This window comes from Siniperca chuatsi, linkage group LG6 (genome assembly GCF_020085105.1).
Source record: "Siniperca chuatsi isolate FFG_IHB_CAS linkage group LG6, ASM2008510v1, whole genome shotgun sequence".
Lineage (NCBI taxonomy): Eukaryota > Metazoa > Chordata > Actinopteri > Centrarchiformes > Sinipercidae > Siniperca > Siniperca chuatsi.
In genome coordinates this window covers 32,792,198-32,915,838 of record NC_058047.1, presented here as the reverse complement: position 1 = coordinate 32,915,838, position 123,641 = coordinate 32,792,198, and the positions used below count along the sequence as shown (strand labels likewise).

Here is a 123,641-nt window from a genome sequence, read left to right as displayed (position 1 = left end):
AACATAACAAATTCACCTTCAGAATCCATATTAAAGTTTGTTTAGTTTGTTAAGAAAAGTGCTACACAAATAACGTTTATTAAATTAATAATTGATTAATTAAGGTATGTAAGAAGAGATAGCTTGAAATAGATGTTATATTTCCTCAGTTCTCACCTGGAGATTCTTAAACAAACTCTACAGACTGGCTTCAGCTTCATGCTCCAAGAGTAAACACTAAGCTTAGAAAGTCTGATTTCAGATCAGCTGCTCTATATTCATGGAAACATGTACAACAGACACTCTGGTGTCTCTGAGTGGATTCAGAGACCACATTGATGATTCATCTTAATTATACATATTTTAGTGAGGATTAATGCCTTTATGCTTTTCTTTCATACTTAAAACTGATGTGTTTATTATTTCAATTTTATCTTCTTATAATCTTATTTAATGGTTATTTACAGTATTATTGCTTTTTGTTGACATTATTTTATAATATAAATTCAGCACACTTGTAAAAGAATGTCCAATTGTTAATAAAGGACTGACTGAATGAATGTCATGTTGTTAATGTTAAATATCTGAAATAATATTAAAGGTGTCTGAAGAGAATAATCTAAGGCACTAAACAAAGCTAAAAAAATTCACTGACGGTGTGACAGTGAAAACATACTGATTTTAGCATTATTGTTTTAAAGGTTTTTAACAGTGATGCACATACAGAGTGTAGGTTTTCAAACAGAAAACTTTATTTCATTATGAAAATATATAAAAAAATAAAATGCTCTGCATTCTAAATGTAAAACTGGAAAAAAGCGAAATGCTAATACTAATGATTTTTCAGCATGAATAAATAGTTACTTTTTGTCTTAAAATCCCAGGTTGATGATTACATTTTCAAGGCAAGGAAACAAACTTTGTTTTGATGTTGTCTTGCCTTTATTTTTTATAGTGCACGTACAGATTAAATGCCATTTTAAGCACACATGTGCATCAAGCTACTCCTCTGTGATTTATTTGCTCTGGCACATTCTCATTAGTCATACAAATTGATATGACTGGCAACTTTATTAGAAACTGCTTGGCACAATCCACTGGTTATACCTGTCATTTGTGGACCAGTGAAACATCAAGATCAAGAGCTGAGTTCACGTGGCACTAAAGAGAGTGAGTCAAGACCAAAGCTCAGATCCTCAAAGGGATTGGCAAGTCATCTTATAAACCTTGTATTACTCATATGTCCAGTATTTACCATTTACCAAAGATTCAATGTTTTTCAAATTCACTAACTGTAAACAACAGGAGAGGAGGCTTTGTAGATAATTGGCAGACTTTTTGGGGAAGACCTGGTCTGATTAGGAGAGACGGCATTCATCCCACTTTGGATGGAGCAGCTCTCATATCCAGAAATCTGGCCAAGTTTATTAGTGGACCAAAACCATGACAACTCAGAGTTGAGACCAGGAGGCAGAGTTGCAGTCCTACACGCTTCTCTGCGCTTCCAGAGCAGTTACTCACCCCAAACTCCTTAGTGACGGTGTCTGCCCCCTGACCACTAAAATTAGTCTGGCAAGATAGTCTTAAAACATATAGGAAGGCCCTCCGTAATGCCAGACCAGCTTACTACTCATCATTAATAGAGGAAAATAAAAACAACCCCAGGTTTCTTTTCAGCACTGTAGCCAGGCTGACAGAGAATCACAGCTCTATTGAACCATGTATTCCTATAGCTCTCAGTAGCAACGACTTCATGAGCTTCATTAATGATAAAATTTTAACTATTAGAGACAAACTTCAAGTCTTGCCTTTAACCGGTGCCGACTTGTATTCAAACACAGGAACTTTGGAAATGGCTGTAGAGACCTGATGTGTGTTTTGGCTGCTTTGCTCCTATCAACCTTCTTCAGCTGACTTCGACGATTAATTCATCTAAGCCATCAACCTGTCTCTTAGACCCCATTCCAACTAGGCTGCTGAAAGACGTTTTACCCTTAATTAGCACTTCTTTACTGGATATGATCAATCTGTCTTTAGCCCACTCTTGATCCAGGGGTTTTAGCCAACTATAGACCTATATATAGACCTTCCCTTTCTTTCTAAGATCCTTGAGAAAGCAGTCGCCAATCAGTTATGTGACTTTCTAAATAACTAAATAATAATAATAATAATAATAATAAAAATAATAGTTTATTTGAGGATTTTCAGTCAGGAGTTAGGGTGCATCATAGCACAGAGACAGCACTAGTGAAAATTACAAATGACTTTTAATTGCATCAAACTATGGACTTGTCTCCGTACTTGTCTTGTTAGATCTTAGTGCTGCGTTCGACACCATTGACCATCACATCCTATTACAGAGACTGGAACATGTAATTGGCCTTAAAGTTACCACACTAAGCTGGTTTAAATCCTATCAGATTGATCTCAGTTTGTACATGTCATCTTATATGGCTGACAGCCATACAGAAATCTCTGTATAGAAGTCGTTCATGATAAAGATGACATCTACTTCTAACAAGTTATTTATTTATTGTTGATTTCATTACACATTTAAAGTATTTAAGCTATAGATAAACTAGACTGTAATGGTTACTTTAGGTAACATTATAGCCTAGCTAGCTAACATGAAGCAGGCTTAATGACATAACTTGCTTCTCGTTTCGACTGTAAACTAATGTGCTAGAAATAAATAATTTAAAACAAAACTGATTCCATACAAAATGTAATTTTCTTTATTTCTCGCCATAAAACTCGGCCATGTTGCGGTTAAGCTAGAGTCAGAGGTACCTTAGGCTTTTTTCCTTACTTTGGTTGCTAAAGTCTTTTGTGCAACGGTTTAACTGACTTTAAGGGATTCCTTAAGTATACGTCCAAGATAAGAAGAAAGCCTTAAATACTTAGTGAACATTTTAAGGAAACCTTAAGGAGAAGTCTTAAGGGTGTTTTGTGCAACCAATTTTATTTTAAGGAAACCTTAACTAGGCCTTAAAGCAAAATCTTAATGTGAGGTGTTTTGTGCAAGCAGCCCCAGGATCTTAAGGTGCATGAGTTGGTTAATACTTGTGTTTTTGGGAGTTTTACTGTCAGAGGTCAGTTTTCAAGGGAAAATGTTTTCTTGGGTTGAATTAGATTTGTTCTGACTAATTCTGATTAGTCTTTGCAACCACACATATTTTCTTCACAGAGTGACTTTGTTAAGAAGCCATGACAGTTGTAAACCATCTGTATACTAAAAATAAAAAGTTCTAACAAATTAGTGGTAGGACATTTTGGTATCTCACTATAGTGTTGGCTTCTTTTGCTGAAGAACGCATGATGGACGTGCAAAAGCTCAAGTGATACTGCAGCAGTTATTTTATGGTCATCTCTTTGTGAACAGGTCTTTAGCAACTGTTCAGATTTCAGCCGCCTAATAATATGAAACAATATAAATAATATTGTGATGGCCACACCAAACTGTGGTAGTAGTTTTTACTTCTTTTTAGCACAGTTAACACATAAACACTTCATAACACAGTGACAACATCTTGTTTTCATACAGCACCCAATTTATAGCCTTTTTTCACAGTTTGTTTTCTAATTTGAGTGCATATGTTTTAGTTAATCTTAATGTTCTGCCGTTAACTCTGTTGTATTTGCTTTGATATCCTCTTGACAAAAGAGGGAAGTGGAAGAGACCAACTGGGCATGTCAGAGGGGACTAAATCTAATTATTTTGGGACTTATGTTTTGTTGGTTTTCTTTGTTAGTTAATGAAGTTTTTGAATGCCTTGTGCTATCCCACCTCAAATCCATTACTGACCCACTCCTGGACCCACTGAAGTTCAACTACTGAGCCAACAGGTCTGTAGGTGATACAGTAATAATAATAATAACAATAAACTTTATTTGTATAGCACCTTTCATACAAGAAATGCAGTTCAAAGTGCTATACAACAATGAAAATACCTTTCCTTTCCTTTGGCTGATGTACTGTGGTAAGCGAGAGAGAGATAAACAACACCTTCTGCCACTTTTTAATTGACAGATGATGGATGGTGACCTTTGACCTTTGATTAAATATTAACGATCCTCCCTCCCTCCGGAAGTGCGTGGCGTTATGCGTGGATGAATGAGTGTAAAGCAGGCGTGGTGAGCAGGAGCGAATGGGACTAAAGTAGGCGTGGGAATGAAAAAAACCCTGTAAATGAAATAATATGATTAAATAATTCAATCATTTAAGTGAAATCAATAGTATCAAAATTATAAAAATAATTGACAAATTTACTATCTGTAAAATCTAATCTTTCAGGAGCAAAAGACACGTCCTTCTCTGTTGTCTGTCTGGTGCAGAGTGAGGTGTGAATTAATTGGAAAGATGTGGGAGGGTAGGCAGAGTTTGCGTGAACCAATGGGAGGGTTAGCCAATGGGAAAATAGGTTAGGAGGAAATTGCGTGAAATGAAAAAAATAAATAATAGCAGAATATTTCATCAAACAAGATGAATCAGTTGAAGATGATCGGCCAAACGCCTGTGACGCATTATCAAAACGCAACACCCGGGGGCGCACCCAAGAAACAGGTGTTGTATTTGGCTCGCATCCAGACACCTCCCCCCAGCGCGCTTCAGGAGGAATGGCTTTTAGAAAATGGCGGTATGTGGGGATATGCATTCAATTATGAAGTCAACAAACTTTGTTTTTACCAGCTGGAGAAAGGAGAAACGTTTGGACCCCTCACTCCAAAAGCGACGCTTACATCAGTGGACTGGTCTGTGCTGAATCTGCTGGTGTCAAACAACCTCAGAGCAACCCCTGAAGCAAATGAAGGAAAGGAACCTGCGACAAAAGACAAACAGATGCAAACGCTTTTGCTGGTTAAACAGGGAAAAAAGTCAACGTAGAACGGGTCAAAGATTTTTTATCGGAACAGGACTCGTATACTCTGCATAAACTGGCCAGGATACTTTTTGTCAGAAACAGAGTGTTTGTACCACGACCTCTAAATCAGTTCCAGGCAGACCTTTGTGATATGCAGGCCTTGACCGAACACAATGATGGGTACAACTATTTACTCACGATCATCACGTGTTGTCAGGGGTAAAAAACAAATGCTGGTGCGTTGGAAAAACTGGCCTGAGAAATTCAACAGCTGGGTCAAGGCAAGCGACCTGAAAAATGTATAAAAACAAATAGGTACGTCGAATCTGAATCATTATAACATGGACCAAATTACAGGAGAAGGGTTCTACGTTGTCCTACCCTACAACGCCAGTCGCAATGTAATTAAAAATAACACAAGCTCCAGCTACCATGTCGATTTAGCGCAGGATATTGATTTAGAAGGCCCGTGGGGGGTAGCTCTGACAGAGATTTCATACCCCCACACCTGGTTTAACATTTCTAGTGAGGATGCTTATTTTGAATGGAGGAATAAACCCCAAGATGATACTTCAAAGAGCGAGGTGTTCACCCGTCAGGGGTTTAGGGGAGGTTATTATCACAACCTGGACCACCTCAAGATAGAGCTGAACGCCTTTTTTAGAAAAATTAACTCCGATATTTATTTAATTTAATTTAATTTAGTCCCCTCTGGCTTACATCTTGGGGGTTAAGCCGAGAGAATGGGTTATTTTCAATCAAAGGTTTTCAAAACTGGTTGGTGACGCTTATGCTCCACTCTTGAGAACGATCACTATAGAAGGGACGTACGCAGTATTTTAATCCACCCTGCTACCTACTGGTGGTCAAGCAACACATCGAAAACATCCACATTGAGATAAAGACGGATCAAAATAAACCTGTAAATTTTACCTTTGGGAAGACTATCGTGAAACTCCATTTTAGACCTTCCAAAAGACCTTGACAAAAACAAAATGATGCATCAGAGACTCAATCGTCACCGTTTTGTGAGTTATTATGAGAATCAAGTAGGGGGTGCTCTCCCTGGTTTTTACGGGGCGCCTGTTATGTACGGGAGAGGAATCGGTTCGATTTTTTCTAAAATATTTCATTTTGTATCGCCTTTGGTGAAAAAAGGATTTGCCATTGCTAAGCCTCATCTTAAATCAGCCACAAAAAACATTGCCTCGGAGGTAATAAGCCACGCGGTTAGTAGAATAGGGGGTCGATCGGACGACGGGGCTCAAGAGGGATCCAGCAGTATGATGGTTTTAGCCAGACGACTGAGGTAGAGACCTCCCGGGCAGCAAGTAAAAGAGCGTAGGTCAAAAAAGAGAAAATCAGTAGGGAGAAGTAAGTCCAAAGGAAAGCACGGTGTTGTGAGCTCCGGAGATATATTTTAGAAAACAAATATGGCGCTTTTGCATCACAAATCGGCCAAATGCACTGGGTGAGCTGGATTTATTTTCAGCACCCATGACACAACTGTCTATCGATGAAAAGTTCTACACAGAAGTCCTGCCTTTGTCAGCCATTACTGACAGAGGTCCTATTGAATTTTTTATCCCCGGAGATGGGGAAAAATACATGGATCTGAATGATACTTTGATTCATCTTCGTGTGAAAATTACCAACGCCGATGGATCAAACCTAGCTGCCGACGCAGCAGTGGGTCTCATCAATTATCCTCTGAATACAATTTTTAACCAATGCGATGTTATTCTGGGGGATAGGTTAATTTCACAATCCAGTGCAACTCACCCTTACAGAGCGATGATAGAGACCCTTCTCAACTATTCAGCCAATACGCTAAAAAGTCAGTTCACTGCTGGGTTATTTTACAAAGACACAACCGGTGCTATGGACTCTAAAGTACCAAATAACGGTCAAAACAGGGGAATCTAAAGAGCTTCACCTGCTAGGTCCTCTTCACGCAGAAATATTTTTCTGCGAAAGGCTTCTCTTGAACTCTGTGGATTTGAGAATTAAGCTGACCAGAGCTAACGACGCCTTCTGTCTCATGGGCAACGCCGCTAGCATTTTCCATTTAAAATTACTGGGGGCCTCGTTGTTTGTCAAGAAAGTCACAGTTTCCCCGGCCGTGCGTTTAGGTCACGCGTCAGCTTTAATGAGGGGAAACGCTCTCTACCCTTTATCACGCGTGAACGTAAAAACCTACTCCATCCCGGAGAATTCCAGAATATGTAACCAGGAAAATCTCTTCCTGGGGACGATGCCTAAATATCTAGTGATAGCCATGGTGAACCACAAAGCCTTCACAGGAAAAAGAGATCTGTCACCCTTCAATTTTATTCACAACAACGTTGAATACATGGCTCTGTGTCAGGACGGATGACAGGTGCCCGCCAAAGCTTTCCAACCTCAATTGAATCAAGGGTTATACATCAGAGAGTTTTACAATATGTTTACCGCTACAGGGAGACACTTGAAAGATTTACCTCTAAGCATCGACCGGGAGGAATTTCAGTGGGGCTACTCTTTGTTCATTTTTAATCTCAATGCCTGCGAAGATGCTGATGCATTGTCGTGCGTTTCCAACGGAAGTTTAAGACTGGAAATGAGATTCAGAGAACCGTTGCCCCATACTACCATTCTCATCGTTTATGCTTGTACAAGTCTTTTTTGGACATTAATTCAATTACCAATTGGATGGATTACTACGTCATTTACTAGGAGATGCTTTTTGCGGAGTGTGGGCCATGGATCAGTTACCTTTACTGCGTCAGTCCTTTAGACTTCCAGCCTTTTTTATAGTCAACACACACCCTGCACACGAACCAGGAGAGCACTGGTTGGCCCTCACTCTTGAGGAAGGCAAAAAAGGCGGCTTTTTTGATTAATTCGGATTCTCCCCGGATTTTTCACATTATCCTAAAAGCATCTTGCAATTTAAAAAAAAACGTTGCTGTCTACGGTGTGTGGTCAGCATTGTGTTTATTATTTATGCCACAGAGCCTGCGGCCTATCTTTTGAAAATGTGCTGTCTTTGTATCAAGATGATGTGATGAAAAATTATGCTATGGTATAAAAATTTGTTAAAAAATATCAAAGTTGTATGAGGTTGCAAAGAGCCGGATCTTTTCACCACACCGTCTGTTCTTTACAAATGTTTAAAGATTGTTACAACTTATAAGATAAAGATGGATCTGGAGACAGTTAAATTCGTTTGATTCATTTTTTATTCAAATAAAGCCAACTAGGGGATAAAGGTATATGTTTATTTTGTTTTCCTGATCTTAACGGCGGAGGTGATGTTTCCATCTCATCGTCCCAACGCGGTGCTAAGGGCGTCTGTTTTTTCCCCTTCTTCAACACTAGGAGTGACCCCTCATTGTTGTCATCCCAACGCGGTCCTCCCTTTTGGAGTTTATGATATTGCGAGCGAGCACGGGGGTTACTCATCAAGGATGAAGGGATGTTGAGCTCCCGTCAAGTATTTAGAAACCCCATCCATCCCTTGGGTTCTCTGGATTTTTTATGCTTGACGGAGAGATTTTTAAACAGGTCTAGCAGGTGTGAGCCTTTCACAATCTCTCCTTTATGGACAAACTCTCCAGAGGGAGCCCACCCGCTCTTGGTTAATTTCTTCATAATGTAATCTGCATTGTTACGGTAGCGAACAGATTTTGCAGCACCTCGCTAGCAGTTTCATCCAACGTTACTTGTTTGTCTTCTCGCTGATTTTCTTGTTCCCCTGATTCTTGGGTTAGAGTCAAAGTGATACGACGGTCATCTTTCTCATCTTGTTTGAGTAATGCTAGGTACCTTTGCAGCAGGGCGTTGTATTTTTTTTATTTTATCATGAGCGTTCAAACCCTTTTCATTAAACACATCCCTCATTTTTACATCCAAATCATTTTCTGCCGTACGTCTCATCGTTTCCCCTGCGTTGGGAGCAGAAGCTACCGACTAACTCAGACGGTTTAACTGTTGCGGCGAAATCAAAAACATCTTTTGACTCATGATTTATCTTCTAATAAGCCCTCCCAGCAGCTCTCCAAATATCGGCACCACCGCTGACAGCAAAGGTAAAAGAAAACCTCCAGACTGTTTTCTCAGAGCCTGGTGTTTGGTTTTTAGATTGTTTTTTTTTTATTGGCCAGCAACCTGATAATCTTCTTTTCTGAGTTTTTTATATTGAGCCGAGGTCAGGGGAATGTTTCCTTTTAAAAGGTTTAAGGAGAGCTCGCACAGAGACTGAAGGAAATCAGATGAACAATGGTTGAGAATGTCTTTACTTTTCTGAGGTGTCTTCTTCTTTTCCTTTCGGCTGTTCCCTTTCAGGGGTCGCCACAGCGAATCATGTGCCTCCATCTAACCCTGTCCTCTGCATCCTCTTCACTCACACCAATTAACTTCATGTCCTCTCTCACTACATCCATAAATCTCCTCTTTGGTCTTCCTCTAGACCTCCTGCCTGGCAGCTCCAACCTCAGCATCCTTCTACCAATATATTCACAGTCTCTCCTCTGAACATGTCCAAACCACCTCAATCTGGCCTCTCTGACTTTATCTCTGAAACATCTAACATGAGCTGTCCCTCTGATGTACTCATTCCTGATCCTGTCCATGCTCGTCAGTCCCAAAGAGAACCTCAACATTTTAAGCTCTGCTACCTCCAGCTCTGCCTCTTGTCTTTTCTTCAGTGCCACTGTCTCTAAGCTGTACAACATCGCTGGTCTCACCACCGTCTTGAACACCTTTCCTTTCATTCTTGCTGATACTCTTTTATCAGACAACACACCTGACACTTTACTCCACCTGTTCCAACCTGCTTGCACTCACCTCTTCACCTCTTTTCCACAGTGTCCATTGCTCTGAACCGTTGACCCTAAGTACTTAAAGTCCTGCACTTTCTTCACCTCTGCTCCCTGTAACCTCACTGTTCCACCTGGGTCCCTCTCATTGACACACATGTATTCTGTCTTACTGCGGCTAAGCTTAATTCCTCTGTTTTCCAGATCAGACCTCCATCTTTCTAGATTTTCCTCCACCTGCTCCCTGCTCTCACTACAAATCACAATGTCATCCGCAAACATCATAGTCCATGGAGATTCCTGTCAAACCTCATCTGTCAGCCTGTCCATCACCAGAGCAAACAAAAAGGGGCTCAGAGCCGATCCTTGATGCAAACCCACCTCCACCTTGAACTCCTCTGTAACACCTACAGCACACCTCACCACGGTCTTACAGCTCTCATACATGTCCTGCACCACTCTAACATACTTCTCTGCCACTCCAGACTTCCTCATACAATACCACAGCTCCTTTCTCGGCACCCTGTCATACGCTTTCTCTAAATCTACGAAGACACAATGCAACTCCCTATGACCTTCTCTGTACTTCTCCATCAGCATCCTCAAAGCAAATACTGCATCTGTTGTACTCTTTCTAGGCATGAAACATATTGCTGCTCACAAATGCTCACCTCTGCCCTTAGCCTAGCTTCCACTACTCTTTCCCACAACTTCATTGTATGGCTCATCAGAATTATTCCTCTGTAGTTGCCACAGCTCTGCACATCTCCCTTGTTCTTAAAAATTGGCACCAGTACACTTCTCCTCCATTCCTCGGGCATCCTCTCACTCTCCAAGATTGTGTTAAACAAACTAGTCAGAAACTCTACTGCCACCTCACCTAGACACTTCCATACCTCCACAGGTATGTCATCAGGACCAACTGCCTTTCCACTCTTCATCCTCTTCAATGTCCTCCTCACTTCACTCTTGTTAATCTTTGCTACTTCCTGCTCCACACCAGTCACTTCTTCTACTCTTCGTTCCCTTTCATTTTCCTCATTCATCAACTCTTCAAAGTACTCCTTCCATCTTCCCATCACACTCCTGGCACCTGTCAATACATTCCCATCCTTATCTTTAATCACCCTAACCTGCTGCACATCCTTCCCATCTCTATCTCTTTGTCTGGCCAACCTGTACAAATCCACCTCTCCCTCTTTAGTCCAACCTAGCATACAATTCCTCATATGCTCTTTGTTTGGCCTTTGCCACCTCTACCTTCACCTTACGCTGCATCTCCCTATACTCCTGTCTACTCTCTTCAATCCTCTCAGTGTCCCACTTCTTCTTAGCAAACCTCTTTCTCTGTATACACTCCTGAACTTCCTCGTTCCACCACCAAGTCTCCTTGTCCACTTTCCTCTTTCCAGATGACACACCAAGTACCCTCCTACCTGTCTCCCAGATCACATTAGCTGTAGTGGTCCAGTCACCTGGGAGCACTTCCTGACCACCCAGAGTCTGTCTCAGCTCCTCCCTGAAAACTACACGACATTCTTCCTTTTTCAACTTCCACCACTTCATCCTCTGCTCTGCCTTTGTCCTCTTCATCTTCCTCACCACCAGAGTCATTTTACACACTACCATCCTGTATTGTCTGGCTACACTCTCCCCTACCACTACTTTACAGTCACTGGTCTCTTTCAGATTACACACACAAGATGTAGTCCACCTGAGTGCTTCTACCTCTGCTCTTATATGTCACCCTATGTTCCCGCCTCTTCTGGAAGAAAGTGTTCGCTACAGCCATTTCCATCCTCTTTGCAAAGTCTACCACCATCTGTCCTTCTGCGTTCCTGTCCTGAAGACCAAACCTGCCCATCACATTCTCATCACCTCTGTTCACTTCACCTACATGCCCATTGAAATCTGCACCAATCACCACTCTCTCACCTCTGGGGATGCTCTGCATCACTTCATCTAACTCACTCCAGAATTTCTCCTTCTCTTCTAACTCACATCCAACCTGTGGGGCATAACCACTCACAACATTGAACATCACCCCTTCAATTTCCAGCTTCAAACTCATCAACCTGTCTGATACTCTTTTCACCTCTAGAACATTCCTCACAAACTCCTCTTTCACGATAAACTCCGTTTCTCTTCCAATCTGACCCATGGTAGAACAACTTGAACCCTGCTCCTAAGCTTCTAACCTTGCTACCTTTCCACCTGGTCTCCTGGACACACAGTATGTCCACATTCCTTCTCTGCATCATGTCAATCAACTCTCTAGCCTTCCCTGTCATAGTCCCAACATTCAAAGTCCCTATTGTCAGTCCTACATTCTTAGCTTTCCTCTTCTCTCTCTGCCTACTAACACACCTTCCTCCTCTCCTTCTTCGTCTTTGACCAACAGTAGTCCAATTTCCACCGGTACCCTTTAGGTCAACGGCACCGGTGGCGGTCGTTGTTAACCTGGGCCCTGACAGATCCGGTATGGAAGACATTTTCACGATTCGCATTTTTAATTTGGCATGTGTTTTACGTCGGATGCCCTTCCTGACACAACCCTCTGCATTTATCCAGACTTGGGACTGGCACAAGAAGACACTGGCTTGTGCCCCCTTGTGGCAGCATTTGCCCCCTTGCGGTTGCATTACGTTTCCGAGGTGTGGCGTGACATAAAGCGTGTAGTAAAGGCGCATATCTTTTTAAACGCGCCGACGTGCTGGATCAGGACTTGGATTTAGGTAGATAGACGACGGGTCACTGATGGGGGAGTATACCCATCCTTAGTCTGTATTGTTCTGGACAGCCGGGTGTGAGATCGATGATTAAATGCCCGTGAGGATCTTTGGTAGCATCTTCAAAACTTTATAATAAAAAGGCTTTTCGTCCGGGAAACATTTGTTGAGCCAATATATTCATCTGTAATCTGTCTCGAGGGTTTTTAAACAGTACCAGATAATTACTGTTTAAACTGATGGTGCGGCTGTGTTTACCTTAAAAGATTTTGAGTCAGCATCATGACGGACATGTTCTTGTGATGTCTGTATTGTGTAAAAATTTTGACTACATCAGGATGGTCAGAGGCCTGAAAAATGACATCGTCCAAAATAATCAAATGATTTTGGTCAGAGGGAAACGGTTCATCAAAAGAAGGAGGCAGGCCCTCAACAAATTTAATCTTTTTATTCTTCTTTTGCAGTTCAGCAACGGTTGAAACGATGTAAAAATCCACACAATGTTATCAGGCAGTATATCCATCACATGATTACACTTTTCCAAAACAGACTTTACAAAATAAGTCTTGCCACAGCTTCTTGGTCCTGTGACAAGACAAGAAAAAGGCATTTTCAGTCTGGGGTCAAAGTCAATTTCTTCGGATGAAAACATTTTTTCTCCTCAATAACCAAAAGGCAAGGCATGTCCTAGACTCAGCAGCCATCTCTTATCATATACAACTCTGAACTTTTTTTGGAATGATGTGTTTCTTAGAAGGAAGCCTTTCGGGTAGACCCTTGCCCTTATTAGCCCAAAGTAGCTTTGAGGTTCTTGGAAATCTTTATAGATTATTTCAGGGTGTCCGAGAGGAAGTTGGTGTTACAGTAAGGATAGAGAGATGTCATATCTACATAAGCGATTGTCTCGTTCGACGCAGCGACGTGTCTCAACTTTATAGCAGAGGTACACCCTCCATACAAAGTTTCGTGGGGTGACAACGGCTGTGGAGCATTATATTGTTTGAGTGATCAAACTCCTTCAATCCCTGATGAGATTTCTTCAACATTCTCCACGTATGCTCACGCATGATGATGAGTTTTACCTTGTGCGCGGCTTCTAACTCACATAATTTCTCCTCACACGGCGCCTGCAACTCTATGACAGGTGTCGTGCGCTTATTAGCAAATTGAACAACCGTGATAGAAACATCCTAGAAACTCAGACATATTTCACCCCAGCGATTTCAGCATACCCGTCTACAAAGAACCGCCCCAGCTGTTTTTCCCCCTTATTTAAAGCATGTTGGATAGGGATGTCATGAGTGTCTGACAACCACTCTAACCACTGGATATCGGCGTTAGGAGATTGCTAATGTTTTTGGTGGTAGAAAGTTTGTCAGAAACACCTTCATGCATGCCGACGCGATGGTCGCATGGCTGAAGGGATCAATGGCGGTTTCAGCGATATACTTTTTCTGAACAGCATGCAACCCTCAGCAAGAATGTCTACATCATTTTGACAATAGAGGCGTGCCTCTTTCATGAAGTTGAATGTGCCATGCCGCACCATCACGTACCAACTGTAAAAGTCTGTTAGTTGCTCCGTTGTCATGGTCTCAATACCGTAAGACTGAGGGGGAGAGTACTCACCTGTATAACTCAAATGGGCCTCTGAGCTGAAACCATGAGGAAAGTACCCCTTTATTTTATCACTGAAACCAAGCGCTTTCGGAAAAATTAGCTAAACGCATTGTTCACAAATTACTTTTGACCCTTGCATAATCAAAGAGGGCTTTAAACCCTGTTCGACCATGGCTTTGATAAGGAGATAGCTGTCAAAACCTCGGGCATTGTGTGCTATAAACACTGCATTTTTGTACAAAGGTGGTCTGAAATGCAGTAGAAACTCTGGCACAATCTGTACCCTGAGAGCTCCATATTTTACCATCTAAGGTTCGTGTATACACTAAAAATGGAACGTGAACACCGTTCTCGTTGATGTATGTTTCAAAATCATAAAACACCTCTTTTTCATTGTGTTTTGTTTCAGGGGGTAATGTTTGGATTTAGCACTGATGAACCTCTGTCTCAGAGTCAGAGATCAATTTCTCGCCGCAAATTTTACATTTTGCAGTCTGACACTTGTGTTGTTTACCATTACCGTTCATAGCACAGTAGTACAGCATTGCACATTTGGGACATTTTTTGTACAAGTCACAAGCGCTGGCATATGTTTGACCTCTCGATCTCTGTGTAGGTTCTTTGTGTTTGGTCAAACAGAAAAGCGAGCGACACGTTCTGTTGCATTGGTCACACACAACAGGTTGACACGGTCTCTGTGCACAACCAGGGTCAAAGCATACGGTGCAACGAGCGTCGCAAGTATGGCCATACACGGTGTTAAAAACTGTAAAGCAGTGTTCACAAACATAAGGCGAACCTAGAAAGGCTTTGAGATTTTTAACCGCATAGTAGTGATTTTGGAAGAGAAACAAAATCAGGGTTTTACTCCGTCTTGGGCTATCTGTCAAGAATTTGTGGAGAGCCCTGTCATCCTCAGTTCTGTAAAACACTACAATTTTACAGTCCAACGCGTTTTCAAATTTTGCGATGTCGCTAAAGGATACTGTGATCTGATCGACTAACCCTACTTCATTTTGAAGCTGTCTACCGCGTTCGAGGGCTTCTCTATCGCTGATATTGGGATGTAGCAGATGAGCCAGACAGATGGCAAAACATAGTTGATTCCCTCTGTTCTGGACAATGTACAGAAAACGTCTTTTTTTTAATGATTTCACAATCTAGCATTTTCCCCAGAATTCGTTGCCCCCCACCCCTAGGGTTCTGGATCACTTCTACGACAAGTTCTAGCTGATCATCGGCCATAACGGCCCAGTTAGACTGCACAACAAGGAGTAAGAGCCTTTCAAAGTTGGCTAGGCTGGGGAGCTCGTTATTAGATAAAACGGCCGAGACGTTACCATGGAGATTTTGCAGCCTTAACTGTACCTCATCTCGAGGAGTCGCGTTTGCCAATGCTTGCTGTAGCAACGCATCCACTTGTTGCAAAGTTGTGTTGTAATAAACGCCATAGTCCACTATTCCATCAGCGTTAAGAGGGGGTGGAAAGTTTAACAACTGTCTGATTTGATAATTTGCAAATCGGCTTCGCCACACAACGCTTGGTTGTGGTGAAATACAAGCACCTCCTTGCTGCACAGGAGGACTGGGTATGCTGAGATTGATATGGTTTGTGGGTGTCTGAGGGTCTGATAAAGCGGGACTTGGACATTATTTATTCTGATAGTCTCGTCTGGTGATGATTCATTCTCTAACTGTTCAAGGTTAGTGAGAGCTTGATTTAAAGCAAGGAGAGGATCTACCGGCTGTTCAGAGCTGTTAGATGTAGTGGCTGTGTCGTTTTCATTCAAATCATTTCAGTTCAATCGTTTTGGAAACCTGACTCATTCTGAAGACTGTGTGCTACTGAGTCTGCTAAACTCTCTAACAATTCAATAGTTCCTCGTGTGTGTTGATCCATGACCTAATAAAAATCAAACACTTTTAAAAACCTTAAATCAACATCATTGCAATTTATCCAGATGATAAAAATCACAGACTGAAACAGTTTACAAATTGTCACTGTGTACACCTAATTTCTGACAGATTAGCCAAAAGGCTCTAGACATCAGATCCAATTGCTGGCGTGTAGTTCTGCAACACTGAGGGCACCTGGATGGTCTGGACCTGGGTCTGTTTGCTGGAGACAAAAAAGAAAGAGAGAAACAAAAAGAAAATTCATAAATTCATCATTAACTTCATAAAGGGACAGACCTCATAAACACAACTGTCCTCATGAACACAACTGTCCCCATAAGGTTGGTATGTAAACAGACAGCCAGACCACATGTGTGTGTGTGTGTGTGTGTGTGTGTGTGTGTGTGTGTGTGTGTGTCACAACTTGTTGTCAAGACAAGGGTAAGGACCAAAAACAGCTGTTTTTACTTTAAGAATTAGAAATGCAAAAAACCTAGAATTTAATATTTATGGCAGCTTATTCCTATATTACAAAACACCAAGATAATAATAGCTTATAACAACAGACAGTCAAATATACCTTATAAGACTCATCTTTGTAGAAAATTACATTTTAAAGCACAACCTATTTAATTTCACACATACAAAACCTTCTCTATATCTCTCTCTATATATATATATAAACACTGAAGAGATATAACTCAAACCAATGCCAATAACAGCTTATAACAGCACACGGTCAAATATACCTTATGAGACTCAGCTTTGTAAAAAATTACATTTGAAAGCACAACCTATTTAATTTCACATATACAAAACCTTCCGTGTTTGCTTATGATGTAAAATGAGAGAAAAGGAAGGTACATTGTGTTCCCTGCTGGGTAATTATTGCATTTATACGGCGTGTTTGAATCATCTCACAATGCACTGTAAAACAATTTAAAAAGCAAATAGACTTACAGCGTGCCGATGGAAATCCTTCGCTGGAAGCCCTGCGGGATCTCAGGTGTGGATTCTCAGAACTGGAACTGGTTCTCCTGTGGTTGTGACCCGATGAGAATCCTGGATCTCTGTCCATTGGTTGAGGCCTAGACCTCTCCACAACCATCAGCGGTTGGTTAGTGGTTGAGACAGGCTCCCGGTGAAATGGCGGTTGTTCTTCAAAATTTTGATGCGGTATCACATCCCCCGGATCTCCTCCGGTTAACCAGACAGTCTCTAGAGAATGTTTAATGTTTTGACCGTCTGAGGCATGCCTGGTTGTGTCATCCTGTGGCTGTGATGATGGCGATAGCCCTTCTTGGAAATATTGGTCCAAACCGCCCCACAGATCTAGCATTAGAAAAAAAAGTTTTTGATAAATATTGTGTGTAAGTTTTAGGTATCGTAGAAAAGGTTTCAGTCGTAGTCATCTGGACACTGTTTTCAGAATCAAGACGTTTCGGCTCCCATCCGGAAGTCATTCTCAATTGTGAAAAAATTGGACGGGAACTGGAAATTTAAACTACTCTGAGTTACATAAGCCCTGCCCTCAGGAAGGAATCTGCCTGAGTATCTGTAAATAGCTAGTTTCACCTGAAACTGACCTAATAGTTTCAAGATGGCCCAGTAATCAGTAATCAGGCCTATTGTTCTCTGGCTGCATCTACTTCATCACTGCTAAGTGCCTGATTAGCATGTGATAGGCGTGACCAAGGTGATAATACACTCTGATAGACTTTGGGCAGATTAAATCTCAGACCACCATTTCTGTTCAAAGAGGGTTCTCTTTCTTCACAAAAATGGCTTCCTTGACGCCCGTTCAAACCAACTCTTCTCTCTACTAAGAATCTTCACCTCGCTGTCTTCAAATGTGTGGTTTGTAGCTTTTAAATGCAAATGCACGGCGCTCTGTAATCCTGAGTTAGCGTGTCGTCTGTGCTGATAAAGTCTTTTGTGAAGTGGCTGTTTGGTTTCGCCTATGTACCGTTCTTTGCAGTTTTCCTCACTGCACTGAATGGAGTAGACAACATTGCTCTGTTTCTGTGTGGGTAACCTGTCCTTAGGGTGAACGAGTTTCTGTCTTAAAGTGTTGCCTGGTTTAAAGAAGACAGGAACATCGTGCTGTCTAAAGATCCTTTGTAGTTTTTCAGACAGTCCAGACACATAAGGAATGGAGACACCGTTCCTTCTTGGTTCAGTTACACTTTTGTCCTGTTTTTGGCTCTTTTAACTTTGTTGATAGCCCAAGTAGGATAACCACAGGCTGAGAGTGCATTCTGGACATGCCTTTCCTCTTTCTTCTTACCCTCTGAGCCTGTGGGCACTTCTTTGGCTCTGTGCTGTAATGTCCGGATTACACCCAGCTTGTGCTGTAGTGGATGGTGTGAGTCAAAGAGCAGGTATTGATCCGTATGTGTTGGTTTCCTGTACACTTCTATCTGGAGCTTTCCGTCCTCTCCTCTGAGAGTAGAACAATCAAGAAAGGCCAAGCGGTTCTCTTTTGCATCCTCACACGTGAACTTGATGTTGGGGTCCACCGTATTAATATGCTCTGAGAACGCTTCCAAGTCTTGTTTCTTGATTTTCACAAAGGTGTCATCCACGTAACGGTACCAATGACTTGGTGGTGTGCCCGGGAACGAGGATAATGCCTTCTTCTCAAACTGTTCCATGTACAGGTTGGCCACAATGGGAGAGACCGGAGAGCCCATAGCACAACCGTGAATCTGTCTGTAGAAGTGTCCCCGAATTGGAAGTAGGTTGTGTTGAGACAGATGTCTAATAGTTTACATATGTGTTCAGGTGTAAGCTTGGTCCTTTGCTGCAAGGTGGAGTCCTCCTGCAGTCTTCTCATCACCGCTGACACTGCTTCTGAGGTTGGGATGCAAGTGAACAAGGACACTACATCATAAGAAACCATAACGTCATCTGGGTCCAACTGGAGATGTTTCACTTTGTCCACAAATTTCTGTGTGTTTTCCACATGATGTACTGTGTTCCCCACCAACGGAGCCAAGATTGTAGTCAAATGTTTGGCTATGTTGTATGTGATGGAATCTGTGCTGCACACGATGGGTCTGAGTGGAACATTCTCTTTGTGAATTTTGGGAAGGCCATAGATGCATGGAATGGCTTCCCAGGGTATAGTCTGTAGTACAGAGGCCTGTCTATCACCTCCTCCTTCTCAAGCTTCTGTAGACAGTCTATAACCTTCTTCTTGTAGCCATTGGTTGGATCTCTTTTAAGTTTTTGATATGTGGTTGTGTCTTCAAGAAGGTTGTTGACCTTGGTTTCATAATCGGCTGTGTTCAGAATCACAGTGCAGCGACCCTTGTCTGCTGGTAGAATGTTTATGCTGTGATCCTTCTGCAGTGCTGAGAGTGCCCTCCTCTCTTCGGATGTAATGTTGGAAGGAGGTGGTTTGGCACTCTTTAATGTTGCAGTGACACGTAGCCTCAGGTCTGCAGCCTCTGCTTCAGTCATCTTGTTCTTCCTAATGGCTGTTTCGGTGGCTGTGATGTAGTCCACTGTAGGGATGTGGTTGGATGTAACTGAAAAGTTGAGCCCTTTGGAGAGCACATCTTTTCTGCCTGTGTCAGGATGCGGTCTGATAAGTTTTTGATCCAATTGTTTCTGTTAATACATGTCTCACTTTGTTCAGTCCCTGATCTCCTGTTGTGCTGGTCCTTTCCTAGATTCTTCTTATTCAAAAGGATGTTAAATTTCTTAATTTGCCGCTCCTTGCTCTTCCTATGTTGTGCACCCTGTGCTACCTGTGTAAAGTCCATCACTCTCTACTGACTGAAGCAGAGGCTGCAGACCTGAGGCTACGTGTCACTGCAACATTAAAGAGTGCCAAACCACCTCCTTCCAACATTACATCCGAAGAGAGGAGGGCACTCTCAGCACTGCAGAAGGATCACAGCATAAACATTCTACCAGCAGACAAGGGTCGCTGCACTGTGATTCTGAACACAGCCGATTATGAAACCAAGGTCAACAACCTTCTTGAAGACACAACCACATATCAAAAACTTAAAAGAGATCCAACCAATGGCTACAAGAAGAAGGTTATAGACTGTCTACAGAAGCTTGAGAAGGAGGAGGTGATAGACAGGCCTCTGTACTACAGACTATACCCTGGGGAAGCCATTCCATGCATCTATGGCCTTCCCAAAATTCACAAAGAGAATGTTCCACTCAGACCCATCGTGTGCAGCACAGATTCCATCACATACAACATAGCCAAACATTTGACTACAATCTTGGCTCCGTTGGTGGGGAACACAGTACATCATGTGGAAAACACACAGAAATTTGTGGACAAAGTGAAACATCTCCAGTTGGACCCAGATGACGTTATGGTTTCTTATGATGTAGTGTCCTTGTTCACTTGCATCCCAACCTCAGAAGCAGTGTCAGCGGTGATGAGAAGACTGCAGGAGGACTCCACCTTGCAGCAAAGGACCAAGCTTACACCTGAACACATATGTAAACTATTAGACATCTGTCTCAACACAACCTACTTCCAATTCGGGGACACTTCTACAGACAGATTCACGGTTGTGCTATGGGCTCTCCGGTCTCTCCCATTGTGGCCAACCTGTACATGGAACAGTTTGAGAAGAAGGCATTATCCTCGTTCCCGGGCACACCACCAAGTCATTGGTACCGTTACGTGGATGACACCTTTGTGAAAATCAAGAAACAAGACTTGGAAGCGTTCTCAGAGCATATTAATACGGTGGACCCCAACATCAAGTTCACGTGTGAGGATGCAAAAGAGAACCGCTTGGCCTTTCTTGATTGTTCTACTCTCAGAGGAGAGGACGGAAAGCTCCAGATAGAAGTGTACAGGAAACCAACACATACGGATCAATACCTGCTCTTTGACTCACACCATCCACTACAGCACAAGCTGGGTGTAATCCGGACATTACAGCACAGAGCCAAAGAAGTGCCCACAGGCTCAGAGGGTAAGAAGAAAGAGGAAAGGCATGTCCAGAATGCACTCTCAGCCTGTGGTTATCCTACTTGGGCTATCAACAAAGTTAAAAGAGCCAAAAACAGGACAAAAGTGTAACTGAACCAAGAAGGAACGGTGTCTCCATTCCTTATGTGTCTGGACTGTCTGAAAAACTACAAAGGATCTTTAGACAGCACGATGTTCCTGTCTTCTTTAAACCAGGCAACACTTTAAGACAGAAACTCGTTCACCCTAAGGACAGGTTACCCACACAGAAACAGAGCAATGTTGTCTACTCCATTCAGTGCAGTGAGGAAAACTGCAAAGAACGGTACATAGGCGAAACCAAACAGCCACTTCACAAAAGACTTTATCAGCACAGACGACACGCTAACTCAGGATTACAGAGCGCCGTGCATTTGCATTTAAAAGCTACAAACCACACATTTGAAGACAGCGAGGTGAAGATTCTTAGTAGAGAGAAGAGTTGGTTTGAACGGGCGCGTCAAGGAAGCCATTTTTGTGAAGAAAGAGAACCCTCTTTGAACAGAAATGGTGGTCTGAGATTTAATCTGCCCAAAGTCTATCAGAGTGTATTATCACCTTGGTCACGCCTATCACATGCTAATCAGGCACTTAGCAGTGATGAAGTAGATGCAGCCAGAGAACAATAGGCCTGATTACTGATTACTGGGCCATCTTGAAACTATTAGGTCAGTTTCAGGTGAAACTAGCTATTTACAGATACTCAGGCAGATTCCTTCCTGAGGGCAGGGCTTATGTAACTCAGAGTAGTTTAAATTTCCAGTTCCCGTCCAATTTTTTCACAATTGAGAATGACTTCCGGATGGGAGCCGAAACGTCTTGATTCTGAAAACAGTGTCCAGATGACTACGACTGAAACCTTTTCTACGATAGAACACTCCTGGACGAATGAGGGACTACACCGTCTAAGTTTTAGGTAAAAAAAAAATGTAGCAACTCACCGGGTAATACCACATCCTCTGAAAACACAGATGAGGAGTCAGTATCAGATGAGGTCTCGGATGTTGAGGTGTCAGTTGATGACATATATGATATTTCTGTATTAAAAATACACAACAGACCTGTACTTACCAGACTCCTCTGCTCTAAGGTTCAGCCCTCCGTTTGGAGTCACTGCAAAGAATGAAAAAACTCCCTATGTTTCTGCCTAAAGGTTTAAACACATGAAATATAATTTTAAAGATATTGGTAATTTACCGGTTGCTTGAGGTTGCTTGCTGAAGTTTTCCTGCTCTCTGCGTCTCACTTTGATATTTGTCAACAAACAAGGGTTTACCTCTTGACCTTCTCTGGCTCCTCTATGTGTGTGTGTGTGTGTTTGGAGTGTATTTGGTACAGAGATTAGCCTCTGAGATTTAACTTATGATTTAACTTATTTCTTTTACTTATTTTTCTCATCATTTATTATACAGATCTCACACACGGAGCTTCACACAGAAACTTCAAGTACATTTGACATCAGGCTCTGTGTTAAAGACTCTAATTGTAATTTTCGCTTATGATATTGTGAAACTTTAAAGTATAATCTTTTTCAATATAAGACTGAGTAAAGGCCTCCAGATTCCAGAATTTACCCTTATTTTGTACCAAGTGTGTATAAAAGTGTTGTCCGGATGACATGCATTCAGCATATCATAAAGCCACACTCTGTCTTTACACTGTCTGGCTTCACACAGTCTGCTTCAAGAAGAGCAACAAACGCCATGGACATCTTTATGGTTATATTTACATTGTATGAGGAGTTTCACACGCCAATTTCAAACTGCCTTCACAGATGATTGAGCAGCAGACTTTTAGAGGAATACAGGATGTTTTGACGATTGAGAAACACCATAGACCATCTTTATGGTTATATTTACATTGAATGAGGAGTTTCACACGCCAATTTCAATTGCCTTCACAGATGATTGAGCAGCAAGGAATCTTTAGAAAGAGCAGCAAACTTTTAGTGGGATACAGGATGTTTTGACGATTGAGAAACACCATTGGACATCTTTATGGCTATATTTACATTGTATGAGGAGTTTCACAAGCCAATTTCAAACTGCCTTCACAGATGGCTGACCTTTAGGGGTGATGGTATTACAGAGGAAATCTGATACCCTCATTCCTCAATCTGCACAGGAGCTGCAAGAGATGCTACTCATGCAGATCACAGTGTGCACAGGGGTTGTAAGGAATGCTGCATGTTGACATTCATCAACGGATATGAATTATTTAATCATATTATTTCATTTACAGGGTTTTTTTCATTCCCACGCCTACTTTACTCCCATTCGCTCCTGCTCACCACGCGTGCTTCATGCTCATTGGCTCCTGCTAACCACGCCTGCTTCACGCTCATTGGTCCACGCATAACGCCACGCACTTCCGGAGGGAGGGAGGATCGTGGGGGGGGTTAATATTTAATCAACACGCTAAGACGGTGTAGTCCCTCATTCGTCCAGGAGTGTTCTATCGTAGAGAAGGTTTCAGTCGTAGTCATCTGGACACTGTTTTTCAGAATCAAGACGTTTGGCTCCCATCCGGAAGTCATTCTCAATTGTGAGTGTGATTGTGTGATTCCACAATTGAGAATGACTTCCGGATGGGAGCCGAAACGTCTTGATTCTGAAAACAGTGTCCAGATGACTACGACTGAAACCTTCTCTACGAATCAACACGCTATTGATTTTTGCTAGCTACCGTTCTTTAGCTTAGTAGCTAGCAATGGCTTCTCTCTCTCCCTCTCACTCTCCTGCTCGGTGTGTCAAATGTTTAGCTATTTCTTTGCCTCCTTTAGTGATAATGGTACATGTAATAAATGTAGTTTATTTGTAGCATTAGAGGCGAGGCTTAGTGAATGTGGAAATCAATCATTAGCTGCTGTAGTTAGTCAGCCCCCAGTAGCCAGTGCGGACCGACCAGAGGTAGCTCCTGTTAGCCGGGAAACACCAGCGACCATAGTCAAATGTATTCCTGACCCCCAACCACTTAAAAAAAAAAAACATGTTGAAATACCACAACAAAATAGAATTAAATGTGGACAGTTAAACATCAGATCATTGTCATCTAAAGCTGTACTGGTGAATGATTTAAGCAGAAGTTACAGGTGGGGGAGGGGGGGAGTCGTCAGTGTGAAGAGAGCTGTTAGTCTGATGGGTAGGGGGGAGCAGAGTACTCAGAGGAGCTTGAGGGCCGACAGCAGCTGAGTTAGAGAGGGGATGAGCAGGAGCCGGTGTGTTGAATCTGTTAAAGAACAGATTAAGTTCGTTGGCCCTGTCCAAGCTGCCTTCAACTCCTCTGCTGCAAGTCGGTCTGAAGCCAGTGATGCTCTTCATGCCGCTCCAGACCTCTTTCATGTTGTTCTGCTGGAGTTTCCGCTCCAGCTTCCTCCAGTACTTCTCCTTGGCCTCCCAGATTTTCACCTTCAGGTCGGCCTGGATAGCCCTCACCTCCTCCCTATTACCATCAGTAAAGGCCCTCCTCATGGCATTCAGGATGTCCTTGATGTCCTTTGTTACCCACGGTTTGTTATTTGGATAACAATGGACCATCTTGGTTGGGACATTGCAGTCCACACAGAAGTTAATGTAGCCAGTAATGCACTCAGTGAGCCCATCAATGTCCTCTCCATGAGGCTCACAGAGTACATCCCAGTTTGTCACCTCAAAACATTCCTGCAGTGTCTCGTAGGCTTCCCCTGACCATCTCCTCACTTTTCTTGTGGTTGCAGGCTGCCTTTTAACCAGAGGCACATAGCAGGGTTTAAGGTAAACCAGGTTGTGGTCTGACCTACCCAGAGGGGGGAGGGGGGAAGAGCTGTATGCATCCTTAACGTTAGCATACAGCAGGTCCAGTGTCCTCTCCTCTCTAGTAGGACAACTCACATACTGGGCGAAATTAGTCAGTGTTGTTGAAACACTGACATGGTTGAAGTCACCCGAGATTAATATGATACAATATATGCACTCGGGTGTTGAGTCTGTATATGTGCTGTGGTGGTGTGACTGGCGTTGCATGCCGATGCCGGGTTAGCAGAGGGGGGGATGTAAACAGCCACAACAATGGCATGTGAAAATTCACGTGGCAGATAATATGGCCAGAGTCCCACAGCTAACGGTTGAATGTCCGAGCTACAGATACTCTGCTTGATGGTAACGTGACCAGGGTTACACCATCTGTTGTTAACCAGAACAGCAAGCCCACCGCCTTTCCGCTTACCGCTCCCGGTGTGATCCCTGTCGGCTCAAACAGTCTGAAAGCCGTCGATGGAAACGTTATGGTCTGGGATATCCTGGTGTAGCCATGTCTCAGAGAAGCACATCAAACTACACTCACGGAACTCCGTCTGACTCCGGGCTAACGCCGTTAGCTCGTCCATTATATTCGCCAGCGATCTCACGTTACCCATGACGAGAGAAGGCAGACACGGCTTAAATCTCTTTTGTCTGCACCCCTCTCTCTTCCCTCGCCGCTTCGTTCCACCTCTGCATCCTCGGTGTGTCCTCCTCCAGATCTCAGTAGGGACATCGGTTGTCCTGGGCACCATGCCGCTCGGCTTCAGTGCGATCAGCTGTTCCCTGGTGTAAACAATGAGGCCAAGCAGCTGATCATCAACGGTGCCCTGACCGAGCAGCAGGAGAAGTTTCACAGCGAAAAAAAGTACCAAAACATTTTCTGTTCTCATTTTCGTAAAGAGCGTAGTTTAAATTATACTTCCACACAAGTTACTCAAGTTTTGAAGAAAAAGGAAAGCTAAAAGTTGGAAAAAGTAAGACGACGGCAATAGGCAGCATGCACGTTGGCACATGCGCACTATCCAAAATAATTTAATTTCACTTAATTTCAAATGTTATAGATCCATGTTATCAAACATACAAACCAAACACTTTGCACTTATAGTGAGCCATTATTCACCATCTCAGCGTCAGCAGTTTTTAATAATATCTTCTAACACTGCATATATCACCAAGTATGATTTTAGTTGTTATGTAGTTTTTGTGTGTAAAATTGCTGCAGTGAACACGACTGTGCTGTCAGGTGCACAGAGCGCACTGGAGACACCGCAGTGGCGCACACACACTCTTCTCACCTTGATTCAGCCGACACATCTTCAACACCTGCACATCTGGATTGTGTAAATTAGTCTGTAAGTCTGGTAATAAAGCCAGTTCTCGCACAATCGCTACACTCCATATCCTAATTATCACTCCATATCCTTATAATAAGTCCTAATCATAATGCAAGCATAACAAACCTGTGTTCACCTGTCAGACTTCCATCTTCAAGTGATATCCCAGGGTGGGGGATACCACTGATTGACGCAATCATTTTGGCAAGGTTTGAAGTAATCAGTCTGACTGCTGTAAACATGTAAATACTGTGCTGGCACTGCAGAGGACAATGCAAATGAAAGGATCAGGAGGGAACAAGTGTTCAGGGACCACAAAGATTTCCTGGCCCATGATGATAACTGGCTAATACGCCGATTTAGATTCCCTAGAGCCATGCTCTTGGATCTATGTGCTGAACTGGGTCCAGCATTAGACAGACCAACCCGATGGTTTTTATACAAGTAATGTACAGTTTAGAAGGACAGAAAGGATGAATTGGCAGTCCCGAATGGAATAACTAGCTAGGCTATGCATGAGGTAAAGGTAAAGGACCCTCATTTACCTAGCTAATATTGCCACATTGTGAGAATTCAATATAAATAATATTCATACTGACTTAAATAATTTGTTAGTATTCTTTGCTGAGTAAGAGTTTTTAAAGGCCTGTCCCATGCAAACACCTGTCCCAAATATAGGCAGGCTGAGTTCAGTGATTGAAGCAAATAAAAGCCTTGGCTATTAATTGAGGTTTTATGGTATTTCACTGCCGCCCAGCTAAGATCTCCCATATGCAAGGATACTGAAATGGGTGGCATACGAGCCAGAGTTCAAACCTTCTGCTGCTCTAGATATGCGATTTAGGCAGTGCACACATAATGGTGTAACAGCTTACTGTACTATAGCTAGTGATAGTATCTTGGAGTCTTTTAGCCACCTTTCAAAAGCTTACAATCTTTGGAAAAAAGATTTCTTCAAATACCTCCAGGTCAGATATTTTTTTAATACAGAAATCAAACAAACGGAGGACGGTGAACCTAACTTGATTAATATATTCACTGATGCATGTAAGACTAATGACAACAAACATCTTGAATTGCGAATATATAATAGATTACAAAACTCCAAAAACTATTCTACTGTCCAGGTCAAACAGAATTGGAGAGGGAATCTGACAACCTCCCAAGTTCCATTTGAAGGCAGCATGAGTTATTACTGTGACTGAAAAAATATGTAGCTTTTAGCAGTGCAGCCTCTCACTGGTGACTGAGAAAATCACACTTGTTACTGTGTTACTTCCTTGTTAAAAGAAAATTAAAAGACCACAAAAGCAACATTAACAATCCTAATCTGATAAATTGGTTGTAAATTTGTGAACTATTAACCTTAAAAAGAGTGCTTGTATCTGAATCTGAATCAGCGCTGATTGGGCCATGTGAACAATGATGAGTTCAATTACTTTTGTACGTACTCAAGTCCCTTTGAACAATGACTGATCGAATCATGATGTGACAATACTCTGGTTAAGGTCTGGTTAGGTTTAGGCACAAAAGGGGTTTGTGAAAGATCATGGTTTAGGTAAAAAAAAGTACTTATTTAAGGAGAGAGGAGCATTGTGGTTACAATAATAAACACTTGGTTAAGGTTATCCACCCCAACCTCCTCTGAATGCAGACTTTATTGCTCTATAACAACGTCACCTAAATGGAGTCATAATTCCCTTTTCTATAACTTAACATAGATTTCTGAGAGTTGACAGACATGATGTACCAACAGCAGAACGGTAGTGCATGTAACAAAGCAGACGAATGTTATGATGTGTCAGAGAAGATGTGTAAAAAGATAATGACACATTGTGCAAAACATTCAGGGAGTGGTGAACAATCACAGCTGCAGACAATACTCTTTACAACCTCAAACAATGAACCTAAACACTGTCTAAGACCCTACGCACCCATGGTCCACCGACATTTGACCTGATTAGACTTCTGCTCAGGACAGTGTACGTGTGCACAGACCATCCTTAAATGACATTTCCCTGACTCATCCTGTTAGTTGCACTTTTATTGTCTTTACCATTAAGGACTTCATCACCTCCTAGACTTTTGTGTCCTGATGTAATTCTCAGTATACCCTGACCCAACTTCAACCCGAGCAGAGTAATCAGCCAGAGTAACTGAAAACACCTGAGTGGATCTGCAGGGCTGTTAAGACAGAGATGCAGTTTGGGGATGCTATAGGCCAGTGGTTCACAATCTTTGTAGCTAATCAGCCCTTGAAAGGAAGTCATATCAACTTGCAGCCCATCTGGTGTTTTTGAATAATTATTGGAGGCCTGAAGAGGGAAAAAAATATCTAGTAATTCACAAGAAAAAATTAAATGATTAGGTAATGTAATCCCAACGTCCCTGGTTTGATTCCGGCTCTGGACCTTTGTTGAATGTCCTTCTCTCACTTCCTGTCTGTCTTTGATGTATCCTATTGAATAAAAGGCAAAATATTGTCTAAAAGTATATTTTTTTAAAAGAAAAAGAAAAGATCAGAGAAAGTCAGAACAAACAAATATAATTTTGCGTGGCAGAAATACAGATTCTTCAGTCTCCTATCATGTTTATCATCTTGTAACCCTCAGATGTATGACCTAGGCATTGTGGGAACCACTGCTCTAGGCAATGCAGACAACCAGAGGAATGTCCACTGACTTGATTCCATTGGCTTCTTCAGCTCAAAAATGGATTGCTATCTGCATTACCTTAAGAAATTGCTCATTACTGCATGTTGTGACTGAGTGAGCAACATAAAGCCTGTATAGATATGAATCATTCATTAGTATTTGCAATTTGTGAAGACTGCATAACTCACAAAAATAAACACAGTTCCGAAGCAGTCATTTTCATTCTGTTTTCAAACTAGTTCAAATTAGTTTTAGGTTTGCACTTAAAAAGATGCCCATACGCCAAAGGCTTTTCAATCAGTTTAATAAGGAGCTGAAGTTTTATCATAAGCATTTTCAATTTCTGCAAGAAATTAGTGGAAATGCTGGAAGAAAAAGTCTAAATGTGTTTCCTGTGTGAGGCGTAAAAGTTGGTATGTGAATAAAACCAAATGGAAACAGACCTAGTAAATAAATGATGACGTACATGAAGCATGTGACTTAAACATCACTGAAGAGCTGAAAACATCGGATCTGTGTGGAACAATGAGGAGGCTGTAACCTTCCTTACATTAACACATGAAACTAACAGAAATGTCATGTTTCCATCATGTTTTTCACATGGTTTTCTATCTTTGAGCTTTGACTGGAGCTCTTTAAATGACAGTGAAGATGTTGAGTTTGTAACAAGCAGTAATGGGATAAAAATGCATACAGATGGAGAGGGAGAGAAGGAGAGAGGAAAGAGGTGCATCATGGGAAGTCTCCTGGCAGTCTAGGCCTATAGCAGCTAAACAGAGGGATGGTTCAGGACTCACCCAAGCCAGCCCTAACTATAAGCTTTATCAAAGAGGAAAGTCTTAAGCCTACTCTTAAATGTGGAGATGGTGTCTGCCTCCCGAACCAAAACTGGGACCTGATTCCACAGGAGAGGAACTTGATAACTGAAGGCTCTGGCTCCCATTCTACTTTTGGAGACTCTAGGAACCACAAGTAACCCTGCATTCTGGGAGCGCAGTGTTCTAGTCGGATAATATGGTATTATGAGATCTTTAAGATACGATGGTGCCTGACCATTAAGAGCTTTGTAGGTGAGGAGAAGGGTTTTAAATTCTATTCTAAATTTTACAGGGAGCCAGTGCAGAGAAGCTAATATTGGAGAAATATGATCTCTTTTCCTAGTTCTTGTCAGTACACGTGCCGCAGCATTCTGGATCAACTGGAGGGTCTTAAGGGACTTATTCGGGCAGCCTGATAATAAGGAATTGCAATAGTACAACCTAGAAGTAACAAATGCATGCACTAGTTTTTCTGCATCATTTTGAGGCAGGATGTGCCTGAGTTGTGTAGGTGAAAGAAGGCAGTCCTTGAAGTTTGTTTCATGTGGGAGTTAAAGGATAAATCCTGATCAAAGATAACTCTGAGGTTCCTCACGGTGGTGCTGGAGGCCAGGGCAATGCCATCTAGAGTAACTATATCTTTAGATAATGTGACTCGGAGGTGTTTGGGGCCAAGTACAATAACTTCATTTTTGCCTGAGTTTAACATTAGAAAATTGCAGGTCATCCAGGTCTTTATGTCCTTAAGGCATGCTTGAAGTTAAGCTAACTGGTTAGTATCCATTTGGCTTGATTGACATATAATTGGGTATCATCCGCATAACAATGAAAGTTTATTGAGTGTTTCCTAATAGTATTGCCTAGAGGAAGCATATATATGCTGAATAGAATCGGTCCAAGCACAGAACCTTGTGGAACTCCGTGACTAACTTGGGCATGCGCGGAGGACTCACCGTTAACATGTACAAACTGAGATCGATCTGATAGATAGGATTTAAACCAGCTTAGTGCAGTTCCTTTAATGCCAATTACATGTTCCAGTCTCTGTAATAGGATGTGTTGATCAATGGTGTCGAATGCAGCACTAAGATCTAACAAGACAAGTACAGAGACAAGTCCATTGTTTGATGCAATTAAAAGGTAATTTTGTGGTGAAAAAAAAGATCCTGTAAGTCATTATATTGAGAAACTTTCTTGAAATAATGACTTAATATCTCAAAATAATGACTTAGTATCTCAAAATAATGAGAAACGTTCTCAAAATTTGCATAGGCTTATGTGTTGCTTCCTCATATACACCAAAGCAACAGAAGCAAATGGGTGAAACAAAGCTCAGCATACGCAAATGGATAATTTATTTCAGTTAAACGAATCTCCAACCAAAATCAGCACAGAAAATAACGTTTAATGCGGTTAAAGCAGGAAAGTCAGTAAATCAGTCTGCACTGATCTATGATGTGGGTGATTCTTACAGTATCTGCTGTAGAGAACTGCTTTATACTGTATGAATATCTTCTCCTTCAGTTCATGAAATCCCTGCAGCACTTGAAGGCAGCAAGACTGATATGTTGATAAATCTGCAGCATCTGAGAAGTGCAGAGCGCAGTGCCATTACGCACGGCCGTTAGCTGTGTTTACCTTCATTAAATCACCTGAAAATGACACCAGGCTGCTCCAGTATAACCACACAGACCTCTACACTCATCAGACTGGTCGGTTATAACTCGATATTCTGCTTTGTTATGAAAGAGACGGCCGGTTACCAGGGCTCATTATAGCCTCTTTTGATGAACTGAAACATTTAAGTGTGACAAACATGCAAAAAAAAAGAAATCAGGAAGGAGGCAAACACTTTTTCACACCCCTGTATATTTGATATATATTTAATATTTAAAGTTTCTCATTATTTTGAGATATTAAGTCAATATTTTGAGAAAGTTTCTCATTATGTTGAGATACTAACTGATTATTTTGAGATATTGAGTCATTATTTTGAGAAAGTTTCTCATTATAATGACTTAAAGGATATTTCCATCACATTGGTGGAAATGGACTTCCATATAGGTTTGTGTCTGTTCAGTTGTTTCAGTGATTTTTTATGAATCTTTTTATTTGTAAAACACTTTGTAACAGTGTAAAGACAGGTGAGGGTATCCTTGAGGGCGATGACACATACAGCACCATGTAACTACAATGTCTCTGGTTGGATTCCAGCTGAAAACCTTTGTAGTGTGTTATTCTCTTCTCACTTTTACCAATGTGTCCTGTCTGTCTCAACTGCTAACGATCAAATAGACAAAATGCAAAAAATATCTTGACATGTTAAAGTTGAAGTTGAATGAGTGCTTTATCAATACCTGCCTATTTCATATGTCGCAGTCTGTTTTTTAAAAATACCTCAAAAAAGTCAAGTGTATATGAAATACTCCATTATACAATAAACCTGTAAAGAATTTTTCTTAACATAGTTACAAAGTGCTTTCCAAAAGAGAATAAAGTAAGAGTAAAAACAAGAAATGGAATCATAAAACACAGGGACAACATATACTGTAAAAAGATGAGAAAGATAAAACAGCAAAAATGGAGAGATAAAGTTAGATTAAACATTCTTAAAATATAGTGGGGAACATTCCAAAGTGTGTAGATTTAAACAGTAGAAGCTTGCTCACCTTTTTTCATCCTCCACTGATCTGTAGAGACTCACTGGCTGTTCAGTAAGCACTCAGCAGACCAATGAGATATTTGGGCACATGACCATTTGATGGCTTGTCAGTCAACAGTAAAATGTTGAAGTCATTGTGGAACCTGGCAGAGAGCCAGTATAAGATGGCTGGGATAATATGCAGATCTATCTGAAATGAATTGTACTTTGAGCAGGTACAGTATACTCTTTCCTGATCCTCTTCATTAATTCAAGGTGTGTTCTTACTGTCAAACATGTTCAACATTTGACATTTCACTGAGCCACTTACCGCCCCACCTCCCCACCCCCCAAAAAGGTTTGTCATTTACAGTAATATAAAATATTAGCCTGCCCTCATGCAGACACAGAAGAACATAAAATGCTTGTTGACCTGCAATGTTCAGGACAAAAGAGTTTATTAAAGTAAGCATCCCTGAGACATACATGGCATTATGTCAAAATGTATTCCACCACATTAGCATCTGTCTGCATAGTACTAAATGAACCCCTGTTTTTAGTTCAACACAAACAACAATGAAACAATTAGTCTACTTTATGTTCTGAAAAGGGTTGAATTGCTCAACTGACTTAAGTTTTTGACTGGAATGAAATAACACAAAACTCATGACACCATGACACAAATTACCATGGTAAAAATGTTTTGTCCAACATGAAACATCTACTCTAGTTTATTCAAGAGCAACAATCAAATCTTATAAACGTAAGAACTCGGTAAAGGTAGATCAAGCATGTTTAGATCAAGCTGGGATACAAGAAACCAAAGTGCAAGAGAGCCGAAATGAATGCCTCCCCACCCACCTTTTTTAATCTTATTGCTTAAAAGTATTCTTACTTTAATAGAATTATTGCAAATAGCTGCAGCTTGGCAGAACCAGTGAATCATGGTTGACTGTACAGTTCAAAAGGGGTAACTACACCCATGTAATCACAACAATCAATTAAAATCAACACTCAGACATCAAAAGCTCATGAAAACAAGAACTGAATTCTGTACAAGCCGCAGTGGTTTGATCCGCTGGTTGTGCTTTCTAATCTGGTTATTGGTCTGTTTCCTTTGTGTTTGCCTAGATCAGTGGTTCTCAATCTGTCACGGCCCCCTTCAAAAGCCCAAAAAAATTCATGCCCCCCCCCACCCCAGCAAAAGTGGATTTCATTTTTATCAATCATTAACAATCTGGGCGATTGAAGTAAACAAAAGTTTCAGGCAAGCAAGATAGCCCTACTAGCATCAGAGCACTTTTGTTTGCTTATGTCACCACATGAATCATTTTCATGTAACCTTGGGTGATCAAAATCCACCCCCTCCTGACCCCCCACCCCGGTCTAGAAACAGACCCTGACTAGATCGTACCCTGACACACAGCACTTAAAAAAATCTAATTAAACATTTTCCTCACATACAAAAAAATACAATAAAACACACTGCCAATTTCTGTACCGTCTGTTGCACAAGACAGACATCTTTGTAAGTCACAGACTGCTTAATGGTGGAGTTACATGAAGGAACAAGTCTGCACAGAATGTTTAGTCGTTAAATTACCACAGAGGCTCTTCACCTGAAATAAACAAAGCTTACCCCTCCATAACCCACAGCCACCCACCCATGGTCGGAGCAACATTCACTCCACCTGCCTGGCACATCCCATACCTTTTACAAAACACACATACAATTAATATGAAAGATAATTAAAGTTTCTAATATTGGCAAAAACCCCCAGAACTGATCATGTTGACAGGAATCTTGTAAAACATAGAAGAAGGCTGACCTTGAGTCGTTATTCAAATAGGTTAGATGTGTATTTTCTAGTTGCAAAGTAGTTCAGTAGAGAATATTGTGCATGTTACATGTAAAAACAAGGCCAGATAAAGAACAAGACTATGTGCTTTCTGACAGCCAATAGTTGCTGCTGCTGCCTCTGTAATTTTAAATGAGCAAACCCTAACTTGCTATGCTGTATGCGTCATTTCGTACTGCAAACCATTTACTTTATTTTAAGCTACAACCTGCTCTTTTTAACTACGTGATAAGATTATAGTAGGTGGATAGTATGTTGTGTTGTCTGATACAAGCACGTAGCGGGGTGGCAGAGTTGCACCCCAGAACATTGACATTGCTAGGCGATAGCCATGGTGACAACCGCTCACTGTCTGAAAGAACGTTGAGTCTACAGCCATGCTAGCAGCTCTGTTAGGCTGTAGCATGCTAACATGCTCACAATGATAATGCTAACATGTTTAGCAGGTATAACGTTTACCAAGTTCACCATCTTAGTTTAGCATGTTAGCATGCTAACATTTGCTAAATGTCATTAGTTTTGCAGGCATTTGGTCATAGTATTGGACAAATTTAAATTTTTACCTCATGGTGGCGCTATGGGAAAAGTCAGGGGGATTACTAAAGTCAATAGGGTTCATCCTCTGGGGATCATGTCTGTACAGAATTTCATGACAAACCATCTGATAGTTGTTGAGACAGTCAGTCTGGACTAAAGTGGTGGACTGACTGACCGACCTCATATCACACTCACATGGCCATCCCTATAGCCATGCTGCTAGCATGGCAAACGAAACAAAACCAAACAAAACACATAATCAAAGCAAACAAGACAAGAAAAAAGAACAATAGGCCAATGAACCAAGAGGTATAGAATGATGTCAAAGTAAAGAGCAGCATGCTTGATCATTGGGTCTTAAAGAATCCAATGCAGAAACACAGAACACCAAATGTCAGTGTCATGAAACTACATGACATTTGGTTACATTAACTGGCCAATGAGGGCAAACTATTTGAAATACTGACATTCTCTTGATTAAATTAACTCTTGTCTATGCTGCATGCCAAATTACAGAAATACTGGATCATCAGTGCAAAGGATGTTCACAAAAATACCTTTGCCAAAACAATCCAAACAATGGACAGAAAAAAATACTTTATTGTAAAGTTAGAGCAGTTATGTGTCTAAACTTTGTTTTTGAGAAAACTGTGAAAACAAATGTATCTCACGATCAGTGTGATTTTTTTAAAATCAAAAAGCCAGGTTCAGTAGTGCAGTAACATAGAGGTTGTTTAGGTGCATGTATGGTGGCAAGCAGAAGCTGTAATATGAACATGTAGGTACATGTAGCTTCATTCCTAGTCAAACTGCTTCAGCACACCCTCCACCAATAAACTGACATGCTTAGTGTCTAAATCATAAAATACTTGAGAGATTGCCTTGCCAGAAGTTTGAAATGCATTAAAAAGTATCTTTTCCCACATCACAATTCAGTGAATTTCTCCTGCACCACCACCTTGCGGTAGGTGGGAGTGGTGCTCACTGTGGTGGTAGAGGAACCCACCACGCTGCTTTGAGAGCCAGCGGATGTGCTGCCCTTGCTGTAGAGGACTCCTTGAGAGCCAGAGATGTCACTCTTCTGGGACAGACCTCCTGCCTCCTGGACCAGCTGCCCTCTGCTGCTTGTTGGTGCTCCAACCACCAGGACTCTCTGAGATCCTGAAAGCCCTTCTGCCTGTAGAGTGCCCCCCTGCACGAGGCAGGTCTGGCTCCCCTTCAGCACTTTCATTGACCCTGCAGGGACATTGCCCTCCACGACCATCATGGTCTGGGAGCCAGAGAGGTTGCCAGTGTGGATCAGGTTGGCACCACCCCCCTGGACCCTGCTCCTGTCCACCAGCACCATGCCGGGGCCCTGGGCTTGTCTGCTGGACATCACTGTCTGCCCCTGAACGACCACACCTTGGGCAGGTCCAGTCTGGGTGCCGCTAACCAGTACCATTCCCTGCATGTTGGTTGTTGCCTCAGTCAGCAGCACGGTGTTCTGAATCTGTGGCTGGACTACGTAGTGCATCGGCTGCAGCACAGGGGTGGTGGTGTAGTAAACAGGCTGCTGCTGCTGTAGCAGGAGCATCTGGCCATGATTTGCCATCCCTTCCTTCACTGTGGTCATCCCTTCCCTCACCATGGCTGTGCTGTCCTTCACCATCTGAGAATGCTCGGATGTCTCCCTGAACACAGTCTGCCCTGTTTTGGGGATGGCCGGCTGCAGCTTGGGTGGAGGAGGCAGCTGTTGGGCAGTCACCAAACTCGATACTGAGCTCTGAGTGTTGATGGAGGCACTTGGCAGAGGAGTGAACAGTTGTTTGACTTCAGTTGGGATCTTCTTGCCTCCGCACACCTCAGCCAGGGTCTTGAACTTTGGCCCGAGGTCATCGAGGAAGTGCAGGTCGTTGTCAGACTCCAGGAGGCTGCAGCAGCCCACTGAGCCAGCAGGGGAGCCCTGGCCCTCGTAGTCATAAACCAAAAGACCGTCCTTCACACCAAGGTTCTCATTTCCACTGGTCACCTTCTGTTGAAAAAGAAAAAGGAAACCATCACTAAGGTTACCTTTTTTTTTGTTAACTGAGCACAGTCAGTTTTTTTAACATTCACAAAACTGTGTTTTAAGGGTTAGGGTTACGGTTAAAAAACATCTCATTATTAGTAAGGAGAAACACCATAGGCATGTGTATGTTCACATAACACAAACTAACGCCTGTCATCCTAGTCTAAAACAATGGTGGTGCCCAAGAACATGTTCTTAAAAGCTTTTTAACTTGTTGGTGTGTCCATGAACACATTGATAGAGTTTGTTAGCTTAAAGGTCCAATGTGTAGGATATAGTGGCATCTAGCAGTGTTTGGTTTGTTGGTTCTGGGCTACTGTAGAAATATGACGGTGCAACATGGCGACCTCCATGGAAGGAGACCCGCTCCCTCTGTAGATGAAAACGGCTTTTTCAAAAGGTAATGAAAACACAACGATTCTTATTTTCAGGTTATTATACACTAATGAAAACATACTTACAAATATTATATTCCATTTCTGCCAATAGCACCTCCTAAATGTTACACACTGGACCTTTAAAGGGCTCTTAAGAGTAAAGCTTAACCTTTGATTTAACTGATGGGAAGTACACCGTGTGACTCTTTTTGTGAAATTTGCAATTGAGCTTTTCCAGCTATACCTCTTTTATCAAGTTTGATCTATTTTCCCATCATTTGAAAACCATCAAAATATTCACTGCCAGGACAACAAAAGCCTTCTATAGGTTATAGAGAGGAAAGAGTAAAAATATTTAAATGACTCCTCACCTGAGTGTAGTACTGTCCCAGGAAGTGGTCTGGTAGAGCCATGCCATCATACATTCCTCCACCTACTCCTGATTCTCTGCCCTCAAACTCAGAGTAGAAGCCACTGCCACTCGGCTGGTTCATCATCCCCCATGTCCTATCTCTGTGGCCACTTGCAAAACCTTCTTGATAGACGGCCCGTTCATCCCATCCATGGAAGTGACGGATTTCTGGAAATCCAAGCCTGCCATGGGTCCCATTGCTGAAGTTTTGTTAGCCATGCCCATACCCATGTTGATCATATCTCCATCCAGTTGTGTTGGCATGTTCAGTAGCGGCACTTCCTATCACAGGCCAATGATCCAAATGTCACAAATCACTTAATGCAGCATTCAAGCAGGCATCATGTCAATAGCAAGCGACCGGTAAGTATGGCAATATTCCTGCCCTCAACAGTGATGGTCATGTGTTTAAAAGGTTAATATGTTGGTCTTACCGTATTCTCTCCCTGGCCCTCAGTGCGGTAGTTAATGAGGTGTGATTTGGTGTCAAAAGGCATCTCAGTAAAGCCCCCTGGCAGGCCGGCAGCCCCCCCACATTGGCAAAAGAGCAGCAACAGAGGAATGACTGTAAAAACAACAACAACAAAGTTTTAGTAAAACTTAATGGCTCCCAAAGTGTTACGTGGGGACTGCAGTGATCATCTGGGGTCCTCCAAAAAAGGAGGTGCAGTTTTAAATTTACTTGGAACAATACAATGTGGTTATGTCTTCTCTTGTAATAGGCAATCATGTAGTTCTTTATTACCAACACTAAGTGTTTCTATAACCATTCTGGTGTAAGTTGCATGTTGTAATATGTCTGACATTGTTTGACTTGACTGACAGTCAGGCCTCTTGGGTGTGTTGTCAGACTTGGCTACTGCCACCTGCAGGCCAGCCCCACAATCACATCTTACAAGTAAAGAGATCTCGGAAAAACTGGGGCTGTTAGAGACTGTGATCTGATTAATTTTCCCACCGCAGCTACTGGTTCCTTGTGGCTGTTGGAGCATTTAAAAGAACCTGAAAACCTGAAGCTTCTCACTGTGAGTGATGGGATCCTACATAAACACACTTTTGTGCCAAAGTTACAACAGCTGTGGTCATTTCAATACACAGTCTTGATGAATAGTTTACCTAAAGATTTTTAGTTAACTGATGCTTAATTAGTCATGAATATTTAGGCCTTATTGAGGTATCAGCTGACATACAGTATATGTGGATATACATCAGTTATGAGCTGACATCGGCTAGTCGGGCTCTACTCTTAATGTTGAGTTCTGTATTAAGACCACTTCTCTGACATCCTAAGCTTTGTCTTGATGTTCTGCCAATTTAAAGTCGCAGCTACTATTCCATGTTACTCCAGATTTTTAACTGCATATCTAAAGTATTTACAGACCTGTCCACCTGATAAACCTTTGTTTACTCTCTACATGGTACTACTAACTTTTAATGGGGTTGTGTATAGTATGTAATAGTCTTTCATTCATTAGGTAACATCATATGTATTCAGAATATTTATTTTAAGTATCGGTGTCCCACATACTGTTACGGTACAGACTGGCAGGGGACACCGGGTTGACCCAGAATGCTCTTTATTGAAGTTCAACCAGAGAGAGAGTGGGTATGATGAGAGTGAAGTGTTGAGGACGGGGATGAAGGTCGCTGGAGAGAGAGGATCGCTGGAGGAGGAAGATCGCCAGAGAAGGAAGATCGCTGGGGTAAAGTAGGCGCTGGGGTTAGATTGCCGAGTGGCATGTAGAGTCCTACATGTGAATGTGGTCGGACACATACTGAGGTGGGTGGTGTGCTTATGTACTGGCTGTGATTGGGGCTAATGGAGAGCAGGAGTGTAACTGGGAGCAGGTGTGGGTGATTACAGGCTGGTGAGGCCTGGTATATCTGTGACACATACAGTATGAATCTATAATTCTTTTGACATTTAAGAAAGTCCCTAAGTAGTATTTCACATTTGAAAACTCAGGTACACTATCTATGACCATTAGCTTTGGTCTTGATTTTGAATCATTTGCTCTGGCCTTATCTTTGGCCTAAACTGGACTGAACTCAACCTGTCTTGGGACTGTCTTGAGCACAGTGACGGTGTTTGATTACACGCCCCTTTATCAGAATGAGCATCACATCATACTTACGTAATAAGAGCAGCAGGCCCAGGAATAGGAGTCCGATGCCTGCAGGTCCTAACTCTGCTCCTTTGCTGGGCTGACCATGGGCTCCTCGTTTCCCACACACCACTCCATCCTCACAAGTACAAACTTGGACTTTCACCTTCTGTGGTTCTGGACAGGCCTCTCCCTGCCCATCCCTCACCACAAATTCCACCTCATAGAAACCAAGCCACATGGACTCCTGGGCTCTCAGGATAGCTGCAGTGTCTGCCGGCAACAAGACAAACATGAAAAGTGTAGTTATCAATATTCTGCTTTACTCTAAAGTTAATAGTATTCTGGATTAAACAGTCAATGTTAAATTAGCCTTTTCCACATTCTAGTTTAAAAACAAGGTTCCATTCTGGTAGTTCACTGGTCTGAGATGCATAGCAAGCGTCCTGGTCAAAACAAGCTTAGTGCTAGTTTTAAAGTCATACCCTGTTGTTTGTGAAGCTTAAAGCAACTCGTGTAGAATTTAAACATTTTTCACTTTGGCAACCCCTAGTTGTAAAAAAAAGAAAAAAAAGAAACAAATCTGTGGCAGACACCAAGTAACTAACTTTAACTTTCCATAACTTTTAAATAATTGGCAGCATTCTCCTCACCATTGAGATGCTCCACCTTCCATTTGCCCTCAGTGCCCTCTGGGACGATGACAAAGTCAAAAGGAGGTCCGTTCGGGAATACATCCTCATCTTTAGCGCTCACAATAATAGAATCATCCGTGGTACACATAGTCTGAATGTTACTGGTCAGGGTGGGGCAGTGGTCGTTAAAATCTTCCACCTGGATGGCTACGGTGCCGGTGGCTGTTTTAGCAGGTGTGTCTGTATTGGAAAAACAGAAATAAGAACAGATCATTCATCATTTCCTGTTTCTATTCCTATTCTTTAGAAACAAGTTCAGAGACAAATGCTTCACTCCCCCTGCCGGTGGACAACTGGTGTACACAACTGTTTGCCCTGCTAGTGGTGGGGCCTAATGGCACACTCAGACTGAAGGTGAAGCAACTTTTCTCCTTGAGTTATTTGTATTTGACTGCTGGACTGTTTGTGCAGTCTGTGTTTATTACTACAAACAGCCAGTGTACTGACTGTACAGATGTAAGTGGTAATTAGCTAGCAACTTACTGGATATGTGTTTATGTTACAGATCAGAACTTATAACTTATCAGAAACTTTTTTTTTCGGCAGTTTCTCATACAAACCCATACAGCCTTTATCTGGGCACAGATTCTTTATCTTCACCTCATTTTGTGCTGCCTAGAGGATGACCCATGTTACAGAAATTATAATTATACTGAAACTTAAATATAAGTTTACTAAGTATGTAAGTATACCTGTAAGTATACTTAATTATACTGAAAACCGCCGTCTGCATTTCCACTACATTTGTTGTGGATGTTGATCATCCCCAGAGGATGAATCCTAATCCTATTTGTATTTAGCAGCTGGGGAAACTTGTGGATGATAATTGCACAAAATAACTCTCTCATCTCTCATCTAATGGGAAGTTTGTCATGAAATTTTTCATTTATGCTCCCGAAAGGACAATATTTTGTGATTTTCATGACTATATGGCCTTTTCTCTAGAGCCGTCCTCAGAGCAAACTTTACATTTTAGCTCCACTATTGGCAAGGCTGTAAAATTAGCAAAAATTGTCAATTATCATTGGGGTACATGGGGTAAATGCTTGTAGGAGCCTATTTTGATTGGATTCAGTTTTTGAATATTTTTGTTTGAGTTGGTTTCTTTTCTGAGCTTACTTTGTTTGTGTATACCATTTGGATGGGTATTCTGTATTTTTACACAGAAAATATGTAATATGTTAAAATTGCGTACTGGCTCTTTAAGAATCAGGACTGTGAAGCTTTGGCGGTAGTGTGCTCTTGGGAATACAGTGGAGTCGCACAGTTTTCTTTACCGCATCCGTGATATTGACGATTTAAGATCATAATTTGCCTTTATTATTTTATTTGTTTTATTTAACTGACAATCAAGATTAAAGGAAGATATTTTATAAGAAAACGGACTATGTGGATTGTTTTAGTGGACACGGAGCGAGTGAAACCAAGATGGAAACTAAATGCGCACTCACAACGCTGTAGCCTGTAGATGTTGCTAGCTCAGATTTCAGATTTCTAAGCTTGATAATTCAGATTTTTAAGCTTGATATATCATACCTTTCCACAGCTACTTCACAAAGAGTACTAGTCTGACATGTAAAAGCTGGGGCAGACACATAGTGGAAGAGTGTACCTTCTGTAATGCAAAGTACTTTAGCAAAATATGTCCCATTGACCAGGAATGGAGATTCTCTGTCAGGCATCTTGTTCAGTTTGATCTCAGCTGTCTTTGGGTCGATGGTTAGCCAGTTGTCAGGGTCTGAACCCTTGGCATACCTATAGCAGAAATAAGCTGTGTCAGTTATTATCATTGAGTGTAGAAAATTAAGCTGACATTGTAGTTTTAATTGCAGAGGCTTTCAAGTGTATGTGTTTGTGTATGCACTGACCTGACATTCTCAGCTGGTTTCCTAGTGTCTCCATCTATTGCAGTGTAGTGGGCAATAACATCATTAATGTTGATGGAGTGGCCGCCCTCTGAGATGGGAATAGCTTTGACTTTGGGGTTAAAATGTGGCCCCTCAGGCTGGTTCTTTACATTGATTTTGATTGGATAGGTTTTAAATGTGGTCCCACTTTGCCATGATGATCCTCCAGACCCACCTCCTGCACCAGCACCCCTGCCCCACTTGCTCCCCTGCCCCACTTGCTCCCCCTGCCCCCCCTGCCCCACTTGCCCCCTGCCCCACTTGCCCCCTCCCCAAAACTTATACCAGCTCCTGCATTTACCCCAGATCCATCATACAGTGGAGCCTTGTTTCTCACAGCTAGTCCTAGTTCAAGGTCCCTCACATCCTCATAATCCACAGCCTGTGAAATGGCACACACAAATACAAAGAACACAGCTTATTATTAATACAGTAACAGATATTAACATTTGTCTACAATACAGGCTAACTAAATTGAGTAAAATGAGGATTGAAATGCAGTTGCTGTTTTTGTGTACATCCGCAATGTTAAGGCAATGTTCCATGGATGAGTCATTTTCACTTGAATAAAAAGCATTGTTAATTAGTAGATGAGACAGAATCTTGGTTTGAGTTTAGCATTATAGTTTGGCCTGTCTGTTAGGCCTACACCTATGGGACCTGGTCAGGCTCTGCCCGAAGGTATGACATAGGGCTGATGCCTCGTGGGCCCACCACTTGCAAACAGGTTCTGGCAAACTGTCAAGACAACCCAGGACTGGGTGGCAAGGCATCGTACAGGCTGTTTTCAGCAGGGAGGAGAAATGCTGACCCAGAATGAAGATACTGTCGGACAGTGGAAAGAACACTTTGAGGAACCCTTGAACCCAACTGTCCTCCATAGAGGAGGCAAAGCTGGAAGGCTTGGGGGAAGCCATGTCCATTTCTCTGGCAGAGGTCACTGACATAGTCAAAAAGCTCTGCAGTGGCAAGGTGTCAGGGCTGAATGAAATTTGTCCTGATATGTTGATGACTCTGTATATTATGGGGTGTCTTGGTTGGCATGCCTATTCAGTGTCACATGGAGGTCAGGCACAGTGCCTGTGGACTAGTAGACCAGGGTGGTGGTTCCCATTTTTAAAAAACAGGGGAACAGAGGGTGAGCTCCACCACTATATATACTCTACATACATGTGTTTTTCATATTGAATCTACCCTGGAATGAAATGTGCTATATAAGTATATATAAATTTTGCTTTGCTTTGCTATGACTGTCGCTGGTCACCGGAGTGAGAGTTTTCTCCACATTCTTGACAGGAAGTTAAGCACATTCTCGGTATTGGGCTCCACCAGTATTGTGCCTAATCACTGATTCTGAAGACAGAATCTTGAGGTGCAGCCAAGGTGTGGAGAGTGTCTAGTATGGGGTGCCTCAGTATTGCAGCACTATAAAAACGATTGCTCCCTTCAAATTAAGAGTGAGTCACTGCCCCATGTGATTAAGTTTCTTGGGTTCTTTTTCATGAGACAGTACACAATGGAGCGTGAAATCAACAGTCAACAGTAATACTGATACTGTACCGGACTGTTGTGGTGAAGAGGGAGCAGAGCCTGATGGTAAGCTATCGATCTACGTTCCAACCCTTACGTATGGTCATGAGGTTTGGGTGACGACTGAATGAATAAGATCACAGATTTCAGTGGTTCTCTCCAGAGAAAACTGTTGCTTCTTTGCATTGAAAAGACTCAGATGAGGTCATTCGAGCATCCGACCAGACCCAGAACACTCTGAAGGGACTACACATCCAATCTGGCCTGGGAATACCTCAGGATCCCTGAGTAGGACCTGATGGATGTGGCTAGGGAGAAAGACATATGGGCTACCTTGCTTAGCCTTGCTTGAAGAGTAGAGAACCTCCTAGGCTTTTGGATAAATGTTTGTTCTTATATACCACTGGATGATGACAGGTAGTTGATTCATGTCCAATTCACCTTAAATATATTGCAAATTGATGGGCTTTGTTAAATCCAACCTTCCCTCCTGTAAAACACTGACCCTGTGACTTGCCATCTGAGGCCTTTTTTATGTCTTGCAGGCACCCTAAAAGCTTTTGTTTCTGAGTTACTACTTTTCTACTCACGTCTACAACTACTTTCATGGTGGGCAAGTTACTTGTTTTCATCCGTTGTGTATGGAGCATGATCACTGCATTTACACTCCTGTGTTGCCCATTCAGCAGTACCTTGTCAAGCATTAGGATGCCCTCGTTGGTGTTGGGGTCTGTTTTGATGCTGAAGTACCCTGCCTCGTTGCCTTTGACAATGTCAAACACAGCTTCCCAGTTGTCTGTGTCCTTCAGGTCCAGGTCCTCTGCTTTAATTCTCATCACCTCCACACCCTGTGTGTTCTCCTCAATGCTGCTCTTGTACTGCAAGTAACATGAGCATATCACCATTTCCATACATTCTTTTTTCCTCAAAAGAAAACATTGAAACCATGCAACTCTGAAAACCCTCATGGAAACCATTTCTTCTTGCACCAATATGCAGTATAACATGTTGATATAGAAGAGTGTGAGAAAGAAAACTACCTCCTCTTTTTCCAGAGTGGGGAGGTTGTCATTCACATCTCGGACATTAATGGTAACAGTGCCGGTTCCACTGTTTCCCCCTGGTTTGCCATTTAGGTCTTGACCTCTCACTGTCAGAGTGTACCGATCTGCTCTCTGAAATTAGAAAACAATCATAAATGACTTGCAGAGACTGTTCACACATTGCTGTGAGATGGGACTATGGTGTGAATTCTGAGAGGTGAAATCACGTGCCCTCAACCGGCAATGAGTTATCCTTGAAGACAGGACCCTTAGAAACCTGCTATACTGTATATTTAGACTGCTTTTCTCCCATTGACCTTCTCCAACTAACGAGTAATTTATCTAAGCCATCAACCTGTCTCTTAAACCCCATCCTAATTAGGCTGGTTAAAGAAATGTTACCCTTAGTTAGCACTTCTTTACTCGCTATGATCAATCTGTCTGTCTAAAAATCCCACTCTATATTCAAGAGTTTTATACTATAGACCTATATCTAACCTTCCCTTTCTCTCTAAGATCCTTGAGAAAGCAGTCGCCAATCAGTTGTGTGACATTCTAAATAACAATAGTTTATTGGACAGTTTATTTACATGGAGTTTGTACATGTTAACGATGAATCCTCCGTGCACCCCAAAGTTAGTCACGGAGTTCTGCAAGGTTCTGTGTTTGGACCAGTTCTATTCAGCATATATATGCTTCCTTTAGGCAATATTATTAGGAAACACTCCATAAACCTTCATTGTTATGCGGATGATACCAAATTATATCTATCGATCAAACCAGATGAAACTAATCAGTTAGCTAAACTTCCAGCATGTCTTAAGGACATAAAAACTTGGATGACCTGCAATTATCTGTTGTTAAACACTGACAAAACTGAAGTTATTGTACTTGGCCCCAAACACCTCTGAAACATATTATCTAAAGATATAGTTACTCTAGATGGCATTGCCCTGGCCCCAGCACCAATGTAAGATCCCTCTGAGTTTTCCACATGAAACAAACTTCAAGGACTGCCTTCTTTCACCTACATAACATTGCAAAAATCAGGCAGTTCCTGTTTCAAAATGACGCAGAAAAACTAGTGCATGCATTTGTTACTAGTAGGCTGGATTTTTGCAATTCCTTATTATCAGGCTGCCTCAATAAGTCCCTTAAGACTCTCCTGTTGATCCAGAATACTGCGGCACGTGTAATGACAAGAACTAAGAAAAGAGATCATATTTCACCAATGCCTTGTACAATCCAGAACAGAATTTAAAATCCTTCTCCTCACCTACAAAGCTCTTAATGGTAAATGGACTGTACTTGTATAGCACCTTTCTAGTCTTACAACTACTCAAAGCGCTTCACACTACATATCACATGCACCCCCTTCACACACATTCATACACTGATGGCAGATGCCAACTGCTCATCAGGTCAAAGAAACTAACTAAGCATTCACACACACACACACACCGAAGGCCCAGCCCTCGGAAGCAATTTGTGGTTCAGTGTCTTGCCCAAGGACACTTCAACACGTGGGCTGGGGGAAGCCAGGATCGAACCGCAGACCTTCCGATTGGTGGACACCCAAGAGCTCACAGCACCTTATTACCCCACTAGAACACTGCGCTCTCAGAATGCAGGGTTACTTGTGGTTCCTACGGCTAGAGCCTTCAGCTATCAAGCTCCTCTCCTATGGAATCAGATCCCAGTTTTTATGAATATTTGGAGCAAACTTTGTTGCCAGAGGTGCAGTGGGTTAAGACAGTGGTAGACAATAGTGTCTTTAAAGATCCTTCAAGGTGAACTTCAGCTAAAGCACATTATATGGTAATGGAAATAAGCAAAAACAGTAAAAGCCTTGTATAGCAGGTATGGGCTAGAAGCAAAGATTTGATCATATAGGTCCCCCCCAAACATCATCACTTTAAAGGTGCAATGTATAAGAAGTCAGACTGGACTCCACCTGTTGAATTCATACTCCAGAAAAATAGGGGCCAGCATATCACATTATCAAGTCATAACTGCTGCTAACAGCGTTAGCTAGTAAGGTCAGTTAGCTGTGTTGAACTGCCGGAAGGAGGAGGTTTTCAGGCCCAGGGCTGGTGGGACACAGCGGGGAATGCTGGTGGGAGCCAGAATGGGCACCGGAACCAAGGCCGGGCGAGCGGGCAGCGGTACCTGGCTCAGCAGACTCCCAGTGAACATGGCCAGACCGGGACTGACGGAGGCCAGTTTGACGACAAGGATATACAGTACCACGGTAATTTACAGCGGCTCTGACCAGGACTCTGACTCCGGGGATGACAAAGACATGGCAGGTTGCTTTATAAACCAACATTTTGCATTTGCATAGCATTTTGAAATCAGTTCTTTGACAGACAGGAAGCCAGTGTAAAGACCACAGAACTGGAGTGATGGGATCTACTTTTTTGGTCTTAGTGAGGACGCGAGCAGCAGCGTTCTGAATCAGCTGCAGCTGTCTGATCGATTTTTTAGAGAGACGAGTAAAGACATCGTTACAGTAGTCCAGTCAACTGAAGATAAATGTATGGACAGGTTTTTCCAAATCCTTTAATCCTGGATATATTCTTAAGGTGGTAGTACTTTGTAATTGTCTTAGTGTGACTGTTGAAGTTCAGGTCTGAGTCCATGACTACAACAAGATTTCTGGTTTGGTTTGTGGTTTTTAACATTACTGATTGAAGCTGAGCGGTGACTTTTAATCGTTCCTCCTTGGCTCCAAAAACAATGACTTCAGTTTTATCTTTAAGTAAAGAAAATTCTGGCACATCCAACTGTTTATTTGTTCAATGCCCTTACTCAGCGCTTGTTTTGGACCATAGTCCCCTGGTGACATTGTAAATTTGTGTGTCATCTGCATAATTATGGAAACATATTTTGTTGTTTTCCATAATCTGAGTCAGTGGTAGGATGTAAATGTTAAACAGAAGAGTCCCCAGAATGGAGCCTAGGGGAATTCCACATGTCATTTTTGTCTGCTCAGATGTGTAATTACCTATAGACACAAAGTAGTCCCTGTCCTTTTAGTTGGATTCAAACCAGTTTAATACTGTGCCAGAAAGTCCCACCAAGTTTTCCAGTCGGTCTAGTAATATGTGGTCGACCGTGTCGAATGCAGCACTGAGATCCAATAATACCAAGACTGAAATTCTGCCACTGTCTGTGTTTAAGTGGATGTCATTGAAGACCTTAACAAGAGCAGTCTCGGTCCTGCTGATGTGGTCTAAAACCTGACTGGAAGATGTCAAAACAGCTGTTTAATGCCAAGAAGTTGTTCAGCTGGTGAAAAACAGCTTTTTCAATTATTTTACTTAAAAAACGGAAGGTTGGATATGGGCCTATAATTGTTCATTAGTGATGCGTCTAGTTTGTTCTTTTTTAAGAGTGGCGTGATGACTGCAGTTATCAGGGCCCGTGGAAAGACACCTGAGAGAAGAAACATGTTGACAGTCTGTAGATCTGAGGCCATGCAACCATGAAACATTTTGAAAAAGCCTATTAGCAGAATATCAAGGCAGCAGGAGGAGTATTTCAGATGTTGTATATGTCCTCCAGGTTTTTATGGTTAATAGGATCAAATTGTGTCATGCTATTTGAACTGATTTTAAGTGGACACAGGGACAACATATATCCTGTACCTGATATGGAGGCACTGATTGCCTGTCTAATTTTCTGAATTTTGTCAGTGAAGAGACAAGTTCATTGCAGGTCCTGGTATATAGAAGTGCAGAGGCTACTGACACAGGAGGGTTTGTTAACTTGTCGACAGTAGCAAACAAGGCACGTGCATTATTATTGTTTTTGGCGATGATGTCAGAGAAGAAGGACCGCCTTGCCTTTCTCAGTTCTAAATTATAAATGCAAAGTCTCTCTTTACAGATGTCAGAGAGCCAACATTGACACCACCAGCTCCACCCACTGCAATCAGCAGATCGCACTCACCTGAGTATTGAATACACACCTGCCACTAATCATCTACTCCACACTATATAGTCTCACTCCCCCGGTTCACTCACTGTCTGGTCTCAAACCTCTTATGAGAACGCAACCCGACTACAACTTCTCGTGACAACTCCTTTAGGACTTTGGACTTCTCCGTTGTGTGTTTCGTCAGCTCCCGGCTTTCCTGCCACCCTTCTCCTCCAGTGGATCTTGCTACCAGCGCTACATCAAGATAAGATCCATAGACTTTCCTAGCTTATCTCCTGTCATTGCTTTTCTCTGTCTGGCTGTTTCAATAAACTCCCTCGTCTTAGTACTAACCTCTGTGTCCCGTGTCTACCTGCTGACAACAGATGTCATAATGAACCTGAAGATTTGTTTTTCGCCACCTGCGTTCAGTTTTACGACACTCTTTTTTTTTTTTTTTTTTTTTTTTCTGTTCTTACCAGCGTGGCATTACTCCATGGAGATCTTTTCTTAATAGACAGCCTTCACCTTAGTGGGTGCAATGGCATCAATAACATTTGTAATTTTAGAATTGAAGTTATCTACAAGCTCATTGACTGAGACCCAAGAGAGGGCAGGTGTGGAAGTGAACGCCTGAATAAATATTTCACTGGGGTTTTCATTGATGTACCGTTTTGTGATTACCTCTGTTTAAACATTTGTGTGCATGGAGATAGCACTCTAAAAGAAGTGAATGATGAACGATCAGAGAGAGCAACATCAGTCACCACAACCTTAGAAATGTTCAGACCTTTGGAGATGAAGTCCAGAGTGTGCCCCTTGTTGTGTGTGCTGAGTCAGTCCATAGTTATCAAGAACATGAGACATTTCTTTAGTCCCTCTGTCCTGGAGGTTGTCAACATGGATGTTAAAATCACCAACAATGACTGCACAGTCAAAGTCAAGTTATAAGCAGCAGTCCAGTAAAGTCATCAAACAAATTTGCACAGTATTTAGGTGGCCTGTAGATATTTAGAAATATAGCTCAAGAAGAGGAATTCAACTGAAGAGCCAGATATTCAAAAGAAGCAAAATTTCCATAAGACATCTTCTTGCATTTGAGGGAATCATTAAACGAAATGACAACTCCACCTCCTTTCATATGCACTCTAGTTTCGCTCATAACTGTAACAAATGTGTCAAAACTGGCTGAAGACTTAAAGCCAATGGTGGAAGTGGGCGCAGAGGGGGGTTTAGGGGAGAGAAAATGGAAGTAGGGCGGGGGGTAAGTTTGGTTCCAGCAGTGACCAGCTCAGCTTCAATGAACTCCAAGAGGGTGGAGGAGGGATAAAGAGTGACTGGAGATGTGTTATGTCCTCCTGTTTTGATTCCTCTTGTATCTTGTAGGGAACAGATGGGTGATGCAGAAAATAAAAAAAGTTAAAGATGAACAATTTTACTCCTGATTTGTTAAGGCAGAGTCCATCTGCCTTAAAAAGATGTCTGCGGTCCCAGAAAAAAGTTTAAATTGTCAATATAGTGCACTGAATGGACGGTGCATGCAGTTGAGAGCCATGTATTCAGCGCCAACAATCTGCTGAATCTCTCAACTCCCCTTCTGACTGTTGGTAGAGGGCCACTGATAAACACCTCAGCATTCAGAGAGCTGACTGCTCAACAGATCAATAAAGTCCTGCTTAAGCACTTCAGACTGTTGTTTCACAACATCATTGGTCCCTATGGGTAGTATGATATTTTCCACATTTGGGTGTGCAGCCACAATATGCAGGATTCTTTCTGTCAGAAACCATATCCTTGGGAAAGCAGAGTATTTTGGTGTTCTTACTGCACATGCTTTTTGCATCTTTTACAGCAAAATCACCCACAATCAGAGTTTGAGGCCGTTAGCTTTCCCTGTAACCTTTTACTCTCAGTCTATACCCTGCTGTGTGAAGATGAGAGGTTATCCTGGTCGTCAGGCAGAGATCCAGGGTCCTGCAACAGAGGGGCAAATTTGTTCTGCAGTCACATCACAAATCTCAGGGTGCTGGGCTCTGCCTGGTATTTGTCCTCCCATTTCCCAGGGAAATGATTTACTCTTATGCTTTGCACCAAGAGAGTTCCAGGGAGGACGACCACTTCTTAGTAGTCTTGTTGGTGCTAATTAGCCGTGTGTTAGTAGTGCGCATGCGCCAGCCCGCATGCTGCCTGTTGCAGTAGCTCCGTCTCTTCGTCTTACTTTTTCCAACTTTTAACTTTCCTTTTTTCTTCCAAACTTGAGTAACTTGTGTGTAAGTGTAATTTAAACTACGCTCTTTGCGAAAATGAGGGTAGAAAGTGTTTTTGTACTTTTTTTCGCCGTGGAATTTCTTCTTCTGCTACTCGGTCAGGGCACCGCTGCAGATCAGCTGTTTGGCCGCATTGTTTACACCAGGGAACAGCTGATCGCGCTGAAGCTGAGCGGCATGGCGCCCAGGACAACCGATGTCCCCACTGAGATCTGGAGGAGGACACACCGAGGATGCAGAGGTGGAATGAAGCGGCGAGGGAAGAGAGAGGGGTGCAGACAAAAGAGACTTAAGAACAAGAGATTTAAGCCGTGTCTGCCTTCTCTCGTCATGGGCAACGTGAGATCGCTGGCGAATAAAATGGACGAGCTAACGGCGTTAGCCCGGAGTCAGACGGAGTTCCGTGAGTGTAGTTTGATGTGCTTCTCAGAGACATGGCTACACCAGGATATCCCGGACCATAACGTTTCCATCGACGGCTTTCAGACTGTTCGGGCCGACAGGGATCACACCGGGAGCGGTAAGCGGAAAGGCGGCGGGCTTGCTGTTCTAGTTAACAACAGATGGTGTAACCCTGGTCACATTACCATCAAGCAGAGTATCTGTAGCCTGGACATTGAACTGTTAGCTGTGGGACTCCGGCCATATTATCTGCCACGTGAATTTTCACATGCCATTGTTGTGGCTGTTTACATCCCCCCTCTGCTAACCCGGCATCGGCGTGCAACACCATTCACACCGCCATAGCACAACTACAAACTCAACACCCGAGTGCACTCATTTTAATCTCGGGTGACTTCAACCATGTCAGTGTTTCAACAACACTGACTAATTTCACCCAGTATGTGAAATGTCCTACTAGAGAGGAGAGGACACTGGACCTGCTGTATGCTAACGTGAAGGATGCATACAGCTCTTCCCCCCTCCCCCCTCTGGGTAGGTCAGACCACAACCTGGTCTACCTCAAATCCTGCTATGTGCCTCTGGTTAAAAGGCAGCCTGTGACCACAAGGACAGTGAGGAGATGGTCAGGGGAGGCCTATGAGACACTGCAGGAATGTTTTGAGGTGACAAACTGGGATGCACTCTGTGAGCCTCATGAAGAGGACATTGACGGGCTCACTGAGTGCATCACTGGCTACATTAACTTCTGTGTGGACTCCAATGTCCCAACCAAGATGGTCCATTGTTATCCAAATAACAAACCGTGGGTAACAAAGGACATCAAGGACATCCTGAATGCCATGAGGAGGGCCTTTACGGATGGTAATAGGGAGGAGGTGAGGGCAATCCAGGCTGACCTGAAGGTGAAAATCAGGGAAGCCAAGGAGAAGTACAGGAGGAAGCTGGAGCGTAAACTCCAGCAGAACAATATGAGGGAGGTCTGGAGCGGCATGAAGACCATCACTGGCTTCAGACCGACTGGCAGCAGAGGAGTTGAAGGCAGCGTGGACAGGGCCAACGAACTGAATTTGTTCTTTAACAGATTCGACACACCGGCTCCTGCTCATCCCCTCTAACTCAGCTGCTGTCGGCCCTCAAGCTCCTCTGAGTACTCTGCTCCCCCCTCCCCATCAGGCTAACGGCCCTCTCCAGACCAACGACGACTCCCCACCTCCCCCACCTGTAACTTCTGCTGTGTGCCTGACTGCTGACCAGGTGAGAGGACAGCTGATGAGGCTCCACTCAAACAAGGCTGCAGGCCCCGATGGCGTTAGCCCCGGGGTGCTAAAAGCCTGTGCCCCCCAGCTATGTGGAGTCCTTCAGCATGTCTTCAACCTGAGCCTGAGTCTTCAAAGGGTCCCCATTCTGTGGAAGACATCTTGCCTCGTTCCTGTGCTGAAGACGCCACGCCCCAGTGGCTCCAAGGACTACAGACCGGTGGCACTGACCTCCCACATAATGAAGACCCTGGAGAGACTAGTGCTGGAACAGCTGCGGCCCATGGTCAGACCCCTCCTGGACCCCCTTCAGTTCGCCTACCAGCCCCGGCTGGGAGTTGAGGACGCCATCATCTACCTGCTTAACCGCATCCACACCCACCTGGACAGCACGGTGAGGATAATGTTTTTTGACTTCTCCAGTGCTTTCAACACCATCCGGCCTGCCCTGCTGGGGGAGAAGCTGGCAGCGATGCAGGTGGATGCCCCCCTTGTGTCCTGGATTGTGGACTACCTGACTGGCAGACCACAGCATGTGCGCCTGCAGCACTGTGTGTCAGACAGCGTGGTCAGCAATACTGGGGCCCCTCAGGGGACCGTCCTCTCTCCCTTCCTCTTCACCATCTACACCACGGACTTCAGCTACCACACAGAGTCCTGCCACCTTCAGAAGTTTTCTGATGACTCTGCTGTGGTTGGATGTATCAGCGGTGGTGATGAGACGGAGTACAGGGCTGTGGTGGGTAACTTTGTTTCATGGTGCGAGCAGAACCATCTGCAGCTCAATGCGACAAAGTCAAAGGAGCTGGTTGTAGATCTACGGAGGGCCAAGGCACCAGTGACCCCGGTTTCCATCCAGGGGGTCAGTGTGGACATTGTGGAGGATTACAAGTACCTGGGAGTACACTTAGACAACAAACTGGACTGGACCAAGAACACTCAGGCTGTTTACAGGAAGGGCCAGAGCCGCCTCTATTTTCTGAGGAGGCTGAGGTCCTTCAACATCTGCTGGACAATGCTGAAGATGTTCTATGAGTCTGTGGTGGCCAGTGCTATCCTGTATGCTGTTGCATGCTGGGGCAGCAGGCTAAAGGTAGCGGACACCAACAGACTCAATAAACTGATCCGCAAGGCCAGTGACATTGTGGGGGTGGAGCTGGACTCTCTGGCGGTGGTGTCAGAGAGGAGGATGCTGGCCAAACTACACGCCATCTTGGACAGTGTCTCCCACCCGCTCCACGACGTGCTGGTCAAGCAAAGGAGCACCTTCAGCGGAAGACTCATCCCACCAAAAAGCACCACAGAGCGCCACAGGAAGTCATTCCTGCCTGTGGCAGTCAAACTATTTAACTCCTCCCTCTAAGGGTTAGTCTGTTTGACCCTAGGTCACTAAACTGGACATTGAGCATTACATCTCCGCCATAATTAATAATAATTGTGCAATATTCTGTGTTCTACTTACGTGCAATATTAGTTTTCCCTTGTTAGTTTTTCTTATTTATTGCTACTGATACTATATACCTCAGTTACTCTTCGACAGTACATGCACCCCCGCTTATTAATATTATTTATTACATAAGGAGTTACATTGTATTAGACTGTACTTTCATCATCAACCAGTAAACCCACTTGGTACTTGACACTTAGTTTATCTTATACTAATACCGACATGATACTTAATTTATTTCTGACCTGTTTTATAGTGTTTATAGTGTATCATATCGTTTTCTAGTACTTTCTCCTGTGTGCACTGACGTAAAGACGAGCTACTGTAACAAAGAGTTTCCCTACGGGGATCAATAAAGTATTTCTGATTCTGATAGCATGCTCTCGTCCACTGCTTTGAGTCCATGATAAAGTAGTGTCGTTACCACATAGTCCATTCATTTCCACGTTCACTTCTAACCGGTGGATTTTGGTTTCCAGCATTGCAATTTTATGTAGAAGTTTATCAAAGTCGTCTGTGGAGAAGGGAGGCATCTTGTGCTAATTAGGTGTAGCTAAGTATCCAGTCACTGCAGTACAGGCTTGTGCTGTTGGTAGGCCGCACTCACATAGTACTGAGGAGGTCATAAAAGTGCCAAGAAGATATGACAATAGCTTACTCTATCTGAATAAATTACAGTCCCAATGATTTAGAAGCATCCAAAAGCCGCTGCTCATAATTTCTAGCAGGAAAAAAAACAAGAATATCAGCAAAAGAATGCAAGCTGAGTTGAGAGCAAGCAGCAAAGCGTCTGCACTGTAAGAAAGCAGGAAAGAAGGTGTAAGGTTGTTGTTTTTTGTTTGATAAGGAAAATTAGTAAGAATATTTCCTTTCTTGACATTTTGTGAGCTTTATTATTTTGTTTATTTTTATTAAAGCAAAGAGAGCTTGTGTAACATAGCAAACTCGCCGCTGACACACATCTCCCAGCTGGAACTAGGGGAGGGGGCTTTACTATCAGACTATCACCTCTTGAGGTACTAAGTGGTATTACAAGACAGGACAGGCCGGGGCTAGCTGGTTAGCATGCTAACTTCAGTAGATATCTCTGCAACACAATAGGTCTACATAGACATATTTGACATAACGTCAAAACTGTTATTTCTTCACATTCTCTTGATAAGTTTAGTTCATTTTTCAATGTTTTAAACTCTTAAATCACTTAAATTCTTACACATTGCCCCTTTAATTAATGTTGCTTTGAAGCTCCAAAAATTTATTTTTTTGGTCACTCTGGGGCAGCGTAACAAGCTGTAAACACAAGATTGATATATATGTATATATAATGTATATGTTAGTGGCACAGCGGTCAGTGTCAAGCTCACTGATAAGCACATTGCATTTCCTGTGACTACTTCATAATAAAAGTCAACTTATATTTGTGCTTGTATCACATTACATGCTTTTAATGTGAAGCTGCAGCAGTAGGCTGAATCTCCATTGTGTTAACTCATTTGACGATAGATACTCACATTTATTTAAATGAAAATCTTCGAGATTGCCACCTTAATGTTGTTATGTTGACCATGTTAGCAGATGACTCCCTATTAACACATCCAGCAGACATGGAGCACATTAGCAATTATTTTGAGTTGTGTTTTTGGCCACCTGATGAATTTAAGTCCAGCACTCACAATGCTCCACTATGTTCACAAGCTAGTTCCTAACTTTGTCACTGTGGGAGTTGGTGCTGGGCAGGTAGCGTACAATGCGTTTATCAGAGCTTTTTTTGCTGTTTCCATCTGCCTGCTGCTGCTGGAAACGAGGCCCATAAGAGTAGATATGGGAGCCGGGAAACCAAAACAACGAGCTGAAAGAAGCTAAAAAGCTCTGTAGAGCTGAGGGGAGCTCCAGAGTTGAGTGACATTTCTCTGTGGGTTCATCACTTTCAGCAACACTTCTCACTTTACAAATAGTCATTTGATCCATTGTTACGTAAAAATGCTGCTTTGTGCAGCTTCTAGTATGTATAGGTCACCATATTGTGTTGATAGAATTAACAATAATAAAAAAGTCATGAGGACGAGAATGGAAAGAAGTAAATTGGCACAGGGGAAGGACTCGACACCGTTGTTACTAACTTGTCAACACCTTCTTGACTGAATGTGATTAGTGGTTGGATTAGCTGACATTGATCAGCTGACGGAGCGCAAAATTTCAGTTCTCTGCAATTGGCAATGGCCCTGTGGATGTGTTGGTGTAGTTCATACTGTACCTCTCTGTCCAGGGCAGAATTTTTGACAGAGATGATCCCTTCATTGGAAATGGAGAACATGTCATGAGGTGGATTCTGATCTACGATGGTATAAGCGATCTGAGAGTTCTCATGCCCTGGTTTATCAGCATCAGTTGCAGTTATTTTCATAACTGAAGTCCCTGTAAAACAGCATTAAATGAAACAGTCATTTAACTTAAAGATGCCCTGTATAGTTTTGTTGTGAATAAACAAAAGTGTGGCTCTACCACTAAGCCACAGTTGCCCCGTTTACTTGCTCACTTTCACAGCTGTGTAGCTAGTAACATCAAATCATGTTCATGCAGGTGTACAGCTTGGACATTATAACCTGAAACCTCACTATTATTCTGCAGATTACACTCATCCCTGCACCATTTTCTGCTGCAGCTTCCACCACCACAACAACCTCCACCATATGTGCTATATTTTTGGTATTGTTGACTGAATTAAGATTGAATGTTTGTGTATGTGTTTATTAAAGGGGATTATCTCAGTAGAATTCTTGCTCTTCAGATTGTTTGAGAGCTCCCTCAAAGAGCAGAACCTTTTCTGCCAAATCTAACTGTGTAACTGTTATAAATGGTCAATTCCTTGATGTCTCTCTAGGGCTGGGTATCAAACTTCTCCAGTCAAACGATACCTGCATTCGATCCTTTTTTTACCCAGATCTAGTATGGTTTTGCCGGCAGCCAATCACTGCAAGCGGTCTAAAATTTAATATGATTGGTGTATTTGCTGGGGAAACTTCAGCTCACAATCCTCTTTATCAGCATCCCCGCTGTCATTTGTTTTTTTGCGGTTGGTTTGTAAAACAGACACATCCAGAGCTACACATAATACAACCTCTTTGCTTGACACATACTGTTGATTCATGGTTTGTCAGAATTAATGTTTCTCATTACTCTGATAAACAAGGCTGGTCTGGTTCTCTGTATATAGGCTACACTTCTCATTTTTACTTGTGCGCACGAATTAAAGAACACTTTCAAAGTGTATTTGTGTAAAAATCATTTGGATGGGGAGGGTATGCATGAAGGGTATCCAATGAAAAGTAGGGAAAAAGGTATCAAATGAAGTACTCTATTGGTATCGGTATTACTTTAAAGGTACTGGCATTGTAATTGTTTTAATCAGAGAAGCATGGCCTTGTATTGCCAATTAGTCATTGCTCAATTCCATTAAGCATATCCTGGGGTTCTGTCATTCTTAAGTAGGGGGAGAAATGTTGCTGCCTTTAAAGTTGGCTCTGTGTGTGTGGATGGGAGGACATTGCTCCCAAAGTGTGTTTAAAAGACTTCCAGTGTGAGGTGATGTCATCTGTCTCAATCTAAAATGACAAAACTGTGAGAAAAGACTTTATATGGGTGACCTAGTTACACTGCAGAGTTTTTAACCCCACTGTTTTATTATATTTTCACAATACATTAGTACTGCAAGATACTGCAATAGTCCTTTTACAGGAGCTTGTCTGTAACAATGTTTGACACCCTTACTGTAAGTATGCTTAACAGTTAAACAGTAGTACAGTAAATGTGTTTTACAGTATAACAGCTTTATTGTATATACTGTATGTTTTACAGCAAAACTTCTCTACTCTAAATGTTTCAGGGTAACATTAATAATGATATTGTAGAGTATTTCTCCAAGATTAAACATGTTTACGCAAATTTAGCAGTAAAACAAAATATTCTGAAGATGTTTTTTTATGAGTGGGTCCACATTTTGTTTGTCCTATGCATGCACATGAGGACTCACATGCTCTTGGGTGATGCAATACACATTCTTGCCAGTGGTTGCATAGTATTCCACTGATTGACAGGTAATAACGTGCCAACAAAGGCAAAGAGAAGAACGCTACCAGCTAGTAAACATGGATGTAAACAATGCAAGATTTACGTTTGTTAGATCCTAAGGATATATACAGTGTTTTGGTGAGTAACACTGAATGTACACATAACAGATGTAACAAAAAGCAAAAACTTGTGGATACAATCACAACGTTTTGCCTTATTCAATATATTTATTTATTAATGAAGCCAAGTAGGATTATTTTGCAATCACATATCAGGATGGGGATTTGAATTGTACACAAATTAGAAACTCTAACCTGCAGGACTGAGCTCATCCACCTCCCCCGGCTTGATGACTCCAAACACTGGAGCGTTGTCGTTCTCATCTACAACCTGGAATCGTATGTCAACATTTTTCTCTGCAGGGCGGCCATCACTGTACCTAGCGACACCTGACAGCTGAAACAGAAAACTCAAATGTTGTTGTCTTTATCATCTGTCTCAGCAGGTGCATTTACAAACATAAATAGCCTGTGGCATTAATTTGTAGCAAATGGCTGCCAAATATCTCAACATTAAATATGAAAAGCAGCAATTACTGAAACTTATGAAGTGAAAAGTGACATCAAATGCAAAAAGTACAATAGAATAGAATCTGTCATGTATCACTCACATTGTACGTATCGATGAGCTCCCTGTCAAGCACTTTGGTCACACGAATTAGTCCAGTTTTAGGGTCAACTACAAACACATGGAAGGGATATTGGTTTGCACCAATGCCTTCTAGAGAGTAGTCAATATTCCCTGTGCCGTCATCGAAATCTGAATGGATCTGAAACACAGAAGAGCTGATTAGTCTAAACACAGTCTAATTCATGCACCAGAAGGAAACAACAAAAAAACATTTGCACCAGAAGGATAACTATTTGCAAAGTTTGAAAACTATTTATTTCAAGAGAAGAGAAAAAACAAAACCTCTAAACCATCATTTGTTGTTGAACACTAATCAATATACGTCTGAGCGCTGTTCCTCAAGCATTTTAGTGTCTCTCCAATTTGTTTGGCTACTCATGCTCCCCTTTGGAGGCCACCACCCTGCAGATACATGTTTGTCTGTGGTAAGATAGTCCACTCTTTGTTGAGGATACAGAAAATGTTCCAGTGGCCCCCTCTGGTGACTGACAGTGTTTTTAGGGCCCAGGCTGCTGTGCTGCCGGTCCCTCTTGTATTTGCCAATGTTCTTCTTCTTCTTCTTCTTCTGTGTGAGCAGAACCATCTGCAGCTCAATGCGACAAAGTCAAAGGAGCTGGTTGTGGATCTAAGGAGGGCCAAGGCACCAGTGACCCCGGTTTCCATCCAGGGGGTCAGTGCGGACATTGTGGAGGATTACAAGTACCTGGGAGTACACTTAGATAACAAACTGGACTGGACCAAGAACACTCAAGCTGTTTACAGGAAGGGCCAGAGCCGCCTCTATTTTCTGAGGAGGCTGAGGTCCTTCAACATCTGCCGGACAATGTTGAAGATGTTTTATGAGTCTCTGGTGACCAGTGCTATCCTGTATGCTGTTGCATGCTGGGGCAGCAGGTTGAAGGTAGCGGATGCCAACAGACTCAACAAACTGATCCGCAAGGCCAGTGACATTGTGGGGGTGGTGCTGGACTCTCTGGTGGTGGTGTCAGAGAGGAGGATGCTGGCCAAACTACATGCCATCTTGGACAGTGTCTCCCACCCGCTGCATGACGTGCTGGTCAAGCAAAGGAGCACCTTCAGCGGAAGACTTATCCCACCAAAAAGCACCACAGAGCGCCACAGGAAGTCATTCCTGCCTGTGGCCATCAAACTATTTAACTCCTCCCTCTAAGGGTTAGTCTGTTTGACCCTAGGTCACTAAACTGGACATTGAGCATTACATCTCCACCATAATTAATAATTATTGTGCAATATTCTGTGTACTACTCCCGTGCAATATTAGTTTTCCCATGTTAGCTTTTCTTATTTATTGTATTGATATCATATACCTCTTTTACTCTTGACAGTACATGCACCTCCACTTATTATTACTATTACTTATTACATATGTGGTGACACTGTATTTTATACTGTACCTTCATCATCAACCAGTAAACCCACTTGGTACTCGACCCTTAGTTTATCTTATACTAATACCGACATGATATTTATTTTCTGACCTGTCTATAGTGTTTATAGTGTATCATATCGTTTTCTAGTACTTTCTCCTGTGTGCACTGACGTAAAGGCAAGCTACTGTAACAAAGAGTTTCCCTACGGGGATTAATAAAGTATTTCTGATTCTGATTCTGATTCTTCCTACCAAGAAATCTGTCTTCTAATGCATGAAAATAAACAAAACTTTGCACATAGGTCCAGTCCTATGCCAAACTTCCTCAACTGGCACTGTGGGCTGATAGTCCTGATGGTGGCGCTACAGCAACTGTCTAAAGTTTCAAACTTTCACAACAAATCAGTCGTACGTGCTACCAACTTTCACCAAGTAGCCCAAGTGAGCAAAAATGTCCACATGCCTCGAGCTGGCAGGAATTATGAAGTCCATCACTACTAAAACTAATTAAACCTATCTCCTCCCACATTTTTTCGCTCAATCGACACCAAACTTGCCACACTGTTTCTTCAGACTGTCCTCCACAAACCATCTAGCCAGATTTTTGAATTATCAAAAATTGAGCCCACAGTGCATCAAAATGTTCTACTGTAAACAGTACTGTAAACAGCAACTGTTAATTCTCACTTAATAAATCTCTGATGTTTATGAAAAAAATTACAAAATTTTGATGTCATGGTAGATGTAGTGTGGTAAATTTCAATTCAATTTTATTTATATAGCGCCAATTCATAACAGAAGTTATCTCTGGCAATAGAGTATCTTTAAACATCAGTTTGTCACTTATGGAGTAAACAAACTTTGTAAAAATAAATTACAGACTTCTCTATGTTGTCTGGATGAAGTACACAAATTCTTCAATTTTGTTTTGACACTAATATGAAATCTGCCTTTAAATACAACCCTGGTGATTGTCTAAGTCATAGTGTGAAGCCACCCATGGTTTCTCACTTGGCAGGTAGCTCAACAAGACAGACAGTTCTGCAGATGGACCATCCTGTATTTCTCATTTGTCATCCTCCTCTTCCTTTTTTCATCTTCCTCCTCTTCCTTCTTCTTCTTCTTCCTCCTCTAAATGCCTGGCCATTAGTCACTGCTCACAAAAACTGAACTCACAAAAAAACTGAAAACTCCAAATAAAGATAAACATGGTTATATACTAAAATTAATATGCTATTCAAAAATGTTCTGCATTGAAATAAATCGTCTGAAATCAATTTCTTCATTTAGGCCTGTATATACTGTTGTATCAAGTTCATACTAATGTTTTGGGACCGAAACTACATATTCTACAGTGATTCAGAGTCAAAGTTAGCTCTGAAGAGAGTTGAAGTCAAAGGCCAATGACTCACCTTGGCAACAGATTCCAGTTGAGTGTAGTCTACATTTTCCTGCAGTGGTTTCGGCGGGGGAATCCAATGGGCCTTCACCACAGCAACAGCCTGGAGCTGTAATACAACAGATGCAATTACTTCACAATGAATCCTTACTTGACAGATTAATCTATGGTCCACAGATGTAAAGTCAGCTGCATATCACTTACGGTTGGTATATCATAACAATAGTTTATTTGAGGATTCATAGCATCATAGCACAGAGACAGCTCTTGTGAAAATTTCAAATGACCTTTTAATTGCATTAGACAATGGACTTGTCTCTGTACTTGTCTTGTTAGATCTTAGTGCTGCATTCGACACCATTGACCATCACACCCTATTACAGAGACTGGAACATGTAATTGGCATTAAAGGAACCACACTAAGCTGGTTTAAATCCTATCTATCAGATCGATCTCAGTTTGTACATGTTAACGGTAAGTCCTCCGTGCATGCCAAAGTTAGTCACGGAGTTCCACAAGGTTCTGTGCTTGGACCGATTCTATTCACCTTATATATGCTTCCTCTAGGCAATATTATTAGGAAACACTCGATAAACTTGCATTGTTATGCGGATGATACCCAATTTTATCTATCGATGAACCCAGATGAAACTAACCGGTTAGCTAAACTTCCAGCATGCCTTAAGGACATACAAACCTGGATGACCTGCAATTTTCTGATGTTAAACTCAGATGTTAAACTTAAATGATTAGATCAAGGTTATTAGTAACTCTTTAATCATTTCACATTCAATGTCAGATTGCCTGGGTTTTTAAAGGGAAAATACACACTCAAAAGAATTTTCATAGTACCATTCCAATGAAGAAATTAAGAAAGTTAATTCAATATCTGTCTCCCTAAGGTATGCAAGGTATGCAGCATTATGGCCTGTTTGTTAACATTTATGCCATTCCTCTGCCAAGTTGGGTATATCATAGTAACATAGAAACTTTTATTTTAAACTTGTTATTACAACAAGGCTGATATGAATGTTGGTCTGTGTGTAAAAGCATCAACCTGTCAGGTACTGTGTAGCTGCTTGTGTTCAGAGGAGAGGCCGACACACCCTACCACTCCTAGGAAATTTAAGCCTCATCTATTCAGTCAATGCATGGGCATGTCAGGATAACAGAGGTATGATGAGAAAAAGAGAAGGGAGTGGCAGGGAGTGGCTTTACATCTTTTAGTGAGAAAAAAGAACTCCATCTGACTTACCAGTGACATCACATGTATTCAGAACTGCTGAGCACAAAGAACGTACTGAATCAACATTAATGACAGAAACTGTTTGTCTTCACTATTCATTTGAGAAAATAGCTCTAATGTCATTGCTATCCTTTTATTAAATTATTTCAAACTGTTTTGAATCTGCAATCCCAACATTTGTATGATATAGAAGAGTGCTAAACATCACCAATAACCCCTCAAGTGTCAGCAACACCACAACCAAGTAAATTAAGGAACATTACTGTGGTCAGTCAGTCAAATTACAGCTGGCTTAGAAACTGTAATGCCCAGGGCAACGAAAGTGCTGTGTTAACTTTTCTGGTTGAAATTGCCCACTGAATTCCTTGACCACATAATTGAGCTGGGGAAAACATTTTTTAGTCAGTAATATCATTGGATTCTCATAATGAACTGCAGTCTGTAATTTGTTAGAATCCAACTGAAACATGTTTGAAAAGCACCACAGAAATAATGAACAGCAAAGAATCAACGAATGATCCATAGAGTCAGCATATTGTGCTTAAAGCTTGTTTCAAACACGAACATACTTTCACTGTGACATTTCAATTATTTTCTGGAGTCACATAACTTAATATTATTACTGACAGCATAATTTTTTTTAGTGACTTACTGCATTAGTTGCTGCTTTGGTTTTTAAGATGCATGAGCCACTCCAAGGTCTTGTGTAAGGATTTTTAAACATTACAAGAGATCATGAGGTGTCTTAATGTTCTAAGTGAATCTTTATGATCCATTAAAAAAACAACTGACCACATAATTTTTGAAATGAGCATGATTTCATAGGGTACCAAGCAAATATACAAAGTATAGGGGAGCTGTATAATCCATGAATGTATCAGACTGAAATTATGTGAAATGAGCATGCACCTTCAACTATTTTTATTTCGTAAAAATAAGATTCACTGCAGGGTTGTAGGCCTTTAGACTGATGATTTAACAAATGACTCCAACTCTATGTCGACCAGCTTACATAAGACATTAGAAAGTTGTTGGATGAGAACTGATGCCATGTCTCTGTCTGACAGCCCAGTCCGCACCTGTGTTGGTATTTGTTAGGGTCAACGTGAACCGGATAATTAGCCTCTGAAGTGAGGGGTAGCACACCTAAACTGAGAGTATGAATTGGACATGTTTTTAATCTGTGTAATATGAACATGATGTGAGTTCATTAAGAACTTCAGAGAACTTCATAGATTCTAGGTTTGAAATAGTCTATTTGCCTACAGGTAACAAGCAGCCTGCCCTAGTTGTGCCAGAATTGATTTCATTTTACAGCTAATGTGTCCAATACATCAATATTAAAACATTTATGTTTAGAGTTGAGACCCTTGTAGTTAATTGAACAGACTGCAGATCAGATTTTTCTTTGCTTCTTCTTCATATATGTTACAATCTATTCATAATCTTGTCATCATGACTGTCCATACTGTAATTATATTATGTTTGTCTATTCTGTCCACAGAGATCTATTGCATGTCTGTCCGTCCTGGGAGTGGGATCCTTTTCCTGAGCTTTCCTCCATTTTTTCCCTGTTAAAGGGTTATCTGGGGGAGTTTACCTCATCTGAATCGAGGGTCTAGGTGTTGTATGCTGTACAGATTGTAAAGTCCCTGGGGCAAATTTTTGACTTGTGATATTGTGCTATATAAATAAAAATTGACTTGACTTGACTTGACTATCAGGCAGCAGTGAGAATGAACTGTTTCAAACAAAAACCCGATTCAGTGTGACAGTAAAAAAAGACAGCAGTTCAAAGAGACAGAGAAGTTCTTCGGTATGCTACTCACCGCAAACAGTAGCAACACAAACGCGGGTGGAGAAACCCGAACCATGACTGAAGGAAAGTCCCGGTAGGCCTGTCCAATCGAGTGAAGCGACAAAGTCCCGATGGCGCTGACAAGAGTTCCTGACGGACTGTGAGCTGAAGGAGGCGAAGAGGAGGCTTATGAAAGAGGAGGAGTGCTCCAGCACACACACCCCCTCAGGACACAGAGGTGTGTGTGTGTGTGTGTGTGTGTGTGTGTGTGTGTGTGTGAGAGCAGGCCTAGAGGACACTCAGTAGTTTATTGTATAGTTAGCTGTAAAGTCTCTATACTATACTGTCAATTATACTATAAACTCATTTTGTTTAAGCTGTAAAGGCTTAAGGCTATGATGCTTTGCATTTGGGGATTGTTAGCAAATATGGTGTAGGCTATATGCTAACACTTTATTGTTATGTTGGTGAGATTTTTGAGGGCACTATGGTGAATAAATTCCTCACTCACACTCAGATAAGATAGTGCTCTGTATTTAGGGTCATTTCAGACACAGCAAACGGCAGGACCTTTTACGTCACTCTCTCAGCTGTAGTTTGGTTCATTTGGTCCAGATCAAGGAACAGCGTGATACGTCGATGTCTTGAATTCTGCTTTGTTTTGTGACTTATTACAAACATAAATTAAATACAAGGTTATATTGTCTGACTGAGCTCTGGACTTGTTAGAATACTTAAAGGGTCACCTGTCGTTTTCTGAGGATTTCCTCCACAGTCTCATACACCTCCAGAGACACCAGAGAAAATTATTCCCAATATTGTGAGAGTAGAAAAGGTATGAGTGACTGCCATAACTGTGCCGATCCCATACAATGTGCTGATGGTGTCACACCCAGAGAAGACTATGAGTAACTCTGAATTAAAATCTTCATGAACAATGTTCGTGTTACTCATTTTCCAACTCAGCTCCTATTGATTTGCAGACATATAGTTAGTTTGTATAGTTTGTCTGCAGTGCTGCAGCAGCATCATGTCAGATTCTCCTGTTTTCACCTGCAGCACCCCTCTAAACCTAGTCGGAAAGTGTTTGTGTAAAGCGGTAGAGCTCCTGTCCCTGTGCTGCAGCACCAGAAGTAGGGATACGTTTCTACCAAACAGATCATCTCCAGCCACTACTTGGTCAGGTACCATGGCTGCATGGATCAGTAGGTGGACAGGTGAAGGTCAACATCTCTTGTTGGACAGGAGTGAGTCACCAACCATGTAATACAGCAGGTTTTTTTCTTGTTTGTCTGGTTGTCTGTAATGAAGCTCTCAGAGCTTCTCATTACTGTTAAGAAGCTCTCTGTTTTTATCAGTTTGTCAGTCTTCACCAATAAAAGGACAAGGCTTGTTTTCAAGTCAGCTGAAACCTCTAAAACTGCCTCATGGTCTTTTTCTGAAATGTTTTCAAGGCACAGTTTAGGGCTGCAACTAACAATTATTTTTATTATGGAATAATCTGCCAATCATTACCTCAGACTCTATCATGACATTCTGAAGTCCTTAAAGATTTGCCAATGATGCCAAAGAGTTCTCTTTGTTTTATTTTTCTGACAATTCCCTTTGGTACTTATGACGACACATTATGTGAGAAATATACTTTGGAGTAAAACAATGTACCACTTGAATACCTGTTTTTGAGCCTCCATCCAGTTGTTCCACATGTTTGTGTGATTTGTGTTATGCGTGGACATTGGGACAACCCTTTCTGATATCTCAACACTGCTTCTCATCTGAATACAGATACCGTTGGTGTTGTATGTGGTAGAGGTCTTAACAGGTCTGCTCACTTCCTTGTGATCGAGATCCGACCCAGTCTCTTATACTTTGGCCATAAAGTCTCAAACATTTATTTCCCTCAGCTGACAAGAGAAGCATGCCTTAACTTCTAATTTCCCCACAGTTTATGATATTGTAGTGTTTTCTGCCTGCAGTTTATGTAACTTTAACACATCCTCCATCTGTTTCACATGCAAACTTTTACAGTGGTTCAGAGAACATAAAATCATGTTCCTCCCTTGCAAAGCTTTTATTTTGAAACATCTTAACATAGTGAAAGCACTGTAAATGAATGTTGTAGAGATGAAAACAAAGCTCCATGTGAGCCATTATAGTACAGGCAGTGGTCCGGTTTCTCCCAGCCTTTATTCCTTCACACTGGATCATTTACAGTGTATCCCAGAGCTGATTTCCTTTTTTTACTGCAGGCTTGAAGTGTTCCACACTGAGCCAGTCTTTCTTTTAAACTTCATGCCGTACTTTAATATATTTTTCACTCTTGGATACGACACAAAGTGAATGGATAGATGGATTTAGACGAAAATGAAGGGAGGAGGCAAACCTGCAGACAGTGAATCACCACATTCCCTTTACAAATCTGGCAGTTTAATGAACATTATGTTCTTTGTGAAGAGCTCACTACAACCTCCTCCTAACTGTTAGGGTTTCAAGAAGCATTTTCACTCTCTTTGAACTTTGGCAGCTTTTAATCGTCGTGATGATCATCGCGGTAATCATCATCATATATCTGTTAATACCAGATGTTGGTTTAACACCATTTCTCCTAACCAACATGAGATCTTCATAAGTCATTTTAACTAATGTAATGTTTACATGCAGCAACTTGAAATCCAAATAATGAAGTGCTGATGTTGTTTTAACAAGGTTTGAGGTCTGTTATTTTCATTTTTTACAGACTGTAAGTTTCAGACATGGATGTTTCTATGATCATAGGTCATATTTTTGGTTTTGATTCAGATGGATTACCATTATATTTGGACTGAAGCTATTAGGTGAGATTATACAGTGCCAGTGGGAACTGATGGGGGAAAGAAATTCTGTGGAACTGTAAAATTAAAAGATGTTTTTCGTTGACCTAATAAAAGAAGTCACTAAAGGAGGGATATGTTTATGTGTGTGTGTCTGTGTGTGTGTGTGTGTGTGTTGTACTACAGTTGTTGACAGAAAACAGACAGGCAGGGCGTGGTGGGCAGGTGTGTCTGTCTGTGAGTCATAAAATGCTTGCGGTGAGTGTCTGTTGGTGCCTTCAGCAATTGGGCACATGCATCCTCAAAGAGATTTGGCTGGATAAAACATGCATGGCGCCAGGGTGGTGCCGAGAAAAAACACCCGACACCTCTAGTTTGCATTCTTGGCAGTTTGATTAGAAAAAAAGTTTCTAGATTTCCTGAGAAGTGTTATTTCAGTGAAACTTAAAAAATGTCTCCATGACCTGTGAAAGAACTTTGACAACAGCACATTAATACAGAACTCCCTGTTCCTTATCTGTGGTTCAACATAAAAGTCTGAGGTTCATAAGGTCAAACACTCAGGACATAAACATATAACATAATTCAATTCAATTTTATTTATGTAGCACCAATTCATAACAGAAGTTATCTCATTGCACTTTTCCTATAGAGCAGGTCTAGACCGTACTCTTTAGAATATTATTTACAGAGGCCCAACAAATCCCACCATGAGCAAGCATTTGGCGACAGTGGCATAAGAAAACTGAAATAATATGCAAAGAGCAACATCAGACAATGCATGAACTGTAATCAGTTTAAACTGGGAACTCAAACAATGGCGCATTTACACAGAGGGAAGTGTTTAATGCACTGCAGATGCACTATGGGCGCCCTACATTTTATTCACTGGCACATTTCACGCTCAATTAGAAAAATGTTAAGCTATGAACAGAAAAGTATTCTATACCACCAAAGCTTTTTCTCTGCTGTCCATTGGAAAAAGGCCCTAGTGAACTGTCCAACAGAAAAAAGCTGAAGAAAAGTTAATAATTGTTATGCTATGTTAAGCTATGTGAGCTACAGGACAGAAACTACCACAACATAAACAACAAAACATGAGTTCACTCAATTCTTTACATTAGTTTGTTACTTGTGTTTTTGACTGCCTGAATGAAGCTGCTGTTTGCTGACTGTATTCAATTCAATTTATATAGCGCCAATTCATAACAGAAGTTATCTCATTGCACTTTTCCTATAAAGCAGGTCTAGACAGAACTCTATAATATTAATTACAGAGACCCAACAAAGGATCATAAACAGCTGTTAATGCCATCCTCCATCTGATTTTGAAAGGAAGTGTTTGAACAACATGAAACAAATATCTAACCTAACAAGAATTTAGAGCAACTCCAGCAGCTCTGTGAGGCTGTTTAGACACTGTGGTGCTAACATGCTCACAGTGACAATGCTAAAATGCTGATGTTTAGCAGGTATAATGGTTCACCATCTTAGTTTAGCATGTTAGCATGCTAACATTTGCTATTAAGCAGTAAACACAAATTCCAGCTGAGGCTGATGTGAATGTCCGTTCTGCAGGTATTTGGTCATAAACCAAAGTGTTGGACACATTAAACATTTTACCTGATGATGGTGCTAGCTGAAAAGTCAGAGGATCACCAAAGTTATTGGGATTTATCATGTGGGGACCATCAATGTCTGATCAAACTGGCAATCCATCAAAAATGTGTAAAGATTATTCAATCTGAACCAAAGTGGTGGCCCAACCAACTGACCCACTGACTGACTGACTGACTGATTGATCTCTCAAGCCACGCTGTGACACACTTTCCTGTACAATCCCTTATTGTGTATTCACCTCCCCGTGTGTTCGAGGGCTAGGCTACCTGATCTGGATGTAATCAGGGTGCATTCAGATGACGTAATAGTCACGTGATTGAAAATAATATTTTTGTGTAAAACTATATTTTGCTCGACTACTGCTCATTCAACATGGATAACGAATTACAGGCTGACATTGATGTCTGTGCCTCATCATCGGTCTAAGCAAAGAAATCTCTGGCCTTACTTTTTGCCATTGCTTTTCTTCATTCGCAGTATTTACTATAACTGAACATCCACCTGCAGAGTAGACAATCTGCTTCCTGTTTACACCGGCCCTCACATGTGTACCAGTGTACGTGAATAGTCATGTGATATGTGTTAGTAGGGACGGATTATTTCTGAAACAGGGCTGAAACACTCGTCTGGACAGGGAGATTGTTTTCCTTTTAAAAACCCCACTTTGAGCTACACCGCCTGTATGAAAGGTGCTATGTTAACACATTTTATTATTATTATTGTTAATGAATGGATTAATTAATTAAACTTTGATTTTGAAGAAATAAAAATGTATTCTATAATTGTAACAGCTCAATCAAACTGAAATATGGAACTTCCTCACAATTTAATTAAAAGAGTACTCCACAGATTTATTATTACACTCCTGTAACATTGTCAGACTCATGGTGGTATTTAAAAAAAGGATGAAAATCGATGCAGCAGCGTCAGAGACAAAGGGCCTCATTTAGGGACCACTTGTGGGGCAAATTTGTTCTTAAGTGGCACGTACAAGCAGATCAACAGAATGTTGTTGAAATTTAGAATTTTCTCTTCGCTACAAACAAAATTCACGAGTGGGTCAGACCTGCAAGTCATGTACAGACAGTCTGCCTTTCTCCACAGGGAAAAAACATTCAGTCATTCAGTCAATTGACTCAAGAAATTTAAAAAGTATATGGTTACCAGCTGTTCCTTTTGTGGATCCAGTTCCGAAACATCTGTTTCTGCATCTGTTTTGGTCCTGCAAGTATCCACACGATACGAAAATACATAAAAATAGGTGTTGTAACTCTAGACCTCTCTTTCTTGTACCTAAAAATTAGCTGAAGAGGTATTTTGATATGATTGATTTCTCCAAAAACCTTAATGCTAAAAAAAACAGCAACTGTGCTTTAAATTACAACTTTTGCTAAAGATCTATGCTAACCATTTTGTTGACATTGGTCCCACTGACAATTCAGAAAGAAATGTACAGTATGTTAGCCTACATAGTGATGTTATTTATGTTTGGGGTCAATTAGACCTTAGAGAGGTTGAACTCCCTGTTAGACCTCTTATCAACAAACTGTTATAAAACTCCAATAACAGAAAAACAAACAGACTAATTTGGGATGTGGGAGGAAGAGTCTGGGGTGTCTGAGCGGATCATAAAAAAAAAAAATGTATCACACATTAAAAAAAGAAAAGAAACAGCAGTGTTTAGGTGGGTGAATCACACTGCTGTTTGCAGCTCGCTGTAACCAGCTGAACATGAAGAACAAACATACAGCCACTCGTCACCTCTTTAATGTTCGGTGAGAAAAAACAGATCAGTCACCTTCTTTCAGCCCTGATGACTACAAGGGTGGAGTGACTGAATTCAGTGTGCGGAGGATAAAGACCGGTTCTAGAGAAAACTGTCTACTGCCAACCTGAAGCATCAGCACACAAACACACACAGACAACAGACAGACAGAAACAGACAGATAAAGCAGCAGTCTGAGCAGAAACACACTCATGAGATCATGTTTATGTTATGTGGTCATTTGGTTTCTAATTTGATGTCCTTCCGACAAGATCATTCAAATTTTATCACATCTCACTAAAACAGAAAAAAACGCACATCATCTGGGTCATCATAATTAATATTTTGATGGGTCACACTAAACCCATCTGTCAGGTTAATTATGGTTGTCTTATCATGTAGGTTGTAGGGTTCCTTTATTTGACCTTTATTTAACCAGGGTGCACTGCTGAGCATGAACGTATATATGTATGTAAAATTTCATGTTTCAGGAGCAACATCACGCAACATCACCCCGAGCACACTCAGAAAAGTGAGCTAATGTTACTACTTCACCCTACGAGCCACTTCATCCATCCACTCACCTCATCTCAAACATGGACTTTGTCTCACTATCCCCATTGGGTGATGAATTATTCAGACGAAATCAGGATGACCACGTTGAAAGTCTCCATCAACCTCGCCAGCAGACCCAACAACAGAAGCAAAAAACTTTGCCGCTGCCTCAGCGCCTGAGACCCTGCTTTCCGTAATCCCCTGCTTTCTTACAATAAACACTGTAAAAAAAAAAAAGTGCTGCAGTTGTGAAGTAAGGAAACTCAAATATGAAATAAAGTGTGCAGGGATTTGAATAACTTTTTCAGCCTATCAAAACATTATGCAAGGCTTCAAAACTCAGTTTCAATCTTGCAAAAGCTTTTTTATTAGATTTCATGCTTTCAAACAATGAGTTTCAACCCTTCAAAGCGTTTATTTCCAGTTTCGAGATAAGCCATGATATTCTTCCCATACCAGCAAAGACCACATAGATTTATTTTATTTTTTTTAAATAGAATAATAGAAGAAGTCTCCTTACGTTAATAATGACATATACATACACACCTTTTGGATTTTTAATTTTCTATTCAATTTCCGCGTATCATTCATGTGTGTTTAAGTGTATATATTTCAAAAATGGACAAATGTATGGAATAAATCTTCTGCATTATTGTATGCAATAACTGTCTGTGAACATCCAATCCAAATGTGGTAACATTTGGATCATTATTTCTAGAGATACTTGTGATAAGGCAGATGCTGTCCCTTTTGGAGAAGCCTACATTTTCACTATTTTCAAATTTTGCAGTAAAATATTTTTATACAACCATCCATTTAAAAAACTAGACGTATTAAAGTTAAGACAAAACATGGTTGTGCTTTGCCTTAGTCCCTCCCTGGCACTAAAATGCCAGGGATGAAATGAGTGGTGATAGAGAAGGAAATTAGACAGCCCCACTCCACACCAATCTACTCTTCTACTCTTATTAAATTTAGTTACATGAGCTTTAGGTCGCTTCCAATTACATATGAAGTGTGTTATATTGATTGAAGTATTTAGTGTGGATCCTGATTGAGAGGGACTGTAAGATTTAACAAAATTTAGAAAGAACCCTCATCTTAATAACATGAACTTTACCCCATGTTGTCTAATGTAAGGACGACTTCCTGCCAATATCCAAACTGAAATTTTGAAGAATGGGCTCTATATTTAGTTTACAGAGATGAGAAAACACAGGACAGACAGTGATACCCAAGTATTTTCATTGTCATTTTGGACAGCTGATATATACTCCAAGAAATTTTATAATTTTTATAATTTTAATTTTTGAGTCTCCCTGTCTCGTGTCTCTTGATATTTGAAAATAGGAGGATGTGAGCTCATTAGTGATGACAGCTGCTGTAGGTGACATATATAGCAACCTAATCCACTGAAAAATAATCTACCAAATCCAATATGTTCCAAAATGAGCCTTTAAGTTTTTTTGTTTTTTTACTGGTGCAAAACAACAGACAGCATATAACTTTATAAGAGACAATACAAGGCAATATAATAAGAGACAACATACAACATAACATGAGGATGTACTAATTGTATACTGAACATGATGAGCTATTCTAATTTTAAATAATTATATGTATGTTCTTTGTGTAGCATGAAGGGGGCTACAACTTTCATTTCATTGTGCAGCCTTGTGTTGTAGAATGACTAATAAATATACCTTGTATTCTGTGTGTACATTATGTGTCAGTGCAGAGAGAGGTAAAGACAAAGAAGGCAAAAGTTTAAAAAAAGAAGAAAAAAGCTATGCTGCAGTGCTTTATGCCCAAGTCAAGTCCATAGCAGTAGAGATGTAGGGCATGGTAGAGTCACTAGATAGGTCAGCTGGGATAGTTACAGATTTGGAGGGTCAGCTACCATTGTTATTATTCCATTTTATTTGGCGTGTTGACCATGTACTGTAATGTTTGGGTTGCCCCCAGACCTTCGGAAGGGCACTGTTTGACAGGAGCTTGCTCATTTGGGATTGACAAACTTTTTTTGGAGAATTGTATTGTCAAATTTGTTGAACCCGCCCTCTCTCCACTAGATGTCTTACATTAGTTGAGTTCCACAAACATCCCATCATCACCAGGACCAGGCCAGAGGAACAATCTATTTGGCATCACTGAAAAGATCCTCTGCTGTAATGACTCTCATTCAATTAATTTCTCTTGTCTCCTGCACCACCACCTTGCGGTAGGTGGGAGTGGTGCTCACTGTGGTGGTAGAGGAACCCACCACGCTGCTTTGAGAGCCAGCGGATGTGCTGCCCTTGCTGTAGAGGACTCTTTGAGAGCCAGAGACGTCACTCTTCTGGGACAGACCTCCTGCCTCCTGGACCAGCTGCCCTCTGCTGCTTGTTGGTGCTCCAACCACCAGGACTCTCTGAGATCCTGAAAGCCCTCCTGCCTGTAGAGTGCCCCCCTGCACGTGGCAGGTCTGGCTCCCCTTCAGCACTTTCATTGACCCTGCAGGGACATTGCCCTCCACGACCATCATGGTCTGGGAGCCAGAGAGGTTGCCGGTGTGGATCAGGTTGGCACCACCCCCCTGGACCCTGCTCTTGTCCACCAGCACCATGCCGGGAACCTGGGCTTGTCTGCTGGACATCACTGTTTGCCCCTGAACGACCACACCTTGGGCAGGTCCAGTCTGGGTGCCGCTAACCAGTACCATGCCCTGCATGTTGGTTGATGCCTCAGTCAGCAACACAGTGTTCTGAATCTGTGGTTGAACTACATAGTGCATCGGCTGCAGCACAGGGGTGGTGGTGTAGTAAACAGGCTGCTGCTGCTGTAGCAGGAGCATCTGGCCATGATTTGCCACCCCTTCCTTCACTGTGGTCATCCCTTCCCTTACCGTGGCTGTGCTGTCCTTCACCATCTGAGAATGCTCAGATGTCTCCCTGACCACAGTCTGCCCTGTTTTGGGGATGGCCGGCTGCAGCTTGGGTGGAGGAGGCAGCTGTTGGGCAGTCACCAAACTCGATACTGAGCTCTGAGTGTTGATGGAGGCACTTGGCAGAGGAGTGAACAGTTGTTTGACTTCAGTTGGGGTCTTCTTGCCTCCGCACACCTCAGCCAGGGTCTTGAACTTTGGCCCGAGGTCATCGAGGAAGTGCAGGTCGTTGTCAGACTCGAGGAGGCTGCAGCAGCCCACTGAGCCAGCAGGGGAACCCTGGCCCTCGTAGTCATAAACCAAAAGACCGTCCTTCACACCAAGGTTCTCATTTCCACTGGTCACCTTCTGTTGAAAAAGAAAAAGGAAACCATCACCAAGGTTACCTTTTTTTGTTAACTGAGCACAGAATGTTTTTTTAACATTCACGAAACGGTTAAAAAACATCTCATTATTAGTAAGGAGAAACACCATAGGCATGTGTATGTTCACATAACACAAACTAACACCTGTCATCCTAGTCTAAAACAATGGTGGTGCCCAAGAACATGTTCTTAAAAGCTTTTTAACTTGTTGGTGTGTCCATGAACACATTGATAGAGTTTGTTAGCTTAACGGTCCAATGTGTAGGATATAGTGGCATCTAGCAGTGTTTGGTTTGTCGGTTCTGGGCTACTGTAGAAATATGACCTCCATGGAAGGAGACCCGCTCCCTCTGTAGATGAAAACGTCTTTTTCAAAAGGTAATGAAAACACAACGATTCTTATTTTCAGGTGATTATACACTAATGAAAACATACTTACAAATATTATATTCCATTTCTGCCAATAGCACCTCCTAAATGTTACACACTGGACCGTTAAAGGGCTCTTAAGAGTAAAGCTTAACCTTTGATTTAACTGATGGGAAGTACACCGTGTGACTCTTTTTGTGAAATTTGCAATTGAGCTTTTCCAGCTATACCTCTTTTATCAAGTTTGATCTATTTTCCCATCATTTGAAAACCATCAAAATATTCACTGCCAGGACAACAAAAGCCTTCTATAGGTTATAGAGAGGAAAGAGTAAAAATATTTAAATGACTCCTCACCTGAGTGTAGTACTGTCCCAGGAAGTGGTCTGGTAGAGCCATGCCATCATACATTCCTCCACCTACTCCTGATTCTCTGCCCTCAAACTCAGAGTAGAAGCCACTGCCACTCGGCTGGTTCATCATCCCCCATGTCCTATCTCTGTGGCCACTTGCAAAACCTTCTTGATAGACGGCCCCGTTCATCCCATCCATGGAAGTGACGGATTTCTGGAAATCCAAGCCTGCCATGGGTCCCATTGCTGAAGTTTTGTTAGCCATGCCCATACCCATGTTGATCATATCTCCATCCAGTTGTGTTGGCATGTTCAGTAGCGGCACTTCCTATCACAGGCCAATGATCCAAATGTCACAAATCACTTAATGCAGCATTCAAGCAGGCATCATGTCAATAGCAAGCGACCGGTAAGTATGGCAATATTCCTGCCCTCAACAGTGATGGTCATGTGTTTAAAAGGTTAATATGTTGGTCTTACCGTATTCTCTCCCTGGCCCTCAGTGTGGTAGTTAATGAGGTGTGATTTGGTGTCAAAAGGCATCTCAGTAAAGCCCCCTGGCAGGCCGGCAGCCCCCCCACATTGGCAAAAGAGCAGCAACAGAGGAATGACTGTAAAAACAACAACAACAAAGTTTTAGTAAAACTTAATGGCTCTCAAAGTGTTACGTGGGGACTGCAGTGATCATCTGGGGTCCTCCAAAAAAGGAGGTGCAGTTTTAAATTTACTTGGAACAATACAATGTGGTTATGTCTTCTCTTGTAATAGGCAATCATGTAGTTCTTTATTACCAACACTAGGTGTTTCTATAACCATTCTGGTGTAAGTTGCATGTTGTAATATGTCTGACTTGACTGACATATTACTTGACAGGCCTCTTGGGTGTGTTGTCAGACTTGGCTACTGCCACCTGCAGGCCAGCCCCACAATCACATCTACAAGTAAAGAGATCTCGGAAAAACTGGGGCTGTTAGAGACTGTGATCTGATTAATTTTCCCACCGCAGCTACTGGTTCCTTGTGGCTGTTGGAGCATTTAAAAGAACCTGAAAACCTGAAGCTTCTCACTGTGAGTGATGGGATCCTACATAAACACACTTTTGTGCCAAAGTTACAACAGCTGTGGTCATTTCAATACACAGTCTTGATGAATAGTTTACCTAAAGATTTTTAGTTAACTGATGCTTAATTAGTCATGAATATTTAGGCCTTATTGAGGTATCAGCCGACATACAGTATATGTGGATATACATCAGTTATGAGCTGACATCGGCTAGTCGGGCTCTACTCTTAATGTTGAGTTCTGTATTAAGACCACTTCTCTGATATCCTAGGCTTTGTCTTGATGTTCTGCCAATTTAAAGTCGCAGCTACTATTCCATGTTACTCCAGATTTTTAACTGCATATCTAAAGTATTTACAGACCTGTCCACCTGATAAACCTTTGTTTACTCTCTACATGGTACTACTAACTTTTAATGGGGTTGTGTATAGTATGTAATAGTCTTACATTCATTAGGTCATACACCATACGTATGGCCAACATCATATGTATTCAGAATATTTATTTTAAGTATCGGTGTCCCACATACTGTTACGGTACAGACTGGCAGGGGACAGTGGGTTGACCCAGAATGCTCTTTATTGAAGTTCAACCAGAGAGAGAGTGGGTATGATGAGAGTGAAGTGTTGAGGACGGGGATGAAGGTCGCTGGAGAGAGAGGATTGCTGGAGGAGGAAGATCGCCAGAGAAGGAATATTGATAGAGAAGGAAGATCGCTGGGGTAAAGTAGGCGCTGGGGTTAGATTGCCGAGTGGCATGTAGAGTCCTACGTGTGAACGTGGTCGGACACATACTGAGGTGGGTGGTGTGCTTATGTACTGGCTGTGATTGGGGCTAATGGAGACCAGGAGTGTAACTGGGAGCAGGTGTGGGTGATTACAGGCTGGTGAGGCCTGGTATATCTGTGACACATACAGTATGAATCTATAATTCTTTTGACATTTAAGAAAGTCCCTAAGTATTATTTCACATTTGAAAACTCAGGTACACTATCTATGACCATTAGCTTTGGTCTTGATTTTGAATCATTTGCTCTGGCCTTATCTTTGGCCTAAACTGGACTGAACTCAATCTGTCTTGGGACTGTCTTGAGCACAGTGACGGTGTTTGATTACACGCCCCTTTATCAGAATGAGCATCACATCATACTTACGTAATAAGAGCAGCAGGCCCAGGAATAGGAGTCCGATGCCTGCAGGTCCTAACTCTGCTCCTTTGCTGGGCTGACCATGGGCTCCTCGTTTCCCACACACCACTCCATCCTCACAAGTACAAACTTGGACTTTCACCTTCTGTGGTTCTGGACAGGCCTCTCCCTGCCCATCCCTCACCACAAATTCCACCTCATAGAAACCAAGCCACATGGACTCCTGGGCTCTCAGGATAGCTGCAGTGTCTGCCGGCAACAAGACAAACATGAAAAGTGTAGTTATCAATATTCTGCTTTACTCTAAAGTTAATAGCATTCTGGATTAAACAGTCAATGTTAAATTAGCCTTTTCCACATTCTAGTTTAAAAACAAGGTTCCATTCTGGTAGTTCACTGGTCTGAGATGCATAGCAAGCGTCCTGGTCAAAACAAGCTTAGTGCTAGTTTTAAAGTCATACTCTGTTGTTTGTGAAGCTTAAAGCAACTCGTGTAGAATTTGAACATTTTTCACTTTGGCAACCCCTAGTTGTAAAAAAAAAAAAAAAAAAAAAAAACAAAGCTGTGGCAGACACCAAGTAACTAACTTTAACTTTCTAACTTTATATTTATTTGTGTATTTTTATATCTATCTACCATAACTTTTAAATAATTGGCAGCATTCTCCTCACCATTGAGATGCTCCACCTTCCATTTGCCCTCAGTGCCCTCTGGGACGATGACAAAGTCAAAAGGAGGTCCGTTCGGGAATACATCCTCATCTTTAGCGCTCACAATAATAGAATCATCCGTGGTACACATAGTCTGAATGTTACTGGTCAGGGTGGGGCAGTGGTCGTTAAAATCTTCCACCTGGATGGCTACGGTGCCGGTGGCTGTTTTAGCAGGCATGTCTGTGTTGGAAAAACAGAAATAAGAACAGATCATTCATCATTTCCTGTTTCTATTCCTATTCTTTAGAAACAAGTTCAGAGACAAATGCTTCACTCCCCCTGCCGGTGGACAACTGGTGTACACAACTGTTTGCCCTGCTAGTGGTGGGGCCTAATGGCACACTCAGACTGAAGGTGAAGCAACTTTTCTCCTTGAGTTATTTACATGAATTTGACTGCTGGACTGTTTGTGCAGTCTGTGTTTATTACTACAAACAGCCAGTGTACTGACTGTACAGATGTAAGTGGTCATTAGCTAGCGACTTACTGGATATGTGTTTATGTTACAGATCAGAACTTATAACTTATCAGAAACTTTTTTTTTCGGCAGTTTCTCATACAAACCCATACAGCCTTTATCTGGGCACAGATTCTTTATCTTCACCTCATTTTGTGCTGCCTAGAGCAAATTAGCATTTTTCCACATACCGTAAATCCAGTACATTCATGCCCCCCACAGGATCACCCATGTTACGGAAATTATAATTATACTGAAACTTAAATATAAGTTTACTGAGTATGTAAGTATACCTGTAAGTATACTTAATTATACTGAAAACCGCCGTCTGCATTTCCACTACATTTGTTGTGGATGTTGATCATCCCCAGAGGATGAATCCTAATCCTACTTGTATTTAGCAGCTGGGGAAACGTTTGACAAAAAGTTTGTCATGAAATTTTTCATTTATGCTCCTGAAAGGACAATATTTTGTGATTTTCATGACTATATGGCCTTTTCTCTAGAGCCATCCTCAGAGCAAACTTTACATTTTAGCTCCACTATTGGCAAGGCTGAGGCTTAGCAAAAATTGGCAATTATCATTGGGGTACATGGGGTAAACGCTGTAGCCTGTAGATGTTACTAGCAGAGTTTAGATTTTTAAGCTTGATATATCATACCTTTCCACAGCTACTTCACAAAGAGTACTAGTCTGACATGTAAAACGTCTGAAACTGGGGCAGACACATAGTGGAAGAGTGTACCTTCTGTAATGCAAAGTACTTTAGCAAAATATGTCCCATTGACCAGGAATGGAGATTCTCTGTCAGGCATCTTGTTCAGTTTGATCTCAGCTGTCTTTGGGTCGATGGTTAGCCAGTTGTCAGGGTCTGAGCCCTTGGCATACCTATAGCAGAAATAAGCTGTGTCAGTTATTATCATTGAGTGTAGAAAATTAAGCTGACATTGTAGTTTTAACTGCAGAGGTTTTCAAGTGTATGTGTTTGTGTATGCACTGACCTGACATTCTCAGCTGGTTTCCTAGTGTCTCCATCTATTGCAGTGTAGTGGGCAATAACATCATTAATGTTGATGGAGTGGCCGCCCTCTGAGATGGGAATAGCTTTGACTTTGGGGTCAAAATGTGGCCCCTCAGGCTGGTTCTTTACATTGATTTTGATTGGATAGGTTTTAAATGTGGTCCCACTTTGCCATGATGATCCTCCAGACCCACCTCCTGCACCACTTGCACCACTTGCACCACTTGCACCACTTGCTCCCCCTCCAAAACTTATACCAGCTACAGCATTTACCCTAGATCCATCATACAGTGGAGCCTTGTTTCTCACAGCTAGTCCTAGTTCAAGGTCCTTCACATCCTCATAATCCACAGCCTGTGAAATGGCACACACAAACACAAAGAACACACATCATTATTGAGATTATCGCTGTTTGTGTGTATTTGTCAATACAGGCTCACAAAGATCAGAAAAAGTCAGGACTGAAATGCAGATGCTGTGTTTTATGTGAATCCATAATTTTAAGGTCATGTGCCATCGATGAGCCATTTGTATCTGTTTTTTACATAAAAGAAAATGTATTGTTTATTTTTAGATTAAAAAAAAACTTTATGCAAGTTTACAGTTTGTGTTATGGGTATACTGATAAAACTTAAAAGTTACAGTTAAGTTTTTGTCATGGTAAAAAAAAAACAACTAATAAATCCCTCAGTAAACTGAACTGAGTTGAAGGGTTATTTGTATACTTTTCTCCTGAAAATTGATATTGCTTAGTAAATCTACCCTTACCTCCTGTATGGAGGGCTCTCTCTCGCCTCAGGGGGCAGCCTTGAGTTGACGTTGACCCTGTGACTTGCTATCTGAGGCCTTTTAGGTCTTACATACACCTCTGAATGTATGTAAATCTCAGAGTTACCCTGTCAATTCAGGCCTATACAATGCATTTTCACAAAAAAATTGCAACAATGATGGGTCTGTGTATTTAAGAGATATCTCTGTATCACCTGTGGGTGCAGTGTCACCCACTGCACACTATATGTATGCTGTGGACCCACATACTCACCCTTTCTATCCTCCTGGTTGGAAAGAGCTTATACCAGTTGGTTCTGTCTTTGCCTGTCATGGGCCTGTGCTTGGCACCCTCTTGTAGCATTCAAAGCTGTCACTCTGCAGCGGCTCGGTGAGTGAATCGGATATTAGTGCTGCACAGAGGAGGAGTGCTTTGGCTTTTAGCTTTAGACAGTTGCACTACATTTGCACTTGGGCCCTGAGGACGGTGTGCCGCCCGGCCAGTACTGTTTCCCCCAGTGTAGGTGCTCCAGTTGCATGGAGGAAGTATAGCAGGAATTGGAAATCTGTTGAGGTTTGTGATCCACGTGTGGATCTTAAACAAAGGCAATTGAAAAAAATGCGTATGACAATTGAATGCATGACTGCCTTTTAGGGTTGGCATCCTCAGCTATTCACCCGGTCTTTCTTTACTTTTCCTCCCTGTTACTCGCAAAGCTTTTATTGCACTTTCAGTAACAAGATTGTGCTCGCCAAAAATAATAATAATAAACTTTATTTCTATAGCGCCTTTACAAACCAGAGTTACAAGGTGCTTCACAAAATACAGTACCATACAGATAAAACAAAAAAAGCATTAAAACGTGCAAATAGTTAAATATCGAAAGATAAAACTAAATATAAAGAACAAAATTAAAACATTTGAATAGGCATATTCAAATGGGGGGGGGGTCCTCAGGTTTAGTGACGACTACTGACTGGTCCAGCTCCTACCAAACCCAGCCTTCCAGCCTAAAGTCCTGGCAAGGAATTTTGTCTTTCCATCCTCCTCCGCAGAGGCTGAGAGGCTTTTCAACTTGTGCCCAGTGAGAGCCCTCAGGTGCTACGTGGGCCGCATTAAGTCCTTTCGCTCCTCAGATAGGCTTTTTGTCTCATATGGGGGAACCACATTAGGCAGGCATGTGTCGAGGCTGCGTCTGGCCCACTGGATAGTGGACCTGATAGCCCTTGCTTATGATTATGCAGGCGCAGTTCTGCCTTCAGTGCTTATGGGGCACTCTACCAGAGAGATGTCCACTCCATGGGCTCTGTTTCAGGGAGTGCCCTTATAAGATGTGTGTAATACAGCAGGCTGGACATTCTCATGGACCATCATCAGGTTCTATTGATCAAATGTAGCATCATCCTCATCTGTCTCATCTGCTGTTCACTGGGTTGCAGCAGATGCTTAGGGCGTATCCATTTAATTTCTTTGCCTGGTCCGTCTTCAGTTGAATGATTTTCCTTTTGAGCAGCAATGGCTGTTTGGGTCATGCACCAGGATTATTGTTTTTGATGAACGTGCCTGGTTACTGTCATGCCATTAACCTGGAGATTTTATGAATGCAAGCGAACCTGGAATCATTCATCATCACTCGGCAGTGAAGATGGGCTCTGTCCTTTTCCTTCCCAGTTGGGAGAAAGAGGGTAAGTGTGTTGGTGCGTGGCATACATATAGTGGCCGCATGTAACATCGCACCCACAGGTATGATTATAATAATAATAATGCCCCTGACCTGAGGGTGATAGTCAAATGGTTCCATTCATAAAACCGTGTTTACATACGTAAACATTTGTTGTTTTTCTGAGTTACTTCTTTTTTCTAGTCATGTCTACAACTACTCTTTTCATGATGAGCAAGTTACTTTTTTCATTCTTTGTGTATGGGGCATGCTTATTATATTTGCAATTTATCCCACAAAAGAACCAGAACCAGAACCAGAACATATAATACTTCTAAATTAAAACTGCAGTACCTTGTCAAGCATTAGGATGCCCTCGTTGGTGTTGGGGTCTGTTCTGATGCTGAAGTACCCTGCCTCGTTGCCTTTGACAATGTCAAACACAGCTTCCCAGTTGTCTGTGTTCTTCAGGTCCCGGTCCTCTGATTTAATTCTCATCACTTCCACACCTTGTGTGTTCTCCTCAATGCTGCTCTCGTACTGCAAGTAAAACACATTATGAGATGACTTCTCATTAATTGACTTCGACGATTAATTCATCTAAGCCATCAACCTGTCTCTTAGACCCCACTAGGCTGCTTAAAGACGTTGTACCCTTAATTAGCACTTCTTTACTGGATATGATCAATCTGTCTTTATTAACAGGCTATGTACCACAATCATTTAAAGTAGCTGTAATTAAACCGCTTCTTAAAAAGCCCACTCTTGATCCAACTATAGACCTATATCTAACCTTCCCTTTCTTTCTAAGATCCTTGAGAAAGCAGTCGCCCATCAGTTGTGAGACTTTCTAAATATCAATAGTTTATTTGAGGATTTTCAGTCAGGGCTTAGAGTGCATCATAGCACAGATAATTTAATTGCATCAGACAATGGACTTGTCTCTGTACTTGTCTTGTTAGATCTTAGTGCTGCGTTCGACACCATTGACAATCACATCCTATTACAGAGACTGGAACATGTAATTGACCTCAAAGGAACCGCACTAAGCTGGTTTAAATCCTATCTATCAGATTGATCTCAGTTTGTACATGTTAATGGTGAGTCCTCCGTGCACGCCCAAGTTAGTCACGGAGTTCCACAAGGTTCTGTGCTTGGACCGATTCTATTCAGCATATATATGCTTCCTCTAGGCAGTATTATTAGGAAACACTTAGGAACTTTCATTGCTATGCAGATGATACCCAATTATATCTATCGATCAAGCCAGATGAAACTAACCCGTTAACTAAACTTCAAGCATGCCTTCAGGACATAAAGACCTGGATGACCTGCAACTTTCTGATGTTAAACTCAGACAAAACTGAAGTTATTGTACGGTCCCAAACACCTCCGAGACACATTATCTAAAGATATAGTTACTCTAGATGGCCTTGCCCTGGCCTCCAGCATCACCGTAAGGAACCTTGGAGTTATCTTTGATCAGGATTTATCCTTTAACTCCCACATGAAACAAACTTCTTGGACTGCCTTTTTTCACCTACGTAATATTGCAAAAATCAGGCACATCTTGTCTCAAAATGATGCCCAAAAATTTGTGCATGCATTTGTTACTTCTAGGCTAGACTATTGCAATTCCTTATTATCCAGCTGCCCGAATAAGTCCCTTAAGACTCTCCAGTTGATCCAGAATGCGGCGACACGTGTACTGACAAGAACTAGGAAAAGCGATCAAATTTCTCCAATATTAGCTTCTTTGCACTGGCTCCCTGTAAAATCCAGAATAGAATTTAAAATCCTTCTCCTCACCTACAAAGCTCTTAATGGTCAGGCACCATCGTATCTTAAAGATCTCATAATACCATATTATCCAACTAGAACACTGCGCTCCCAGGATGCAGGGTTACTTGTGGTTCCTAGAGTCTCCAAAAGTAGAATGGGAGCCAGAGCCTTCAGTTATCAAGCTCCTCTCCTGTGGAATCGCATCCCAGTTTGGGTTCGGGAGGCATACACCATCTCCACATTTAAGAGTAGGCTTAAGACTTTCCTCTTTGATAAAGCTTATAGTTAGGGCTGGCTCAGGTGAGTCTTGAACCATCCCTGTTATAGGCCTAGACTGCCTTGATAGTTCCCATGATGCACCTCTTTCCTCTCTCCTTCTCTCCCTCTCCATCTGTATGCATTTTTATCCCATTACTGCATGTTATTATCTCAACATCTTCTCTCTCCCGTAGTTTTGTGCTTTCTCGTTTCTCTCCTCTCTCCTTCTGTCACTTTCAGCAGGTATTTCTGCCTCCGGAGCTGCAGAGACTGGATCTGTGGTTGTAGGCCACCTGCTGCCCCCATGTTTCTGCTTGACAACGGCTACTACAGTTGTTGTTATTGGCTCTGTTACTGATGCTGACATTATTTTTCCTATAGCTGTCATTCCTATTATTACTAATTTATTAATATTAACACTACAATTACTATTCTAAAAAAAATTCTACGTGGTCTTTGCATTGTGCCCCCCCCCAATCAAAACCTCTCTCTTAAAAACCTCTCTCTCTCTCTCTCTCTCTCAAAACCAACCTCTCAACATGGCAGCGTGTGGCCGCCCACCATTGAGTCTGGTTCTGTCCAAGGTTTCTGCAACTTAAAGGACGTTTTTCCTTGCCACTATCGCCAAATGCTTGCTCATGGTGAGATTTGTTGGGTCTCTGTAATTAATATTATAAAGAGTACGCTCTAGACCTGCTCTATAGGAAAAGTGCAATGAGATAACTTCTATTATGAATTGGCACTATATAAATAAAATTGAATTGGATAGATGAAAGTATATGGACCGACTTGTATAGCACCTTTCTAGTCTTCCAACCACTCAAAGCGCTTCACACACTACATATCACATTCACCCCATTCACACACATTCATACAGTGATGGCATGCTAACTGCTCATCAAAGTGACTAAGCATTCACACACACTCACACCGAAGGCACAGCCCTCTGGAGCAATTTAGGGTTCAGTGTCTTGCCCAAGGATACTTCGACATGTGGGCTGGGGAAAGCCAGGATCGAACCACTGACCTTCTGATTACCACTAAGCCACAGCTGCCCTACAGGTGTTTCAGCAGTATTTGTTTTAACAACACATTTGTTGATTAGCATTTCTTTGACTTTAGTGCGTGATCTATAACATGATGACATCACCATTTTCATACATTCTTTTTTCCTCAAAAGAAAACATTGAAACCATACAACTCTGAAAACCCTCATGGAAACCATTTCTTCTTGCACCAATATGCAGTATAACATGTTGATATAGAAGAGTGTGAGAAAGAAAACTACCTCCTCTTTTTCCAGAGTAGGGAGGTTGTCATTCACATCTCGAACATGAATGGTAACAGTGCCGGTTCCACTGTTTCCCCCTGGTTTGCCATTTAGGTCTTGACCTCTCACCGTCAGAATGTAGCAATCTGCTCTCTGAAATCAGAACACATTATAAAATCAGAAATAAAACATAAACTTTGAAAGGTGAACTATGATGAATGTTTGCTGTATGGGTGCATCTTGGATAAGAGAGAGTAACAACTGCCATTTACAGCAATTATAGGATCCACAGCCACTGAATGAATGTCTGGGCTGTCCAAAGTCACTCAGAGTGAGAGCAGGGACTAAGGACTTTGCTGTATGTGTCAGTCAAATTCCCCAAATGATCTAATAATGGGAAATTATCAAGCTACAGAATGAACAGTACTGTTAAGTATTATGCGAACTATGTGAGGCATGCACGTTTCACCATCACTTTAATTAATGTTGCCTTAAAGCTGCAAAAATTTAATTTTTTGGTCACTCTGGGGCAATGTAACAAATATATACACATATATAATGAATATCTTAATTTAATGTTGTTATGCTGATTAGCTGATGGAGCGCAAAATTTCAGTTCTCTGCAATTGGCAATGGCCCTGTGGATGTGTTGGTGTAGTTCATAGGTTACCTCTCTGTCCAGGGCAGAATTTTTGACGGAGATGATCCCATCACTGGAAATGGAGAACATGTCATGAGGTGGATTCTGATCTACGAGGGTATAAGCGATCTGAGAGTTCTCATGCCCTGGTTCATCAGCATCAGTTGCAGTTATTTTCATAACTGAAGTCCCTGTAAAAAAACAGCATTGAATGAATGAATGCATTACATTTCACCCTGGCTACAAGGTCAGAAGGCACAGACAAGCTCATAAAACATTGACATTAATGTTGATACTGTATGACGACTTACCCCATGGTTGAAAACCCAAGTGATGGGTGATGAGCAGCAAGCTGCTACGTACTTTTGTAATATCAGTTTGAGCAGTTTATAAAGCTTACATACTGTACGAACCTAAGCAATTTATTTTTTATGATTTTATTGCTTATTTAACATGTTGACCAAGAATTCCCTCTGGAAATAAAACATGTTTAGTTTAGTTCAAAGGTCATTTAAACAAATTTATAGAGCAACTTAAAATTAAGCAGTGTTGAGCGGAGTACAGGCACAACACATCCCATTTAAAATGTAAAATACTAGATCATCATTTAATACTGACCAGCTCCATATGAATTCAGAAACACATTCTGTAGGCTATATGCACTCTTATCATCTTGGAGCCTCTCATTTACTACAGTAAACAAGTATATTGACCATATACTGGGGTTGTAGTTATTTCCGTCATTCTTGCTTTGCTGAGAAATGTTAATCTTATGTTGGGACCACTAGCACTCCACAGATGAATTTGTTCATTTGTGCGACTTTTTATTATATATGTATTTGAAGACTACAGTGTTATATTCAGCTAGTGAATGGAAAAATAAGATACGTTTCCGAGTATAAAAGTGCCGTAAAATAATATGTATAATGGTGTTTGCTCATGCGTTGTTTTTTTTCTCCTCTGTTTTTTGTTTATATATGCAATGAGGATGCACTGCTGAGAGTTCAATTTTGTGTACACACTTGCTAAAGAAACATCAGTTTGTCACGGTCAGCCATGTTTTGTGTTTACGTTTAACATCGTGCACCTGGCACCCTTGGAGGTTGGAAGTTGGAAATTTCAGCTGGGAAATTCCGACCTCCAACTTTGACTGGAACGCAGCATTTGTCTGTCTGCATCGGCCTAAGCCACCATTTTGAAACCAAGCAGCCATTTTGGATCTCACACACACAAACGTTGTTCTGTAGTTTAGTGCATTTCGAGTTAGTCTTCACATTGTGTGTTTTTGCTTTTGTTTATCTTTTAATAAATGCTTGTGTATAATTATGCTGGTTTCTTAAATGTTGCACAAGAGTGAGTAATTTGCCAACCTCTGCTATGTTGAACTCCAAATCCTTCAACCTACTAGCTATTGATGGTAATTTTGATTGTAATTATTAATTTCCTTATTAATCAGAGTTCCAAATTGAGACTTCAATCAATTCAATGTTATACTCTGTATTTATGGTTAGAGAATAATTTTCTTGCAGATTTTGTATAAACTAAGGACAAAGAGATTTTGTAAATAGTATATTAGAAGAAAAAGATGACTGTAAAGTTTTGTATACATGGTATCTATGGTGATATATCAATCACATGACCAATCAATGTGTTGTATACAAGGAAATCAGAAACCGCCTCAGACACCACCTTGGTGAAGGCAAGATAGCTGAAAACGTTATGTATTAAATCGTAGAAAAGGTTTCAGTCGTAGTCATCTGGACACTGTTTTCAGAATCAAGACGTTTCGGCTCCCATCCGGAAGTCATTCTCAATTCTCACAATTGAGAGAAACGTCTTGATTCTGAAAACAGTGTCCAGATGACTCTGACTGAAACCTTTTCTACGATAGAACACTCCTGGACGAATGAGGGACTACACCGTCTTGTCATGTATTAAAGGCAAGATATGTGAATCAGTACATATCATGAAAATATCATGAAAACTTAATTTTTAAGGGCAATGTAGGGCAGCTTAGTAGAAAAACGTAAATAGATAATCTTGCATATACAAAACCACAGTGTTGTCTTTTATTAATACTAAAGCCATGTAAGATTATTTTGCCATAACATATCAGGATGGGGATTTGAATTGTACACAAATTAGAAACTCTAACCTGCAGGACTGAGCTCATCCACCTCCCCCGGCTTGATGACTCCAAACACTGGAGCGTTGTCGTTCTCATCTACAACCTTGATTCGTATGTCAATTTTTTTCTCTGCATGGCGGCCATCGCTGTACCTAGCGACACCTGACAGCTGAAACAGAAAACTCAAATGTTGTTGTCTTTATCATCTGTCTCAGCAGGTGCATTTACAAACATAAATAGCCTGTGGCATTAATTTGTAGCAAATGGCTGCCAAATATCTCAACATTAAATATGAAAAGCAGCAATTACTGAATCTTATGAAGTGAAAAGTGACATCAAATGTAAAAAGTACAATAGAATAGAACAGAATCTGTCATGTATCACTCACATTGTACGTATCGATGAGCTCCCTGTCAAGGACTTTGGTCACACGAATTAGTCCAGTTTTAGGGTCAACTACAAACACATGGAAGGGATATTGGTTTGCACCAATGCCTTCTAGAGAGTAGTCAATATTTGCCTCAGTTTCAAAATCTGATCGAATCTGAAACACAAAGCAGAAGATTTGATCATTTCACGGCACCAGAAAAAGAAACTAAGAAACATTTGCACCAGAAAACCAAGTGTGCCCTGCAGATGCTTGTCTGTGGTAAGATAGTCCCCTGAAATGTTCCAGTGGCCCCCTCTGGTGACTGACAGTGTTTTTTATTTCTTATTGCAGATTCAATCCTCCAGTTGTTAGAAACACTACTGAAGCTTAGTGAAACAGATGTTTGTGTTGTCATTTTTGTGTATGTGGAGTGCAGAGGGTAGTGTGATATCTTGGTGAGAACTGTTATGCAGTGCATCTTCTGCTTGATCTATTGGAGTAGCTGACAAATTATTTTCTATTATTATTATTATCTATACAATACAGTTTTCTGTTTTTAACAAGTGTGTGTTTGAGCTGTTTACTCTGAGTACTAATAGGTTTGGTTCCAGTATCTTTAATGCCACTTAAAACCAAAAACAAAACTAAATAAAAATAAACAAACATTGCTAGTAATATTTTCATAGTCCCAAATGACTCCTCAACCAAGGTTACAGCCCACAGTGAAACTTTTTGCAGCACAGACAAGACGTTTTGATTCGTCAGAGTTAGTGGGTAGAATGAAAGTGACTCACCCTGGCAATGGATTCTTTTTGAGTATAGTCTGCATTTTCCTTCAGTGGCTTTGGAGGGAGAATCCATTCTCTTCTTTTTCTTACCAGATTGTCTCCAGAGTTGGCACTCAGCACAGCAGCAGCCTGGAGCTGTAATACAACAGATGTAATTACTTCACAATGACAGATAAATCTATGGTCCACACATGTAAAGTCAGCTGGCATAGAAATAAATACCAGCATAGGATACAACTGTACCAGAGTACAAAACATTTGCTAAGTAGTGCATCATGGGAGAAACCTTAAAAAAAGGCCGCGTTCTGCTTTACATAGAGAAGCCTTTGAAATGTTTGTAGAACTATTACAGTTTTCACTGTGATAAACTAAAATGGTTAATATATAAGTGAGATGGAGCAATATCAAATTTGTAATAACAACTGGTCTGTGTAGCATGTGGTTTACCACGAGCATCTACCTGAGGACCTTTATTATTTCTTATTTATAGCAGTGATTTTTAATCTATTTGTAAACCTTTCCATGCTCCAATAAATGCTTTTTCTTTTTATATCACATAACAGTGAAGCCAATAATAATAATAATAATAATAAAACTTTATTTATAGAGCACTTATCAAAACAAAGTACAAAGTGCTTCACAACAAGAAAAATAAAATAACAGTGAATGACGAAATATAAAGAAATAAAACACATGAAATACAGAAAAGCAATAAAATAAACAGTAAAATAAACAGCCAGTTCACGTAAAATCAGGATATGCTTTCAGATAAAAATGTGTTTTGAGACGAGATTTAAACGAAGACACTGACTCAGACAATCTAATTTCTCAATAGAGATCATTAGCAACCTACAAAGTTTGATTAATGTTTATTATTTGATTTGATTATTTGATGTATGGTGATTTTGTTTGGGCCAATACATACCCCTCTCATCTCTATAAGCTTCTTCTACTGCAAAAAATAGACAGACATATTCCTATTTCTAACCTATCAACCCTGTAGTAACTTGTTTAAATCATGAATTCATTCTTTAAAACCTTTGTAAAACCCGACATGGCCAGCATTCCCTGAAATATCGGGGTGTACAGATATGGAATGCAAACTTATGATTAAGAGCTCAAACATTTGAAATGTATAAAAAGAAATATTTTTTAATGTTATTAGTCCTGCATTACCGTTTATTGTTTCTCTCATTTGTCTTTACTTTGTATTTGTATTTTATTCAGCCACATTAGTTTTTAGGGTAGATTTTCCCTGTAGTGGACTGATACATATCTCTCAAACAGAATGATGAACATATTCTTATAGCAACAAAAGCAAAAGTAAGCAATGCGGTAACTGAACACTGGTCAGTCAAGCACAGTCTGTACGTGCCCAGAAAGTTCTGAGGAGAGGTCTGACCTTTTGCACCCCATTCATGGAAATAAAGAAGGGCGAGAGATGCACTGACCTCCTGCTGCTGATCTCACCTCCTGCTGCTCGTGCAAAGTTCAGTCTGGCTGAAATTTGACCAGCCAGTTTGAGAGAGAGGGTGGGACTGATCTGTTGTTCAGTAAGTACTGTTGCCTTTTCTTGTGTCTATTGCTGCATGGTGAAAGAATACCAGTGTAACCGCGACATGATGGTCAGCAAACGGTGTGAGAAGAGTTGCAACCACGAGCTGCTAGAGCCAGTTTGGCTAGTCAATGATAGCTTTCTACATGTTGAAAATGATGACACACTGGGCAGCCTTTGTCATCAGCCCTCGTTGTTACCATGCAGCAGCCCTCTCATTCTGCAGTTTGAACTCTATAGAAGAGGCCAGTGTCAAGAATGGGAAAACGTCAACGTTTTATGACCTGCTCAAACACCATTCCAAAATGGATACTCACATTGTAAGCCCTGTGGTAAAACCATGTAGATGCAACAACAGAATTTACCTGCTTGTAACTCCAGTTCTATGAGTATGTGTGCTGCCCTCAAATAGGCTTCATTATTGGTGGCAGAGCCCTGATGGGATTAACCAATAGCGAGGCCCCTTAGAGGGCATGAATAAGCTTTTTATAATGGGGTCAGATATTTGTAGTAGTTGGTTAACTATTCAGAGCCTTTTCATTGCGCTGTATAACTCTTATTAGCGCTCATATTGGATTTTATTGAACATGGTGGCTTTGAAGCCACTTTGGCTTCAGTTTGACACTTTTGTCACTTGGTTGCTTGTATTTGCAGAGAACGCAGCATGTTCACTCAGACTGAACTCACAGCAAAGGAGGAAAGATCTACTGACAGCAGGAAGCAAATGCATCTGGGCTTATAACTTTATAGTGAAGGTACACAAGGTCGTGTGGAGAGACATGTTCACCTACGTTTTTATTTCAGTCGAGTTGAACTTTGTAAGTGACCTTGAGATTTAAAATGCTGTGAGGGCCTGTGTGTAAAAGCATCAGCTGTGTGTTCAGACGAGAGGCCGACACACCCTACACTCCTAGGAGATTTAACTAAGCCTTATCAATACAGTCAACGCGTGGGCATGTCAGGACAGAACAGGTATGACCGGCTTTGAGCTTAATGAGAAGAAGTGGCCTCACATCTCTAAGTGAGAAGTCAGTAGTGAGGAGAAGCTCTCACTCACCACGACATGAAAAAGTGACTGAGCACAAAGAAGACACACGATCTTAATTATTCATTTAAGACATTATCTGTATGGTCATTGCTATCCTTTCTTTCACTTGGATAATTATTCACTAATAAATGATGGCATGTTGTACAAAACAAATCAACAGTGAACTGTTCAATCTGAATGAATCTTGATGTCAGTCAGTAACAGGCAACATAAAAAAAAACAGGGTGGTATGAAAAAGAAAACATTGCTGTGATCAGAGCTGGCTTAGTTCATCATAACACCTATAGCAACAAATAACTTGGTGATATCTGAGCTCCTGAGAAATTACAATATTTGGCCACATAATACTTAGTTATGAGTTGTAGTCTGAAATGTGTTGTTGAATCCAAATGAAACTCAGTATAACAGAAGAACTTCAAGGGATTCAAGGTGATATGCTGATCCACTGTTTCTACGTCTTCAATCATTTTCTGGGTCAGGGTCAGTAATCTATCACTGATGGGTTTTCATTTAATTTCAAGGTATTATTGCATTAGTCGCCGCATAAGCCTTTCCAAGGCATCATGTAAGGTTTGTGGTATTGCAAGAGATCATAAATATATTTTAGAATACATTTTTATGATCTATTAACACATTGAGCATTTCTGCTGTGTACAGAATATCAAAATGGTATCAATGTTTGTGGAATTAACACATTTTTTACATAAAATGAATTTCCAGTTTATAAGCCTCGCTTTATTAAGACTGATGATTTAACAAAGTACACCAACTCATGTCAACCAGCTCTGGTGGGTTATGATGTTGTTGGATGAGAACTGATGGTATGTCTGTCTGACAGCACAGTCCACACCTGTGTTGGTATTTGTTAGGGTCAACATGAACCGGATAATTAGCCTCTGAAGTGAGGGGTAGCACACCTAAACATAATGTTCTATAAGAACACAGTTTGGACAGGTAAGATGGCATATTAAACGCACAGTAGCTTGTGTCTACAGGTAGGCGTCGTACGTCGTTTTACTACTTGTGTCCATTTCACACTATTAACACTATTTTAAAAATAACTGCACTTTTATGTTTAGAGTTGAGACCTTCATAGAACTTTACATACTATCAGGCAGCAGTGAGAATGAACTGTTTCAAACAAAAACCCGATTCAGTGTGACAGTAGAAAAAGACAGCAGTTCAGAGAGACAAGGAAGTTCTTCGGTATGCCACTCACCGCAAACAGTAGCAACACAAACGCGGGCGGAGAAACCCGAATCATGACGGAAGGAAAGTCCCGGTAGGCCTGTCCAATCGAGTGAAGCGACAAAGTCCCGATGGCGCTGACAAGAGTTCCTGACGGACTGTGAGCTGAAGGAGGCGAAGAGGAGGCTTATGAAAGAGGAGGAGTGCTCCAGCACACAGACCCACCCTCAGGACACAGCGGTGTGTGTGTGTGTGTGTGTGTGTGTGCGTGTGTGTGAGAGAGAGAGAGAGTATGAAAGAGAGAGTCAAGCCCTCACTATCATGAGTCTACATGTGAAATGTTTTGGAAACATCGGTTTGTCGTCATACCCCGAATGAGAAAGTGTTACACCACATTAACAATGGCTCCTTCACATCGGTGTCTCAGTGAGACACGGACATACAAAGACGTTACCTGAGGCTGCTGACACCTGAATTAATCCAGACGTTATTAATATAATTAGCTACATTTGTGTTTGACATGTCAGCGCGTGTCCAGTATCGGCTATAGACTGATCCACGAGGAGACTCAGACACCACTATGACAAGCGTCAGGTGACACAGGTATGATACACTTATAGCCCATGAGTAGCCCCCTCAGGCTTTTGTCACTTGTTTGACACAGTATCAATTAAATTTTATTCAATTCAATTTTATTTATGTAGCTCAAATCATAACAGAAGTTATCTCATTGCACTTTTTCCACTAGACCCTACTCTTTCTAATATTATTTACAGAGACCCAGCAAATCCCACCATGAGCAAGCACCTGGCCACAGTGGCAAGGAAAAACTTCCTTTAAGAGGCAGAAACCTCAAGCAGAACCAGACTCAATGGTGGGCGGTCATCAGAGAGAGAGAGAGAGAGAGAGAGAGAGAGAGAGAGAGAGAGAGAGAGAGCAGGAGGAAAGAGAACATACAGTAGCACAATGCAAGTTCTACATAGAGATGGAAAGTAATAGTAATGGTTGTGGTAATAATGTTAATATTAATAAAAATAATAATAGTAATAATAATGATAGCAGTAATAAGACTAATAATAATAAATAATAATTGTTGAGCAGGAAGACGGGGGCAGCAAGTGGCCCACTACCACAGATCCAGACTCTGCAGCTCCGGAGGTAGAAATACCCGTTGAAAGCGACAGAAAGAGAGAGGAGAGAAACGAGAAAGCACAGAACTACGGGAGAGAGAAAATAGTGGGATGGGTCTCCCGGCAGTCTAGGCCTATAGCAGCATAACTAACCCTAAATACAAGCTTTATCAAAGAGGAAAGTCTTAAGCTTACTCTTAAATGTGGAGATGGTGTCTGCCTCCCGAACCCAAACTGGGACCTGATTCCACAGGAGAGGAGCTTGATAACAAGGTATCTTAATGAGATAATGAGTGCCTTTCTGCTTAATATACGTATATTATATACATTCAACTTACTTGACCCTAGCTAGCCTACAGTTACAGAGAGGTAGTACCCTGGGCCAAAAGTCAAACACAGCAACTGAGGGTGGGCCTTTATTATTATAGTTGTAGCTGAGGGTTGTGAGTTGTGCCTATACTAATGAGGATTATAAAATGATAACACGGAGGCTCTAGTCTGAACCAAGATGCAAACTTTATTACCCCTTTCAACATTTTCAAAGGCAGCGCATTTCAGATCCACTTCTTCCGTTCTTACCTTTCACAATAAAAGCCCTAGACCTATACACTGTGTTTATCTTAAATTCTTTATGAACTTTTAATTATTCGTTTTTAAATAAATTGTGCCTACTCAATACTGTTATATTACTTTGAGATATTAGGGGAGAGTGTGTTGCATTTGTTTTATTCAAGAGGAGGGTCCAAAGAAACATAAAAATAATACTGTTGAGGGCCTTGCTTTTTTAACAAAGTGACAGTCCCTGAGCTACCTGCTAGTTAAAACCACGTCTCCTTCATGTGTCAAATACCAGTATGCCGATATAAGAAACAGCCTGTAAGTGCAGCGTTGGTTTTGTTGTAATACTTATTGGGGACAGATTTGAGCAGTATTTTGCGGTGTTCACATCCCTGCAGCTTCTAGTTGTATCTCACTTTTGTAATTCTTCAAAGCCTCATTTATGTATAGAGACACAGATGATCTCCCCACCAAAGTACAACAGTTCTCACTGTTAGATATGATGAGGTACGAGTTACAGTTTTAATAGTGCGGACCCACTGCAGCGTCTGATGGTGTCACTCCCAGAGAAGACAGAGTCTTACCAGTGTGTCACAGACCTCGGGACCACAATGAACCAAGAATGTTTGTGCACTCCTATTCCAAACAACAACTCAGCTCTTGTTGTGGAAAACAAGAGCAAGCACAAAGGCGTCGTTTTTCAACGTAATTTTTACTCAAACAATTCTTTCCTTCATTAGTAACTTTACTTTAAGCCCCACTATGTAGCATTTATAAGCAGTATACACAACCATTTCATGAATGGTTTATAGTACACTAGTGTAGGCAGATATAAAGACATTCTGAAGTGTTTATTAATGTACCTCTACCTGTGTCCACAGGAGGAGTTAGTTGTTAATAAACACTTTGAGCTGCCTATGACTATTATAATGTGTTATAAAGCATTTATTACATGTTTATATACTGATTATACATGATCAATAGGTGGTTTACAGTAAAGTTTTACCCTTTCACCCAGTTTCTTTGTTTTATTTAGGTGTTCTGATACATCTGTAGACACTATAGTGAGTGCTGCTCTCTCATGTGTTGGGTTAATGTCAGTTTGTGAAGTGCACATTTGTTGAGCGTGAACCCCATTAACTCTCCTTTTGTTTTTAAGTCACCAGTCACAATGTGATCAAGGATCTGGTCTGTTCAAGGGCGTAATTTCCACTAGGGATCGGGGGGTGCTTGTCCCCCTCATTTCTCAAAATGCTATTTTTGTCCCCCTCACTTTTACAGTTTCAGTTTGTCACCAGGCATAGTCCAGTTTGTTGGCAAAAAACACTGCAGCATTGATCAAGCAGTGGACAGGTACATCTATTTCTCTTGTTGGACAGGAGTGAATCACCAGACATTGATATAGCTGTTTTAACAGTGGAAGAGCTTCTCATTACTGTCAAGAAACTCTTTGATTTTATCAGTTTGTCAAAGTCTTCACCAAGAAAAGGACAAGTTTTGTTTCAAGTCAGTTGAAACTTCTATCACTGCCTCATGGTCCTCTCTTGGAATGTTTTCAGCACCACCATTGTACCAGTGTAACCTCTGGAATATCTCACAAAAGTGTGTATGGACCTGTTGTACTGATGTCCACTCAGTACTCTCTACTGTGGTAGATATAATTTGACAGTTGTCACTAAAATAATATAGTTTTGTGTGCATTAATAAGAGAACTGAAGCAGATAAAGTAACGCAAAAGTTACTTTCTCTAGTAACTAACTACTCTTATATACAGTAATTGGTAAAGTAATTCAGTTACTTTTGAGAGAAAAAACTAGTAACTGTAACTAATTACTAAATATCAGTAACTTGCCCAACACTGTTGGGGACCCACTCAGTTTCCCTGGGACCCACTCAAATGACCACCTGTGGGTCCCAGGGACTCACTACATTGAAAACCTATCAACATCACTGGTTTCTGTACCTGTTTTTGAGTGTGCAGCATCAAGTCACCTTCCAGAAGTGTGAAATGATTGCTAAATTCATGTTGTGTTTGGACTTGACAAAAGATTTTGGGACAACCCATTTCTGTCTTGTATGATAAAATAATGTCAACTCAGAGGTCCACTTACTAGCAGTTTAAGATCCTTCAACCACATCGCATGGTCTTCATCAGACAATAGAGCTGGCTGTAAGAATGTCATAATGCTGGTCACATGATAACAGGTGGTCATATGTAGGTGCACATGGTAACCCCTCCTTGTCTCTGTTCAAAGATGGTCTCTGGTGTAAGAAGTGAATGTCCTCCTTGATCTTTCTCCATCCACCAACTCCTGCTCAATGACCTTTGACCTCTTGTTATGGTAAAGCTTTATGGGTTAATTTTGGGTGAATGTCAGAACTGACATCACACTTGAAGTTGGTGGTGGCTCTGATTTATTACTCGTTGCACTTGTTACACCTGTGGGGAGAGATTTTTGGGTTTGAGTTGGATTGGATTGTGTGTTGTTCAAAAGGTGTCGTAGTTTTTGCATTGCGTGGTGAATGTGTATGAGGGTTCTAGTTGCATGTAGGGTTAACCAGTTTTGTTGGTTGTTAGCTTGGCTATGCTAAGTGTGCTGGGGGACTGTTACGGTAGCTAGCGGTGAGTAGGCTAACATTATGTTTGTGTTTCGCTTAGGTGGTGCATAGTAATATTAAAGATTAGGTTTTATGCCAGAGTTTTGCAGAAGTGTGGTGTCCTTCTGCAGCTTGTGTTTTGGCCGTGGTGCTTCATAGGGTTAAGCGCAATCCACTCTATGCTTGGGATATTGTGTGCCTGCGTCTGGCTTTGTGTGATTGGGGTTTGGTAATTAGCTTGTAGGTGCTAGGGCATGGTGGTTGGAATGCTGTGGAACATGCTGGTTCGGATGAGTACCAGTTTGTGTTTTGTGCCTTCCAGTTAATCTGCATTGTTGTTGCCATTTGGTAACTTTGTTTACCTCTAGCCTGTTTGTACATTGCTTATGTTGCTCTTGACCTAAATCAAAATGCTGACTATGATGTGGTTCGACAGGTAGTGCTAAAAGCACGAGTTAGTTCCAGAGGCGTACAGACAGCGGTTCAGGACAGAGAGAGTACAACTGGGAAAGACTTTGCACAACCACAAAAAGCTTCTGATAAGTGGCTGAGAACTAGTGAGGTGCATGATTTTAAGGAGCTGCATGAGTTGATTGTGTTGGAGCAGTTCAAGCAGAGCCTTCCAAAGGTCATACAGACATACTTGAATGACCTGGATGTTAAAACCATGTTTAAGGCTGCTGAGGCAGCTGATAACTATGTCCTCATTCATAAAGATTCATGGCATGACAAATCCAGTGGTCAGGTTAAAATGTACAGGGGATTTTGAGAAACGCCACAGTCATAAGAACAGTGGTGGTTGGCAACAACACAAGTCTTCTATAATGATGATCTGTCATTATTGTCGTAGACCTGGTCACATTAAATCTCGTTGTCCAGCCCTACAGAAAAAAAGAGACCTCAAGAGCAGAAGCAGATCATTCTGTTGCTTGTAATGTCATTGGTTTGAATCCAGTCCAAGGACAGGTGGAAACTGTTGGTAAAGCAGACTTGGCAATGTTTCCTGTTTCTGATGGGATCGTTGCAGTTGAGGAAGGGGTATGAGACACCATTAGGTGGCCACTTAGACATTAGGAAGCCTCAGGCTAAGATCATGAGACACTTTTACTGGCCTAAACTCCATCAAGATGTGGTAGCTTTTTCAATTAATCAATTAATCAAACTTTATTTGTATAGCACCTTTCATACAGGTTAGTGCAGTTCAAAGTGCCAAAGTGAAAACACGATAATAAGACAGCAGTGTAGACCGTGATAGAGTGAAATAAAAACTAGATTAAAAGACAGAACAAAAATAAAAATGATGTAAATGAGAAAAGGATTAAAAGCTATAATAATAATAATAATAATAATAATAATACAATTGAGTTAGATAAAAACTGGACTAAAAGTTGGATAAACTATTTAAAAAGACAGCAAAATAAAAACAAATAAAATTAATCATAAATACAATAAAATAATCATAATATAATTAAGTAAATAATGTCTACAAACCAGTCTTAATCAAAAGCCTGGCTGAAGAGGTAGGTTTTCAGTTTTTGTTTACAAATGTCAACACTTCCAGCTGCTCTCAGATTCTCTGGCAGACTGTTCCAGTGGCTCGGGGTATAAAAGCTAAATGCTGCCTCACCAAAACTTTTAGTCCTGCACTTGGGAAAAACTCACAGACTCGTGCTAGAGGACCTGAGGGGCCGTACCGGTTCATATGCTGTGAGCATGTGAGATATATATGCCGGTGCCAGACCGTGAAGTGCTTTAAAAACAAGTAAAATAATTTTAAAATCAATACGGAAACTAACGGCAACCAGGGTAAGGACTTTAAAATAGGGGTAATGTGTTATCTCCTTCTGGTTTTGGTCTGCACTCGGCTGCAGAGACGTTTTTTTGGGTGGACCAGACAGGAGAGCATTACAGTAGTCCAACCTGCTCGATATAAAAGCGTGCATTAGTTTCTCTGTGTCACTCAGGGAGAGAAATGGTAACACTTTAGTGATATTTTTAAGGTGATAAAAGGCTGATTGGTGACAAACCCCACATGAGCTTTAAAGTTTAGATCGGAGTCAAAGAAAAATATTTTTTGCTTGGGGTAAGTCTAACATTTAATTTTGCGACCAGTTTCTCTGTCTGAGCTTTCGGACCTATGACTAAAGTTTCAGTTTTGTTCTGGTTCAGCTGTAAGAAGTTTTGAGACATCCATACATTAATATGTAAAATACGTTATAAAAAGGGAATCGATTGGTCCCGTGTCATCAGGAGACCCTAAACCTAACCCTAAGCCTAAGAGACTGGACAAGAAGTTTTCTCTTGTCTTAAAGTCCTCTAATGAACTAATAAAATTTTAAGGCTACAAGTTTAGTTCTCCCATGTTAAAGCTTGGTCTCATCATTTGTTGGAAGGTCCCACACACTTTTATGAATAAAACCAGATATTTTCCACTTATGAGTTTGAGTGAACAGACAGGGTTACTTAACTGTCGTACATGGTAATATGTTACAAAACTATTATTATTAATTTATTATATTATATATTATATTAACACTACAATTACTGTTCTACTATTTTTTTTTAATAAATAATAAAAAAATAATAATTCTAGGTGATATTTCCATTGTGCTTCCCTCTCCACCACCCCCCCACCCCCAAAACCTCTCTCTCTCCCTCTCTCTCTGTCTCTCTCTCTCTCGAAACCTAACACGGCAGCGGTGGATGGCCGCCCACCATTGAGTCTGGTTCTGCCCGAGGTTTCTGCCTCTTGAAGGAAGTTTTCCTTGCCACTGTCATTCAATGCTTGCTCATGGTGGGATTTGTTGGGTCTCTGTAAATAATATTATAAAGAGTTCGGTCTAGACCTGCTCTATAGGAAAAGTGCAATGAGATAACTTCTGTTATGAATTGGCGCTTTATAAATAAAATTTAATTGAACTAATGCTTTATTAATCAGTTATAAACCATTAATAAGATCTTGACCAACATAACTGCAGACTTGATGGGTTATAGAAACAAAACCTTAACTTTTGCTGTTTGTTTATAAGAAAGTGAAAAACTCTTGATACTTTATCAGTTACTTCATTAACAATGGTAACTTAAATTAATGGTTGATTGGAAAGATAGACTCATTAAACTTAATTAATAAGGAAGAGAAATAATATAAAAGGGGATTTGTGTTCTTATTAATGACTTTTAACTAATCAATAAGAAAATAGTAAATTATTTCATAACCATAAATAAAGCCCTTAGTTGCAACTTATGAACCAGTGCCAGTGGAGCTATGTGAAAACCTAATGACCATGACATAAACAACACAAATGATGGAAACAAAGAATGTTAAACAGTTGCTGACATCCTCCCCATCTGAGTTTATTACAACATGAAACAATAACCAAAGAATAAAGAATCAATAATACATGTTGTGTAACATGATATGACATTCAACTCAGCTAAAGTGAAGGTGGTGAATATCTTCACCAATTTGAGCCATTAGATTTTTACACTGTCACACACATTTCGTGGTGAAAATGAAATATAGATGTGCCTCTCAGCCCTGCTGACTACACAATAATTCTATTCAAAGTTCTCAGGGTGAAAACCGGTTCAACCGGAAACTGTCTACTGCCAACCCACTGAAAAGCATGAGCAGTCATACACACACACACACACACACACACACAGAAAAAAACAGACAGAGTAAGCAGCTTAAACATGTCCAGTAATGTTTACTGAGAAACTCACGCTGCATAGTGACACACCCTGCATATTATGCTAATGTTGTCAGCCATGTGGTTTCTCATAAAAAACATGTAGAATCCATTAGACATCATAACCCTCCTGGTAACACTTTAACCCCCATCTGAAGCATTTCTAAGTAGTATATAAACACTTAATAAATTGTTAGTTACACACTACCGTGTAGTTGTAAGCAGATATAAGCACATTTTTAAGTATTTATTGGAATATTTGGATATTTGTTGCATGCCTTGTATACTTGTTCTGTCTCTGGCACTAAATAATAAGGTCTCTTGAATGTGAGATGTCTTTTAAGTCTTTTTTAAAATAATTTTTTTTGCAGCTTTTGACACTCCCACATATACAATAAAAATTTGTACCAATTCCCTCATTACATTCAATACAGATATCAGAACTATTAGGAATAAGATTGTGTCATTTAACAAACAGTAAATGGACTGTACTTATATAGCACCTTTCTAGTCTTTGTGACTACTCAAAGTGCTTCAACTACATATCACATTCACCCCATTCACACACATTCATACCCCGATGGCAGAACTGCTCATCAAAGTAACTAATCATTCACACACATTCACACACACTCAGCCCTGGCTCCATAAATGGGAAATAAGCAAAGTGGGTCAGACCGAGCTACACAACACTATTCCAGCCATGATTTGTGTGTCAGGTAACTGACTTGCCCACGGACATTCAGCCGACTTTCTAGTTTGCCAAGTTATGCGTTGTGTTATATCGTTGTGATGTTAGCTATAGTAGCAGAAGAAATGTGAGTATCGCTGTCTGGAGCTGGTGTGCTGGCTCTGGGAAACCATCTCATCCTCTCTGGATGTTAGCTTCGCAGCAGCAACTGGACATGGTACATGGACTGTACTTGTATAGCGCCTTTCTAGTGTTCCGACTACTTCACACTACATATCACATTCACCCATTCACACACATTCATACAATGCCAACTGCTCATCAGTTGAAAGAAACTTAATTAAGCACACACCAAAGGCACAGCCCTCAGGAGCAATTTGGGGTTCAGTGTCTAGCCCAATGACACTTCGACATGTGCTGGGGGAAGCCGGGCCACCGACCTTCCGATTGGTGGACGACCCACTCTACCACTAAGCCATAGCCATTTGCTAACCCACAACCTAGCTAACGTTAGTTACATTACTGCGTCGTTGTTCGCTCTATATCATGGTGTTTGTCATAGTATTGGATTTCTCCAGAATTGCATTCCCCACCTCTAAGTTCACAAAATATCAACATCAGGAGATTTGTGAGGTATAAACAGCTGTCGGCCAGGAACATGAGGGCAGTAATACCTGCTGAAAGCAACAGAAGGAAAGAGGAGAGAGACGAGAAAGCACAAAACTACAGGAGAGAGAAGATGTCGAGTTAGTAACATGCATTGATGGGATAACAATGCATACAGATGGAGAGGGAGAGGAACAGAGAGGAGCTCAGTGCATCATGGGAAGTCTCCTGGCAGTCTAGGCCTATAGCAGCATAACTAAGGGATGGTTCAGGACTCACCCAAGCCAGCCCTAACTATAAGCTTTATCAAAGAGGAAAGTCTTAATCCTACTCTTAAAAGTTGAAGATGATGTCTGCCTCCCGAACCAAAACTGGGATCTGATTCCACAGGAGAGGAGCTTGATAACTGAATGCTTTGGTTCCCATTCTACATTTGGGGACTCTAGGAACCACAAGTAACCCTGCATTCTGGGAGCGCAGTGTTCTAATGGGGTAATAAAGTATTATGAGCTCTTTAAGATACGATGGTGCCTGACCATTAAGAGCTTTGTAGGTGAGGAGAAGGATTTTAAATTCTATTCTGGATTTTACAGGGAGCCAGTGCAGAGAAGCTAATATTGGAGAAATATGATCTCTTTTTCCTAGTTCTTTTCAGCACACATGCCGCAGCATACTGGATCAACTGGAGAGTCTTAAGGGACTTATTCGGGCAGCTGGATAATAAGGAATTGCAATAATCGAACCTAGAAGTAACAAATGCATGCACTAGTTTTTCTGCATTATTATGAGACAGGATGTGCCTAATTTTTGCAATTTTACGTAGGTGAAAAAAGGCAGTCCTTGAAGTTTGTTTTATGTGGGAGTTAAAGGATAAATGCCTTGTAAAGTAACTATATCTTTAGATAATGTGTCTCGGAGTTGTTTGGGGCCAGGTACAATAACTTCAGTTTTGTCTGAGTTTAACATCAGAAAATTGCAGGTCATGCAGGTTTTTATGTCTGTGGGTGTGGGTATCATCCGCATAACAATGAAAGTTTATGGAGTGTTTCCTAATAATATTGCCTAGTGGAAGCATATATAAGATGAATAGAATTGGTCCAAACACAGAACCTTGTGGAACTCCGTGACTAACTTTGGCATGCATGGAGGATTCATCGTTAACAGGTACAAACTGAGATCAGTCTGATAGGATTTCAACCAGCGCAGTGCAGTTCCTTAAAATACCAATTGAATGTTCCAGTCTCTGTAACAGGATGTGATGGTCAATGGTGTCGAATGCAGCACTAAGATCTAACAAAGATAAGTACAGAGACAAGTCTATTGTCTGATGCAATTAAACGGTCATTTGTAATTTTCACCAGTGCTGTCTCTGTGCTATGATGCACTCTAAACCCTGACTGAAAATCCTAAAATAAACTATTGTTATTTAGAAAGTCACACAAATGAGTGGCGACTGCTTTCTCAAGGATCTTAGAAAGAAAGGTAAGGTTAGATATAGGTCTATAGTTGGCTAAAACCCCTGGAAAAGGAACCTGGGGTTGTTTTTAATTTTCCTCTATTAATGATGAGGAGTAGGCTGCTCTGGCATTACAGAGGGCTTTCCTATATGTTTTAAGATTATCTTGCCAGGCTAAACAAGATTCTTCCAGATTGTTGGAATGCTATTTCTTTTCTCTCCTTCTTTTCTCTTTAATTTGCAGGTTTGGGGATTATTCCATAGAGCAAACAATTCAATAAAATTTTATTTATATAGCGCCAATTCATAACAGAAGTTATCTCGCTGCACTTTTCCTATAGAGAAGGTCTAGACCGTACTCAAGCATTTGGCGACAGTGGCAAGAAAAAACTTAATAGAGTGGCAATAGAGTCGAGTGTCGTTCGCAGTGAGCCTGCAGCACTATCAACAAGATGATCAATTTGGGAGTGGCTGAAATTAGCATAGGAGTCTTCTGTTATATTGAGACATGACATTGAATTAAATACAGATGGAATCACTTCCTTAATAGTAATGACTTCATGAGTTTCTTCATTAATACAATTTTAATTATTAGAGAAAAATTCATCAAGTCCTGCCTTCAACCGGTACCGACTTATCTTCAAATCAAATCAGAATATAATACACTATAATACAGGTAACATCAATTAAGTACAAAGTGGATATAAGTATACAATTAAAATAATTGTAAAGTACAAAGTGGATTTACCGGTTGATGATAAGTATTACGGTATAATAATACAATGTAATAATACAAGTAGTAAGTAATAGTTCATGAACTGTCAAGTTAAGTGTAGCTTATTAAGATTATTGTGAGACGGTGGATATTGCACATCAGTAATAGAAGTATGACTAAATATCAATAAATAGGAAATTTTAAACTGAAAAGAGTAAATTGCACAGCAGTGTTACGGACAGAGTAGGCCGGAGACACCGAGATGAGACACAGGTAGTTTTTATTATACAAGATGTAGACAGACAGAGTTGATGGTACTGATACCATCTACTACTAAGTATTACTTTGGCTAGCCAAGGTGGAGATCTGGGGTTGTAGGAACACACACACTGGAGACCGGATACACACGGGACAGCAATCGGGAGCTCAGGAGAAGGGAAGACGTTTGTCATTGCGAGGTAGGAGTCCGAGACGTTGTGATAGCAGGATATGGAGATCTGTCCTATTTCGAACGAGACCGGACACTGACTGAGGTGGTTATATACTGGGGGTGATGAAGTGCAGATGAATCTCAGGTATGTGATTAGTGATAGGTGATTCTGATTAGTATTCAGGTGAGGGAGTGCGTTGTGTATGTGGGGTTGTGGAGCCTGGCGTGTTCGTGACAAGCAATATTAAACACAGAATATTGCACAATTATTTCAAGTACTGCAGTGATGTTAATGATCAATGTCCCGTTTAATGACTTAGGGTCATGTAGACTAACACTTAGAGGGAGGAGTTAAAGAGTTTGATGGCCAAAGGCAGGAATGACTTCCTGTGGCGCTCTGTGGTGCTTTTTTGGGGGATGAGTCTTCTGCTGAAGGTACTCCTTTGTTTGACCAGCACATCATGGAGTGGGTGGGAGACATTGTCCAAGATGGCATGTAGTTTGGCCAGCATTCTCCTCTCTGACACCACCGACAGAGAGTCCAGCTCCACCCCCAAAATGTCACTGGCCCGTTGTCGAGTCTGTTAGCGTCCGCTACCCTCAGCCTGCTGCCCCAGCATGCAACAGCATACAGGCTAGCACTGGCCACCACAGACTCATAAAACATCCTCAGCATTGTCTGGCAGATGTTGAAGGACCTCAGCCTCCTCAGAAAATAGAGGCGGCTGTCTGACAAACAGTGCTGCAGACGCACATGCTGTAGTCTGCCAGTCAGGTAGTCCACAATCCAGGACACAAGGGGGGCATCCACCTGCATCGCTGCCAGCTTCTCTCCCAGCAGGTCAGGACGGATGGTGTTGAAAGCACTGGAGAAGTCAAAAAACATGATCCTCACCGTGCTTGCCGGCTTGTCCAGGTGGGTGTGGATGCAGTTCAGCAGGAAGATGATGGCATCCTCAACTCCCAGCCGGGGCTGGTAGGCAAACTGAAGGGGGTCTAGGAGGGGTCTGACCATGGGCCGCAGCTGTTCCAGCACCAGTCTCTCCAGGGTCTTCATTATGTGGGAGGTCGGTGCCCCCGTTCTGTAGTCCTTGGAGCCACTGGGACGCTACGTCTTTGGCACAGGAACGAGGCAAGATGTCTTCCACAGAATGGGGACCCTTAGGGTTAGAGTTAGGGTCAGGTTGAAGACATGTTGAAGGACTCCACATAGCTGGGGGGCACAGGCTTTTAGCACCCCGGGGCAAATGCCATCGGGGCCTGCAGCCTTGTTTGAGTGGAGTTTCATCAGCTGTCCTCTCACCTGGTCAGTAGTCAGGCACACAGCACAGGTTGAGGATGAGCAGGAGCCTAGTTCCTAGAGTCTCCAAAAGTAGAATGGGAGCCAGAGCCTTCAGTTATCAAGCTCCTCTCCTGTGGTATCAGGTCCCAGTTTTCGGGAGGCAGACACTGTCACTAAGGAGTTTTGGGTTAGTAACTGCTCTGTAAGTGCAGAGAAGTATGTAGGACTGCAACTCTGCCTCCTGGTCTCAACTCTGGGTTATCATGGTTTTGGAGATTTCTAGATATGAGAGCTGCTCCATCCGAAGTGGGATGAATGCCTTCACTCCTAATCAGACCAGGTCTTCCCCAGAAAGTCTGCCAATTATCTACAAAGCCCACATCATTTGCTGGACAACACCTCGACAGCCAGCGGCAGAATGAAGACATGTGGCTAAACATGTCATCACTGGTCAGGTATGGTAGGGGCCCAGAGAAAACTACGGAGTCTGACTTTGTCTTATGTACACACCGACTCACCATTAACTTTAGTGACCTCCGATTGGCGTAATCGGGAGTCGTTACCGCTGACATGAATAACAATCAGAATGTGGTATTTCTATGACAGTTGGGGTGAAGGGTCACTGGTGATCTGCTCAGGCTCATTCAACTTTTGCATATAAATCTAAACTAAAAGTGACACAACAAATCGGTCACTTCATTGGCCCTCTAAAAAACAAAAACAGCTGGATAACATCAACAGCTGAAACTTCAGATAATGGACGACGCAGTGGAGAAAACACCACAACATGCTTTAGAAGCATGTAGAGATCATGCCAAGACAAAACATCACATTGGTTCGAGCATGAAAACTGAGTTTCATAAGGGCAAAACTTATGCCATTGTAATTAGACTGTGAAAAGAGAAGAGAAGTTACATTAAACTGGGACAGACTGAGAAGTGTAATGATTGTTGACGTAGAGGTCCTAGATCTGGACCTACTGTAGCGTTGTGAGGTGCAAGTTTAATTAATACTCTCCTTGTATGTGCATCTTTGTTTGTGTTTGAGCTCAGTTACTGGGAAGGTTCAGGAGATTTTCTTGTTGTCTATAAGTCCAGTATTGAAATCATTTACTTTAGTAAAAGGAGCAATACCACCAAGTGAAAGTACATACATTTTAGCAACAAAATATACTTCTACTATATACTATAATCAAAGCAGAGTGAACCTTGTACTTCATCACAGAACTTTTACAGATTTTGTTTTTGGTCTGAGGGCAGAAGTACTGGATTTTTCTGGAAAAATAAATAAAAATACAACACTATAGGCTGGAACCAGAATCGACTCAAAAAAGTGGATTTAGTGTCACTGTGTTCCTCTCACTCTTCATATCGATTTTTTCTGTCAGCAGAGTGTTTGGCTTCAGTGGTTGAGTGGTATGGGGAAGGTGGGTGATATTTTGTATATCATATAGCAAGTTGTATTTTGTATGTTTGTATATATGTTGTTTGTGTATTAATACTTACAGTTTTAAGAATTCAATAAGGAGAGTTAAAAAGTGGTGCTGTTTACCAAACAAGTAAAGCAATGACTCATGTTAATGCCTGAGTGAAGGAGATATCTATCAGTCATCTATTGTAAAGCCTATTGCAACAACACACAGTATTTCTCAATAATTAATCCAGTCATGTCAGGACACTGTATGTGAAGCTAAATAACTTCTCAGTAATAGTATTAGGTGTGTGTGTGTCCTTTCTCTCTCTGCTCAGCCTCAGTCCCTCCCTCTCTCTGGTTTTCACCTGACTGAAACATGACCCTTTAGTAATGGGAAACCTGTGGCATTGTAACTTGAGAGCTCAGGTCAGTCACACATACAAAGGCCACACTGTTCACAGAATACTGGGAGCTTTTAAACACGCTTTTTAAATCAACTTTAGCAGGATAGATATCTGAAGGAAATGTGAATTAGAGCAGAAAGTAGTTGCTGAAATCCTTTAGACGTTTAGGGCTGGATTTCCTCATATCGCTGGGGGGGGACTCAGTGTTGAACTTGTTCTACAGGAATCACAGTCTTGTGTCAACAGCTACATCTGTCATCACCAGTCTGTCAGGACATCTTTTACTTTGTCTTTGGTTCTCTGTGCCACAGGCTGATGGTGTACAGCCAGCTTTACGTCACACGTGGTAAAGTTCTGACTGTGTCTGATCACTGGGCGTTACCTTAAATTTGTGACTGACAATTTGATGAGATTGCGACGCAGACTTCAGGAATGTTTTGTTCCAATAGATACCAGATGTCAGGCATGTAGGCAGTGGCTGGGTTTTAAACTATAACAACTCCAACAAAATCTGTAGGAATATTGCAATGCAGCCAGGGCTCAATGCAAAACAACACTACATGAGTACAGAAGTTGGCAATGTACAGTAAGTTCAGTAGTTTAGAGTACTCCCCCTCTTCTTTCCTCTTTTCAAAAGGGAGACAGAGAGCAGAAACAGCCCAATATCTTTATCCATCTATTGTCTCTCCACCTGGATCAGCCAGCATGCATTATGCTGCACCACCTCACCAGGATGTAGGTGAGGTGGTGCAGCATGATGCATGCACACATTCTAAAATAAGTCATTTAACATTTGAGTTAGTCCCATGGCTGAGGGTATGGACAAGCACCTCAAAATGGCCTACAGATGGAGTCCAGTTCCTACAGTAGTCACAAAGCTGTGAAACACAGCATGTTTACCTAGCAAGAAGAAAAAAGAAGTAATGACTAATGCCAATACAAAAATATCTGCTGTACTTTTCATATTAACACAATTGATGACAAGATTTGGCCTGAAATTGTATTTTTTAAACATGTATGGAGACCCCAATCTCCCCCCCGAACACACACACACACACACACACACACATATAACCTCCAATCAGTTGGTTAAAAACTTTTTTTCCCCCTTACCACCAATAAGTTGATAAAATCAGTTGTTATTTAATCATTTAATTTTTCAACTTCATTTTCCTACCATTTCCTGCTTAATGAGATGGGCATGTCCGTGTATGTCCAGGGCAACTACTGAAGATTGCAGCCCAAGTTTTAAAGAATTGATCAACATTTTAGAAGCCAAATAAAAACAAAAAACACTTATTCACTTTCTTGCTAAGAGTTAAATGAGAAGATCAATACCTCTCCGCCAAGCCAAGAAAAGGTTCAGAATCAGAATCAGAAGTACTTTATTGATCCCCAAGGGGAAACTCTTTCATTCCAGCACGTAACCCCCTCTAAAACCACAGCTGATGTTTTTACATCTTGGTTTGTGTACAGATTAAACAAAATGGATTCAACCTGTTTCACCCTGTTTCCAGTCTTCATGTTAAGCTAAGTGGCTGCTGTGTGAGAGTGGTATTGATGTTTTCATTTAACTTTAAGAAAGTGCATAAGCTTATTTCCCAAAATGTCAGACTATTCCTTTCATGTTGCTGTATGTTGCTGCCTGGACTCTTCGAGAGTTTCCTTAACCAGCAGAACTGTATAACCATTCGCTATAAATGGTAAATTTTTGATACACATGATATATGAAATAATTGTCATATTTACAGCTGTGCCCTACATCCACGCTACATACTAATTCTACATAGGTCTTCAGTATGTAGTGTGTTCACACAATAAGTATTGAATCTTTGCAAAAACATTGTGCTTTCTTTTTATGAAGTACAATTGACAGTGACATCCAGAGTTTGAATGACGTCCACTTGTGTAAGAATGTATTTTCCTGTAAAATAAGTACACTGACTTCTTGTATATGAACTGCAAAAACTTTGAAAATATGTATATAGTAGTCCTACATATATTAGAAATATTGTACTATTCCACGTGTTGTGGACAGAAAGTCGGGAGACACCGATGTGAGACAAGATTGAGAGTGTGAGAGTTTTATTCAGACAACAGCAGAGCAGATACAGATGGCAGGCTATGGCAGTAAAGACGTTGAAGTATGAACCCAGATACTGTCCTTAGTCTTACTGATGTGAAGAGGATAATGGAGAGCTGGCAGGAAGTGCGCATGCGCCAGCCCGCATGCTGCCCGTTGCCGTAGCTCCGTCTCGTCGTCTTACTTTTTCCAACTTTTAACTTTCCTTTTTCTTCCAAACTTGAGTAACTTGTGTGTAAGTATAGTTTAAACTACGCTCTTTACGAAAATGAGGGTAGAAAGTGTTTTGGTACTTTTTTTCACCGTGGAACTTCTTCTTCTGCTACTCGGTCAGGGCACCACTGCAGATCAGCTATTTGGCCGCATTGTTTACACCAGGGAACAGCTGATCGCACTGAAGCTGAGCGGCATGGCGCCCAGGACAACCGATGTCCCCACTGAGATCTGGAGGAGGACACACCGAGGATGCAGAGGTGGAACGAAGTGGCGAGGGAAGAGAGAGGGGTGCAGACAAAAGAGACTTAAGAACAAGAGATTTAAGCCGTGTCTGCCTTCTCTCGTCATGGGCAACGTGAGTGCGAATAAAATGGACGCGCTAACAGCGTTAGCCCGGAGTCAGACGGAGTTCCGTGAGTGTAGTTTGATGTGCTTCTCTTAGACATGGCTACACCAGGATATCCCAGACCATAACGTTTCCATCGACGGCTTTCAGACTGTTCGGGCCGACAGGGATCACACCGGGAGCGGTAAGCGGAAAGGCGGTGGGCTTGCTGTTCTGGTTAACAACAGATGGTGTAACCCTGGTCACGTTACCATCAAGCAGAGTATCTGTAGCCCGGACATTGAACTGTTAGCTGTGGGACTCCGGCCATATTATCTGCCACGTGAATTCTCACATGCCATTGTTGTGGCTGTTTACATCCCCCCTCTGCTAACCCGGCATCGGCGTGCAACGCCATTCACACCGCCACAGCACAGCTCCAGACTCAACACCCGAGTGCACTCACATTAATCTCGGGTGACTTCAACCATGTCAGTGTTTCAACAACACTGACTAATTTCGCCCAGTATGTGAGTTGTCCTACTAGAGAGGAGAGGACACTGGACCTGCTGTATGCTAACGTTAAGGACGCATACAGCTCTTCCCCCCTCCGCCCTCTGGGTAGGTCAGACCACAACCTGGTTTACCTTAAACCCTGCTATGTGCCTCTGGTTAAAAGGCAGCCCACGACCACAAGGACAGTGAGGAGATGGTCAGAGGAGGTCTATGAGACACTGCAGGAATGTTTTGAGGTGACAAACTGGGATGCACTCTGTGAGCCTCATGGAGAGGACATTGATGGGCTCACTGAGTGCATTACTGGCTAAATTAACTTCTGTGTGGACTGCAATGTCCCATCTAAGATGGTCCATTGTTATCCGAATAACAAACCGTGGGTAACAAAGGACATCAAGGACATCCTGAATGCCATGAGGAGGGCCTTTACTGATGGTAATAGGGAGGAGGTGAGGTCAATCCAGGCCGACCTGAAGGTGAAAATCAGGGAGGCCAAGGAAAAGTACAGGAGGAAGCTGGAGTAGAAACTCTAGCAGAACAACATGAGAGAGGTCTGGAGCGGCATGAAGACCATCACTGGCTTCAGATCGACTGGCAGCAGAGGAGTTGAAGGCAGCTTGGACAGCGCCAACGAACTGAATTTGTTCTTTAACAGATTCGACACACCGGCTCCTGCTCATCCCCCCTCTAACTCAGCTGCTGTCGGCCCTCAAGCTCCTCTGAGTACTCTGCTCCCCCCTCCCCATCAGGCTAACAGCTCTCTTCACACTAATGACTCCCCACCTCCCCCACCTGTAACTTCTGCTGTGTGCCTGACTGCTGACCAGGTGAGAGGACAGCTGATGAAACTCCACCCAAACAAGGCTGCAGGCCCCGATGGCATTAGCTCCAGGATGCCCCAGATGACGTGCTCAGGGAATGTCTCAGGCAATGGGGAACAGAGGAAGACGTGCTGGAGGAAGGATCATCATGGGAGGACAAACCCCTGCATGGGATGTACCACCGGAACATAACTGAAGTGGCTGATATCAAGAAATCCTACCAATGGCTAGAGCGGGCTGGACTGAAGGACAGCACAGAGGCACTCATCATGGCTGCATAGGAGCAGGCCCTGAGCACCAGAGCGATAGAGGCGCAGATCTACCACACCAGACAAGACCCAAGGTGTAGGCTGTGCAAAGAGGCCCCTGAGACAATCCAGCACATAACTGCAGGGTGTAAGATGCTGGCAGGAAAAGCATACATGGAGCGCCATAACCAAGTGGCTGGCATAGTGTACAGGAACATCTGCACTGAGTATGGACTGGAAACCCAGAGGTCAAAGTGGGAAACACCTCCAAAGGTGGTAGAGAATGACAGAGCCAAGATCCTGTGGGACTTCCAGATTCAGACTGACAGAATGGTAATGGCGAACCAACCTGACATCGTGGTGGTGGACAAACAGCAGAGGAAAGCCGTTGTGGTTGACGTGGCAATACCAAGTGATGGCAACATCAGGAAAAAGGAACATGAGAAACTAGAGAAATACCAAGGGCTCAGAGAAGAGCTAGAGAAGGCCTGGAAGGTGAAGGCAACAGTGATGCCCATGGTCATCGGAGCACTCGGGGCAGTGACCCCCAACCTGGAGGAATGGCTACAGCAGATCCCTGGAAGAACACCAGACATCTCGGTCCAGAAGAGTGCAGTACTAGGAACAGCAAAGATACTGCGCAGAACCCTCAAGCTCCCAGGCCACTGGTAGAGGACCCGAGCTCGAAGGATGAGACCACCCGCGGAGGGTGAAGGACAAAGTTTATATATATATATATATATATATATATATATATATATATATATAAGCTCCCAGGCCTCTGGTAGAGGACTCAAGCTTGAAGGATGAGACCACCCGCGGAGGGTGAAGGACCAAGTTTTTTTTTTAATATATATAGTTTGCTATATACTGAGCACTGTGATAAAGATTTTATATCTACCAATGGAGATAGTTTTGGTTGTGTTTTACCAGGTTTTGAGATGTCCCTCTGGGATTTCTGCTGCCAACCCAGTACAGTGGAAGTGAACAGAATTTTGTCTGCTCAAACCAATAAAACTGACATTTGAAAAACTCACCAGCACTGTTGCTTTCTAGAAACAGTGACATGGTTATACAATGTTTTTTTCCTGATAAAGTTTTTGTTATGGAGTTCTTCCTTATCTGAACTAAGGTGTTGTATGTTGTGCGCATTGTAATGCCGTTGAAGACAAAATTGTGGTTTTGGGCTGTATAAATAAACCTAACTAGACTGGACTTGTCTTATTACTCAGGAAGACACACACATCACTGTCTGGAGTTACTGGAATTACTTTCTACTGAAGAGGGGGAAAAGTGAGTGGGTAGTTCAAACAGTATCTTTGATTTTATGTAATACAACACTTATTTCCAAGAAGGAAGTGAAGCTGAGGAGTGGAATCACCTGCAGGTAATTATACCTATTCAGTGGAAACAAGTATTAAAAGTACCTCTGACAACATAGCAAAAACGTGTTTCTGTACACACCCTACTAAAACCAGTACATCTAATTACAAAGGAAGGAATCTCTGTATGTATGTCTGGCCTTGGTATATCTTGAGAACTGTTCATCCAATCGACTTCACACTTGCCGGGTGTATTGCTGAGGACCCAAGGAAATGCAGTGTCCAATTTGGTGCAATTTGAACACGCAACACATTTAATATTAATAAAACTTTAAATAAACAAGTGATCAGCGACACTCTCTGTGCAGCAGTGGGGTGGGGCTTCAGGGCTCTGCTACATGCACACAGCCGGAGATCAGAGCTGTGCCCTCACGTTTGGACAAGCAACACATTAAGTATTAATAAACTTAGTAATGAACTTGAATACAAGCAAGCAAATAGTGAGCCGCTTCGCTCTGTGTCTGAGTGTGAGTATGCTGTTCAGGAGTAACCCGATGTCACACTGCGGTGGCCAATCTGGCGGTCAGAACATTCAAACTGCTCCACAGTCAGCCTGAAATATCACTGGAACCAGGGGCACGTTCAATCTGAAAATAGTTTGCTACAGTTTCTGGGTTGAATTTACATGATTCCTCGAAACAGTGTGCAACGAGCTTTGAAGTACGTTTTCTCTCATTTGGTAGGTATGTCAGAGGTGTTACCAAATCAGCCCCACCGTATTAAAAAGGCAGTGTGCTGACGTACACAACAGGGTGTTCATGGCACCACCATTGCCATTTAAATAAATGTTTTGCTAGGTTTTGTCAGGGCTGAACACAGCCAGGTTGCTATCCAGGCAGATTTCATGGACTAAACTAAGATACTCTCCCAGTTGTGTCCTCGCTTGGTTTATTTTGTGTACCCAGCTTCAATATCTGTGTCTAGCTCTATGCTGAAAAATAGCGATACCAGAAGCTTCCATTGGTTTGTGTTCATTTGTTTGAGAGAGAGCATCAGAGAAAGGTTTTTCTGGTGTGTGGTCTAAGAGAAAAGTAGACAGCTTTTAGGCTTCTTCCCATGGGCAGTTTAAAACCAGTATGTCTCATATGAGCACAAATCTTTTGAGCAAATATACAAATAATCCGAACTGAAGGCACAGAAAATAAACGATCTGAGAGCCCAATATGATCAACCCACTTTATTTTTGGATGCAGTTTTTCAAAAGCTCTGTTATGTATTTCATTTTTAAACGCAGCCCTCATTGTAATTGAAACGAGAAAATTCACTATTACAGTACTAAACATCAGTGTATAATTGAATGTTAGTTTCTTTTGTGTTGTTGGTGTATATACTCATTCACACCTCAAATCAACAATATTCATTTTTCTATGCCTTGAAGCAGAAAGCACCGGAGGCCAAGCAATTGGCTCATTCGAACAGGCACTTTGAAAACCTGTTAATGGATTACAAGGACATTTATAATGAGTTGTAGTGTGCTTATTCTGCTTCAAGCATGATGAATTCTAATAAACTGTTTCTACAGATGGTGCTTATAATGACTAATAACTGCTCATAGCTACTGAACTATTCCTTCATGGAGACTATCCCTATGCTGACCACACATGATATTCTACAGAATATTAAGTATTCTAAGCTTTTATTGTCTTTGATACGTGAAATAAATATGCATGTATTTTAGGGCTGCAACGATAATTTGGTCTATGAAATGTCAGAAAATGGTGAAAAGTGATGTTTCTTTCACCATTATTTTGTCTGAACAACAGTCCAAACCCCAAAAATATGATTTTTGAGGAACATGTTCCTCTTTCGAACTGATGAGCTGATTAGTGCACTTCTGCCATAGCAGTTTCCCCTGAACTAGAAGAGACTTCTTTGCTCTCTCCCTCCCTCATCTTCTGAAACTACATAACCAGCAAATAATCTACATACCCACCAGGCTACCTTGAGGAGGTGACCCCAGGTGTGGTGAAAACATTTTTGAAACTTCCCATATTCAGTATTCATTTATGTTGCTTTGTATCTTCATTCATACATCTACTCAACATGTATACTGCATACCCAACATCCTTTGCAGTGCTTGAGAAGTCCTTGATTACTCTTGAAGTGGAGAGCAGGCCCTGGATGTGCTTGACAATCAAATTATCTGGAAAAAAAAGTACCACTTAATTTGCATTTTAGCATACCATATTATATGTGTCCAAATATAATACTGAAATTCAGTCAGACCAAAAGCCCTGTGAGATATTTATTTCCTCAGTTTATTCACTGCTGTAGCACTGCCACAATTCTTCATAGCCACGTCAGTCCAGCTCATTCTGAACTGTGGGTCCAGTATGCACCTAGGGCATAGATTTCATGGCTCATCAGGTTGTTTTGGTCATTCATCATGTGCAGTGCAAAACAACCTTCACTGGTGAGACTGTCAAAGCGCCTTGACCAAAGGCCTGCAGAAGCTCTCTGACACCTCCTTATGGATCAGATGTGTTTTCAGCAGGAATGATCACACTGATTCTAATGGTCTTTTCTCCCTCTTTTCTGTTGCTTCTGCAAAACCTCCAAGGACTGCAGACAGTTCATTCAGCTGGGCCCTCTCCCTTGTTGTGAGGACAACATTCTTGAAATAGATGCAGAGCACATCTCTGCCAAGCCATTGCAATCTAGTTTTGCTTGTTTAAATTCTGAATTCCACTGTGTTACAGTGGCTACTGGAGTACTTTTCCCTCTGTCATATGTGGCCTCAAACTTCTTTAAAACTGTGCTGCTATGAAGAGAATTTGCATGCTTTGACACAAGTGTCAAAGAGAAAGACAACTCCTTAAATCCATTACTAACTACAGGCTGACTACCCTCAGCACTGGCTGCAGTCTCCTCTGCAGAGAGGATAAGTGAAAATCCTGCAGGTAAGGACAAAAGGTCAGAACACTGAAGGGTATCTGAGGCATCATTCATCACTGTAACCATTGCATATGCACAACACGGGGCTTGAAAGAGGTGTACGCCACTTCCCAAGGGACAGTTTTAGGAAAACATTCTAATGGGGTGCTATAAAAGTTTTCTGAGCAATTAATAAACCCTTCACATTTTGGACACATAATGAGCTTTCTATGTGTGTCATATAATTCATATTAAAAAACATTACTTATGATTTTTTTCTAGGGAATCAGGAAATCATTGATATTAAAAATATATGCACATAGGTGTTGTTGTGTGTGGGAATGAAGAGCACTGTTTCATGTGTGACCCTGAGGACAGACATCTTTACATTCTACGTCTCGGCTCTTTTGGGAGTGGTGGTCAAAATGGCACGACGGCTGAGATCCTGCATATCAGACTGAATTAGGTCAACACGAACCTCTGAGGATCAAATGTCATCACAAATGTCACGGCCAACACAAGAAATGTCATTCTGCAAAGTTTAGAGTTGCTTTTAATCCATCTGTAGAATGAGCCTCCCTGACCACAGGCAATGCTGCGCTATCCAACTACACCATACACATACACACACGCGCGCACGTGCAAAGGGTGTGTGACTGCTGGTGTTGTCACTATTGAGGAGTTATCACATTTACTTCAAAATATCTGTGAGCGTTGGGCAAGTAAACTGTCCATTGTTGCTCAATTAAAGAATTTCCCACCTGACATTTTTGGCTTGAATCATCGCTGATCTTTATCAAAAGGGAAATTGTCAAACCCAAGACCAGGCTGACAAGGCTGCAGATGCTGTAGAAAACGCAATAATAATAATAATAACAACGTGGTTTTGTTTATGTAGCACTTTTCACAACCAGAGATCATTTGTTACTCTAACAAGCACAGCCTCAGTCCTGTGATGGTGTCGTTGGTATCCTCACTATTTTCAAAATCTTGTTGAACTTCAGGCTGTTAGGAAATTTCCATTTGTGTATCCAAAGTTGGGGGGAGTTCTGGCCTCTTAGCTTCTGGTCCGATGTTTAAGCTAGGTCCATCTAGCAGCTCATGGTTATCAGCCCTGGAGCCGGCAGTGCCTGGCAGCCCAGCATCGTCTCCTGTACACACAGCAGAAGAATTTTGACAGAGGAAAACACAATCAAGTCTTTTAAGCATCTTTGCACTTCTGTGGTCCAGATTTTTTGTGGCATCTTTGCCCTGCCCCTTGCAGACTGTACACAGTGGAATCAAGTTTGCTTAAGAAAAACCAAACCAAAACACAGATTTAAGCATTCTGATTTGCTTATAGCCTATTCACTCACATCAAACTGAATTATTTTAAAAAAACAAAACTATAACTAACTATATCCCATCTAGAATAGGAACACCTCAGGCTGGAGGACAGGGCTGGGAGGAGCTGACGTCTGTGCTACCTTGCTAGATAAGCAGCAGAAAATGGGTGGATGGATGGTCACATAATGTATAAATTGATGTCATTGTCACTGTTGTCTTAGCTGATCACCAAAACCATGTACAAGAAAACAGTGGGAGAAATGAGGTACCTCATATACCTTTGGTTACTCACAAGGGACACCTGTAATGAAGTAGAACCTCTACCCCAATGGAGGCAGCATGAACTCACTGTAGGAAGGGTTTTAATCACGCAAGCTCAACGACAAGCATAAAGTGGTAGGTCTTGGGTGCAAAGACTATGTGGGCATCTCCAAATGCTGATGCGGCACTTCTCCAATCCAAGGCTGCAGATTTATTAAAATGTGTCCAGCTGCCTTCAGATGGCTGCAGGGATTTCATGAACTGATGGAGAAACTTTTTATTCAGTATAAAGCAGCTGTAGACAACAGATACTGGAAGAATCACTCACATTAAGTTTGAAGCCAAGTATTTAGTTTGATCTTGTGGACAAAATCACCAAACTGTGACTGAGATGTTACTCCAGAAACAGACGTAGTTCTGAGATGTCCTGAGACCCAAAATACACCAAAATACCAACAACTCTCTTTTCTCTGGATCATCAGAATGAACCTGTGCACCATGTGCTCTGCACTGAAATACCACACAGACGGGCAAACAGAGTTTCAAGGTCAGGAAAATACCAAACTGTCAGAGTGCTGTTCGAGCTGCTCATTATGCTGCCATGCAAATAGTGCCTGTAGTAGTGTCAAAATGTTAGCACTATTAAAGTCTGCAAATAAATCAGTTTGATCCACTCCTTTTTCCTCTGTCCTGCTGTCCTTGTTCTGAGACGCACCTGATTCAGCTGCACAATGCTGGAGGATGCGCTGAGAACCGCTGTACACTTGTCATATTTATGACTTTACGGTCTGTATACACAAGTTCATAATCACCCATCAGCACCATGTTAAAAATCTCTGAGATGGCATGATGGCTTATTTGAAAAACGAAACTGACTCTGCTGCTGGGATTGACTTTTGGATTGTGGTGTCATTTTAATCTGCAGTGTCACCACTTTGAGAAATGAATTACTAATATAACAAAAGTTATGAGGTCTTACAATAATTAACTGATTAATTGTCTGTATGTAACATCTGACTTATCTCACATTTCTGCCATACGCCACATTTCCATTCTGTGCAGTTCACACTTCAGCCACTAGATGTTGTCAGAGCTCTTCAGATTCCTTACCTAAAGTTTACAGGTTCCAGTACTGCACATCCTCTTCTTTGCCACAAACCCAGATCAATATCTCATTCAGTTTGGTTAATTTTTAGATGAGGGGATAGGTTGGCAGGTCACATGACAGAATGTCAGACATGACAGGCTCGGTTTATTAGAGGTGTAGAGGTGTTACAGTGGTTACATGGAAATAGAGATGGATGTACAGATGGATTGGCAGAGGTGTTTGTAGTGTGTATTGTGTCTGCTGCTACTAATGGAGCTTTTAGCAGGTTCAAACAGGAAGACAATTATTATCATTATTGTAATTTTGTCATCCACTTCTCACTTATTATCCAGTGATTTTACTGGGATCTGTTTGCAGACGTTTCTGTCAACCAATGAGCAATATGAAGAATATTTAAACTACCTTTCGTGTTTTATCTCACTGCTGTCATTGCATCACCCCAGTGCCACTAGTCAAGACCCCACCTATGGCTCCCTCTAGGGGGGGTAACTGGTTGGTGATAACTGATTGTTATCAAACACCTCCACTGATCAAATTGACAGGGTCAACACCAATGTCTCTTTATTAAATAAAGCTGCATTTTTGTTTACTTGTGGCCAATTACATGTTCCAGTCTCTGCAATAGGATGTGATGGTCAATGGTGTCAAACACAGCACTAAGATCTAACAAGTACAGAGACAAGTCCATTGTCTGATGCAATTAATTCATTTGTAATTTTCACCACTGCTGTCTCTGTGCTATGATGCACTCTAAATCCTGACTGAAAATCCTCAAATAAACTAATTATTTAGAAAGTCACACAACTGATTGGCGACTGCTTTCTCAAGGATCTTAGAGAGAAAGGGAATGTTAGATATAGGTCTATAGTTGGCTAAAACCCCTGGATCAAGAGTGGGGTTTTTAAGAAGCGGTTTAATTACAGCTACTTTAAAGGATTGTGCTACATAGCCTGTTGATAAAGACAGATTGATCATATCCAGTAAAGAAGTGCTAACTAAGGGTAAAACATCTTTAAGCAGCCTAGTTGGAATGGGGTCTAAGAGACAGGTTGATGGATTAGATGAATTAATTGTCAAAGTTAATTGAAGAAGGGTCATAGGAGCAAAGCAGTCTAAATATATATCAGGTTTTACAGTTGTTTCTAAGGTTCCTGTGTTTGAAGATAAATCGGTACTGGTTGAGGGCAGGACGTGATTAATTTTTCTCTAATAGTTCAAATTTTATTATTAAAGAAACTCATGAAGTCGTTACTACTGAGGGCTATAGGAATACATGGTTCAATAGAGCTATGACTCTCTGTCAGCCTGGCTACAGTGCTGAAAAGAAACCTGGGCTTGTTTTTATTTTCCTCTATTAATGATGAGTAGTAAGCTGCTCTGGCATTATGGAGGGCTTTCCTGTATGTTGTAAGACCAGTTTGTTGGAACGGCATTTCCTTTCAAGTTTTTGTGATGTTTGCTTTAATTTGCGGGTTTGGGAGTTATACCATGGAGCTAACCTTCTTTGTTTTATTATCTTCTTTTTTAGAGGGACAATAGAATTGAGTGTCATCTGTTATATTGAGACATAACATTGAATAAATGCCAATGGGATCGCTTCCTTGAATTTAGCCACAGCACTATCAGACAGACATCTAGTGTAGGAGTTTTTACCTAATGGTGTGTAGTCCAGTAATAGTAGTTCAAAAGTTATTAAATAATGGTGAGATAATGAAGGATTCTGTGGAAAGACTATTAAATGTTCCAATTAATTTCAATGCCGTATACCAGAACAAGGTCGAGGGTGTGACAAAGTGATGTTTCATTCTGAAATGTCAGCTTTTCAAAAACCAACATGGCTCAGTTCAATATTTTGTTTCCAAACAACACTCATCTCTGAGCAAAAAGACAGAAACTCAACTAAAGTATTTACTGTTAAAAGACCAAAGGAGGCAGAACATGTGGTTTTTAATGTGAAATTATAAGTTGTCATTTGGACACTGGAACTTACAGTTGTATGCAAAAGTTTAGGAACCCCTGACAATTTCCATGATTTTCATTTATAAATATTTGGGTGTTTGGATCAGCAATTTCATTTTGATCTATCAAATAACTGAAGGACACAGTAATATTTCAGTAGTGAAATGAGATTTATTGGATTAACAGAAAATGTGCAATATGCATCAAAACGAAATTAGACAGGTGCATAAATTTGGGCACCCCAACAGAAAAATCACATCAGTGTTTAGTAGAGCCTCCTTTAGCAGAAATAACAGCCTCTAGACGCTTCCTATAGCCTGTAATGAGTGTCTGGATTCTGGATGAATGTATTTTGGACCATTCCTCCTTACAAAACATCTCCAGTTCAGTTAGGTTTGATGGTTGCCGAGCATGGACAGCCCGCTTCAAATCACCCCACAGATGTTCAATGATATTCAGGTCTGGGAACTGGGATGGCCATTCCAGAACATTGTACTTGTTCCTCTGCATAAAGGCCAGAGTAGATTTTGAGCAGTGTTTTGGGTCATTGTCTTGTTGAAACATCCAGCCCCGGCATAACTTCAACTTTGTGACTGATTCCTCAACATTATTCTCAAGAATCTGCTGATATTGAGTGGAATCCATGCGACCCTCAACTTCAAAAGGCTTCTTTCGCATCACTCTCCCATACAGCTTCTCCTTGTGCAAAGTGCGCTGAATTGTTGAACGATGCACAGTGACACCATCTGCAGCAAGTTGATGTTGTAGGTCTTTGGAGGTGGTCTGTGGGCTGTTTTTGACCGTTCTCACCATCCTTCGCCTTTGCCTCTCCAATATTTTATGTGGCCTGCCACTTCTGGCCTTAACAAGAACTGTGCCTGTGGTCCTTCATTTCCTCACTATGTTCCTCACAGTGGACACTGACAGCTTATATTTCTGCGATAACTTTTTGTAGCCTCTCCCTAAACCATAATGTAGAACAATCTTTTTTTTCAGGTCATTTGAGAGTTGTTTTGAGGCCCCCATGTTGCCACTCTTCAGAGGAGAGTCAAAGAGAACAAGAACTTTCAATTGGCCACCTTAAATACCTTTTCTCATGATTGGATGCACCTGTCTATGAAGTTCAAGGCTTAATGAGCTCACCAAACCAATTGTGTGTTCCAATTAATCAGTGCTAAGTAGTTACAGGTATTCAAATCAACAAAATGACAAGGGTGCCCAAATTTATGCACCTGTCTAATTTCGTTTTGATGCATATTGCACATTTTCTGTTAATCCAATAAATCTCATTTCACTACTGAAATATTACTGTGTCCTTCAGTTATTTGATAGATCAAAATGAAATTGCTGATCCAAACACCCAAATATTTATAAATGAAAATCATGGAAATTGTCAGGTGTTCTTTTGCATACAACTGTATTAAATGATTAACTGTAGAATTCACTTTGCTTACAACTGTTGATGCAATTAAAGCTGCTTTTTAAAGAGATTTTAGTAAAGTTTCATTTTCATAGCAGGCTGATGATTATTAATGAAAAGTCTCTGCACATCCATCACAAACCTCAGCGATCATCACCAGCATCACTTGTCATCTGACCACATTCATCTGTAATATCTCAGGTTTAACAGATCAAAGGGTGGACACAAAATGAAGGAACACATAATATGAGACTTGTGAATGAATTTGTTGCCCCAGTGCATGCTGGGAGGCTTCCCAAAACACCTACCTCATGTAACTGCAATCACATGATCAGCACTTAACCAATCATATGAATGCTGATCATGGTTTCTTCTTATTTTGCCTTTATTTCAAAATAAGTGCACACAGTTACTCAAGATAACTTCATCCAATTAACAAATCAATCCTCAAACTGCTTTCAAAGAACGAGATTAGCTGGATGTTTAAATATTTCAGCCTGATAAGTGCATGTTAGTGTCACAGACATGCCAGGCTCCACCGTCAGTTAATCACACACACCTGCTCCCCATCAGCACCTAATCACAACTAGGATAAAAGCACATCACTCACCTCAGCCAGTTGTCCGATCTCATTCTACGAAGGACTCTACATGGGATTCTCAACTACGTCTATATTCTACTCCAGCGGGTTTTCCCTATCTCCATACATCATCGTCTGGTTGTGAGCTTTCCTCCATACCTGTCCACTCAGTGCTGTAATCCAATAAAGATCCATCTGTTTCCATATCGGTGTCTCCTGCCTATCTGCTAACAGTTAGCTGGAATTAGTTAAGCCACATTTGAACAACAGGGCCCAGATATTCAGTGGCTCTTAACTCTGAACTAACACTAGACAGATCATCATCAGCAACACTCCTGGCCAGTTGTTAGGTGGACTATCCATGATCCAGCTAAAAACAAACGATTCACTTGTCATCTCCCACCTGGACTATTGCAACTCCCTC

The 123,641-nt window shown here is 41.5% G+C and overlaps 2 protein-coding genes across 2 annotated transcripts; both read right to left on the bottom strand.

The window, feature by feature from the left end:
- Positions 1-32,545: 32,545 nt before the first annotated feature.
- LOC122877665 (desmoglein-2-like) lies at positions 32,546-64,695 on the bottom strand. The gene is given in 16 exon segments (XM_044199517.1): positions 32,546-36,514; positions 37,299-37,475; positions 37,478-37,621; positions 37,774-37,904; positions 39,475-39,717; positions 40,098-40,319; positions 41,752-41,894; positions 42,008-42,239; positions 42,242-42,428; positions 44,269-44,454; positions 44,617-44,751; positions 56,170-56,330; positions 58,298-58,439; positions 58,654-58,812; positions 61,476-61,571; positions 64,538-64,695. Coding segments are annotated over 16 exon segments (3,492 nt in total). The 5' UTR covers positions 64,583-64,695; the 3' UTR covers positions 32,546-35,425.
- Positions 64,696-71,599: 6,904 nt separating this feature from the next.
- LOC122877693 (desmoglein-2-like) lies at positions 71,600-93,312 on the bottom strand. The gene is made up of 14 exons (XM_044199587.1): positions 93,155-93,312; positions 89,339-89,467; positions 88,563-88,718; positions 88,202-88,343; positions 86,077-86,237; positions 85,425-85,559; positions 82,451-82,636; positions 79,648-80,021; positions 79,392-79,534; positions 78,147-78,368; positions 77,482-77,724; positions 75,747-75,877; positions 75,271-75,594; positions 71,600-74,527 (listed from the first exon to the last, which is right to left on the bottom strand). Exons 1-14 carry the CDS (start codon positions 93,197-93,199, stop codon positions 73,439-73,441), a joined length of 3,480 nt encoding a protein of 1,159 aa, XP_044055522.1. The 5' UTR covers positions 93,200-93,312; the 3' UTR covers positions 71,600-73,438.
- Positions 93,313-123,641: the final 30,329 nt, after the last annotated feature.

Excerpts from the sequence above, each read along its gene's own strand:
- LOC122877693 (XM_044199587.1), bottom strand. The coding sequence starts at position 93,199 with ATGATTCGGGTTTCTCCGCCCGCGTTTGTGTTGCTACTGTTTGCG. Across the intron at positions 86,238-88,201 it reads GGATGAGCTCAGTCCTGCAG|GGACTTCAGTTATGAAAATA; the intron begins GTTAGAGTTTCT and ends GTTTTTTTACAG. Across the intron at positions 85,560-86,076 it reads ATTCTGCCCTGGACAGAGAG|AGAGCAGATTGCTACATTCT; the intron begins GTAACCTATGAA and ends TTCTGATTTCAG.